Raw genomic sequence first — 118,224 nt, 5'->3', positions numbered from 1 at the left:
ATCCACTTTCAGGGCCAACTTGGTGTGTGCTTGGGCTGAGCTTGAAGTTTACACGTGCAGAGGCTTCTTTTGGAGTTGAACGCCAAGTTGTAACGTGTTTTTGGCGTTCAACTCTGGTTCGTGATGTGTTTCTGGCGTTTAACTCCAGACTGCAGCGTAGAACTGGCGTTCAACGCCCTTTTGTGTCATCTAAACTTGGACAAAGTATGGACTATTATATATTGCTGGAAAGCCCTGGATGTCTACTTTCCAACGCCGTTAAGAGCGCGCCATTTGGAGTTTTGTAGCTCTAAAAAATCCACTTTGAGTGCAGGGAGGTCAGAATCCAACAGCATCAGCAGTCCTTCTTCAACCTCTGAATCTGATTTTTGCTCAAGTCCCTCAATTTCAGCCAGAAAATACCTGAAATCACAGAAAAACACACAAACTCATAGTAAAGTCCAGAAATGTAAATTTAACATGAAAACTAATAAAAACATCCCCAAAAGTAACTAGATCCTACTAAAAACATACTAAAAACAATGCCAAAAAGCGTATAAATTATCCGCTCATCAACGACTAATCAATTGTCGGATTTCTCGTCTCGGATGAAAAATACCAGGTACAGCTACCGCACGGCTAATCATCTGTCGGTTCTCACTAGCGTCGGAATAGGATCTCTCTATCCTTTTGTATACTGTCACTGCACCCAACATTCACGAGTTTGAAGCTCGTCACAGTCATCCCTTCCCAGATCCTACTCGGAATACCACAGACAAGGCTTAGACTTTTTGGATCTCAGGAATGCTGCCAATTGGTTCTAGCCTATTGACACGGGCCCCAAGGGTGTATTGGTAAAGATTTTTTTCAATAAGGTCGCATTGCAAGTATAGCTCTACCAACAACAATCCTCAGGGGTCAAATTTAGAAGAGGGATCTGGTTGTCACAAGTTCAACCCCAATAAAAATAACCGAAGTATTCAAACCTCGGGTCGTCTCACAAGGAATGGGCAAACATGTGCTTCAACATTGGTTAAAAATCCGGGGTTGTGAGTTATGAGCATGAAAATAAATGGGAATCTTAACAAGCAAGTAATCTTAAAATGCAACAACTAGTTCAATTAACTAAGCAAAACATAAGCAACTTCAATGAGTAAACAACATTCCACTTAATTCTATTATAACCCAAACAAGTAACTACAACTAAAGCAATTGGTTGAGGAAATTGATTTTCAAATATGAATAATAAAAGCAACTCTTGGCTAGGCTTGGGAATTGGGGCCACCATCCTTGTCTAACAACGATATCTTGACAATTATGAGGAACCAAGCTCATAAAGTCTACTCTCAAAGTCTTAAGTACGTGATATCTACTCCTAGACTTGAAGTACGTCAAATGGCTTTGATCACATCAACCCATAAGTCCCAACCTACCTACTAATTAGATTAGTAGTGGGTTGGCGTCAATGAGTAACAAATTGACCACCTAGGGCTCCCAAATCATCAAATCCATTAGACCCAATGACTCAAGTTTACCCAATTCCCTTGACCTAGGCCATGAGTAAAGAAGACTACTCCATAATCAAAGTAAACAATTCATCAAACACTTGGTAAGCATTAACAAAAGACATGTTCAAAATAGCAATTAAATTGAAATCTACAAGTACCCACTAACAATTATCAACATATGATCATCCAAACAACAAAGCTAAACACAGAAATCATCAATGTAACATCAACAAGTCAAGATTCACAACATTCATGAAATGGGTATAAAATGACAATTGACAAGAATTCATAAACTATCACAAGATATAAGCAAAATTGTAACAAGGAATTCAAATTGAACAATTAAAACTAGTAATTAACAAGATCCAAGTCACAAATCAACAAGGGAAGATCAAATTAAAACTAGATCTAGAGAGGAACAAGGGTTTCTCCCTCTAGAATAACAAAAGAACCAAAAACTAACTAAAAATTATGTCCTAGTGTAAAATGAGTGATCCCCCTTTTCCCCCTAGCATCCTTGGGTCTTTTCCATGCAGAAACAGCTTGAAATTGGGCCTAATGAGCCTCAGAAATCGCCAGGCACGATTTCCTTTAATGAGGTCACGTGAAGCTTTCCACGCGTCCGCGTCATGCGTGCGTGCACGCCGATTGCTTTTGTGATCCACGCGTGCGCGCCAAGTGCGCGTGCGCATCGATAGAAATTTTCTGATTCGCGCGGATGCGTCCATCCTTGCGCGCCGCTTCCAGCCAATCCCGTCCACGTGTGTGCGTGGAGTGCACGAGCGCACCGATGCTGCTTTTCCCAAGATTTCAATTCTTCATGTTCCTCCCTTTTTGTACATGCTTTCTCCCTCTCTTCTAAGTCATTCCTACCATATAATTCCTGAAATTACTCAACAAATACATCACGACATCGAATGGCAATAGAAGAGAATTAAAATATGGCAATTTTAAGGCAAAATAAGCATGTTTTCCATCATGGAGCAATATTGGAAAGTGAACATAAAACCATGCATTTCTTGTGAATAAGTGTGAGAAATGTTGATAAAATCCCCCAAAATAAGCACAAGATAAACCACAAAATCGGGATTTATCAAATCTCCCCACACTTAAACCAAGCATGTCCTCATGCTTAAAATAAAAAGACCAAAGATCATGATGAGAAAGGGTTTATGAAATGCAAACTACCTAAGTGGATGGATGCAACTAATGTAAAATCATCTACCTACTTGGTCAAGAGTAAATCTATCTTCCGAGAATACATGTGAGCATATAGGGTGAAAATAGTATGTAATTCATGAATCCCACCAAATTGAATACCACTAAAGAGTGCATATGACTTGCTAAACGAACGCTTGTGAAAGCTGGGAACAAGCATTGAGCATCGAACCCTCACAGGAAGTGTATCCGCTCTATTCGCTCAAGTGTATAGGGTTCGTCACTCAATCTTCTCCTAATCATGCTTTCCAAGATTTGTCTTTCATCTAACAATCAATAGTTACTCGATGCATGCTTACAAGTATCATGAGGTCTTATTCATGGGTTGTAACGGGGCTAGGGTGAAGGTAAGGATGTATATGGTCAAGTGGGCTTAAAATTTGAGTCCTTGATCAACCTAGGATCACTAGACACATAGAACAACCTATAAAACTACAATACATTACCTAGCTACCCTTGAGTTTTTCTCTTTTTGCACACTCATGTATTCTTTTCAATTCACACCCATATGCATTGTTTTTATTACTTTATCTTGGGGCATTTTTATCCCCTTTCATTGATTTCTTTCTTTCTTTTTTTTTTTATTTTTTATATCCCCTTTTCTTGAGGTTTCTTTGTGAACCAAAATTTCAATGCATACAGTTTAATCATTCAACACATGAGTATGTTCCCAAATCCTAGAATTTTTAATTACACTACAATTACACACCTATATATCTACTCGAATTTCCCAAGTATACCCTCCTATTTGAATGATACACATCCTAACTTACCTAAGCTAATCAAGGATTCAAATTTAGGGACATTCATGGTCTTTCACTTAGGGTTATTGATGTGCTCTTTTCAAGAACAAAGGGAGTTTATCATAGGCTCAAAATTGGTTAGCAATGGTAGATAAAAGGGTTAAGGCCATTTGGGAAAAGTGACTATTGAAATGATGGCCTCAATCATGTAAATGCATTCATACACAAAGCAATGGACATATAGAATCAGGCAAAGCAAGGATCACAATCATAGAGAGAGAGATATGCACACAAGAATGGAAATAATGGTTAGAAGATGTAACTATGCAATAGGCTCAAAACTTTCATGCTTGTGTTCTTAGCTCAATCACTATGTTCCAAAATACATTCTTAAAGCAAGTTTACTGCAAAACTTTTTCAGAATTTTGGTAGGTCACCCAAAACACAGTTTCTTGGAAAGAAAGTTATTGTTTTGACCAAGTAACTCTATAGAAACTAACTATCATGCGAAGGGTATTTACAAGAAAAACTAACTACACATGCAATATATTAACTTCTAAGCAAAAGATAAATCCATGGGTATTGAGGGGAAGAGAGTGTTACCCATGGAGATCGGTCGAACAACCTCCCCACACTTTAGAAATTAGCACGGTCCTCCGTACTACGAATAATATGCAAGGGACGGTCGGGACCGGAACTTTCACTATCCCCTTCATCAGAGCTCCTATCACTTGGGTTTGAAGTGGATGTGAACATTTCGGGTTCCTCCATGCTAGGGGTAACACAACGCAGAAGCTTCTTGATGTAAGTATATCGGCGATGGTTGCGCTGCTCATATCTATCAAGCTTCCGGTGAAGAGCTTCTATCCTTTGATGTGTGGATCTTGATGCATTCGCATATTTGCTATTTTAACTAGTTAGTTTAGTTGGTTTTAGCTTAATTTCATTTATTATTACTAGAATAAATAAGCAATTTTGTGAATTTTCTCTACATGCCTTCATAAACCAAGAACTAGGTAAAATTTGGCATAACTCATGCAAATGATTTAAGAAGTTTATAAACAAGTTGATATAAATGATGCTCTTGAAATTCATTGCATAAGATGGCAAAACTTTGAGGAAGATTCTTTGGTTTATGTTAGGTGATGAAGAAAGAAGATGATGGAGCAAGAATTGGAGCAAGAAGGTTTGGAGATATATGAATCTTGGCAAGGAAACAGAGGAAGCACGTTGCCAACTCTGGAATGTTTGTGGACAACGCCAGGAAGCTTGAAATAGAGCAAGAAAAGAAGCTTGAAACAGAGCAAGAAGGGGAGCTTGAGAGCGTTGCCAGGCAGGGAATGAACTGGCGTGTTCATCAACAACGCCAGCAACAACGCTGGTCCCTGCAAGGTGGCTATGGAAAATGACCTTGGACATTGCCAACTTGAAGTTGAATGTGCGTGTTCCTTGGCAACGCAAGGCCAAGAAATTTAGCCAAGGAGAGCTCGAAGGCGTTGTTGCCTTGAAGTTAAAGTGGCGTGTTCATCAACAATGCCAGCAACAATGCCAAGGCTAAGAACTTGGGCCAGGGGAGGATTGGGCGTTGTCATGGGCGTGCTTGACAATAACTTCAACAACAACTCCAACTAAGACAGCCTAACATCACCTCCTTCAAGGATGAATAACTTGAGTTACAGAGATCCAATTTGAGTGCTTCTAGTTGCGTTGGAAAGCTTACATTCATAGCTTTCCAACAATATATAATAGTCCATAGTGAAGCAAGAAATGGAAGCTCGAATCAGAGTCATCTTTAGGCCCCAAAAACAAGGAAATGAGGCTGAAATTCAAGGAACCATGAATGGGCCAAGAGAGGGGGGTTGAACACGTTTCCAAGGCTAAAATGGCCTGGCGTGCTCCTTGGCAACTCCAAAAACAACGCCAGGCCAAGAAATTTGGGCTAGAAAAGTTGTTGTGCGCTTTATTCGTGGCGTGTTTGGCAAAAACGCCCAACCAAGGCAGCCTGACCTTACCCTCTTCAATGGAGCATAACTTGATCTAGAAATCTCCAAATGAGGTGATTTCAGTGGCATTGGAAAGTAGACATCAAGAGATTTCCAACCATATATCATAGCATGGGAATGGAGTTCATTTGAAGCTTCAAAAGCTGGCTTCATTTAGAACCTCAGAAACTGAGCACGTTGTTGCTGGCGTGTTTGCCAAAAACGCCTGCGATTCTGGCAGGCTGACCATATCTTCTTCAATGAAACATAACTTGAGCTACGGAGATCCAATTGAGATGCTTCTAGTTGCGTTGCAAAGTAGACATCAAGAGCTTTCCAACCATATATCATAGTCTATAGTGGAGCACAAAATTGAAGTTCAAACCAGAGGCAACTTTGGGCATCAAAACTGAGTTCAAGCAAGTGTTTGGCAACAACTTGGGCAACAACGCCCAAGCACCATGTCCTACTCCTAGGAAATTACCATGAACGTTGCCAACGTGCACCAAGGCTGGCGTGTTTGCCAATAACGCCAGGCCATTGGGCCAGAGCAATGAAAATGAGCCCTGTTTCCTCTGTTTGACAAGAATTCTTTCATGAAGCAAAATCAACGAGAGCAAGGCCCAAATTGCTAACCCAAAAGGAGAATTTTAAGGAGTTTTAGGAATAGTATAAATAGAGAATAGTTTGGTACTTTAAGGGAGGACTCTTAGACACTTTTATTTTTGACATCATATTAGTTACTTTTGCTAGTTTTTTTTTACTATGCTTTGTACTACACTCCCGATTTGGGAAGCATAGTAGGGAGGAAGTTAGTTTTCTTTGGCAATTTTGAATTTCAGTTTTCAAGAACTTTTTCTTCATTCTTCATTACTCTTCTCTATTCAATTGGAATGTTTACTTTTTCACTTGTTGTTGAATTTAGAGCTATGATTCACTAAACCCCATTTTCATTAGGGGAAGGAGCTCTGCTCATTTGAATGGGTTGATAACTTTTCTTTTCCTTCTCAATTCAAGTGGTTCATCTAAGAGGAAACTTTTGTTCTTCACAGATTTAATCACCATCGAGAGAGGGATTGAGTCTATATGAATTATGTGGTGAACTTGAGAAAGGAGCTACATAATTCAGTTTAGAGTTCATCCTTTCATGATTTCTTTGATCAATACACTTTAGGTTGGTATGTGAGATGTGACCTCCCTTAGTTGAGATTCTGGAAGTTGTGTGGCTTGGATTAGAAATTGAACTTCATCTCTTCTCATGAACAATTAGATCACGAGAGTGGCAATTGGTTGTGTTGAGAAAAATTGAGTTACCAAGAGATTGGGACTCAATTACCCACAATTTGCCATGGATACCCATGATTGAAAAGGAATTGATCAACATCAATTCATGAGAATTTGCATCTCTAATCCCTAAGGATCTCTCCATCATTAATTCTCATCTCTTTTGTTCTTTAGTTCTTTGAATACCCATTACCCAATTCCCTTTTATCTTTTTGCAATTTATCATTCTTGCCATTTACATTCTGTTTATCTATTTCTTGCAATTTACTCTTCTGCTCTTTAAAATTCTGCAACTTTTACTTTCTTGTAATTTAGTTTCCATGTCATTTAAGTTTCTTGCACTTTAAGTTTCAGTTATTCACTTTTATTTTCTTTCTCTATTTTAGTTCTTTAAATTCCTTGTCATTTAAGCTTTTGCAATTATGTTCAAAAATCACAAATCGAATGAAATCAAAATCATGTTTGCTTGACTAAATATACCATTTAACTAAAATTGATTAATCTACCAATCTCCGTGGGATCGACCTCACTCTTAGTGAGTTTTATTACTTGATACGACCCGGTATACTTGCAGGTTATACGTGAAATCTTAATTTTCGCGTATCAAGTTTTTGGCGCCTTTGCTGGGGATTGAAAAAGATTGACAATGATTAAGTGAATGGTAGTTTAGATTAAGCATTTTTTTTCTTTTCCTTGTTAAAGCCCACTTACTGTTTGATATTTTGTTTTGCTAACTTTAACTTCACTCTAGCAATAGAGTGTTTCATTTGTGTTGTTGGTTTGTGTGTTTGTGTATGTCAGAGGCAAGGAGATTTAATCCTGAAGACGAGAGAATCCTCCGAAGGTTAAGGAGAGAAGCAACAGGAAAAGGGATAATTGGTGAAGAGGATTCAGAAGAAGAAGACCAGGTCATGGAGGGCAACTCACATAACCCTGCTGAGGGAGTTGTCAACAATAACAACCCACCTCAAAGGAGAGTTCTAGCTTCTTACACTCTTCCAAATCCAAGACACTGTGGGAGCAGTATACTCGCTCCCAATGTTCATGCAAACAACTTTGAATTGAAGCCTCAGCTCATCACTCTCATGCAAAACAATTGTTCCTATGGAGGAGGCCCCCTTGAGGATCCAAATCAACACCTATCTGTCTTCCTAAGAATATGTGAAACTGTCAAGACAAATGGTGTGCATCCAGATGTTTACAAGCTGCTATTATTCCCATTTTCTTTGAGGGACAAGGCATTTCAATGGCTGGAGACATTTCCCAAAGAAAGTATCAACACTTGGGATGATCTGGTGAATAAATTCCTATCCAAGTTCTATCCGCTTCAGAGGATCATTAGGTTGAAAACGGAGGTGCAAACGTTCACTCAAATGGATGGGGAATCATTGTATGAGGCATGGGAAAGATACAAAGCTCTGATTAGGAAATGTCCACCTGAGATGTTCAGTGAATGGGATAAACTTCAAAATTTCTATGAAGGGTTGACTCAAAAATCTCAAGAGTCCTTGGATTACTCTACAGGAGGCTCGCTACAATTGATGAATACAGCCAAAGAAGCTCAGAATCTCATAGACATGGTGACAAATAACAAATACTTCTTTGCTCATCAGAGGCAACGCCAACCTATTCAAAAGAAGGGTGTGTTGGAACTAGAAGGAGTGGACACAATCTTGGCACAGAACAAGTTGATGCACCAACAAATCCAACAACAAATGGAAATGATGGCTAAGAGAATAGATGGCCTCCAACTAGCTTCAGTGAACACAACAAATCAAGCTTCAATTGAATGGGGACAAAATGAAGCGAGCAATGTTGAGCAGCAACAAGAACAGGTTCAATATATGCATAATACATCAAATCCTTCTCAAAATGATTTCCATGGTGACACATACAACTCATCTTGGAGGAATCACCCCAACTTGAGATGGGGTGACAATCAAAATGCATGGCAGAGAAACGACAATTCCAACAACTCCCGCAACACAAACAACCAAAATCATTCACCCAGTAACACTAACCAATACAAAAACTCACAAAACACATATCATCCACCTCATAACAACTCACAAACTCACCAAAATAACTTTTCCACACTTCCATTCAACTCACAAAATAACCACCTCAATGCTCCAAACAACCTCGACCAGCAACCATCACCTACCATACAACCGCATCCAGACTCTCAGAGGATCTCTAACTTAGAGATGTTAATGGAAAAACTCATCAAGACTCAAGAGATGGCAAGACAAGATCAAGCCCTGACACTCAAAAACCAAGATGCATCTATGAAAAATCTTGAAAGACAAATGGGACAAATGGCTAAACATATCACAGAGATAGGTGAGAAGCGAGCACTCCCTAGTACCACTGAAGACAACCGAAGGGACACAAGAAAAGCCATAAAATAGGAGGAGTGTAAAGCAATCACCCTGAGAAGTGGTAAGAAGGTGGAGACAGAAGCCATCACTCAGGAAGAGCACAACAAAGAAGGCTTAAAAGAAGAGGTGAAGGAGCAAAAGTAGGAGCAAAAAACCTCTACACAAAGTGATAAGTCAACTAAGAAAGAGGCAGTGAGAGCATATCAACCAATGCTACCATATCCTCAAATATTCAAGGAAGAGAACAAAGAGAAGCAATACTCCAAATTCCTGGAGATATTCAAGACACTGCACATCAATATCCCCTTCATAGAAGCACTTGAACAAATGCCATTGTATGCAAAGTTCATGAAGGAATTATTAACAAAGAAAAGATCCTTGAAGGAGGGACAAATAGTTGTAATGACTACGGAGTGTAGTGCCATCATCCAGAAGGGATTACCAAGGAAGAGGAAAGACCCAGGGAGCTTCCATATCCCCTGCACCATAGGCAACATGACAATTGAGAAAGCATTTTGTGATCTTGGTGCAAGCATCAACTTAATGCCTCCATCCCTGATGAAGAAGCTTCAGATTCATGAATTGAGACCCACAAAAATAGCACTTCAAATGGCGGACAAATTCATTCAGCAAGCACTTGGTGTTGTGGAGAATGTATTAGTAAAGGTGGACAAATTTTTCCTCCCAGCTGACTTCGTCATCCTAGACATGGAGGAAGATGACAACACTCCCATTATCCTAGGGAGACTTTTCTTAGCTACTTCCAGGGCATTGATAGATGTTGAAAAAGGAGAATTGATGCTAAGGGTGCATGAAGAGCATATAGTGTTCCATGTCTTTAAGAATTTGCAAGATTCCACCCAAGAGGAAGAGTGTATGAAGATTGATTCCATAGATCTAAACTTGAAAGAGGCACCTCATGAAACACTTCTAATGCACCTAAGCTCATGTTGGAAAAGAAAGGAAGAGGTAGAAGTGGTGCAACAAACTCAAAGAATAGAGGAGAAGCTACAACCAAAGCCTGCATTTGGGATTCTCAGCAAGGACATTCCAAAAATTGAGGCTTCAAAACATGAACTACCTCCTGAAAAAGAAAAGAGTCCCAAGAAGAAAGTGCCAAGAGGATGGAGAAACAAGAAAATCTCCACTGAAGGCTTCTCACCAGGGGATAAAGTGATGCTAACTTACCAACCAATGAAAACATCTCCACACTTTTCTGGATATTACACAGTGAACAAAATCTTCTCACATGAATATGTGGAAATCATCAAGAGAGGCACTGGAAGGAAGCTCACGGTGAGAGGGGAAGGATTAAGGCACTATGATCATCATCCTCCCTAAAGAGGGACAACCGTCAAGCTAATGACGATAAAGAAGCGCTTGTTGAGAGGCAACCCAACCTGAGGTAGTTTTCTTTTCATAGCTAGTTTAATAAAAAGGTTAATTAGCTTTATCCATATTGCAAGAAGCTAAGTTTGGTGTTGCACACCAAAACAATATAAGGGAGAATGAAGAATTATAAGTTTGGTGTTCCACCAAAATCTCATCATAAAACACATTCTCACCTTCTGCATAATGCTAGCTTCAAGTATTTAGATAAACTAGTTAACTATTTTACTGTTTCCTAGTTTTTAGTTCTAGTACCTTTGGCAAAGAAAAAGAGTTCCACATATGGTTGATTTGATGCATGAGAACCATTGGCAAGGTACTAAGTTTGGTGTTCCCACACCAAAGTAAGTTCAAAATCTCACAAATAATTCATGCATGCTAACCATTTTTTTAAGTGCTTGGGGACAAGCAACTTTCAAAGTTCATTGTAGGCAGTCACTTCAATCTTGGGAAGGATTAAGCATCATCAATCAAAGAGGCAAAGAAGGATGTAAAGACCAACAATGATGATGATAAGGAGTAAAGCAAGTGAACTCCAAAAGGTTGTATCATTAAGTGATTGTCTTTTAATTAAAACTGTTATGATTGAAAGTGATATTGTACCCCTGTTTATCTGCTTAGTATGACTTCTTTGTAGTTTAATAACTAAGATGTTTGATATATCATAACACCATACTCTTGAAATTGCTTACACTCAAGATCCATAAATTGCAAACAGAGAACAGTTCTTTGAAAAGAATGATTGAGGAGTCAAAAATTTATTTTGAGGCAAGCAAAAGATTAAGAGAAGTGGTGGTTCTAGTTGTATGATTGTGTATTGAGGTTGCATGTTTGTGAAAACCTGCATGGGAGCTCATAGGCAGGAAATAGAGTTCAAAGAAGTATTGTAGAGATTCTCAAATATCTTTTGATCCAAGAAGCAGCAAAAGAAAACAAAAAAAAAAGAACATGGCAAAAGGCTCTGAGCATCAATTACTAAGAAGAAAAAGAAAGAAATAAGAACTCAAAGAGTTATTATCCTAGTTAAATGCTTGTGGTAGAATTGTGTCAAAGAGAGAGGCTTGAGCAAGTAAATCCTAAGGGGTGCTTCAACACCTAATACCTTAAACCAACTGGTTTGGGCGTATTGATTGAAAGCTTATCTAAAGGGCCGCTTTGAGACATGACACTTAGAGTCAAGGCCAAGACACAAAAAACTATAAGCTGCTTCAAGGTGATTACCTATAGAGAGATTTCCATGATATCATTTGAATGAAAGTCCTAAGACCTAAGACTTCTAAAATGTAGGGACTAATAAGCACTGGAATCCTTACATGAGCATATAATTCAGAGTTCACCCCACTATCACTTAATCACTTCACTCACCAAGGCATTACAAGCTACTCCTCAACTTGTTCCGATTAAAAGAAACCTTTGTGCATAGTTCTTTTCTTGCTTGAGGACAAGCAAGGTTTAAGTTTGGTGTTGTGATGCATTCGCATATTTGCTATTTTAACTAGTTAGTTTAGTTGGTTTTAGCTTAATTTCATTTATTATTACTAGAATAAACAAGCAATTTTGTGAGTTTTCTCTACATGCCTTCATAAACCAAGAACTAGGTAAAATTTGGCATAACTCATGCAAATGATTTAAGAAGTTTATAAACAAGTTGATATGAATGATGCTCTTGAAATTCATTGCATAAGATGGAAAAACTATGAGGAAGATTCTTTGGTTTATGTTAGTTGATGAAGAAAGAAGATGATGGAGCAAGAATTGGAGCAAGAAGGTTTGGAGATATATCAATCTTGGCAAGGAAACAGAGCAAGCACGTTGCCAACTCTGGAGTGTTTGTGGACAACGCCAGGAAGCTTGAAACAGAGCAAGAAAAGAAGCTTGAAACAGAGCAAGAAGGGGAGCTTGAGAGCGTTGCCAGGCAGGGAATGAACTGGCGTGTTCATCAACAACGCCAGCAACAACGCTGGTCCCTGCAAGGTGGCTATGGAAAATGACCTTGGACATTGCCAACTTGAAGTTGAATGTGCGTGTTCCTTGGCAACGCAAGGCCAAGAAATTGAGCCAAGGAGAGCTCGAAGGCATTGTTGCCTTGAAGTTAAAGTGGCGTGTTCATCAACAACGCCAGCAACAACGCCAAGGCTAAGAACTTGGGCCAGGGGAGGATTGGGCGTTGTCATGGGCGTGTTTGACAATAACTTCAACAACAACTCCAACCATGACAGCCTAACATCACCTCCTTCAAGGATGAATAACTTGAGTTACAGAGATTCAATTTGAGTGCTTTTAGTTGCGTTGGAAAGCTGACATTCAGTACTTTCCAATGATATATAATAGTCCATAGTGAAGCAAGAAATGGAAGCTCGAATCAGAGTCATCTTTAGGCCCCAAAAATAAGGAAATGAGGTTGAAATTCAAGGAACCATGAATGGGCCAAGAGAGGGGGGTCAAACACGTTGCCAAGGCTAAAATGGCCTGGCGTGCTCCTTGGCAACCCCAGCAACAACGCCAGGCCAAGAAATTTGGGCTAGAAGAGTTTTTGAGCGCGTTATTGGTGGCGTGTTTGGCAAAAACGCCCAACCAAGGCAACCTGACCTTACCGTCTTCAATGGAGCATAACTTGAGCTAGAAAACTCCAAATGAGGTGATTTCAGTGGCATTGGAAGGTAGACATCAAGAGCTTTCCAACCATATATCATAACATGGGATTGGATTTCATTTGAAGCTTTAAAAGCTGGCTTCATTTTGAGCCTCAGAAACTGAGCACGTTGTTGCCAGCGTGTTTGCCAAAAACGCCTGCGATTCTGGCAGGCTGACCATGTCTTCTTCAATGGAACATAACTTGAGCTACAAAGATCCAATTGAGATGCTTCCAGTTGCGTTGCAAAGTAGACATCAGGAGCTTTCCAACCATATATCATAGTCTATAGTGGAGCACAAAATTGAAGCTCAAACCAGAGGTAACTTTGGGCATCAAAACTGAGTTCAAGCAAGTGTTTGACAACAACTTGGGCAACAACTTGGGCAACAACGCCCAAGCACCATGTCCCACTCCCAGGAAATTACCATGAATGTTGCCAACGTGCACCAAGGCTGGCGTGTTTGCCAATAACGCCAGGCCATTGGGCCAGAGCAATGAAAATGAGCCCTGTTTCCTCTGTTTGACAAGAATTCTTTCATGAAGCAAAATCAACGAGAGCAAGGCCCAAATTGCTAACCCAAAAGGAGAATTTCAAGGAGTTTTAGGAATAGTATAAATAGAGAATAGTTTGGTACTTTAAGGGGGGACTCTTAGACACTTTTATTTTTGACATCATATTAGTTACTTTTGCTAGTTTTTTTTACTCTGCTTTGTACTACACTCCCGATTTAGGAAGCATAGTAGGGAGGAAGTTAGTTTTCTTTGGCAATTTTGAATTTCAGTTTTCAAGAACTTTTTTTTCATTCTTCATTACTCTTCTTTATTCAATTGGAATGTTTACTTTTGCACTTGTTGTTGAATTTAGAGCTATGATTCACTAAACCCCATTTTCATTAGGGGGAGGAGCTTTGCTCATTTGAATGGGTTGATAACTTTTCTTTTCCTTCTCAATTCAAGTGGTTCATCTAAGAGAAAACTCTTGTTCTTCACAGATTTAATCACCATCGAGAGAGGGATTGAATCTATATGAATTATGTGGTGAACTTGAGAAAGGAGCTACATAATTCAGTTTAGAGTTCATCCTTTCATGATTTCTTTGATCAATACACTTTGGGTTGGTATGTGAGATGTAACCTCCCTTAGTTGAGATTCTGGAAGTTGTGTGGCTTGGATTAGAAATTGAACTTCATCTCTTCTCATGAACAATTAGATCACGAGAGTGAAAATTGGTTGTGTTGAGAGAAATTGAGTTACCAGGAGATTGGGACTCAATTACCCACAATTTGCCATGGATCTATACCCATGATTGAAAAGGAATTGATCAACATCAATTCATGAGAATTTACATCTCTGATCCCTAATGATCTCTCCATCATTAATTCTCATCTCTTTTGTTCTTTAGTTCTTTGAATACCCATTACCCAATTCCCTTTTATCTTTTTGCAATTTATCATTCTTGCCATTTACATTCTGTTTATCTATTTCTTGTAATTTACTCTTCTGCTCTTTAAAATTCTGCAACCTTTACTTTCTTGCAATTTTGTTTTCATGTCATTTAAGTTTCTTGCACTTTAAGTTTCAGTTATTCACTTTTATTTTCTTTCTCTATTTTAGTTCTTTAAATTCCTTGTCATTTAAGCTTTTGCAATTATGTTCAAAAATCACAAATCTCATGAAATCAAAATCTTGTTTGCTTGACTAAATATACCATTTAACTAAAATTGATTAATCTACCAATCTCCGTGGGATCGACCCCACTCTTAGTGAGTTTTATTACTTGATACGACCCGGTATACTTGCCGGTTATACGTGAAATCTTAATTTTTGCGTATCAGATCTCAGTGGTGGTGATGATGAGCTAGAAGGAAAAAGAAGTGGCGGGGCCATGTCGAGGCTTGGTTTCTTCATGGGAAGGTGTAGGTATTTTCCGCTTGGGACCACATCGCCCTTAGCTGGAACTATAATCTTCTTATCCTTGGCTTCCCAAGAAACACCCACAGTAGCAACTAAGTCAAATACCATTGCTGGAAATGGCAAATTACCCCGGTCATGAATTTGACACATCGCTTGCTTGACAAGAAGCGGAATGTTCACCGGCTTCTCCGTGAGAACACACCAAACAAGCAAGGCGAGGTCTGCCGTGAGGGACGACTTGTGGGTGCTAGGTAGCACATAATGAGATAGGATCTGGGCCCAAGCTCTAGCTTCCACAGTGAGGAAGCGAGCGTCAATGGACTTTGGCCTCGTCCATAGTCGACCATGAATCCAAGATGCCTCTGGTTCAGCAATGACTCGGAGAATCGAGTCCCAATTGAATCCATACTTCTCTCACTGACGTAAGACTTCTTGGTAGCCATCCATGTCACTTGGCACTGGTAGAACATTAAGCACTTGCTGAATAGCCTCTTCTGAAACTGAGACTTGCTTCCGGCGCATGTACATCGATTGAAGAGAGGGAAGATGGAGTTGGTGTAGAATTCTTCCACGCAAGAGAGGTTGATTTCCCTTGGTTTCCTCAAAAGAAACTCTCATCCTCTCTGTTCAATACGGGGCAAAATATAAGGAGCAACATTGTCCAGCGGAGCGAGTAGATGCTCAGGATGATAGTTCCTTACAGCTCTGGAGGGAAACATAAGTTCACATAAGCGGTTGGGGAACCTTGAAGAATTTTTCGCCGGTTTGCCCTTGTCATTCTCATCAAGAGGAGCGAGTGTCTTTCCTTTCTTAGATAGGGGTTTGGCTCCTAATGAAGAGCGTGCCTTAGAGTTTGACTTTTGGTGTGCCCTTTTTGCGGCTGGTTTCCTTGGAGCTATCTGATAAACCCATATTTTATGATATATTTTGTGCTTAATTTGAGTGATTTATTCAATCCTTCACCCACTTATTCATATTAATTGCATGGTTTTACTTTCCCTTCCTTATTATGTGATGTATGTGAAAAACATGTTTCCTATGCTTAAAAATAATTATTTTGATTACCCTTTATTTCCATTCGATGTCGTGATTCGTGTGTTGAGTAGTTTCAGATCTTCTAAGGTAGGAATGCCTTAAAAGATGGAAAGGAAACATACAAAAATGGAAGGAAAGCACAAAACAGAGTTTTTGAAGAAACTGGCAGCCACGCGATCGCATGGGCGACGCGGCCGCATGCCAGCGCGAAAAGGCATTGACGCGGCCGCATGACTGACGCGACTGCGTGACAAGGAAAACTCCGAATGACGTGACCGCGTGACCCACGCGGACGCGTGACAGAGGCCACGCACCATAAATTGCATGAAACCATAGCGAATTCTGAAGCCCTTTTTGGCCCAAATCCAAGTCTAGAAGGCATAGACCAGAGGTTATAAAGTGGAAAAATGTATCCATTCAAAGGAGAGTCGCTAATTAGTTAGTTTTCCATGATTTAGATTTAGTTTTGAGAGGGAGATTCTCTCCTCTCTCTTTAGGATTAGGATTTAGATTTAGGATTTTATGCGCTTTCAGGATTATCTCTTTTTATCAGGTTCAATATTCCTTTTTATTATTTCCCCAATTTTATTTATGAATTCTTCTATGTTACAGATTACTCTTTGAATTAATGTTATTTGAAGTATTTCAGTTTATTATTGCTTTCTTTTATTTACATTATTGTTATTCCTATCTGAAGATATTTCTATTCCAGTAGATTTACTTTTCTCCTTTTGGTCTTGGTTAAGAAATTAGTAACTCAGGAGTTATCAAACTCAAGCATGATTGATAATTGTTATCTTTGCTAATTGAACTGAACTTCTATAATCCCAATCTTTCCTTAGGGATTAACTAGGATTCGAAGATCAAACTAATTAGTCACTTGACCTTTCTTTACTTTAAGTAAACACTAATTGAGTGGAATTGAGATTCAATTTTCATCATCATTGATAAGGATAACTAGGATAGGACTTCTAATTTCTCATATCTTGCAAAAAGTGTGTTTTACAGTTATTTATTTAAATTACAGTCTTTTACTTATTTTAAATTGCAATTTAAATTACTTGTTTCCTACCTTCAAAACCCCAATTTACAATCTTCATAACCAATAATAAGAACATATTTCCCTGCAGTTCCTTGAGAAGACGACCCGAGGTTTAAATACTCAGTTATCAAATTTAAAGGGGTTTGTTACTTGTGACAACCAAAACGTTTGTACGAAGGGATTTCTGTTGGTTTAGAATCTATATCTACAACGCGACTACTTTTATAAAATTCTTTACTAACAAAAATCCTAACGTCAAAATGGCGCCGTTGCCGGGGAATTGCAATCGTGTGCCTTATTATTGGTTATTGTAAATATTTTTCTTTTACGTGTTTATTTGTTTTTATTTTCTTCTTTTATCTTCATTAGGTACTATGAATTCTCACCCCTCTCGCTTTGAGTTTGGTTCTAATATTGTTGAAAGGAATGAAAGTTATAACAGGAACATGCATCAAGGTCAGAGCAATCAAAGATGGATGGAGCCAAGAGGATCTGATCAACCCTTTAGGCAGTAACACCCTCCAAGATATCATAGACAAAGACCATTCTACAATGCATACCAAGCCAATGGACATGGTGGACAACCTCGTAGTTACCAACAAGCCCCACCCTATGCTTATAGGCCATCCTCTCAACACAACCTTGAACCACCACACTCACAAGCTCCTTTTCACCATTCGCCACCATATAATCCTCATTTATCTCGATTCCAATCCAATTACTCCCAAACACCACCACTTCCTAATGTACCACGTCCAAATCCATCACCCCGAGAATCAGAAGTTCGCCTCAAGGGAACAGTAGATCAACTTCGAACAACCCTTCATCAACTGGAGCAAGCAATAAGTCAATTATCTTCTAGACGTTCGAACATTCAAGGGCCTCCCAGAGCCCCATATGGGCAATCTAATGAAAGGCGTAGCATGAAGGAAATATTAGAAACTCCAGTGGACAAGACAGAACATGACTTCGTACTAGAACAAGCAGAGGAAGCTGTCATTATACAAGAAGAAGAGTTGGTTGAAGACTTAGGAGACGCTGAACTTCCATGGGAACCCAGAGTTGTGGAGAATTCTGTCTAGGCCGTTACAATTGATGCTAAAGAGGATAGTGTACAACCCCCAAAGCAAGTCTCTTATGAAGAACTAGATGGAATGACCCAAGAAGCAAATTCTCTTGATGATGATAGTCACAAGTCCAGTTCTTCTAGTAATGAACTTGCTTCCGCGAGTGAATTCTCTGAGATCGAAGAATCTTCCCCAAGCGAGTACGAAGATAATATAGAGGTAGATTTTTCCCAACCTCCCGTTTATGACTTGAGTGACGAGGAACACATAGAAGGCTTTGATCAGGACATGGATACATTTGAAGAATCTTGCAAAGAAGTGAAGAATTTCACAGAAGAGCACAAGGGAGTAAAACTCACAGAACCACTGGAACCACCTATCCCAAGGCCATTACCACCCAATACAAGCTTCAAGTGGGTACAATCCTTAACCTTTAGCTTTATTTTTTCCATTTGAATATGGTTTGCTTGAAATAAATGGCCAACTTAGAGCTCTCTGCGGCTTTAAGAGTAAAAGGGAAATGGCTCGTACTCAGAGCTGGTGCACAAGGTTCAATAAGGTTCCACGCTTCGACTCGAAATGTGCGAATCGGCATCATGATCTATCAAATGGATCTCGGAAAATGTTTAGTTATTCTGGTGAGAATCTAATTTCTAAACCGCCCGGATGGAAAAATATAGATCAAGACGAAGGCGGATTTAAAAGCCAAGTTTGGGATCCTGGAATCTATTCTGACACTCGTCACCCTGGGAGCCTGAGAATCTATTTGAAGCTGCTCAGAAGCTTTACATGCCTAGTTTGGGACCCCGGAGGCTACTGGCATTCCAAGCGTTGGTGGAAATTTCTGGATGAATTTAAGCACAAGCCACTATAACAGGAAGCTCATCCAATGTCCAACTTAAGGACTTTAACTAAAAGTGCTAGGTGGGAGACAACCCATCATGGTATGATCGTTCTTTTTTTCAATTTTAATTTTATTCCGTTTTGTTTATTTTTGAGTTTTATTTTATTTTACTTCATTGAACCTGGAATCATGCATAACATTCATATTAGCATTGCATTCTGCATTTTGCACAAAAAAAAGAGGGTACGCGACGCGACCGCATCATTCATGCGATCGCGTCAAGTTGCGAAAAACACTTCTCACGCGACCGCGTCATTCACGCGGCCGCGTGATCTGGAGATCGGCGTAAAGATCCAACGTCCAGAAATTTAGGCTGGAATCGTGTGGCCAATGTGCGTTTCGCACAAACGACCCACGCGGTTGCATCCCTGACGCGATCGTGTCACTTGCACAACATCAATCCCACGTGATCGCATGAGCGACGTGATCGCATCGTATGGATTACACAACACCCCTAAAGAAGACAAAGAGTTGCGCTGAAACGACGCTGGATTCGTGCGTTTAGCATAATTTCCAGCGACGCGATCGCATGCCCCAGGCGATCGCGTCATTCACTCTTCTAGCTATTCCATGCGATCGCGTGTCGCACGCGATCGCGTCAACCACCATTTCAGCCAAACCACGCGACCGCGTGCCCCACGCGATCGCGTGGATTCAAATTTATAACCCCCAGTCACGCGAACCCTACCATTCGCGCCCCCCTCCCAAACCCCTCTCTTTCCTCTCTTCTTCTCCAACCACCCAACCACCACCCAGCCACCATCACCGACCGCCGCCACCCCGCTGACCACCCAGACCCCGTCGCCACGCCACCCCCCTTCCTCCTTCCCCTTCTTTCTTCTTCTTCCTTCTCCTTCCTCCCTCCACCGCCACTGCCCCCTCCGCGATCACCACCCCACCACGCCGCCGTCACCGCCGCGCCCCCATCCGCCACTCAAGCCCCCCTTCCCTTCCTTCCCTCTCTCCCCTACCCCCATTGCCCTTCCCGAAGCCCTTGCCTCCAAACAGCAACCGCTGCAGCCTCTGCCACCCTCCTCCGCCGCGCCCGACGCCACCGCCACTATCCCCCAGCCACCTCTCTGCCCCACTCTCCTTAATTCGCCTACCAGGTTTTGACGAACGCCACCCTTCTATCCATTCGTAGTTAATTCATATTTTTCTGTTTATGTTCATATTTAGGCTAGTTAGTTATGCATGTTGTAGTGGATTTTAGGTTGTTAGGTAGCCTAGGATGTGGTTAGTGGATTTAGGCCTGTTTAATTGCGCTGTTCGTGTTTCTTGTTTTATAATTTTTGCAATTCTACTGTTGCTATATGTTAATAATGTTCATATGATGTTCTTCAAGTTCATTCTTGTTCATAATCTTTAATTGCAATCTGTTTTCATTCATATGAACTATTCTGATTGCTGTTTATTTTCCAGGACAATCCAATTTTAGCCGGAATGCTGCCCAAATTTCTATAAACTGTTTTTGACTTTCATTCATGTTTTGGTTTTGGCTATTTAAACTCTGCTTTACTCTGCTTTTACCAAACTAATTCATGAATGCTAGGGCAAGCTTTCTTATTCTTTTTGATTTCCTGGTTCTTAATCTGCATTTTTGATGTTTAGATTCTAATTTTCGCAATTTCTATATCTATCTGAATCATCATCAACTTAATTTCCTTGTTTGGATATGAGTTACCTATAGCTTCTATTTGTGAATGCCTGTTACTTGGAATATGATCATTATGCCACTTACTTTACCCACTTTTTACTAACTCACTAATTTTAACTTCCTAAACTATTTTTTCGTTTCTAACCAAACCTAACCTTTCAAAACATTTTTTCTGGTTTTTCACTTTCTTTTAACATTCTAACCAAGGCATGATGATACTTTTTCTAATTAACCTGAACTGAAGTACATTTTGGATTGTGACATTTTTCTTCTCAGTATTCTAACTCTTGTACAATCCTTAATGTAAATTTGCTTAACTCAATCTCCTCTTTTATTGCTCCTTTGCCGCTTTTTGTTTCTTTTGATTATTTGCCTATTTGTTTTCCTGTTTTTTTATATCCTAGTTTTCTGTCTTTCAGGATGTCTGCCAGCCAAAGAAAAGGAAAAGCAAAGGCTACTACTGGCAAACGTAAAAGAGGAGAATCCGCTATGTCCATCATGGATATCATGCACGATGACTCCTGGCAGGAGAAAAACTTTACCCCGCAGGAGAAGGCCGACCAGCTACTCCCTGCTACTGATCTAGTAAAGTTTGCAAACCGATTCTGTGAGCTGAAGTATCCAGTGTTTGCAACCTCCAGGAACCTGTACCTGGAGAGGACTCTGAAGATCCCAGAAGAACTCCAGCAATATACCTCTGATCAGATCAAACAAAGAGGCTGGTTCTTCCTGGAAAGAAACCTGACTGAGGTCAATGTATATTGGGTAAGGGAATTCTACTGCAATTACTTCAAGACTTCCCTAGATGCAGTGAACCTAAGAGGGAAGCAGATTTTAGTCACTGAAGAGGGCATAGAGGATGTTCTGAAACTTCTGCCTAAATCTGATCAGCTGGATGGTTATCAAAAAGCTGAGGAGGATATGCGCTTCATGAAGTTTGATTGGGATGCAGCCAAGGCCATGATAACCTGTGACCCGACCATTCCATGGATCATGGGTCAGAACACCACCATGCCAAAGGGAATCAAGCAAATTTACTTAAATGATGAGGCTCGGCTACGGCACCAGATCCTGAGTAATTTTGTCATGCCAAGTACCCATGAGACAGGGATCCCTGCCACTATGATCACCCTCCTATGGTGTGTGATGGAGGGTAAGGACCTGTACCTGCCACGCTTTATCCGGTACTATATGGCCAGGGTCCACGTCCGAGGCACTCTTCCCTTTCCTTATCTGATTACACAGCTAGGCCGTCGAGCTGACGTGCCTTGGGAGGATGCTGATGAGAAGCCACCTGCTGCAGAATATAAGAAGATTATCCCTCACAGCAGGAACTTTCTGGCTTTGGGCTACAGACCTCCATTCCTCACTGCTACTGCTGAGACAGCCACACCATCTGCCGGCCCATCTTCTTCCACAGCTACCCCTGCTACCACCACTGCACCTTTACCTGCCTCAGAGCCCATCTATCACCTAGTGCACCGCCTATTTCGACGGCTTGACCAGATGGAGCGTCGCAACAAGCGACGCTATGAGCACCTGAAGCTGATGATACGATCTGGCGACATCCCCTCCGAGCCTGACACACCATCCGAGGCATCTGAGGAGGATGCGGATAATCACGAGGCAAAGACCCATCCACCGAGCGAGGCTGCACAGGCAGGCACAGAGCAGGCCGCATCACATCCGGAGGCTCCGCCTCAGATTCAGGCTGTAGACCCAGCAATCCCTATCCAGTCAGTACCCCCTCTACAGCAGGCAGATCTTCAAACCACCACCACAGAGACTCTAGCTACCCACTCTTCCAGTGATGACACCCCTTCATACCCTGCTTGAGTGAGCATCAAGGACGATGCTTCATTTTAAGTGTGGGGAGGTCGCCATCTCTGGCGTATTCTTTTGGTGACCACTACAGACTCTTTCATTTTACTTTGCTATTTTTCTGTATTTTTCTCTTTATTTTTATTTTTATTCTCCCAGTACTTATACATTGCTATTTTCATGTATTTATACTCTATTTTCTGCATTTCGCATTTTCAGTTCACATTTTCACCATTTAGTTTAGTATCAATTCTAACTTATTAGTTATAGAAATTGTGGATTAATTAGTATAGTTTACCCTTTTTAGCATAAGATAGCTTAGTTTAATTTGAAAATATAAAAAGGAAGTAAACTAGAGACTTGAACATAATAGAAACAACCCACACCTTGTATATATAGCATTATATGTTAGTTAGTTAACAACATTTCATCAAGGAGAAACACAAACTTTAAAGCCATTCAAAATAAATTTTACATTGAGAATAATGGGAACTTTTAATTTTACTTGCATGACATACATAATTGATATATGATTTCTGAGTTAGAGAACACACAGCCTGTGAGTTTTGAGCTTAATTGTATGGTTACATTCAAACCATAATTTTTATTCCTGTGTGTTCTGCCCTTCTTTTTTTCTGATGTTCTTTACTTTGTTTTAATCTATATGTCCGATTATAGAATAGAAATACATACCAAGAGAGTGATTGAGGCCATTGTTTAATTTTAGCTCACTTATCCCAAATTAGCCTACCCTTTACATCACCCTTGTTAGCCCCCTTGAGCCTTTAAATCCCCTCTTATTCTATAAGCCACAATACTAGCCTTAAGCAGAAAAACAAAATAAAAATCCCAAGTTGAATCCTTTGTTAGCTTAAGATAGAAAGTGTGTAATTGTTTAAGTGTGGAAAACCTATTGGGAATATGGATGATAAAAACAAAAGGTAGAAAAGTTGAAAAGAATAAAATTATTCAAATAAAAAATTTAGGAAGCATGCTCATGTAAAATCAAATAATTGAATTACCATGTGCAATAAAAAAAACAAAAAAAATGTTATTTTTCAGTATTGGAATAAAGGGGATACAAAAGGATCCCCCAAATGCAAAATAAATGCACATAGGACAAAAGTTAAAGTATGAGCATGTAACATCAAAAGTGGAAAAAAGTGGGAACATAGGTAAAGAAGTTTTGCTTTACAAAGTATGTATGTTAGGTGAGATCTTAGACTAATCTAGGATTCGCTTAATTAGCTCACTTAGCCTTATACATATACCTTTACCATTACCTTGGCCCCATTACAACCTTAATTAAAGACCTCATGACTTTTGTATGCCTATATTCTATAATTGTTGATTGGTTAGACGAAGAACAAAGTTATAGAAAGGAAGGATAAAAAGAAGAATAGAGTGATTAACCCAATGAACACTGAGTGACTAGAGAGTAAACACAAAATCTAGTGAGGGTTCAATAGCTCATTAACATATATCTCTGCTTGAATTATTAATTGTCTTGCAAGTTTATAAAATGTTTTTCTCTCCCATCTGAACTGTAAAAGTGCTTTATCATTATCTAAGCTTTGGCTATATACATATATATATATATATATATATATATATATATATATATATATATATATATATATATATGACTCTTTGAGAATGTGAATTAATTCAACTACATGTAAGCTTTATATACAAGTGAATAAAAATTAAGAATTATGTGATTCATGTAGGTAGTTGCATTTAGAGTAGATAGCATTGCATGAGATTCCACCACTTTAACCTTAACTTACTCTTTATCTTGGACTTAGCATGAGGACATGCTATTGTTTAAGTGTGGGGAGGTTGATAAACCCATATTTTATGATATATTTTGTGCTTAATCTGAGTGATTTATTCAATCCTTCACCCACTTATTCATATTAATTGCATGGTTTTACTTTCCCTTCCTTATTATGTGATGTATGTGAAAAATATGTTTCCTATGCTTAAAAATAATTATTTTGATTACCCTTTATTTCCATTCGATGCCGTGATTCATGTGTTGAGTAGTTTCAGATCTTCTAAGGCAGGAATGACTTAAAGGATGGAAAGGAAACATACAAAAATGGAAGGAAAGTACAAAACAGAGTTTTTGAAGAAACTGGAAGCCACGCGATCGCATGCGCGACGCGGCCGCATGCCAGCGCGAAAAGGCATTGACGCGGCCGCATGACTGACGCGACCGCGTGCCTCAAGCGAAACACATATGACGCGGTCGCATGACTGACGCGACCGCATGACAAGGAAAACTCCGAATGACGCGACCGCGTGACCCACGCGAACGCGTGATAGAGGCCACGCACCAGAAATTGCAGAAAACGCTCATAGCGAATTCTGAATCCCTTTTTGGCCCAAATCCAAGTCCAGAAGGCATAGACCAGAGGTTATGAAGTGGGGGAATGCATCCATTCAAAGGAGAGTCGCCAATTAGTTAGTTTTCCATGACTTAGATTTAGTTTTGAGAGGGAGATTCTCTCCTCTCTCTTTAGGATTAGGATTTAGATTTAGGATTTTATGCGCTTTCAGGATTATCTCTTTTTATCAGGTTCAATATTCCTTTTTATTATTTCCCCAATTTTATTTATGAATTCTTCTATGTTACAGATTACTCTTTGAATTAATGTTATTTGAGGTATTTTAGTTTGTTATTGCTTTCTTTTATTTACGTTATTGTTATTCCCATTTGAAGACATTTTTATTCCAGTAGATTTACTTTTCTCCTTTTGGTCTTGGTTAAGAAATCAGTAACTCAGGAGTTATCAAACTCAAGCATGATTGATAATTGTTATCTTTGCTAATTGAACTGAACTTCTATAATCCCAATCTTTCCTTAGGGATTAACTAGGATTCGAAGATCAAACTAATTATTCACTTGACCTTTCTTTACTTTAAGTAAAGACTAATTGAGTGGAATTGAGATTCAATTTTCATCATCATTGATAAGGATAACTAGGATAGGACTTCTAATTTCTCATATCTTGCCAAAAGTGTGTTTTACAGTTATTTATTTAAATTACAGTCTTTTACTTATTTTAAATTGCAATTTAAATTACTTGTTCCCTACCTTCAAAACCCAATTTACAATCTTCATAACCAATAATAAGAACATACTTCCCTGCAGTTCCTTGAGAAGACGACCCGAGGTTTAAATACTCGGTTATCAAATTTAAAGGGGTTTGTTACTTGTGACAACCAAAATGTTTGTACGAAGGGATTTCTATTGGTTTAGAATCTATATCTACAACGTGACTATTTTTATAAAATTCTTTACTAGCAAAAATCCTAACGTCATTATCTCCTTGCCTTTCTTGGTAGCCATCCTAAAAAGGAGGAGAAGGAAAGGAAAACATTAAACCCAAGAATCAATTTAGCGAAAACATGCAAGTGACTTGTGGTGCCCATGGTGAATGTAAAAGCAAGGGTCATAACACTTGGCATGGGATGCAAGAGGAAGTAAAGCATGCAATGGCATGAGAAGAGTGGTCTCAAGCATCCATAATAAAGAGCAAGTCATGTTCAATTAATATCTAATTGGCAAGTATCAACTTTAAGCGTACAAATTAGACTCAATGCATTTAAGAGAAAGCAAGTGAATGAGGAGGGAGCACCAATTGAAAATTATATGGCTAAATGGAGCCAAAATGGTGTATGTGCATTTCCTCGAACACTTGGCGTGCAATAATCAAGCAATGAGCAATTATGAGATACTAAACCAATTCAAAGCCCAAAATAGAACATCAATCATCATATAAACATCACACAATGTAAAGGTTAGAGAAAGAATGACAAAAGATCTATTAATTCAAATTAAGCTTAAATTCAACATCCATGGAGAAATAAGGAAAAAGGAAAAATAAGCAAACAAAGAGCAAGAAACATCATCATGCAAGTAAAAGAGAAACTAAGTAAAGCAATAAGAAGCATCTAATTAGAAGAAACAATGCAAGGAAAAATGGAAGTAAAGGAATGGAAGAAGCAAAACCTTGATGAGTATGAAGGAAGAAGGTTGAATCTTCTTTTGTGAAGATGAGAGAGAAATAGGAGAAGTGTAGTGCTACCGGAAAAAAAAATGGTTATCACCGGTGAGTGGCCGGAGACAGTGGTGGTGGATTGTGGAAGAAGAAGAAGAGAAGGGAAATGATGGATGAAAAGAAAAAGAAACTAAGGAAGCGAAAGGGTTGAGAGAAAGAAAAACAGGGCAGGGCGCGAAGGTATTAAACTGACTCGCGCAACCGGCGCGTGCACGCAAGGTGCGCTGGCGCATCGGTAAGGGTGCCAGCAGATGGCACGTGCGCGTCAGTGGCGCGCGCGCACGAGAGAGGTTGTGCCTCAGGCACAAAAGTGGCACAAAGTTGGCTCAAGTCTCTGGTTTTTGTACCAAAGTGAATCAGTGAAGCAGGCGCGCGAGCACGCACCTTGCGCGGACGCGTGCTTGAGGTGTTTCACAACTGACGCGGATGCGTATTACGCGCGGACACGTGGGTTTTGGCACAAGGTTGGCCCAATTGTGGCACAACTCTCTGGTTTTTGTAGCAGAGAGTCCACATATCTCCATCGGCGCGTGCGTGCACCGTGTGCTGGCGCGTCGATAGTTGAATTGCCAGGGTGCGCGCAGGCGGCATATACACGAACGCGTGGGTGCTTGGCGCGAGTTGGGCATGAAGTAGGCATGACTCTCGGGTTTTTGGCCCAAGAGTAAAATTTCGCTACCGGCGCGCGCGCACTGTGCGCTGGCACGTCGGGTGCTCTTCTTCAAAGAAAAATTTTGTTTTCTTTATCCTTTTCACATCCTATCTACATGAACATCCTATCTATCCCTATGCACTCTATCAATCATCAAAAGGTCACAAAGTTCACAAGAAACTAAGAATACAAATAAGATGGTATAAACAAGGAAGATCTTACCACGGTGGGGTGCCTCCTACCAAGCACTTTTCTTTAACATCCTTAAGTTGGACGGTCCTTTTCTTAAGCTTCCTCTCTCCTTGGTGCATCCTCCAATATGTACACCTTTAGCTCTCTTGGGGGCTTGCAACCATGATACTTCTTCACTCTATGTCCATTCACCTTGACAGTTGCTTCACTCTTGGGATCAAACAATTCTACCACTCCGTAGGGCTTCATCTCCTTCACCTTGAAAGGTCCTTCCCATCTAGAGCGGAGCTTGCCAAGCATAAATCGGAGCCTTGAGTTGTAGAGGAGGACCTCATCACCTTCTTGAAAGTCCTTCTTCCGGATGTGATGGTCATGGAATGCTTTAGTCTTTTCCTTGTAGATTCGGGCATTCTCATATGACTCGTTCCTCAAACATTCAAGCTCCTCTAGTTGTAGCTTCCTAGCTTCACCCGCCTTGGCTAGATCCATGTTGCACTGCTTTACCGCCGAATAGGCTCAATGCTCAATCTCCACCGGGAGGTGGCATGCCTTACCATAGACGATCCGGAAAGGACTCATCCCTATCGGAGTCTTGTAGGCCGTTCTATACGCCGATAATGCATCTCCTAACCGGAGGCTCCAATCCTTTCCTTGCGGATTAACCACTTTCTCCAAGATTCTCTTGATTTCCCGGTTGGACACTTCCGCATGTCCATTTGTTTGCGGATGATAAGCAGTGTCAACCTTATGCGACACTCCATAGCGCTTGAGCAATACTTCTACCTTCCTATTACAAAAGTGGGATCCTTGGTCGCTCACGATTGCTCGTGGCGACCCATAATGGCATACAATGTGATTCCTTATGAAAGAAACAACGGCATTGGCGTCATCAAGGCGGGTAGGTATGGCCTCTACCCACTTTGACACGTAGTCAACCGCTAACAGAATATACAGATACCCACTAGAGTTGGGAAACGGTCCCATAAAGTCAATGCCCCATACATCAAATATCTCACAGAACAACATAGGTTGCTGAGGCATTTCATCCCTTTGGGATGCATTTCCTGACTTCTGACACTGATGGCAAGACACACATAATCGGTTAGCATCCTTGAATAAGGTTGGCTACCAGAATCCACAATCCAACACTTTTTTAGCGGTCCTTTATGGGCCAAAGTGGCCACCACATTCGGACGAATGACAAGCTTCAAGAATTGGTTAGAATTCGGATTCCGGGACGCATCTTCGAATTACCTGGTCCACGCCCCTCTTCCACAAGTGAGGGTCATCCCAAATATAGTATTTGGAATTACTCCTTAACTTGTCCCTTTGGTTTTTTGAAAAGTTGGGAGGGAAGATTCTTGCAACCAAGTAGTTCGCCATTGGGGCAAACCAAGGAAAGCTATCCGACACAGCATGCAAACTATCCAATGGGAATGAGTCATTGATCGGAAATGGATCAGTTTTTGAATTCTCAATGCGGCTTAAATGATCCGCAACCAGGTTTTGAGATCCACTCCGGTCCCTAATATCAATGTCAAATTCTTGCAAAAGCAAGATCCAACGTATGAGTCTAAGTTTTGACTCATTCTTTGTCAATAAGTATTTTAAAGCTGCATGATCCGTGTATACCACTATCTTTGAACCTAGCAAATAAGATCTGAACTTATCTAAAGCATGAACAATAGCTAGAAGTTCTTTTTCAGTAGTGGTATAGTTGGATTGTGCTGCATCTAGTGTCTTAGAAGAGTAAGCAATGACATAAGGGAGTTTACCATCGCGCTGTGCAAGCGCGGCACCCACAGCATGGTTTGACGCATCGCACATTATCTCAAATGGCAACGTCCAGTTGGGGCCTCGCACAATTGGTGCCGTGGTAAGAGCTCTCCTTAGCTCTTCAAAAGCTTTTACACATTCACTATCAAACTCAAAATCCACATCTTTTTGGAGTAGGCGCGACAATGGCAAAGCAATCTTGCTGAAGTCCTTGATAAAGCGCCTATAGAATCCTGCATGTCCCAAAAACGAGCGGACCTCCCTCACGGATGAGGGGTAAGGCAAAGTAGTAATAACATCGACCTTGGCCGGGTCCACAGAAATGCCTTCATGAGATACTACATGTCCTAACACTATACCTTGTTGTACCATAAAGTGACATTTTCAAAATTTAAGACAAGGTTAGTGTCAACACATCTAGCCAGGACCTTGGCCAAGCTCTCTAAACAAAAATCGAATGAAGTACCAAAAACGCTGAAGTCATCCATAAAAACTTCCAGGCAATTCTCCATTAGATCGGAGAAGACGCTCGTCATGCACCGCTAAAAAGTAGTAGGTGCGTTACATAGTCCAAATGGCATCCTTTTATAGGCAAAGGTGCCAAATGGACAAGTAAATGTGGTCTTCTCCTGATCTTCAGGAGCAATATGTATCTGGAAGTAGCCAGTAAATCCATCAAGAAAACAGTAGTGAGATTTACCTGCCAAGCGGTCTAGCATCTGATCGATGAAGGGTAAGGGGTAATGGTCTTTTCGTGTGGCGGCATTCAATCTTCTGTAGTCAATACATACTCGCCACGCATTTTGGACTCTTTTAGTGACCAATTCACCGTCGTCCTTCTTGACCGTTGTGATGCCCGACTTCTTGGGAACAACTTGAACCGGGCTCACCCACTCACTGTCGGAAATTGGGTATATGATATCCGCATCCAGTAATTGGGTGACCTCTTTCTTCACTACATCAAGGATGGTTGGGTTGAGCCTCCTTTGCGGTTGCCTAACCGTCTTAGCTCCATCTTGGAGAAATATCCTATGCATGCACTTGCGGGGGTCAATTCCCATAATATCCGCTAGGCTCCATCATATTGCTTTCTTGTACTTTCTTAGAACATCTAGGAGCTTTTCCTCTTCTTCACTTGAGAGCTCACTAGCAATAATGACCGGAAACCTTTGGTTGTCCTCTATGAAAGCATATTTCAAATGAGATGGAAGGGGCTTCAGTTCACTTTTTATCTCAAGATGAGGTTCCTTTTCATCAAGCTCATGGGATTCATTCTTGACAACTTCCTCATGTTCATTATCTTGGTCTTCCGTCTCCTCAACAATGGGGTAGCACAACTTGTCATGGTCTTCTTCTTGCACTTCCGCTACCACTTCATCAATTACATCACATCGGAGCATGGAATGTTCTTCGGGAGGATGTTTCATGGCTTCCTCTAAATTGAACTTGATAGTCTTGTCTCCAACCCCAAAGGAATATTGGTGCACGAAATTACAATCACACTTTTGCAACTCTGCACAACTAACCAGCAAGTGCACTGGGTCGTCCAAGTAATACCTTACGTGAGTAAGGGTCGATCCCACGGAGATTGTCGGCTTGAAGCAAGCTATGGTTATCTTATAACTCTTAGTCAGGATATCAATAATTCTCAGATTTAATTGTAAAAAGTAAAAGAACATGAAATAAATACTTGTTATGCAGTAATGAAGAACAGGTTGAGGCTTTGGAGATGCTTTGTCTTCTGAATCTCTGCTTTCCTACTATCTTCTTCTTCATGCACGCAAGGCTCCTTCCATGGCAAGCTTTATGTTGGGCATCACCGTTGTCAATGGCTACATCCCGTCCTCTCAGTGAAAATGTTCCAAATGCGCTGTCACCGCACAGCTAATCATTTGTCGGTTCTCGATCATGTCGGAATAGGATCCATTGATCCTTTTTTGTCTGTCACTACGCCCAACACTCGCAAGTTTGAAGCTCGTCACAGTCATCCCCTCCCAGATCCTACTCAGAATACCACAGACAAGGTTTAGACGTTCCGGATCTCAGGAATGACCGCCAATGATTCTAGCTTATACCACAAAGACTCTGAGTTGAATCATGAGGCTAAGAGATATGCATTCAATCTAAGGTAGAACGGAGGTGGTTGTCAGGCACGCGTTCATAGGTGAGAATGATGATGAGTGTCACGGATCATCATATTCATCAAGTTGAAGTGCGAATGAATATCTTAGAATGGAAGCAAGCGTAATAGAATGAAAAATAGTAGTAATTGCATTAATTCATGAAGAAACATGTAGAATGTCATGAGGTACAAGATGAATCACTGAAAGTAGTATTTATAGTAAACTAGTGACCTAGGGTTACAGAAAATGAGTAAGCTAGGGTGTTTATTGTAAAAATCCACTTCCGGGGCCCACTTGGTGTGTGCTTGGGCTGAGAATTGAAGCTTTCATGTGTAGAGACATTTCCTGGAGTTAAACGCCAGCTTTTATGCCAGTTTGGGCGTTTAACTCCAGCTTTTGTGCCAGTTCTGGAGTTAAACGCCAAAATTCTTGAGCTGACTTGGAACACCTGTTTGGGCCATCAAATCTCAGGCAAAGTATGGATTATTATATATTGCTGGAAAGCCCAGGATGTTTACTTTCCAACGCAATTGAGAGCACGCCAATCGGGCTTCTGTAGCTCCAGAAAATCCACTTTGAGTGCAGGGAGGTCAGAATCCAACAGCATCTGCAGTCCTTTTTCAGCCTCTGAATAAGATTTTTGCTCAAGTCCCTCAATTTCAGCCAGAAAATACTTGAAATCACAGAAAAACACACAACCTCATAGTAAAGCCCAGAAAAGTAATTTTTATTTAAAAACTAATAAAAACATAATAAAAACTAACTAAAATATACTAAAAACATACTAAAAACAATGCCAAAAAGCGTATGAATTATCCGCTCATCAAATATACACCGGTGAAGGCATCTAACTTGAATTTGGAGGTTTTGAGGAAGGGTCTACCAAGTAGAATGGAGGATGAGCTTCTATTTTCTGCTTGAGGCATTTCAAGGATGTAAAAGTCAACCGGAAAAACCAAATCCTTAATTGCCACGAGTACATCTTCCGCTATCCCCATCACTGTGATCACACTTTTATCAGCTAAGGCAAACCTCGCTGCCGACTTCTTCAATGGAGCTAAATTCAACCGCACATAAATAGAAAGCGGCATGATGCTAACACAGGCTCCCATGTCACACATACAATCATGAAAGGTGTATCCACCAATACAACAAGACACTAAGCACGGTCCAGGGTCACCATATTTTTTTGGAATAGGTTCCATCAAGGAAGAAATTGAACTACCCAAGGATAATGTCTCCAATTCTCCTATCCTATCCTTGTGTGTACACAAGTCTTTCAAAAATTTTGCATACTTTAGAATTTGTTGAATAGCATCAAGGAGTGGTATGGTTACCTCAACCTTTTTGAACACTTGAAGCATGTTCAAATCAAACTCCGGTGTTTTCTTTGCCTTCTTCACCATGGAAGGAAATGGAATAGGAACGGACTCATCCAATATTGCTTTCCTCTTGGGTTCCTTGAGGTTTACTCCTTCTTCCTCATGCCTTCTGTCTACCACCTCTTCTTCATGTGAAGCTTCAACAACTACCTCTTCCTCATGAATTTCTCCCATGACCCTTGGAGGTATCTCTTCTAATGTAGTCCCGACCGTAGAGTGATGGCGTTGAGACCGCCTCTTGGATTTGGTTGGGGTTGGGATGGAAGGTTAGAAGAACTTGAGGGTTGGTTAGTGTTGTTATTGGGGTTTGGTGGTTGGTTTGACATGTTCATCTTTGAAAGCAAGTTAGTGAGGTTAGCCAATTGGGTACTCAAGGCATCAAATTGAGCCTTGTTGCTCTCATCTCGTTTTTCCATAGCGGCTCTAAGCTCTTCAAATTGATTGTTGGAAGATGGAGGAGTTTGGTTTTGGTTTTGTTGTCTATGGTGTGGTGCTTGGTACTTGGTGTAGTTGTTTTGGTTTTGGTTGGAGTGGCTTTGGTTGGCTTGGTAGTTGGTGTTGTTGTGGTGGTATTGGGATGAAGATTGATTGTTGTTGTGATGAGAAGGAGAGTTGTTCCATCTTTGGTTTTGATTGCTTCCTTGCGCATTATCCCTCCACCCTTGATGTTGATTACCACCTTGATGGTAATTGTTTTGACCTTGAAAAGGGTAGGGTGGACGGTTGTTGTAATTCACATTGGCCACCACAAGGGCATGTTCATCTTGAATTTGATGGCATTGGTCGGTGTAATGTGTGGTGCTAGAGCACAAACCACAAATTCTAGGAGGGCCTTCAAGTTGAGCAACCGGAGGTGTGGCTTGGACGGTTTTGATGGAGTAGTATTCCTTTTGATCCCTTTGGATTTGTGTAAGGATGGTGGTCATATCCCCAAGTGCTTTGGTTAGAGTTGATTCGGAAGGGGATGGTTCTACTACACCCTTGAGAGGATTACTTCTCACTCTTGTGTGTTGTGTAGATTCGGAAACATCCTTTATCAAATTCCAAGCTTCTCCCTCCGTTTTGTTTTTCGAAAAGGAACCACCACTAGAAGCGGTAAAGTAGCTAATGAGCAAGTTAGTGGGCATTCCGTGGTGTGGACATGACTCCAATAGCCTCTTGAACCGAGACTAATACTCCTACAAACTCTCTTGGTCTCTTTGCATTATGCCCGAAATCTCTTTCCGGATGTAGTCGGTCTTCTCCGATGGAAAGAATTTATCAAGAAACTCTCTTCTCAAGAAATCCCAATTAGTCACAATCTCATCCGGTAGCGAATAGAACCATATTTTTGCTTGCGCTTCAAGAGAGAAGGGGAAGGCAAAAACCATGATAGCTACCTCATCGGCTCCATGCCTTCGAGCCGTAGAACAAGCAACTTGAAAATCCTTCAAATGTCGGATGGGGTCCTGACCCGGCAACCCATGATACTTAGGAAGTAGATGTATCAAGCTACTCTTCAACTCAAAGTTCGGATCAAGGTTAGGATACCTTGCTTGCAACGGTTGAAGTATGATATCCGGAGCTCCTTGCTCATGCAAAGTGATCCGGCGTGGCTCCGCCATGTGTGGCTCACCTGTAGGATGCAAAGATGTATTAGTAGTGCCAACAGAAGAATAGGAAGTAACGGACTCCAAGACACTCTCGGTAACGTCTAGTGATTCGGTATTTTCCTCAAGAGAGGCCGAAGTACTAGGCGTGTAATTCAACCGCCGTCTAGCTTGCCGAGTGTGTAACAAAGTTCTTTCGATCTCGGGATTAAAATTGGCTAAGCTAGAATTCGGTTGAGACCGAGTCATCAAACTTGAAAGTCATAGCACAAATGTAAAAGAAATATAAACTATGGCTATGTATTTAAAGAAGTAAACTATCTACAATATTCACATATTCACATAACCAATATCAAGGCATATGTTGCAACCATTCCCCGGCAACGGCGCCAAAAATTTGACACTGGCCCCAAGGGTGTATTGGTAAAGATTTTTTTCAATAAGGTCGCGTTGCAAGTATAGCTCTACCAACAACAATCCTCGGGGGTCAAATTTAGAAGAGGGATCTGGTTGTCACAAGATATAAGCAAAATTGTAACAAGGAATTCAAATTGAACAATTAAAACTAGTAATTAACAAGATCCAAATCACAAATCAACAAGGGAAGATCAAATTAAAACTAGATCTAGAGAGGAACAAGGGTTTCTCCCTCTAGAATAACAAAAGAACCAAAAACTAACTAAAAATTACGTCCTAGTGTAAAATGAGTGATCCCCCTTTTCCCTAGCATCCTTGGGTCTTTTCCATGCAGAAACAGCTTGAAATTGGGCCTAATGAGCCTCAGAAATCGCCAAGCACGATTTCCTTTAATGAGGTCACGTGCAGCTTTCCACGCGTGCGCGTCATGCGTGCGTGCACGCCGATTGCTTTTGTGATCCACGCGTGTGCGCCAAGTGCGCGTGCGCATCGATAGAAATTTTCTGATTCGCGCGGATGCATCCATCCTTGCGCGCCGCTTCCAGCCAATCCCGTCCACGCGTGCGCGTGGAGTGCGCGAGCGCACCGATGCTGCTTTTCCCAAGATTTCAATTCTTCATGTTCCTCCCTTTTTGTACATGCTTTCTCCCTCTCTTCTAAGTCATTCCTACCCTATAATTCCTGAAATTACTCAAAAAATACATCACGGCATCGAATGGCAATAGAAAAGAATTAAAATATGGCAATTTTAAGACAAAATAAGCATGTTTTCCATCATGGAGCAATATTGGGAAGTGAACATAAAACCATGCATTTCTTGTGAATAAGTGTGAGAAATGTTGATAAAATCCCCCAAAATAAGCACAAGATAAACCACAAAATCGGGGTTTATCAAATCTCCCCACACTTAAACCAAGATGTCCTCATGCTTAAAATAAAAAGACCAAAGATCATGATGAGAAAGGGTTTATGAAATGCAAACTACCTAAGTGGATGGATGCAACTAATGTAAAATCATCTACCTACTTGGTCAAGAGTAAATCTATCCTCCGAGAATACATGTGAGAATATAGGGTGAAAATGGTATGTAATTCATGAATCCCACCAAATTGAATACCACTAAAGAGTGCATATGACTTGCTAAACGAACGCTTGTGAAAGCTGGGAACAAGCATTGAGCATCAAACCCTCACGGGAAGTGTATCCGCTCTATTCGCTCAAGTGTATAGGGTTCGTCACTCAATCTTCTCCTAATCATGCTTTCCAAGATTTGTCTTTCATCTAACAATCAATAGTTACTCGATGCATGCTTACAAGTATCATGAGGTCTTATTCATGGGTTGTAACGGGGCTAGGGTGAAGGTAAGGATGTATATGGTCAAGTGGGCTTAAAATTTGAGTCCTTGATCATCCTAGGATCCACTAGACACATAGAACAACCTATAAAACTATAATACATTACCTAGCTACCCTTGAGTTTTTCTCTTTTTGCACACTCATGTATTCTTTTCAATTCACACCCGTATACATTGTTTTTATTACTTTATCTTGGGGCATTTTTATCCCCTTTCATTACTTTCTTTCTTTCTTTCTTTTTTTATTTTTTATTTCCCCTTTTCTTGAGGTTTATTTGTGAACCAAAATTTCAATGCATACAGTTTAATCATTCAACACATGAGTATGTTTCCAAATCCTAGAATTTTCAATTACACTACAATTACACACCTATATATCTACCCGAATTTCCCAAGTATACCCTCCTATTTGAATGATACACATCCTAACTTACCTAACCTAATCAAGGATTCAAATTTAGGAACATTCATGGTCTTTCACTTAGGGTTGTTGATGTGCTCTTTTCAAGAACAAAGGGAGTTTATCATAGGCTCAAAATTGGTTAGCAATGGTAGATAAAAGGGTTAAGGCCATTTGGGAAAAGTGACTATTGAAATGATGGTCTCAATCATGTAAATGCATTTATACACAAAGCAATGGACATATAGAATCAGACAAAGCAAGGATCACAATCATAGAGAGAGAGATATGCACACAAGAATGAGGTCATGTGCAGCTTTCCACACGTGCGTGTCATGCGTGCGTGCACGCCGATTGCTTTTGTGATCCACGCGTGCGCGCTAAGTGCGCGTGCACATCGATAGAAATTTTCTGATTCGCGCGGATGCGTCCATCCTTGCGCGCCGCTTCCAGCCAATCCCGTCCACGCGTGCGCGTGGAGTGCGCGAGCGCACCGATGCTGCTTTTCCCAAGATTTCAATTCTTCATGTTCCTCCCTTTTTGTACATGATTTTTCCCTCTCTTCTAAGTCATTCCTATCCTATAATTCCTGAAATTACTTAACAAATACATCACGGCATCGAATGGCAATAGAAGAGAATTAAAATATGGCAATTTTAAGGCAAAATAAGCATGTTTTCCATCATGGAGCAATATTGGGAAGTGAACACAAAACCATGCATTTCTTGTGAATAAGTGTGAGAAATGTTGATAAAATCTCCCAAAATAAGCACAAGATAAACCACAAAATCGGGGTTTATCACCTATACCACGAAGGTTCTAATCTCACGAACTCGGTCTGTGGATTAGAGACCCAAGAGAATATACTCCGACTGTCGTTCAATGACTACGTTGAACATCATGTAGACCACTTTTGGTTGTCAGGCACGCGGATCTTGGCTAAGCGAGTAATGAAGATAGTGGGTGATTGTCACAGGTCACCCCTTCATTCTGACTTAACTGAATTAAGTACGAGAGTATATCTTGGAGAAGAAGTAGGCGTGAATTGAAGGAGAAACAATAGTACTTGCATTAATTCATGAAGAACAGCAGAGCTCCACACCTTAATCTATGAGGTGTAGAAACTCCACCGTAAAATATACATAAGAGAAAAAGGTCTAGGCATGGCCGAATGGCCAGCCTCCAAAGTCAAAGATGATAAAAATCTGATTCCAAAGTGTCAAAGTCTTCGAATACAATAGTAAAAAGTGCTATTTATACTAAACTAGTTACTAGGGATTACAGAAAATAAGTAACTAAGTGCAGATAGTGCAAAAATCCACTTTTGAGGCCCACTTGGTGTGCTCTTGGGCTGAGCATTGAGCTTTACACATGCATAGGTCTTTTCTAGAGTTAAACGCCAGCTTGGATGCCAGTTTGGGCGTTTATCTCCAGTTCTGGTGCCAGTTCTGGCATTTTACACCAGAAAAGGGTCTCTGGCTGGCGTTTGGACGCCGGTTTGGGCCATCAAATCTCGGGCAAAGTATGCACTATTATACCTTTCTGGAAAGCCCAAGATTTCTACTTTCCAACGCAATTGAGAGCGCACTAATTGGGCTTTTGTAGCTCCAGAAAATCCACTTTGAGTGTAGGAGGGTCAGAATCTAACAGCATCTGCAGTCCTTTCTCAGCCTCTGAATAAGACTTTTGCTCAGGTCCCTCAATTTCAGCCAGAAAATACCTGAAATAACAGAAAAATATGCAAACTCATAGCAAAGTCCAGAAATATGATTTTTGCATAAAAACTAATAAAAATATAATAAAAAGTAACTGAAATATATTAAAAACTATGTAAAAATAATGCCAAAAAGGGTATAAATTATCCGCTCATCAGGTACTAAGAAGAAAGTACCTAAAGGCTAGAGGGACAAGAAAGTCCCAACTGAAGGCCTCTCACCTGGCATGAGAGTTGAATTCACTAAGAAACCAGTCCTACCACATACAGTGAGTCATATCCTGTCTCTAGAGCATGTAGAGCTCATTCATGAGAAGATAGGAAGAAAATTCACTGTAAGGGGCGAAAATCTGAGCCCATACTCACCTCCGTAAGTAGCTAACTGTCAAGCTAGTGACGTTAAAGGAGCGCTTGTTGGGAGGCAACCCAACCTTAATTAATTATTTTTATTTTTCATTTTGTTTTTCTTTCAGTTATTTTCAGAGTCATGATCGTATGCAACAGTCAGAACAGAGACAGACTTTCACAGCAGTAAAAATAGAACACTCTGGATAGAGTGTTAAAGTTGAATGCCAGCCAGGGTATCCCTGCTGGGTGTTCAACGCCCCTCATAGGCAGCATTGCTGGCGTTGAACGCCAGCCAGGGAGTAGCCCCTGGGCGTTCAAACGCCAATGCAGAGAAGCAGGAAATCTAAATTCCCTAGCCTCTCAGGACCAGTAGGTCCCACAGTATCATTCACCTACCCCACTTACTTTCACACTTTCCTATGCATACTTCCCTATAAACCCTAGCCCAATCACATCTATTTCACTTCCCCAAATCCATCATAACTCCCACCTTTCCCCACCCACTTCAAACCCAAATTTCCCACCTAAAACCCCACCCATGGCTAAACCTACCCACTCCCCACTCCTATAAATACCCCTCTTCATAACCCTTCATACACACACCTCTCATACACTCTTACACCCACAAGACCGAGTCCTCTCTCTCCCTCTATCTTCCTTTATTTTCTTCTTCTACTCTATTCTTCTCTTTTCTTTATTTTTGCTCGAGGACGAGCAAAGGTTTAAGTTTGTTGTTGGAAAAGCCTAGCTTTTTTTCTTTCCATTACCATTCATGGCACCCAAGGTTGGAGAATCCTCTAGAAAGAGGAAAGGAAAGTGATGAGCAGATAATTTATACGCTTTTTGGCATTGTTTTTAGTATGTTTTTAGTAGAATCTAGTTACTTTTAGGGATGTTTTCATTAGTTTTTATGTTAAATTCAAATTTCTAGATATTACTATGAGTTTTTATATTTTTCTGTGATTTCAGGTATTTTCTGGCTGAAATTGAGGGACTTGGGCAAAAATCAGATTCAGAGGTTGAAGAAGGACTGCTGATGCTGTTGGATTCTGACCTCCCTGCACTCAAAGTGAATTTTCTGGAGCTACAGAACACAAAATGGCGCGCTTTCAATTGCGTTGGAAAGTGGACATCCAGGGCTTTCCATCAATATATAATAGTCCATACTTTGGCCGAGTTTAGATAACGCAAAAGGGCGTTGAACACCAGTTCTACGCTGCAGTCTGGAGTTAAACGCCAGAAACACGTCACGAACCAGAGTTGAACGCCAAAAACACGTTACAACTTGGCGTTCAACTCCAGAAGAAGCCTCTGCACGTGTAAACTTCAAGCTCAGCCCAAGCACACACCAAGTGGGCCCTGGAAGTGGATTTATGCATCAATTACTTATTTCTGTAAACCCTAGTAACTAGTTTAGTATAAATAGAACTTTTTACTAGTCTTTTAGACATCTTATGATTTTTAGTTCATCTTTGGATCATATTGATCACGTTTGTGAGCTGGCCTCTCGGCCATGCCTGAACCTTCATCACTTATGTATTTTCAACGGTAGAGTTTTTACACTCCATAGATTAAGGTGTGGAGCTCTGCTGTTCCTCATGAATTAATGCAAAGTACTACTGTTTTTTATTCAATTCAACTTATTCCGCTTCTAAGATATTCATTCGTACTCCAACATGAATGTGATGAACGTGATAATCATCATCATTCCCCCACGAACGCGTGCCTGACAACCACTTCCGTTCCACCTTAGATTGGTTGATTATCTCTTGGATCTCGTAATCAGAATCTTCGTGGTATAAGCTAGATTGATGGCGGCATTAATGAGAGTCCGGAAAGTCTAAACCTTGTCTGTGGTATTCCGAGTAGGATTCAGGGATTGAATGACTGTGACAAACTTCAAACTCACGAGTGCTGGGCGTAGTGACAGACGCAAAAGGAGGGTGAATCCTATTCCAGTATGATCGAGAACCTCAGATGATTAGCCGTGCTGTGACAGAGCATTTGGACCTTTTTCACAAGAGGATGGGATGTAGCCATTGACAACGGTGATGCCCTTACATAAAGTTTGCCATGGAAAGGAGTAGGACTGATTGGATGAAGACAGCAGGAAAGCAGAAGTTCAGAAGAACGAAGGCATCTCTATACACTTATCTGAAATTCTCACCAATGAATTACATAAGTATTTCTATCTTTATTTTCTATTTATTTATTATTAATTTTCAAAAACTCCATAACTATTTGATATCCGCCTGACTGAGATTTACAAAGTGACCATAGCTTGCTTCATACCAACAATCTCCGTGGGATCGACCCTTACTCACGTAAGGTTTTATTACTTGGACGACCCAGTGCACTTGCTGGTTAGTTGTATCGAAGTTGTGACAAATTATGAATTAAGATTCGTGCACCAAGTCTTTGGAGCCATCACCAGGGATTGTTCGAGTGACAATTTCGCCCAGGGATCACAATTTCGCACACCAAGTTTTTAGCGCCGTTGCCGGGGACAATCTATTTCGAACAACAATTTCACAATTGTTTCCAGACCACAATGGTGCCAAGTTTTTAATCCGGCAACAACACCAAGTTTTTGGCACCGTTGCCAGGGATTGTTTTGAGTTTGGACAACTGACGGTTCATCTTGTTGCTCAGATTAGGTAATTTTATTTTAATTTTAAGTTTTTATTTTTATTCTTATAATTTTCGAAAAAAAAATTTAAAAATTTTCAAAAATATATTCTTCTTCAGAATTTTTAAGAATGAATTCTAGTGTTTCATGATGATTTGTTGAATCCTGGCTGGCTGTAAGCCATGTCTAATTTTTTGGACTGGGGTTTCAACTTATCATCACAAGAGCTTGTTGATCTTCACCCATTTGGCAGTTACACACTTAGTTGTTGTATACATGAGAGGTATCAATATCTGCTGAAGCTTGGCTGGCCATTGGCCATGTCTAGTATTTTGGACCGGAGATTTCATTGAAAGCTTGGCTGGCTAGTGAGCCATGTCTAATTCCTGGACTGAAGCTTTAGACTAAGAATGTAAGATTCCTGGAATTCATATTAAAAATTTTGGAATCCTTATTTTTCTTTTTTCAAATAATTTTTGAAAAATACCAAAAAAAATAGAAAATCATAAAAATCAAAAATATTTTGTGTTTCTTGTTTGAGTCTTGAGTCAGATTTTAAGTTTGGTGTCAATTGCATGTTCATCTTGCATTTTTCGAAAAAAATCATGCATTCATGGTGTTCTTCATGATCTTCAAGTTGTTCTTGGTAAATCTTCTTGTTTGATCTTGATGTTTTCTTGTTTTGTGCCTTTTCTTATTTTTCATGTGCATTTTTGCATTCATAGTGTCTGAACATGAAATATTTCTAAGTTTGGTGTCTTGCATATTTTTCTTTCATTAAAAATTTTCAAAAATAAGTCTTGATGTTCATCTTGATCTTCAAAGTGTTCTTGGTGTTCATCTTGACATTCATAGTGTTCTTGCATGCATTGTGTGTTTTGATTCATAATTTTTATGTTATGAGTCTTTTCCATGTTTTTCTCTTTCTTCATTAAAAATTCAAAAATCAAAAAAATATATTTTTCCTTGTTTTACTCAAAATTTTCGAAAATATGATTTGATTTAGTCAAAAAGTTTTTAAATTTAATTATTTCTTATGAATCAAATCAAATTTTCAATTTAAAAATCTTATCTTTTCAAAATCTTTTTCAAAAATTAAATCTTTTTCATTTTTCTTATTTATTTTCGAAAATTTTTTAAATTAATTTTCAAAAATCTTTTTCTTATCTTTATCTCATAATTTTCGAAAATAGCATCAAAAATTAATGTTTTGATTTAAAAATTTCAAGTTTGTTACTTGCTTGTTAAGAAAGATTCAAACTTTAAGTTCTAGAATCATATCTTGTGAGTCAAGTCATTAATTTTGATTTTAAAATTCAAATCTTTTTCAAAACTAATTTTAATCATATCTTTTTATAATCGTATCTTTTTCAAAAATTTGATTTTAAAATATCTTTTCTAACTTCTTATCTTCTTATCTTTTTTTAAAAATTGATTTTCAAATCTTATCTTTTTGTTTCAATCATATCTTTTTCAAAACTACCTAACTAACTCTCTATCTCTCTCTAATTTTTGAAAATACCTCCCTCTTTTTCAAAAATTCTTTTTTATTAATTAACTATTTCAATTTTAATTTTAATTTTAATTTTATCTTCATTTTTGAAAATCATTAACTCTTTTTCAAAATTTATTTTTCGAATTCCCTCTCTCCCATCTCTTTCTATTTATTTATTACTTACTAACACTTCTCTTCATCTCATATCTCTGTTATCCTCACCCTTGTGTTTGGATTCTCCTCCCTTCTCTTTCTTTACATTACATTCTTTTCTTCTTCTACTCACAAAGGGGAACCTCTATACCTGGGTAAAAAGGATCCCTATTATTATTATTTTTCTGTTCTCTCTTTTTCATATGAGCAGAAGCAAGGACAAGAACATTCTTGTTGAAGCAGACCCTGAATCTGAAAGGACTCTGAAGAGGAAACTAAGAGAAGCTAAAATACAACAATCCAGAGATAACCTTACAGAAATTTTTGAACAGGAAGAGGAGATGGCAGCCAAAAATAATAATAATGCAAGGAGGATGCTTGGTGACTTTACTGCACCTAATTCCAATTTACATGGAAGAAGCATCTCCATCCCTACCATTGGAGCAAACAATTTTGAGCTTAAACCTCAATTAGTTTCTCTGATGCAATAAAACTGCAAGTTTCATGGACTTCCATCTGAAGATCCCTTTCAGTTCTTAAATGAATTCTTGCAAATCTGTGATACTATTAAGACTAATGGAGTAGATCCTAAAGTCTACAGACTCATGCTTTTCCCGTTTGCTATAAAAGACAGAGCTAGAATATGGTTGGATTCTCAACCTAAAGATAGCCTGAACTCTTGGGATAAGCTGGTCACGGCTTTCTTAGCTAAGTTCTTTCCTCCTCAAAAGCTTAGTAAGCTTAGAGTGGATGTTCAAACCTTCAGATAGAAAGAAGGTGAATCCCTCTATGAAGCTTGGGAGAGATACAAGCAACTAACCAAAAAGTGTCCTTCTGACATGCTTTCAGAATGGACCATCTTGGATATATTCTACGATGGTCTGTCTGAATTAGCTAAGATATCATTGGATACTTCTGCAGGTGGATCCATTCACCTAAAAAAAACGCCTGCAGAAGCTCAAGAACTCATTGACATGGTTGCTAATAACCAGTTCATGTACACTTCTGAGAGGAATCCTGTGAGTAATGGGATGCCTCAGAAGAAGGGAGTTCTTGAAATTAATACTCTGAATGCCATATTGGCCCAGAATAAAATATTGACTCAGCAAGTCAATATGATTTCTCAGAGTCTGAATGGAATGCAAGCTGCATCCAACAGTACTCAAGAGGCATCTTCTGAAGAAGAAGCTTATGATCCTGAAAACCCTGCAATAGCAGAGGTGAATTACATGGGTGAACCATATGGAAACACCTATAATCCCTCATGGAGAAATCACCCAAATCTCTCATGGAAGGATCAACAAAAGCCTCAACAAGGTTTTAATAATGGTGGAAGAAACAGGTTTAGCAATAGCAAGCCTTTTCCATCATCCACTCAGCAACTGACAGAGAACTTTGAACAAAATACCTCTAATTTAGCAAACTTAGTCTCTGATCTATCTAAGGCCACTGTGAGTTTCATGAATGAAACAAGGTCCTCCATTAGAAGTTTGGAAGCACAAGTGGGCCAGCTGAGTAAAAGAATCACTGAAACCCCTCCTAGTACTCTCCCAAGCATTACAGAAGAGAATCCAAAAGGAGAGTGCAAGGCCATTGAATTAATTACATGGCCGAATCCAAGGAGGAAGGGGAGGACGTGAATCCCAAGGAGGAAGACCTCCTGGGACGTCCAGTGATCAATAAGGAGTTTCCTTCTGAGGAACCAAAGGAATCTAAGACTCATCTAGAGACCATAGAGATTCCATTGAACTTCCTTATGCCATTCATGAGTTCTGATGAGTATTCTTCTTCTGAAGAGAATGAGGATGTCACTGAAGAACAAGTTGCCAAGTTCCTTGGTGCAATCATGAAGCTGAATGCCAATTTATTTGGTAATGAAACTTGGGGATATGAACCTCCCCTGTTCACCAATGAACTAAATGCATTGGATCAACTGAGATTGTCTCAGAAGAAACAGGATCCTGGAAAGTTCCTAATACCTTGTACCATAGGCACCATAACCTTTGAGAAGGCTCTGTGTGACCTTGGGTCAGGGATAAACCTCATGCCCCTCTCTGTAATGGAGAAACTGGGAATCTTTGAGGTGCAAACTGCCAGAATCTCATTAGAGATGGTAGACAATTCAAGAAAAGAGGCTTATGGACAGGTAGAGGACGTGTTAGTAAAGGTTGAAGGCCTTTACATCCCTGCTGATTTCATAATCCTAGATACTGGGAAGGATGAGGATGAATCTATCATCCTTGGAAGTCCCTTCCTAGCCACAGCAAGAGCTGTAATTGATGTTGACAGAGATGAACTAGTCCTTCAATTGAATGAAGACTCCCTTGTGTTTAAAACTCAAGGTCATCCTTCTGTAAACATGGAAAAGAGGCACAGTAAGCTTCTCTCAAAACAGAGTCATACAGAGCCCCCACAATCAAACTCTAAGTTTGGTGTTGGGAGGCCTCAGCCAAACTCTAAGTTTGGTGTTGAACTCCCATATCCAAACTCTAAGTTTGGTGTTGGGAGTCTATAAAATTGACCTGATCACCTGTGTGGCTCCATGAAAGCCCACTGTCAAGCTATTGACATTAAAGAAGCGCTTGTTGGGAGGCAACCCAACTTTTATTTATCTAATTCTATTTTTATTCTTATTGTTCTTTCATGTATTATTAGGTTCATGATCATGTGGAGTCACAAAATAAATCAAAAAATTAAAAACAGAATCAAAAATAGTAGAAGAAAAATCACACGCTGGAGGAAGGACTTACTGGCATTTAAACGCCAGTAAGGAGCATCTGGCTGGCGTTCAACGCCAGAACAGAGCATGGATCTGGCGTTGAACGCCCAAAACAAGAAGTATTCTGGCGTTCAGACGCCAGAAATGCACAGTGAGGAAAGCTGGCACTGAACGCCTGAAACAAGCATAAAACTGGCGTTCAACGCCAGAAATATGCTGCATCTGGGCGCTGAACGCCCAGAACAAGCATCAATTCGGCGTTTAAACGCCAGAATTGCATGCAAAGGCATTTTACATGCCTAATGGGTGCAGGGATGCAAACCCTTGACACCCCAGGATCTGTAGACCCCACAGGATCAACTCAGCATTTCGGACCCCACAGGATCCCCACCTACCACCACTCACTCTCTTCCCTCTTCTCAATGTTCATCCTCTCTTCCCAATAAACACTCTTTCCCAAAACTCTTCACCAATCACCTCAATCTCTCTTCCCTATCACTACTTCACCACTCACATCCATCCACTCTTCCCCATAAACCTACCTCATAAACTCCACCTACCTTCAAAATTCAAAATCAATTTCGCACCCAAACCCACCCTATATGGCCAAAACTAACCCCCCTCCCCTCCCTATATAAAGCCCTCCATTCTTCCTCATTTTCACACAACACAACCCTCTCTTCCCCTTCTTGGCCGAATACACCTCTCCCTCATCTCCTCCATATTTTCTTCTTCTTCTTCATCTATTCTTTCTTCTCTTGCTCGAGGGCAAGCAATATTCTAAGTTTGGTGTGGTTAAAGCATAAGCTTTTTGTTTTTCCATTACCATTGATGGCACCCAAGACTGGAGAATCCTCTAAAAAAGGGAAAGAGAAGACAAAAGCTTCCACCTCCGAGTCATGGGAGATGGAAAGATTCATCTCCAAAGCTCATCAAGACCACTTCTATGATGTTGTGGCCAAGAAGAAGGTGATCCCCGAGGTCCCTTTCAAGCTCAAGAGAAATGAGTATCTGGAGATCCGACATGAAATCCAAAGAAGAGGTTGGGAAGTTCTAACAAACCCCATCCAACAAGTCGGCATCCTAATGGTTCAAGAGTTCTATGCCAATGCATGGATCACTAAGAACCATGATCAAAGTAAGAACCCGAATCCAAAGATTTATATTACAATGGTTCGGGGGAAATACTTAGATTTTAGTCCGAAAAATGTGAGGTTGGCGTTCAACTTGCCTATGATGCAAGGAGATGCACGCCCCTACACTAGAAGGGTCAACTTTGATCAAAGGTTGGACCAAGTCCTCATGGACATATGTGTGGAAGGAGCTCAATGGAAGATTGACTCAAAAGGCAAACCGGTTCAACTTAGAAGACTAGACCTTAAGCTTGTAGCTAGAGGATGGTTGGAGTTCATCCAACGCTCCATCATCCCCACTAGAAACCGATCTGAAGTTACTGTGGATCGGGCCATCATGATCCATAGCATCATGATTGGAGAGGAAGTAGAAGTTCATGAAGTCATCTCCCTTGAACTCTACAAAATAGCCGAAAAGTCCTCTCCCTTGGCAAGGCTAGCTTTTCCTCATTTTATTTGCCATCTATGTTACTCAGCTGGAGCTTTCATAGAAGGAGACATTCCCATTGAGGAAGAGAAGCCCATCACTAAGAAAAGGATGGAGCAAACAAGAGAGCCTACTCATGGAGCTCAAGAAACGCATGAGGAAGCTCATCATCAAGAAATCCCTGAAATACCTCAAGGGATGCACTTTCCTCCACAGAAATTTTGGGAGCAAATCAACACCTCCCTAGGAGAATTAAGTTCCAACATGGGACAATTAAGGGTGGAACATCAAGAGCACTCCATCATCCTTCATGAAATTAGAGAAGATCAAAGAGCTATGAGGGAGGAGCAACAAAGACAAGGAAGAGACATAGAAGAGCTCAAGGACATCATTGGTTCCTCAAGAAGGAAACGCCACCATCACTAAGGTGGACTCATTCCTTGTTCTTAAATTCTCTGTTTTTTGTTTTCTTTATGTTAAGTGCTTATCCATGTTTGTGTCTTATTACATGATCATTAGTATTTAGTAACTTTGTCTTAAAGTTATGAATGTCCTATGAATCCATCACCTCTCTTAAATGAAAAATATTTTAATTCAAAAGAACAAGAAGTACATGAGTTTCGAATTTATCCTTGAACTTAGTTTAATTATATTGATGTGGTGACAATGCTTCTTGTTTTCTGAATGAATGCTTGAACAGTGCATATATCTTTTGAAGTTGTTGTTTAAGAATGTTAAATATGTTGGCTCTTGAAAGAATGATGACAAGGAGACATGTTATTTGATAATCTGAAAAATCATAAAAATGATTCTTGAAGCAAGAAAAAGCAGCAAAGAACAAAGCTTGCAGAAAAAAAAAAGAAAAAAATAGCGAAAAAAAAAGAGAGTAAAAGCAAGCAGAAAAAGCCAAAAGCTCTTAAAACCAAAAGGCAAGAGCAAAAAGCCAATAGCCCTTAAAACCAAAAGGCAAGGGTAATAAAAAGGATCCCAAGGATTTGAGCATCAGTGGATAGGAGGGCCTAAAGGAATAAAATCCTGGCCTAAGCGGCTAAACCAAGCTGTCCCTAACCATGTGCTTGTGGCGTGAAGGTGTCAAGTGAAAACTTGAGACTGAGCAGTTAAAGTCAAGGTCCAAAGGAAAAATAGAGTGTGCTTAAGAACCCTGGACACCTTTAATTAGGGACTTTAGCAAAGCTGAGTCACAATCTGAAAAGGTTCACCCAATTATGTGTCTGTGGCATTTATGTATCCGGTGGTAATACTGGAAAACAAAGTGCTTAGGGCCACGGCCAAGACTCATAAAGTAGTTGTGTTCAAGAATCAACATACTGAACTAGGAGAATCAATAACACTATCTGAACTCTGAGTTCCTATAGATGCCAATCATTCTAAACCTCAATAGATAAAGTGAGATGCCAAAACTATTCAAGAGGCAAAAAAGCTACAAGTCCCGCTCATCTGATTGGAGCTATGTTTCATTGATAGTTTGGAATTTATAGTATATTCTCTTCTTTTTGTCCTATTTGATTTTCAGTTGCTTGGGACAAGCAACAATTTAAGTTTGGTGTTGTGATGAGCGGATAATTTATACGCTTTTTGGGATTGTTTTTAGTATGTTTTTAGTAGAATCTAGTTACTTTTAGGGATGTTTTCATTAGTTTTTATGTTAAATTCACATTTCTGGACTTTACTATGAGTTTGTGTGTTTTTCTGTGATTTCAGGTATTTTCTGGCTGAAATTGAGGGACTTGGGCAAAAATCAGATTCAGAGGTTGAAGAAGGACTCCTGATGCTGTTGGATTCTGACCTCCCTGCACTCAAAGTGAATTTTCTAGAGCTACAAAACTCAAAATGGCGCGTTTCCAATTGCGTTGAAATGTAGACATCCAGGGATTTCCAGCAATATATAATAGTCCATACTTTGGCCGAGTTTAGATGACGCAAAAGGGCGTTGAACACCAGTTCTACGCTGCAGTCTGGAGTTAAACGCCAGAAACACGTCACGAACCAGAGTTGAACGCCAAAAACACGTTACAACTTGGCGTTTAACTCTAGAAGAAGCCTCTGCACGTGTAAACTTCAAGCTCAGCCCAAGCACACACCAAGTGGGCCCCGGAAGTGGATTTATGCATCAATTACTTATTTATGTAAACCCTAGTAACTAGTTTAGTATAAATAGAACTTTTTACTAGTCTTTTAGACATCTTATGATTTTTAGTTCATCTTTAGATCATATTGATAGGGCTGGCCTCTCGGCCATGCCTGAACCTTCATCACTTATGTATTTTCAACGGTAGAGTTTCTACACTCCATAGATTAAGGTGTGGAGCTCTGCTGTTCCTCATGAATTAATGCAAAGTACTACTGTTTTTTATTCAATTCAACTTATTCCGATTCTAAGACATTCATTCGTACTCCAACATGAATGTGATGAACGTGACAATCATCATCATTCCCCCACAAACGCGTGCCTGACAACCACTTCCGTTCCACCTTAGATTGGATGATTATCTCTTGGATCTCGTAATCAGAATCTTCGTGGTATAAGCTAGATTGATGGCGGCATTCGTGAGAGTCCGGAAAGTCTAAACCTTATCTGTGGTATTCCGAGTAAGATTCAGGGATTGAATGACTGTGATGAACTTCAAACTCACGAGTGCTAGGCGTAGTGACAGACGCAAAAGGAGGGTGAATCCTATTCCAGTATGATTGAGAACCTCAGATGATTAGCCGTGCTGTGACAGAGAATTTGGACCTTTTTCACAAGAGGATGGGATGTAGCCATTGACAACGGTGATGCCCTTACATAAAATTTGCCATGGAAAGGAGTAGGACTGATTGGATGAAGACAGCAGGAAAGCAGAAGTTCAAAAGAACGAAGGCATCTCTATACGCTTATCTGAAATTCTCACCAATGAATTACATAAGTATTTCTATCTTTATTTTCTATTTATTTATTATTAATTTTTGAAAACTCCATAACTATTTGATATCCGTCTGACTGAGATTTACAAGGTGACCATAGCTTGCTTCATACCAACAATCTCCGTGGGATCGACCCTTACTCACGTAAGGTTTTATTACTTGGACGACCCAGTGCACTTGCTGGTTAGTTGTATCAAAGTTGTAACAAATTATGAATTAAGATTCGTGCACCAAGTCTTTGGAGCCATCACCAGGGATTGTTCGAGTGACAATTTCGCCCAGGGATCACAATTTTGCACACCAGAAAGGCAGTAACCTCTTCTGAATCTTGGGAAATAGAGAGATTCATCACCAAAACTCACCAAGACCACTTCTATGAAGTAGTGGCAGAGAAGAAAGTGATCCCGGAGGTCCCTTTCATGCTCAAGAAGAATGAGTATCCGGAAATCCGAAGAGAGATTCGGAGAAGAGGTTGGGAAGTCCTACCAATCCCATTCAGGATGTTGGGATTCTCATGGTGCAAGAGTTCTATGCTAATGCATAGGTTACTAAAAACTATGACACTAGTGTAAACCCAAATCCAAGGAATTGGATCACCATGGTCCGTGGAAGAATCTTAGATTTTAGCCCGGAAAGTGTGAGGTTGGCGTTCAACTTGCCTCTAATGCAAGGATATTCTCATCCTTACACTAGGAGAGTCAACTTTGATTAGAGATTGGATCAAGTGCTCTCAGATATATGTGTGGACAGAGCACAGTGGAAAAAAAATTCCCAAGGCAAGCCAATTCAACTAAGAAGGGTTGACCTAAAGCCCATAGCTAGAGGATGGTTGGAATTCATCCAACGTTCCATCATCCCCACTAGCAACCGGTCAGAAGTGACCATTGATAGAGCCATTATGATTCATTGCATCATGATTGGAAGTGAGGTGGAAGTACATGAGGTGATCCCTCAAGAATTGTACAAGGTAGCTGAGAAGCCTCACACCAATGCAAGGTTTCCATTCCGACACGTCATCTATCATCCATGCAATTCAGCTGGAATCACTAAGAAGAGGATGGAGTAAACTAGAGAGTATGCACAAGAGCCTGTGCAATAGCCTCAGCATGAGATCCCTAAGATGCCTCAAGGGATTTATTTTCCTCCTCAAAAGCTATTGGGATCAATGGCAGACTTCTCTTGGAGAACTAAGCACTAACATGGAGCAATTGAGGGTGGAGCATCAAGAGCACTCCATCACCCTCAATAAAATAAGAGAAGATCAAAGAGCCATAAGGGATGACCAAAGGGCTATGAGGAAAGAACAACAAAGGCAAAGGAGTGACATTGAAGAGATCAAGCATCACATTGGATCCTCAAGGAGGAGCACTAGCCGCCACCATTAAAGGTGGACTCGTTCTCTTTTACTCCATTTCCTTTTATTATTTTCTGCTTTCTGTCATGTTTTATCTGTTCTCTTGTTCTTGTTGCATGATCATTTGCAATTATGCCTTAAAGTTGTAAAATATTCCATATATCTCTCACCTTGCTTAAAAGAAAATTTTATTTGAAAAGAATTGAGAGATGCATGAATTTCAAGTTTAAAACAAGAGTAGTTTAATTATGTTGATGTGGTGGCATTGGCTTTTATTTTCTGAATGTATAAATAAACAGTGCATATTTGAAGTTGAAAATTTAAAATGTTGGCTCTTGAAAGAATAAGAAAAAAGAAAAAATATTATTAGTAATCTGAAAAATCAAAATAAATTGATTCTTGAAGCAAGAAAAAGTAGGAAAAAGAAAAAGAAAAAGCTTGCATGCGAAAAAAAAGTGACGAAAAAAATGAGAAAAGAAAAAAAAAGAGAAAAAGCAAGCAGAAAAAGCCAATAACTCTTTAAACCAACAGGCAAAAGCAAAAAGCCAATAACCCTTTAAACTAAAAGGAATGGTAAAAAGATCCAAGGATTTGAGCATTAATGGATAGGAGGGCCTAAAGGAATAAAATCCTGGCCTAAGCGGCTCAACCAAGCTGTCCCTAACCATGTGCTTGTGGCGTGAAGGTATCAAGTGAAAAGTTTGAGACTGAGCGGTTAAAGTTGTGGTCCAAAGCAAAAAGAGCGTGCTTAAGAACCCTGGACACCTCTATCTGGGGACTTTAGCAAAGCTGAGTCACAATCTAAAAAGGTTCACCCAGTTAAAGTGTCTGTGGCATTATTGTATCCGGTGGTAATACTGGAAAACAAGGTGCTTAGGGTCACGGCCAAGACTCTGAAAGCTGTGTTCAAGAATTAAAAGGAACTGATCTATGAGAGTCAATAATATCATCTGGATTCTAAGTTCTTAAAGATGCCAACCATTTTGAGTTTCAATGGATAGTGAGATGCCAAAACTATTCAGAAGCAAAAAGCTACTAAGTCCCGCTCATCTGATTGTAAGTGAGCTTCATTGAAAATTTTGAAATTTATTTGTATCTTAATTTTCTTTCTTATCCTACCGTCTGTTTTAGTTGCTTAGGGACAAGCAACAGTTTAAGTTTGGTGTTGTGATGAGCGGATATTTTATATGCTTTTTGGCATCATTTTCATATAGTTTTTAGTATGTTTTGTTTAGTTTTTATTAAATTTTTTAAGTTTTAGTGTTAAATTCACATTTTTGGATTCTACTATGAGTTTTTGTGTTTTTCTACAATTTTAGGTATTTTTTGACTGAAATTGAAGAGCTGGAGCAGAAATCTAATTCAGAGACAGAGAAAGCACTGCAGATGCTGTCCAAATATGACCTCCTTACACTCAGAAGAGCTTTTTTGGAGCTACAGAAGTCCAAATGGAGCGTTCGCAATGGCTATGGAAAGCTGACTTCCAGAGCTTTCAGATTAGAAGGCCCAAAACTAGCGTCCAACGCCAACTACTTGCCCCCTTCCAGGCGTCCAACGCCAAAGGGGAGGGCCAGCGTCCAAACGCCTAGAGAGGACCCCCTAGCTAGTGTTCAACACCCTAGGAGCCTCATAGCACGTGGATTTCACCAAAGCTCAGCCCAAACACTCACCAAGTAGGCCCCAGAAGTGGATTTTAGCACTAAAAAAATGGTTTTACCCTTACTAGTCATTGTTTAGTATTTAAGGTATTAGATTTATGTTATTCATACCTCTTTGACCACTTTACACATTTTACACATTGTATTTCCTTTCAGTATGAGTTTCTAAACCTCCTAGGTTGAGGGAAAGAGCCTTGCTGAGTCTTATGGATTAATAAAACAATTACTGTTTCTTCTTCGATCCGTATTTGATTAATTCTAAGATGTATATTCATACTTCAACGTGGTGAATAGGATGATCAGTGACAATTAGCTCTGTTCATCACACTAAGATGAACGTGCCTGACAAACACCCACATCAACTTGGGTTCGTGTGAATACTTCACTGGAAAGCATGCACCACCAGCTTGAATTATACATCTTTCAGACGGCTAATCCACGACTTCATTGGGGACTTCTCGAGACACCAGTTCAGCCAATTTAGGGGGAAATTAGGGTCTCTGTGGTAGAGGCTAGAACCCTAAGATGCAGCATTCTCTGATCCAGAAGATCCGACCTTGTTTGTGGCGTTTTGAGTAGGATCATTAAGAAGAACAGACTGTACGTGATTCACCCTCAAGCAAAGATGGATCCACACTAACCCTGGGGTTCAAATCCGGAGGAGTATTGACGACCTCTCAATAAAGGCGCCAATCACTTACAGCCTGCCATTGAAGAGATCACTCACAAGCAAAGAAGACAGTAATACCATAGTTAATTCAGAAGGACAACGCAACTCCAATCCTTAACCATATTCTTATTACTGATTCCCTTCTAATTTATAGAGTATCTTTGTTAGTTATATGTCTTCATAGTTTCATAATCTCACAACCAACAACCTTCTGATTCGCCTGACTAAGACCTGCAAGATAACCATAGCTTGCTTCAAACCACAATCCTCGTGGGATCGACCCTAACTCGCTCAGGTATTACTTGGACGACCCAGTGCACTTACTGGTACAACAGTACGAAGGTGTGGGATTCGTGCTACCAAGTGTCAAGAGTCAAACCTTGTTTTAAATTGGGAGAAATATCATTTTATGGTTACAGAAGGTATTATTCTTAGACGCTGGATTTCAAGCAAGGGAATTGAGGTTAATAGAGCCAAGGTGGAGGTAATTGAAAAATTACCACCACCAACTAATGTTAAGGCAGTGAGGAGTTTCTTGGGTCATGTAGGATCTTACAAAAGATTTATAAAGGATTTTTCTAAAATTGCTAAACTATTGAGCAACCTATTGGTTGCTGATGTTCCTTTTGTATTTGATGCTGACTGTCTGCATGCTTTTGAAACTCTGAAAGCAAACCTTACCTCTGCTCCCATCATAGCTCCCCTGACTGGGATTTGCCATTTGAATTAATGTGTGATGCTAGTGATTATGCTATAGGAGATGTTTTAGGACAGAGGAAAGGTAAGCTTATGCATGTTATTTCCTAGGCTAGTCGTGTATTAAATGATGCTCAAAAGAATTACACAAATATAGAAAAAGAATTATTAGCTGTTTTGTATGCTGTTGACAAGTTTAGGTCCTATTTAATTGGTTCTAAGGTTATTGTTTATACTGATCATGCTGCTTTGAAGTACCTTCTAACCAAACAGGATTCTAAACCAAGATTGATCAGATGGGTGCTTGGTGCACGAATTGTAAATCACACTTTTCATAACTCATACCATTAACCAGCAAGTGCACTGGGTCGTCCAAGTAATACCTTACGTGAGTAAGGGTCAATCCCACGGAGATTGTTGGCTTGAAGCAATCTATGGTTATCTTGCAAATCTTAGTCAGGAGATTAATAATAAAAATTACTTATGTTTATGAAAACTAATTAACATGAAATAAAGGTTACTTGTTATGCAGTAATGGAGAACAGATTGAGGTTTTGGAGATGCTCTATCTTCTGAATCTCTGCTTTCTTACTGTCTTCTTCTTCATGCACGCAAGGCTCCTTCCATGGCAAGCTGTATGTTGGTGGATCATCATTGTCAATGGCTACCATCCGTCCTCTCAGTGAAAATGGTCTAAATGCACTGTCACCGTACGGCTAATCATCTGTCGGTTCTCACTCATGTTGGAATAGGATCCATTGATCCTTTTGTGTCTGTCACTACGCCCAGCACTCGTGAGTTTGAAGCTTGTCACAGTCATCCCATCCTAGATCCTACTCGGAATACCACAGACAAGGTTTAGACTTTCCGGATCTCAGGAATGGCCGCCAATAATCCTAGCCTATACCACGAAGACTCTGATCATGAACCAAGAGGCTAAGAGATACACACTCAATCTAAGGTAGAATGGAAGTGGTTGTCAGGCACACGTTCATAGATTGAGAATGATGATGAGTGTCACGGATCATCACATTCATCACGGTTAAGTACAAGCGAGTATCTTAAAACAGAAACAAGCGTGATTGAATAGAAAACAGAAGTAATTGCATTAATTCATCGAGACACAGCAGAGCTCCTCACCCCCAATCATGGAGTTTAGAGACTCATGCTGTAGAGATACAATGTAAAACATGAAAATGTCATGAGATACAAAATAAATCTCTAAAAGTTGTTTAAATACTAAACTAGTAACCTAGGTTTACAGAAAATGAGTAAACTACGATAGATAGTGCAGAAATCCACTTCCGGGGCCCACTTGGTGTGTGCTGGGGCTGAGACTTGAGCTTTACACGTGCCTAGGCTATTTCTGGAGTTAAACACCAGGTTGTAACCTATTTTGGGCGTTTAACTCCAACTTGTAACCTATTTCTGGCGTTTAACGCCAGAATGCAACATGGAACTGATGTTGAACGCCAGTTTACGTCATTTATCCTTGAGCAAAGTATGGACTATTATATATTGCTGGAAAGCCCTGGATGTCTACTTTCCAACGCAATTAAGAGCGCACGATTTGGGTTTCTGTAGCTCCAGAAAATCCATTTCGAGTGCAGGGAGGTCAAAATCCAACAGCATCTGCAGTCCTTTTTCAGCCTCTGAATCAGAATTTGCTCAGGTCCCTCAATTTCAGCCAAAAAATACCCGAAATCACAGAAAAACACACAAACTCATAGTAAAGTCCAGAAATGTGAATTTTGAATAAAAACTAATAAAATATAGTAAAAACTAACTAAATCATACTAAAAACTACCTAAAAACAATGCCAAAAAGCGTATAAATTATCCGCTCATCACAACACCAAACTTAAATTGTTGCTTGTCCCCAAGCAACTGAAAATCAAATAGGATAAAAAGAAGAGAATATACTATAAATTCCAAAATATCAATGAAACTTAGCTCCAATAAAATGAGCGGGACTAGTAGTTTTTTGCCTCTGAATAGTTTTGGCATCTCACTTTATCCCTTGAAGTTCAGAATGATTGGCATCTATAGAAACTCAGAATTCAGATAGTGTTATTGATTTTCCTAGTTTAGTATGTTGATTCTTGAACACAGCTACTTTATGAGTCTTGGCCGTGGCCCTAAGCACTTTGTTTTCCAGTATTACCACCGGATACATAAATGCCACAGACACATAATTGGGTGAACCTTTTTAGATCGTGACTCAACTTTGCTAATGTCCCCAATTAGAGGTGTCTAGGGTTCTTAAGCACATTCTGTTTTTGCTTTGGACCTCGAATTTAACCGCTCAGTCTCAAGCTTTAACTTGACACCTTCACGCCACAAGCACATGGTTAGGGACAACTTGGTTTAGCCGCTTAGGCCAGGATTTTATTCCTTTTGTGCCCTCCTATCCACTGATGCTCAAAGCCTTGGATCCTTTTTATTACCCTTGCCTTTTGGTTTTAAGGGCTATTGGATTTTTTGCTCTTGCCTTTTGGTTTAAAGAGCTTTTGGCTTTTTCTGCTTGCTTTTTCTTTTTCTTTTTCTCCTCTCTTTTTTTTTTCCGCAAGCTTTTGTTTATTCACTGCTTTTTCTTGCTTTAAGAATCAATTTTATGATTTTTCAGATTATCAAATAACATTTCTCCTTTTTCATTATTCTTCAAGAGCCAACAATTTTAACAATCATAAACAACAAATTTAAAAGACATATGCACTGTTCAAGCATTCATTCAGAGAACAAAAAGTATTGTTACCACATCAAAATAATTAAACTAATTTCAAGGATGAATTTGAAATCATGTACTTCTTGTTCTTTTGTAATTAAAACATTTCTCATTTAAGAAAGGTGATGGATTCATAGGACATTTATAACTTTAAGGCATAGACTCTTCTAGGCGCCCCCAGTATTCAAATTGAGGAATTTCTGGGAGGAACTCCTGTGCTCTCCTCTTGATGGGGTCATCCTGCACTTGTCTTTCCATTGACTTTTTGGTGATTGGTTGCTCAACTGAGATATACTCATCTACTCCCATTTTTACCCCAGCATCTTTACATAACAGAGAGATCAAGCTTAGATAAGCCAATTTGGCATCTTTGGAGTTCTTGTATGCAATTTTGTAAAGCTCACAAGAAATTAGCTGATGAACTTCCACTTCTTTTTCCAGCATAATACAATGAATCATCACTGTTCTTTTGATGGTAACTTCAAAGCGGTTGCTAGTGGGCAGTATAGAGCGCCCAATGAAGTCCAGCCAGCCTCTGGCGACTGGTTTGAGATCTCCTCTTTTGAGTTGGTTTGGGACACCTTTTGTGTTGGTTGTCCATTTGGCTCCAGGGAGGCATATGTCCTCTAGGATTTTGTCCAAGCTCTGATTTGGTCTCATCATTCTCCTATTAAAGGAGTCTTGGTCATCTTGCAGTTGAGGCAGCTTGAAGATCTCCCTTATTTTGTCAGGGTGGGTGTGAACAATCTTCCCTCTTACCAGAGTTCGATAGTCATAGAATGCAGTTCCAGCTATTCTCTGCCTGTCTGTCTGCCACAGATTAGAGTAGAATTCCTGAACCATGTTTCTTCCCACCTTTGTTTCAGGATTAGCTAGGACTTCCCAGCTCCTGTTTCGAATTTGCTCTTGGATCTCTGGATATTCGTCTTCTTTCAGATCGAATTTAACTTCCGGGATCACTAACCTTAGACCCATTATTTTGTAGTAATGGTCTGAATGTTCTTTGGTTAAGAACTTCCCTTGATTCCAAAGTGGTTTTGGAATATTCTCTTTCTTGCCTCTTGAGTTGGTTTGTTTTCCCTTAGGAGCCATGATCTTGGTAGGTATTGGCTTAGTGATCACGGATAAACACACCAAACTTAGAGGTTTGCTTGTCCTTAGGCAAAAGAAAAGAAAGGAGAGGGATAGAGGGAGAGCTAAGTTCGAATTATGGAAGAGAAGGGGAGGCCAAACGAGTATTTAAAGGGAAGCAGGGGTGGGTTTTCGAAAATTTTTGAAAAGATATGATAGAAAATGTGATTTGGAAAAGATAAGTATGATAGGAAAAGATGTAATTTAAAATTGAAAAGATATGAAAGATATTTGAAAAAGATAGATTTGTTCTAAAAATATTGTGAAGATTTGAAAAAGATATTGATGAGTTCGAAAAAAATTTGAAAAAGATAGATTTGTTTTGAAAAAGATTTGAGAAGAGGTTGAAGAAGAATTAAGAAAGATTTAATTTTAGAATTAAGATACTTAAAAAAAAAAATTTTTTTTTGAAAAAAAATTTTGAAAAATGAAAGTATGGGAACATGTTTATGCAAGAAAAATGGATGGAAATATGAAATTTTGAAAAAAAATCAAGTTGGGAACAAAAACTTCCTCCCCTCCACATTCCTGGCATTAAACGCCCAACTGCTGCTTGTTTTGGGCGTTTAACGCCCATCTGTAGCCTCTTTTGGGCGTTTAACGCCCAGCTGTTGCTTCTGGCTGGCGTTAAACGCCAGAAATCTTTCGTCACTGGGCGTTTTTCTGAACGCCCAGGATGCTGTAAGTATGGCGTTAAACACCCAAAAAAGGTATCATTAATGGCATTAAACGCCCAATTGTACCTCTTACTGGCGTTTTCTTGCCAGTAGAAGCTTCTTTTCCCTGTTTTGTATTCTGAATCCTTTTGTAACCCTGTGAACTTATGCAATTGATTCTTTACCTTGAAGATTATTTATATTAAACTTGTATAATTTAAAAATAAATAAATAAATAGATAAAAAACTTTGCTAATGGATGGGTTGCCTCCCAGCAAGCGCTTCTTTATTGTCGTTAGCTGGACCTTGCTGAGCTTTTAATCTAGCCTCAGCCTTGAGCACTCTTGCTCAACATTGCCTTCAAGATAATGCTTGATTCTCTGTCCATTAACAATGAACTTCTTATTAGAATCAATATCTTGAAGCTCCGCATAGCCATATGGTGACACACTTGTAATCACATATGATCCCCTCCACCGGGATTTCAGTTTCCTGGAGAATAGCCTGAGCCTAGAGTTAAACAGCAGAACCTTCTGTCTTGGTTCAAAGACTCTAGATGACAGCTTTCTGTCATGCCACCTTTTTGCTTTCTCTTTGTAAAGCTTGGCATTTTCGAAAGCAATGAGTCTGAATTCCTCTAGCTTATTCAGCTGGAGCAATCTTTTTTCTCTAGCTAATTTGGCATCAAAGTTTAGGAATCTGGTTACCCAGTAGGCCTTATGCTCCAGTTCCACGGGCAGATGGCAGGCCTAACCATACACAAAATCCTATTTTCTCTTTTCCCTGATTTGCCAAATATCTTATCTTTCTTCTCCCCAAATCCTATTTTCTCTTTTTCGCCCTTATTTCTTCCTTCTTCCTTCTTCCTTCTTTCTCACTTTCTACTTTCTCACCACCATTAACAAGGTTTTTCTTTTTCCTTCCTTACTTTTCCATTATCTTTCTTATTTTTATGTTTTCTTCTTTTCTTCTCTTTTTACTTTCATTATTCATATTTTCTTTTTCTTTTAATTGGTGTTAGAAATTTAATTAAGTCATTATTTCTCATTATATGCTTGTGGATTGTTGCAAAATTGTTTGGTAATTATATATTACTTTTTAAAGGGTTGCTTGCATGTTCAAATTATTATTTTCAATAGTTTATTCATCATGCATGCTATGTGTTTGTGAAAAAGCCCATATGGCATTATGCATTTTCTACATTATTCTATTCTACTATTCAATGCTTGCTTTTCATAAATTCCCTTTACTATTTTATTAATTTAATTTAATTGTCAATACAAATGTGATGGTTAGTTTGTTACGAGTGATAACATATTTAACAAATTAAATGCTTGATCTATGCTACTCATGCCTTTGCCTGCATGCCAATAAACACCTTGCATTTAATTGTCATCAAATGCACTTGCTATAATTCCATTGATGAACTTTTCACATGTAGTCATGACCATGTGTTAACGACATCTTCTTTACCGTGCATTGATTATCACTTATACCATCCTCTTCCTTGCTCTGTCCCTTTGAATTCATGTTACTTTCTTTTTCCCTTTTCAGGATGGCCACCAAGAAAGGAAAAGAGAAAGCTACTCCCAAACCACCAGCAAGAAGAGGAACAAAAAGAGCATTAGTGGCAGAGCCTTCTTCAACTGCAGTCAAACCCTCAACAAAAAGAATTAAGAGAATTATAAAGGTTGATGAAAAAGAAAAAGCCTTCCCAGCAAAGGACACTGCGCGATTTCCCAATCGCTACTGTGAGCAGATGTTCCCTATCCTGGCAAGACGGAGCTACAACAACGAATACCTTCTTATCCTCCCGCCCAATATTGCTACCTTTGTTGAGCCACAAATTGAACAAAGACAATGGGGTTTCCTTCAGAGACAGCCAAGGCAGGTTAATCTTTCTTGGGTAGTTGAGTTCTACTCTAATGTCTACCTGCCAACCCTGCAGTCTGTCTATGTATTTCAGAAGCCAGTCCCCATTACAGAAGAGGTTATTCAACAAGATCTAGATCTTCCCCCTGCTCCAGAAGGATTGGACGCCTTTCAAGAAGCCTCACTCAAGCGCCAGATGTACCAATTTGACTGGGACACCGTTCTAAGGGAATATCGGCTTCAGCACTTACCTTGGAGGCTCGCGTATGGGCACAGATCATGTCCCACTACGTCTTTCCAAGCACCCACGAGTCCTCCTTCACTGCAGACATGGCCGTTCTACTATGGTGCATCCTTACAGACCAGCCTCTGAACCTACCAAGACACATCTGGAATGCCATGGGACACATACAGATTGCGGGCAACTTACCTTTTCCCGCCTTGGTCTCAGATCTCGTCTCAGCAGCCAGAGTCTCCTACAGAGCTGGGAACACCAAAGTCATGCTTCCACAGGATGATCAGTATGTCCCTAACGGGAAATATATTAGACTCCCAGCAGCCACTACTAGCCAGCCTACAGAACCGGCTGAGGACATCCCTCCATCAGCACCACAAGCACCTACAACAAACCAACTAATCCATCAGATACTTGAAAAGTTGGATCGGCAGGAACAGAAAGCAAAGCTAAGAGAGCGCCGTAACAAGCACCGATTCGCATACCTTAAGGAGCTGAAGATTATGGGAAAATTCAAGGACTCAGACACCCCGGACTCCACTTTCTTTACTAGCACAGGGAGCCATGACGGTTCCGACTGTGGAGATACTACTACCAGCCCACCCTTGTCCCTGACAGATGGCACCGAGGACGGTGCAAAGCCTTAAGTGTGGAGAGGTCAGTCAGTACCTGACTTCCAGAGGTAATTTCTCTTCCCTAACACCAATAAATTAGGATATTTAGTTAGTTTTTCTTTTGTAGAATAGGATAAATTACATAGTAATAGATTAGTTGCATGCATGTTCTACTTGATTGAAAAGACAATAAGTTTCTTCTAAGACCCTATCTTTAGAACAAAATTTCACTAATTTTAATAAAAACTTTTATGTTAAAATTGCTTGAAGTTGAATTTGGAACATGGTTTTTGAGCTAAAGAACACACAACCTGTGAGATTTTGAGCTTATTTGCATGGTTACATTATTTAACCATAATTATTTTGTTCTTGTGTGTTTACTTCTCTATGATTGTAATCTATATTTTGTTTCATCCTATATGTCCAATGTTTAATATATTTATATGTTTGCATATGATTGAGGCCATTACTTGTTTAAACTCACTTATCCAAATTAAGCCTACCCTTTCAATTACCTTTGTTAACCACTTTGAGCCTTTAAATCCCATTTGTTCTGTATTTTACCACATTACTAGCCTTAAGCGGAAAAACAATTTTATACCCCAATTGAATCTTTGGTTAGCTTAAGATAGAATTGTGTGTGTTAATTAAGTATGGGAAATTGTGGGAACAAAAGATAATAAGGGAATGTGTCATGATAATATAATGGAAATTTGGGTACCTACTCATGTGAAACTATAAGAATTAAAAATCTATGTGCATTGATTAGCTATGTTTATTTTTAGTTTATGTTGAAAAAAAATCCAAAAATATTCAATAAATAATTAAGGAGACAAAATTACCCCAATGCTAAGTTAAGAATTCAAAGATCAATGTATGTATGATGAAATTAAAATAAAAAGTTGATACATGAGTATAGAATGTGAAAGAGAAATTTTGGGTAGCTGGGTGTGAATTTTAAGTTATATAGAATATATATATGTTGGGTTGAAGCTTGGGTTAATTAAAGATTCGATTTATAAGCTTACTTAGCCATATATGTATCCTTACCCTTACCTTGGCCCCATTACAACCTTGAAAAGACCTCATGATGTTTGCATTGATATATTAATTGTTGTTGATTGGTTAGGTGAAGAACAAAAAATTTAGAAAGCATGATTAGAGAAGGATAGAGTGATTGCCCTATACACTAGACAGATTAGAGTGTACATACATCATCAGTGAGGATTCAATGCTTAAAATTCTATGTTCCCTGCTTTCATGAGCTACCTTCTTGTATTTTTATCTGTTCTTACTGTATAAGAATTGAATTAGTGGAGTTTGATTTGTAATTGTCTTGAAGAACCTATTTACTTTTGATTAAGTAGACAAGAATCATATAGTTGCATTCATATATATAGGTTGCACTGCATTACATGAGTTTTACATGTTCCTACTCATTTATTTTATCTCCTTAAACTAAGCATGAGGACATGCTAATGTTTAAGTGTGGGGAGGTTGATAAACCACTATTTTATGGTCTATATTGTGCTTAATTGTACAGTTTTATCAATTCTTTACCCACTTATTCATATGATTGGCATGCATTTATATTTCCTTCCTAAAATTATTACATGATTGAATATTTGCTTCCTAAAGACTTTTAATTATGCATTTTAATTCTCCTTCATTCCATTAGATACCGTGATCTGTGTGTTAAGTGTTTCAGGCTTTATAAGGCATGAATGACTTGGAGATTGGAAAGGAAGCTTGCAAAAATGGAAGGAACACAAGAAATTGAGGAGATGACCAGCGAGAAGTGACGCAGACGCATGGCTCACACGACCGCGCGACATAGAGGAAATCGCAGTGACGCGGACGCATGGCTCACGCGACCGCGCAGATTGGAACTGCACAAGTGACGCGGAAGCGTGGACGACGCGCATGCGTGGCAAGGCAAAATGCCGAATGACGCGTCCGCATGAATGACGCGATCGCGTGACATGCGCGATCTGCAGAATCTGCAGAATTCGCTGAGGGCGATTTTGGGCCCTGTTTTGACCCAATTTTCGGCCCAGAAAAGCAAACTAGAGCCAAGAAATATGGAAAAATGAAAAACAACAATTCATTATAGACAATTCTCAGTTTTTTATCTAGTTTTACTCCTCCTCTAAGTTTTCTCTCCACACATTCATAGTTCTTAGGATTTTATTTTTATTGCTTTTCACATTTGGATATTGAGAAGAGTTATTACCTCAGCAAGACTTCGTCATATTAGTTTGTTTTCTTTACCTGTCTCTTACTCTTCCATGTCCTTTGTTTATTTAGAATTATTATTGAATTATTTTTAGAGTTTATTAATACAAGAACTATTTTTATTTTTAATTAATCCCTTTGATTATTGTTTATCATGTTTTTCTATATTTCCCTTTCCTATGTTATGAATTCTATATTCATAATGAGCGAGTAGTTCCATAACTTGGATGGGAGTTGATTGAAAGGAAGACCTTGAGTTGGAATGCTTAAAAGAAAAATTGTAATTGGGTTTATTGTTGGTTTGACCTCTAATCACTGACACCAATCCTTTTCAATTGAGCGGATTGGGACTTGTGAATAGAAATAGCTTTCCAACTTGTTTGACTTTCCCTTACCTAGTAAGGGATAACTAAACAGAACAACCCTCAATTATCAATTAATCTTGAGAGTACTCCAACAAGAATAGGGCTTCCAACTAATCTACTCCCAGCCAAGGCTTTTATTTAAAATTACACAAATTCTCTAATTTAATTTCTTGTTATTCAACTCAAACCATTTTTGAAAACATCTGATTAATAAAATAGCACACCTTTCTGCAACTCGTTAGGAGATGACCTGGGACTCATACTCCCAGTATTTTAATTTAAATTTTGTGACAACCTTCTAAATTGATAAGTGAATTTCTGGTTGGTTAAGAACTGTACTTGCAACGTATCTCTTATAATAATTTCTTAACTCACCAATTTCCGCCACGTCAGTCCCCACACTTGGACCTTGCTCCATGTGCCTCTCTTTTGCTTCTTCTTGGTGAACTTCAGCTACAGTTTCATCAATGATGTCGCATTGGAAAATAGAATGATCTTCCGGAGGGTGCTTCATAGCTTCATTTAAAATGAAACTTACAGCTCTGCCATCTATCTCAAAGGAGTAAGTTCCTGAGAAGGCATCCAGCTTGAACTTTGAAGTCTTCAGGAATGGTCTTCCAAGCAGGATTGATGATGGTCTTCCTGAGTCATTAGGGGACAATTCCATTATATAGAAGTCAATGAGAAATGTGAGCCCCTTAATGCTCACTAGCACATCTTCCGCAATTCCAACCACTGTAATAATGCTTTTATCTGCTAACACAAAATGAGCTACCGACCTTTTTAAGGGAGGGAGCCTCAAAAAATCATATATAGACAATGGCATTATACTAACACACGCTCCTAAATCACACATTCAGTCAGAAAATATTACACCTCCAATGGTACAGTTAACCATACATGGACCTGGGTCACTACATTTTTCAGGTATACCCCCATTAAAGCAGATATAGAACTACCTAAAGGAATAGTTTCTAGTTCATTAATTTTATCCTTATGTATGCATAAATCTTTTAGAAAATTTGCATATTTAGGTACTTGTTGAATAACATCAAAAAGGGGAACAGTTACCTCAACCTTTTTAAAAATTTCTACCATTTTGGGATCAAGTTCCATCTACTTCCTGGACTTCCTTGTAAGGTGTGGAAATGGGATAGGAATGGTGCCACTTGCAGCTTCTGTGTCCTTTGGTGCTCCATTCCTTGGCTGAACTACTTCTTTTTCAACCATGTCTTGTACTTCCTCTTCCTCTTCAGCATCTTCCACTTCAACTACGTCTTCAATTGGGGCGTGTTCTTGTGGGTTTAGCTCATCCTGGTTTCTCTCTTGCAGTGTGGTTCCGGACCTCAAAGTGATAGCATTGATGCCACCCTTGGGATTAGGTAAGGGTTGAGAAGGAATTCTACTGGAGCTTGAAATCTGGTTGGTGGAAGTAGGTAATGAATCTATCCAGGAGACGAGAGCTTGTAAAGTGGCATTCAGACCATTTAGAGTAGAGTTCAGTGTAGTCTGCATGTCTTGTTGTCCTTGTGCAAGAGAACGAAGCATCTCGTCATTTGATGAGGAAGGCGGATAAGTGATCTGAGGAGCCTGTTGTTGGTTGTGCTAGGGTCCTTGGGACTGCCTTAAGTGAGGTGCTCTGTATGGCTGGTTCTGGTTTTGCTGTCTGTTGTTGTTATTCCACCTCTGATTTCCATTATTGTCTCTGTCTCCTCTGTTATAGTTGTCCCTCCAACCATGGTTGGAATTATCTCTCCAACCTTGGTTGGGGTTGTCCTGCCACCCTTGGTTATAGTTCCCACCTTGGTTGTAGTTACCGCCTTGTTGATTGTATATTTGATTCGGGCGGTCATAGAAGTTATGAGTAGCTGCCACAGTGTTGTCCTCTTGTTGGAGCTGTGGACACTCATCAGTATAATGACTATAATCAGCATATATTCTGCATACTCTTTGGGGGACCAACTGTTGGCTTTGTTGTGGTGGGGGAGGCTGAGTTTGTTGTTTATTCAATTGCATCTGCTTCAGTAGGTTGGTCATCTCACATATACTTTGTGTAAGAGCAGTAGTCTCACTGCTAGAGAAAACCTCTGCAACATCCTTTGAGTGGCTGTTCCTGTGCCTGTGATTCCGAGTGGATTCAGCTAAGTCGTTGATCAGTTACCATGCTTCATCTGCGGTCTTGTACTTTTTCAGAGAACCATTACTAGCACCATCTAGTGTAGTCTTATCCCGAGGCTTCATGCCTTAAGTGAAGTAGCTGATCAACACCAACTTGTCAATCATATGATTGGGGCATGCGTCCAGAAGATTCTTGAAGCGCTCCCAGTACTCATAAAGACTCTCCGATTCACCCTGAACAATGCAGGAGATCTCTTTCCTCAATCTATCTGTAACTTCAGCTAGAAAGTATTTTTCCAAGAATTTTCTTCTGAGCGTATCCCAGTTGGTAACAATTGCTTCAAGTTGAGTGTAGTACCACTCCCTCGCTTTTCCCTCAAGCAAAAACGGAAAGGCGGTCAGCAAAATAGAAGTTTCATCTGCACCATGATGCCTAACAGTAGAATAGGCTGTCTGAAAATCCCTTAGGTGCTTGATAGGCTCTTGAGCAGGTAAGCCATGAAACTTGGGCATTGAACGATCGGAATTTTCTGTCAGTAAAGAATTTTATTAAAATTAATCGCGTTGTAAGTATAGTTTCCAAACCAATAGAGAATCCTTTCGTACAAAAACTTTGGTTGTCACAAGTAACAAAACCCAATAAAATTTATAACCGAAGTATTTAAACCTCGGATCGTCTTCTCAAGGAATTGCAGGGAGGTATGATTTATTATTGGTTATGGAAAAATATCGTTGGATTTTTGAAATAAGGAACAAGTAATTTAAATAGCAAGAAAGATAAATTAATAATTATAAAAATCTCTTGCAAGGTATAAGAATTGGAAATCTTATCCTAGTTATCCTTATCAGGTGTGATGAGAATTGTTATTGCTCCCACTTAGTTAATCCTTACTAAATAAAGGAAAGTCAAGTGGACCAATCAATTTGATCCTCAAGTCCTAGTCCACTCCTGTGGAAAGACTAGCTTTAGAGCGATCCAAATCAATCCGCAATCCCAATTTTCAGTCAACTGTTGAGTCTGATAACTCAAGTGTTACCAATTACTTAACCAAAGCAAAAGGAGAAAATAAATCTAAATTAAATTGAAAGCATCATAAAGAGAATAAAATAATCATAAATCTGAAATACCTCAAATCATATTAAATAAATCTAACATGGAAAGATTTATAAGCCAATTTGGCAACATAAATAATTAACAAGTAAAAGCATTAGAGTATCTAAAAGTAGAAAAGAAACATAAAGTAAGGGAACATTGAACCTAGCATTGAAGTAGTAATCAAAAAATAAAAGAGATCCTAATCCTAAAACCTAAGAGAGAGGAGAGAACCTCTCTCTCTCTAAAAACTACATCTAAACCTAAAATATGAATAATGTTTGTTATTTTTTGTTTGAATGGATTTCCCCACTTTATAGCCTCTAATATGTGTTTTTTGGGTTGAGAAATGGGCCAAAAAGAGCCCAGAAATCGCCCCCAGCAATTTCTGGTATGTACAGGTCGCTACAAAGTCATGCAAAAGCGTCGTCCACGCGTTAGCGTGGATTGCATTTTTGCCAGGTCACGCGTCCGCGTGATCCACACGTTCGCGTCATCTGGCTTCAGAGCAGCTATAGAAAATTATATATCGTTGCAAAGCCCCGAACATTAGCTTTCCAACGCAACTAGAACCACGTCATTTGGATCTCTGTAACTCAAGTTATGGTCGATTTGGTACCAAGAGGTCAGACTGGACAGCTTTAGCAGTTCCTTCAGTTTCTTGTATTTCTTCCACTTTTGCATGCTTCCTTTCGATCCTCTAAGCCATTCCTGCCCTGTAATCTCGGAAATCACTTAACACACATACCATGGCATCGAATGGTAATAAGAGGGGATTAAACATAGCAAATTAAGATCAAAGAAACATGTTTTCAATCATAGGACAGAATCAGGAAGGAAATTGTAAGACCATGCATTTAGTATGAATAAGTGTGCAAAGACTTGATCAAAACCACTCAATTGAGTACAAGGTAAACCATAAAATAGTGATTTATCAATCTCCCGACACTTAAACATTAGCATGTCCTCATGCTAAGTTCAAGAGAAGCTATAAAGAATGAACAGGAATGGTAGAATGTATGAAATGCAACCTATCTATATGAATGCAACTACATGCTAAGATGTTTCTATCTACTTGGTTAAAAGTAAATAAGTTTTTCAAGACAAACATAAATCAGATTTCACTAATTTAAATTATACAATAAAAGACAGGTAAACTTGTAAGAAGACAACTCACGAAAGCAGGGAACATAGAATCAAGCATTGAACCCTCACTGGTAGTGTATATGCACTCTAATCTCTCAAGTGTCTAGGGTTAATCACTCTACTCTTCTCTAGTCATGCTTTCTAAACTTTGTTCTTCATCTAACCAATCAACAAAAATTTAATGTACCAATGCAAACATCATGAGGTCTTTTCAGGGTTGTAATGGGGCTAAGGTAAGGGTGAGGATATATGTATGGCCAAGTGAAATAAAATATGAATCCTTAATTAACTTAAGCTCTTCACCTAACACACACTCACTCTATGTAATTCTAAAATCATGCCTAGCTACCCAAAATTCCCATTTTTTTTCATTTCATACTCATGCATCAACCTTTCTTTAAATTTTTTTTTATCACATATGCATTGATCTTTTTCTTAACTTAACTTAGCATTGGGGTAATTTTGTCCCCTTATTTATTTACTTATGTAATGAATATTTTTGGATTTTTTTTAAGAAAATAAACATAGCTTATCAATGCACATGGGTTTTAATTTTTCTAGTTTCACATGAGTAGGTACCCAAATTTTCATTATTTTATCATAACACATTCCCTTATTAACCCATGTTCCCACAATTTTCCCACACTTAATTAACACACAATTTCTATCTTAAGCTAACCAAAGATTCAATTGGGATATTTAATTGTTTTTCCGCTTAAGGCTAGTAATGTGGTAAAATATAGAACAAATGGGATTTAAAAGGCTCAAAGTGGCTAACAAAGGTGATTGAAAGGGTAGGCTTATTTGGGATAAATGAGAAAAAACAAGTGATGGCCTCAATCATATGCAAGCATGTAAATACACTAAATATTGGACATATAGAATGGAACAAAGAAAAGATTGCAATCATAGGGAAGAAAACACACAAGAATAAAAATTTATGGTTAAATAATGTAACCATATAAATAAGCTCAAAATCTCACAGGTTGTGTGTTCTTAGCTATAATTCATGTTCCAATTTACAATCTTCAAACAAGTTTTAACACAAAAATTTTTTTAATTTAAATTAGTGAAATATTATAAAAATTTCTTGAAAAAAAATATTACTTCAACCAAGTAGTAACTAAATGCATAAAATCAAACAGACATGCAATTAAACATGCAAATGCAACAATGAATTAACAAAGAAAATAAAACATTGGTGTTGAGAAGAAAATAACTAACCCATGGAGATCGGTATCGACCTCCCCACACTTAAAGATTTCACCGACCTCGGTGCATGCTCAGATGTGCAAGTAGACGGGTTGCTCCAAGTGATGCTTTTCTCCAAAGATTGTGTAGATGGACTTGTTTGTTGCCCCTTTGAGAAGCTTTCCCTTTTCCTTCTTCGGTGGCCAGCCTGAAAGAAGAGAAAAAAGAAGAATAGAAACCCAAAAACAATGATAGAAAACAATAAAATATGAGTGGGTAATGCCAAATAATTAGGATCTCAATTACATGGTAGCTACAACATGCAAGAGAGAAGACAGTAGGAGCAAATGACATATTGATAGTGCAAAAATTGCAATAAAGGGGAAGAGTGTGGGTAATGAAAGACAGTGTAAGTTCATGTCAATGCAAAAGGAATATAGGTATCATAAAAGATTGACATTGACAAAAAAATAATATCACCCAACATTGTAAAACAAGTCACTAAGTACCAAAATAATATCAGAAAAGATACAACAGTTTAATTAGAACATGTGACACCAATGTAAAAAGAATAACTTTAGAAAAAAAGTAAAAATATGAACAAAATTAAAATGCAATGAATGAAAGTATGCAAATGCAATAGAAAAAATAGAATGAAAGAGAATAATGATGAGAAGGTAAATAAACAAAGAAAAAGAAAGTAAGAAAGGCGGAAGAAAGAAGAGAAAAGAAAGGATTTAGATTTGGGGGAAGAAAAGATAAGATATTTGGCGCTGATCTGGATAAGCTGTGCGGCGCAGGCGATGCGGACGCGTGGGGCACGCGTTCGCGTGACTTGATTTGTGCTAGTGGCACGAGAACAGCCTCGCGTTCGCACAACTCTCTGTTTTAAATGCATTTTTCCAAAAATCTGGGTGACGCATTCACGTGGTTGACGCGATCGTGTGAATGGCCATATTTTCAAAAACGACACGGACGCGTGGGGCACGCGTTCGCATGATAGGGCTTGTGCTTCCAGCATCATTCCAGTCCTACTCCACCATAATTTGCTGCCATACACCCATTTACGTCGATTTTGCAAGGCCACGCGGTCGCGTGGGTGACGCGGACGCGTGGGGAGGCTATTTCTCATAATGACGCGGACGCGTCAGCGACGCGGTCGCGTGGGCATATTTGTGCCTAAGGCACGCCTCCAGTCACGCTTTCTGATAAACCCATATTTTATGATATATTTTGTGCCTAATTTAAGTGATTTATTCAATCCTTCACTCACTTATTCATATAAATTGCATAGTTTTACTTTCCCTTCCTTATTATGTGATGTATGTGAAAAACATGTTTTCTATGCTTTAAAAGTAATTATTTTAATTACCCTTTATTTCCATTCGATGCCGTGATTCGTGTGTTGAGTAGTTTCAGAACTTCTAAGGCAGGAATGACTTAAAGGATGGAAAGGAAACATACAAAATTGGAAAGAAAGCATAAAACAGAGTTTTTGAAGAAACTGGCAGTGACGCGATCGCATGGACGACGCAGCCGCATGCCAGCGCGAAATGGCAGTGACGCGACCGCGTGATTAACGCGATCGCGCACCTTAAGCGAAACACATATGACGCGGACGCATGACTGAAGCGACCGCGTGACAAGGAAAACTCCAAATGACGCGACCGCGTGACCCACGCGGACGCGTGACAGAGGCCACGCACCAAAATTACAGAAAATGCTCCGAGCGATTTCTGAAGCCCTTTTTGGCCCAAATCCAAGTCCAGAAGACACAGATCAGAGGTTATGAAGTGGGGGAATGCATCCATTCAAAGGAGAGTCTCCAATTAGTTATTTTTGATGATTTAGATGTAGTTTTGAGGGAGAGGTTCTCTCCTCTCTCTTTTAGGATTTAGAATTAGGATTTTTTTTGCTTTCAGAATTATCTCTTTTTATCAGGTTCAACAGTCCTTTTTATTTATCTTCTCAATTTAATTTATGAATTCTTCTATGATACATATTATTCTTTGAATTAATGTTATTTGAGGTATTTCAGTTTATTATTGCTTTCTTTTATTTATGTTACTGTTGCTTCCAATCTGAAGACATTTTTATTCCAGTATATTTACTTTTTCCCTTTGGTCTTGGTTAAGAAATCAGTGACTCAGAAGTTATCAAACTCAACATGATTGATAATTGTTATCTTTGCTAATTGAATTGAACTTTAATAATCCCAACCTTTCCTTAGGGATTAACTAGGATTTGAAGATCAACACAATTAGTCACTTGACTTTTCTTTGCTTTAAGTAAAGGCTAACTAAGTGGAATTAAGATTCAATCTTCATCATTATTGATAAGGATAACGAGGATAGGATTTCTAATTTCTCATACCTTGACAAAAGTTTATTTTATAGTTATTTATTTATTTTACAGTCTTTTACTTATTTTAATTGCAATTCAAATCACTTGTTCCTCATCTTCAAAACCCTGATTTACAATCTCCATAACCAATAATAAGAACATACTTCCCTGCAGTTCCTTGAGAAGACGACCCGAGGTTTAAATACTTCGGTTATCAATTTTTAAGGGGTTTGTTACTTGTGACAACTAAAACGTTTGTACGAAGGGATTTCTATTGGTTTAGAGACTATATCTACAACGCGACTGTTTTTATAAAATTCTTTACTGGCAAAAATCCTAATGTCAAAAAATGGCGCCGTTGCCGGGGAACTGCAATCGTGTGCCTTATTATTGGTTATTGTAAATATTTTTCTTTTACTTGTTTATTTGTCTTTATTTTCTCCTTTTACTTCCATTAGCTACTATGAATTCTCACCTCTCTCGCTTTGAGTTTGGTTCTGATATTGTTGAAAGGAGTAAAAGTTATAATAGGAACATGCATCAAGGTCAGAGCAATCAAAGATGGATGGAGCCAAGAGGATCTAATCAACCCTTTAGGCAACAACACCCTCCAAGATATCATGGACAAAGACCATTCTACAATGCATACCAAGCCAATAGACATGGTGGACAACCTTGTAGTTACCAACAAGCCCCACCTTGTGCTTATAGGCCATCCTCTCAACATAACTTCGCACCACCACACTCACAAGCTCCTTTTCACCATTCACTACCATATGATCCTCATCTACCCAAATTCCAATCCAATTACTCCCAAATACCACCACTTCTCCATATACCACGTGCAAATCTAGCACCCCAAGAATCAGAGGTTTGCCTCAAGAAAACAGTAGATCAACTTCAAACAACCCTTCATCAACTGGAGCAGGCAGTAAGTTTATTATCTTCTAGACGTTCGAACATTCAAGGACCTCCCATAGCCCCATGTGGACAATCTAGAGAAGAATATTGCATGAAGGAGATACTAGAAACTCCAGTGAACGGAACAGGGCATGACTTTGTACTGGAACAAGTAGAGGAAGATGTCATTGTAAACGAAGAAGAGTTGGTTGAAGACTTAGGAGACGCTGAACTTCCATGGGAATCCAGAGTTATGGAGAATTCTGTCAAAAACATTACAATTGATGCTAAGGAGGATTGTGCACAACTCCCAAAGCAAGTCTTTTATGAAGAACTAGACGGAATAATCCTAGAAGCAAGTTTCCTTGATAATGATAATCTCAAGTCAAGTTCTCCCAGTAGTGAACTTGCATCAGCAAGTGAATTCTCTGAGATCGAAGAATCTTCCCCAAGTGAATACGAAGATGATGCGGAGGTAGATTTCTCTCAACCTCCCGTTTATGACTTAAGTGACGAGGAAGACATAGAAGGCTTTGATCAGGACATGGATGCATTTGAAGAAGTCTGCAAGGAAGTGAAGAAATTCACCGAAGAGCACAAGGGAGTAGAACTCACAGAACCACTGGAAACACCTATCCCAAGGCCATTACCACCCAATACAAGCTTCAAATGGGTACAATCCTTAACCTTTAGCTTTATTTTCCCACTTGAATATGGCTTACTTGAAACAGATGGCCAGCTTAGAGCTCTCTGCGGCTTTAAGAGTAGGAGGGAAATGGCTCGTACTCAGAGCTGGTGCACAAGGTTCAATAAGGTTCCACGCTTCAACTCGAAGTGCACAGATTGGCATCATGATCAATCGAATGGATCAAGGAAAACGTTTGGTCACCTTGGTGAGAATCTAATTTTTAAACCGCTCGGATGGAAAAAATAGATCAAAACGGAGGCGGATTTAAAAGCAAAGTTTAGGATCCTGGAATCTATTCTGACATTCGTCACCCCGGGAGCCTAAGAATCTGTTTGAAGCTGCTCAGAAGCTTTACATGCCTAGTTTGGGACCCCGGAGGCTATTGGCATTCCAAGCATTGGTGGAGATTTCTGGATGAATTTAAGCATAGGCCGCCATAATAGGAAGCTCATCCAATGTCCAACTTAAGGACTTTAACTAAAAGTGCTAGGTGGGAGACAACCCACCATGGTATGGTCGTTTCTTTTTCAGTTTTATTCTGTTTTATTTATTTTTGTTTTCCTTTTTAATTGAACCTGAATATTATTCATTCGCATTGCATACTGCATAATTGCATACCTGCATTAAAAAAAAAGAGAGTAGGCATGCGACACGACCGCATCACTCATGCGATCGTGTCAGTTACGAAAAACAACTCCCCATGCGCCCGCGTCATTCACGTGGCTGCGTGACCTGGAAATCGGCGTAAGGATCCAACACCCAGAAAGTTGGGCTGGAATCGTGCGGCTGTTGTGCGTTTCGTATAAAACAACCCACGCGGTCACGTCACTTGCACAACACCAATCCCACGCGACAGCATGAGTGACGCGATCGCGTTGCATGGATTGCACAAAACCCCAAAGGAGACAGAGAGTTGCGCTGAAACGATGCTGGAATTGCGCGTTTAGCACAATTTCCAGTGACGCGGTTGCATGCCTCACGCGGCCGCGTCATTCATCCTTTCTCCCATTCCATGAGATCGCATCACTCACGCGATCACGTCAACTCCCATTCCACCCCAGCCACGCGACCGTGTGCCCCATGCGATCGCGTGGATTCAAATTCCATAACCCCCTGTCATGCGAACCCTACCCATTCGTGCCCCCCAGCCCCTTCTCCTTCCTCTCTTCTCCCCAGCCAACCACCACCAACTTCCAGCCACCACCACTGACCACCGCCACCCCCGATGACCACCCAGAACCCACCACCACGCCACCCCCTTCCCCCTTCCCCCTCTTTCTTCTTCTTCTTCCCTCCACCACCACTGCCCCCTCCGCGACTGCCACACCCATCGCCCCGCCGTCACCGCCGCGCCTCCAACCGTCACCAATGCCCCCTTCCCTTCCTTCCCCCTACCCACATTACCCCCTAAACCCCCTGCCTCCGAACAGCCCTCACCGCCGCATAACCACCATCAACCACCGCGTCAGCCGCCACCACCACCATCCCCCAGCCACCTCTCTGCCCTACCTTCTTTCATACGCCTTCCAGGTTCCGCCAAACGCCACCTTTCTTTCAACTCCTAGTTAATTATATATTTTTCTGTTTATGTTCATAATTAGGCTAGTTAGATATACATGTTGTAGTGGATTCTAGGTGGTTAGGTAGCCTAGGATGTGGTTAGTAGATTTAGGCCTGTTTAATTGTGCTGTTCGTGCTTCTTGTTTTATAATTTTTACAATTCTCCTGTTGCTGTGATGTTAGTATTATTCTTATGCTGTTCTTACTGTTCATGCTGCTTTTGCAAATGTTCTTACTTGTTTACGCTAATTATATCCAATTGCAGTTTGTTTTAATTCATATGACCTGTCCTGCTTACTGTTTATTTTCCGGGAACATCCAATTTTAGCCGAAATGCTGTCCAATTTTCTGTAAACTATTTTGTTTCCATTCATGTCTTAGTTTTGGCACTTTGAACTCTGCTTTACTCTGCTTTTACCAAACCACTTCATGAATACCAGGGCAAACTTTCTTATTCTTTTTGATTTCCTGGTTCATAATCTGCATTTTTGATGTTTAGCTTCTAATTTTATATTCATCATCAACCTGATTCCCTTGTTTGGATATGAGTTAACTGTAGCTTCTAATTGAGAATGCTTGTTACTTAGATAAGGATCATCATGCCACTTACTCTAACCCACTTTTTACTAATTCCCTAATTTTAACCTCCTAAACTCTTTTTTCATTCCTAACCAGCCTAACCTTTCAAAACATCTCTTCTGGTTTTTCACTATTCTCTTTAACTTTCTAACCAAGGCATGATGATAATTGTTCCTAATTAACATGATTTCTAATACATTTTGGATTGTTAATTTTTCTTCTCAGACTTTTCACTCCTATTCAATCCTTAATGCACATTTACTTAACTCATTTTCATTACTCCACTGCTCCTTTGCCACTATATGCTTATTTTGTGATTTGCCTACTTGTTTTCCTGTTTTTATTATATCCTGGTTTTCTGTTTTTCAGGATGTCTGACACCCAAAGAAAAGGAAAGGGAAAGGCAACAACTGGCAAACATAAAAGAGGAGAATCCTCCATGTCCATCCTGGACATCATGCATGATGACTCCTGGCGGGAGAAACACTTTACCCCGTAGGAAAAGGCTGACCAGCTACTCCCTGCTACTGATCCCATTAAGTTTGCAAACTGATACTGTGAACTGAAGTATCCAGTGTTTGCAACCTCCAGGAACCTGTACCTGGAGAGGACTCTGAAGATCCCTGAAGAACTCCAGCAATACACCTGTGATCAGATCAAACAAAGAGGCTAGTTCTTCCTGGAGAGAAACCTGACTGAGGTTAATGCATCTTGGGTACGGGAATTTTATTGCAATCACTTCAAAACTTCCCTAGATGCAGTAAACCTAAGAGGAAAGCAAATACTGGTCACTGAAGAGGCCATAGAGGATGTTCTGAAGCTCCTGCCTAAATCCGATCACCCAGATGGTTATCAACAGGCTGAGGAGGACATGCGCTTCATGAAGTTTGACTGGGATGCTGTCAAGGCAAGGATAGCCCTTGACTCGACTGTTCCATGGGTCATGGGTCAGAACACCACCATGCCTAAGAGAATCAAGCGGGCATACTTGAACGATGAGGCTCGGCTATGGCATCAGATCCTAAGCAACTTTATTATGCCGAGTACTCACGAGACGGAGCTACCTGCCGCTTTGATCACCCTCCTATGGTGTGTGATGGAGGGTAAGGACCTGTACCTACCACGCTTCATTCGGTACTACATGGCCAAGGTCTACGTCCGAGGCACTCTCCCCTTTCCATATCTGATTACACAGCTTGGCCGTCGAGCTGACGTGCCTTGGGAGGATGCTGATGAGAAGCCACCTGCTGCAGAATGCAAGAAAATTATCCTTCACAGTAGGAACTTTCTGGCTTTGGGCTACAGACCTCCATTCCTCACTCTTACTGATGAGACAGCCACACCATCTGTCGGCCCCTCTTCCTATACAGCTACCCCTGCTACCACCACTGCACCTCCACCTGCCTCAGAGCCAGTTTATCACTTAGTGAACCCCTGTTTCGGCAGCTAGACCAGATGGAGCGCCGCAACCGGCGGCGATACGAGAGATCTGAGCGTCGCAGCAAGTGACGCTATGAGCACCTGAAGCTGATGATTCGTTATGGCAGCGACAACCCCTCTGAGCCTGACACCCCATCAGAGCCATCTGAGGAGGAGGCGGAGACCCATCCACAGAGAGAGGCTGCATAGGTAGGCACAGAGCAGGCTGCATCACATCAGGAGGCCCCACATCAGATTCAGGCTGCAGACCCCTAGGCTCCTCTTCAGTCAGCACCTCCTCTACAGCAGGCAGATCCTCAGACCACCACCACAGAGACCCCAGCTACCCATCCTTCCAGTGATGACACCCCTTCACACCCTGCTTGGGTGAGCATCAGGGACGATGCTTCATTTTAAGTGTGGGGAGGTCGCTATCTTTGGCGTATTTTTTGGTGAACCACTACAGACCCTTTTTATTTTATTTTGTTCTTTTTCTGTATTTTGATCTTTATTTTTATTTCTCAGCACTTATACATTGCTATTTTCATGTATTTTTACTATATTTCTGCATGTTGCACTTTAGTTCATGTTTTAGCCATTTAGTTTAGTTGCAATTCTAACTTATTAGTTATAGAAAATGTGGTTTAATTAGTATAGTTTACCCTTTTTAGCATAAGATAACTTAGTTTAAATTAAAAATATAAAAAAAAGTAAACTAGAGACTTTAACAGAATAAAAACAACCCACACCTTGTATATATAGCATTATATGTTAGTTAGTTAACAACATTTCATCAAGGAGAAACACTAGAACTTTAAAGCCACCTTAAGATTTACATTGAGAATAATGGGAACTCTTAATTTTTACTTGCTTGACATATATAACTGATATATGATTTTTGAGTTAGAGAATACACAGCCTATGAGTTTTGAGCTTAATTGCATGGTTACATTTAAACCATGATATTTTATTCCTGTGTGTTCCGCCCTTCTTATTTATTCTGGTGTTCTTTACTTTGTTTTAATCTATATGTCCAATTGTAGAATATAGATACATACCAAGAAAGTAATTGAGGCTATTGTTTGATTCTAGCTCACTATTCCCAAATTAACCTACCTTTTACATCACCCTTGTTAGCCCCATTGAGCCTATAAAACCCCTCTTGTTTTATAACCACATTACTAGCCTTAAGCAGAAAAACAAAATAAAAACCCAAGTTGAATCCTTGGTTAGCTTAAGATATAAATTGTGTGTTGTAAAAGTAGGGAAATCTATTGGGAACATGGATGATAAAAATAAAGGGTAGAAAGTTAAAAAGAATAAAATAATTCAAAATAAAAATTTTGGGAAGCATGCTCATGTGAAATCAAATAATTGAATTACCATGTGCATTAAAAAAATTTATTTTTCAGTATTTGAATAAAGGGGATACAAAAGAATTTTCCAAATGCAAAAAGCAATACACATGGGATAAAAATAAATAAAAAAAATTTAAAATATGAGCATGTAACATAAAAAGTGGGAAAAATATGGGAAAATAGGTAAAGAAGCTTTGCTTACAAAATATGTATGTTTGGTGAGATCTTAGACTAATCAAGGATTCACCTATTAGCTCACTTAGCCTTATATATATACCCTTACCTTTACCTTGGCCCCATTACAACCTTAATTAAAGACCTCATGATTTTTGTATGCCTATATTCTATAATTGTTGATTGGTTAGATGAAGAACAAAGTTATAGAAAGTAAGGATAAAAAGAAGAATAGAGTGATTAACCCAATAAACACTGAGTGACTAGAGAGTAAACACAAAATCCAATGAGGGTTCAATAGCTCATCAACATATATCTCTGCTTAAATTGCTAATTGTCTTGCAAGTTTGTAAAATATTTTTTCTTTCCCATCTCAATTGTAAAAGTGCTTTATCATTATCTAAGGTTTGGCTATGCATATATGACTCCTTGAGAATATGAATCAATTTAACTACAAGTAAGTTTTATATACAAGTGAATAAAAAATTAGAATTGCATGATTCATTTAGGTAGTTGCATTTAGAATAGATTGCATTGCATGAGATTCCACCACTTCAACCTTACCTTACTCTTTATCTTGGATTTAGCATGAGGACATGCTATTGTTTAAGTGTGGGGAGGTTGATAAACCCATATTTTATGATATATTTTGTGCCTAATTTAAGTGATTTATTCAATCCTCCACTCACTTATTCATATAAATTGCATGGTTTTACTTTCCCTTCCTTATTATGTGATGTATGTGAAAAACATGTTTCCTATGCTTTAAAAGTAATTATTTTAATTACCCTTTATTTCCATTTGATGCCGTGATTCGTGTGTTGAGTAGTTTCAGATCTTCTAAGGCAGGAATGACTTAAAGGATGGAAAGGAAACATACAAAATTGGAATGAAAGCATAAAACGGAGTTTTTGAAGAAACTGGCAGTGACGCGATCGCATGGACGACGCAGCCGCATGCCAGCGCAAAATGGCAGTGACGTGACCGCGTGATTGATGCGGACGCATGACTGAAGCGACCGCGTGACAAGGAAAACTCCAAATGACACGACCGCATGACCCACGCGGACGCGTGACAGAGGCCACGCACCAGAAATTACAGAAAATGCTCCTAGCGATTTATGAAGCCCTTTTTGGCCCAAATCCAAGTCCAGAAGACACAGATCAGAGGTTAGGAAGTGGGGGAATGCATCCATTCAAAGGAGAGTCTCCAATTAGTTATTTTTGATGATTTAGATGTAGTTTTGAGGGAGAGGTTCTCTCCTCTCTCTTTTAGGATTTAGAATTAGGATTTTTTTTGCTTTCAGAATTATCTCTTTTTATCAGGTTCAACAGTCCTTTTTATTTATCTTCTCAATTTAATTTATGAATTCTTCTATGTTACAGATTATTCTTTGAATTAATGTTATTTGAGGTATTTCAGTTTATTATTGCTTTCTTTTATTTATGTTACTGTTGCTTCCAATCTGAAGACATTTTTATTCCAGTAGATTTACTTTTTCCCTTTTGGTCTTGGTTAAGAAATCAGTGACTCAGGAGTTATCAAACTCAACATGATTGATAATTGTTATCTTTGCTAATCGAATTGAACTTCAATAATCCCAATCTTTCCTTAGAGATTAACTAGAATTTGAAGATCAACACAATTAGTCACTTGACTTTTCTTTGCTTTAAGTAAAGGCTAACTAAGTGGAATTAAGATTCAATCTTCATCATTATTGATAAGGATAACGAGGATAGGATTTCTAATTTCTCATACCTTGCCAAAAGTTTATTTTACAGTTATATATTTATTTTACAGTTTTTTACTTATTTTAATTGCAATTCAAATCACTTGTTCCTCATCTTCAAAACCCCGATTTACAATCTCCATAACCAATAATAAGAACATACTTCCCTGCAGTTCCTTGAGAAGACGACCCGAGGTTTAAATACTTCGGTTATCAATTTTTAAGGGGTTTGTTACTTATGACAACCAAAATGTTTGTACGAAGGGATTTCTATTGGTTTAGAGACTATATCTACAGCGCGACTATTTTTATAAAATTCTTTACTGGCGAAAATCCTAACGTCACTTTCGTGTGACTTTCTGTTCAATTCTCTTTTCTTCAGAACACACCTATGACGCGGACGCGTCAGTGACGCGTGCGCGTCGCGTGCGCGTCGCGTGCTTTTTTTTATATGCAGTATGCAAATGCTAATGCAGGCTATATGCAGCTATATGCAGAGATTATGAGAAGAGTCATTAACAAAAATAAAAATAGAATAAAGTAAAATAAAACTAAGACTGAAACTGAACGATTATACCATGGTGGGTTGGCTCCCCCCTAGCACTTTTAGTTAAAGTCCTTAAGTTGGACATTTGGTGAGCTCCTTGTCATGGTAGCTTGTGCTTGAACTCGTCTTGAAACTTCCACCAATGCTTGGACTTCCAATAAGTTCTATCAATACCATATACATTCTCCAAGCTTTGATGGAGTTCTTCACAGGCTTTGAGCTCCCAAATTTGATCCTCATATATTCCTGGATCCTAAATCTTGTTTCTGCACCCGTCTTCAAGTGGAACATGATGATTCCATCCGGGTGGTAAGCAATCCAAATTCTCACTAAGGCATCCAAACAGCTTCCTTGACCCATTTAGTTGAGCTTTACACCAACCCTTGCATTTAAACTTTGAGCTCCTAACCACAACGAACCTAGGATTGTGTTGCCAACCACTAACCATCTCCCTCTTATTTTTAAGGCCACAAAGAGCTCTAAGCTGACCATCTGTCTCAAGTAAACCATATTCAAGTGGGAAAGTAAATGTCAAGGATAAGAATTTTACCCACTTGAATGTTGTATTGGATGGTAATGGCTTTGGGGGAGGTGTTTGTAATGATTTTACAAGCTCCACTCCCTTGTGCTCTTCTTTGAATTTCTCCACCTCCTTGTAAGCTTCTTCAATTTCAACCTCTTCCTCTTGGTAGCTTTCTTCTAATTCAATCTCCTCTTCATTGTTTTCCTAGGGCATAGGAGGTTGTGCTTCTTCTTCTGTAATCTCCATGTCAAGTCCAATGGGAGAGGATTCAATGGTAGATAAGGATTCATCAATGATTGAGTCCATCTCTTGATCAACCTATTCAAAGTCTTCAACCAGGCTATGCATTAGAGGTTGTACACCCTCCTCAACATCAATTTCAAACGTCTTTGAAGGAGGCTCTATAACTTGACTTTCCCATGGAGGTTCAGCATCTCCTAAGTCTTCGACCACTTCTTCCTCTCTAATAATTACTGCTTTGTCCAATTGTTTTAATATAAAATCGTACTCATCCTTGATGATTTTCTTTCCATGACAACTCCTTTCAACTATTCCTTCATCTTCAAGGTCTCTCCTACCTCCACATTTTGGGCCTCCTCTTGCTCTAAGACAAGATCAGACTCCTCCTTGATGTCTTCCTTCACTAATTTTTCAACCACTCCTTCGACTTCAAGGGTCTCTACTACCTTCATCTGTAGGGTCTCCTCTAGCTTCTTATGAAGTATGGATTCACGAAGATAATTCCTTCTCTTTTGTTCTATATCAATAGCATAATTGGGATCCTCTTACTCTTGGATTGATGGATGTGGGTGCTCTTCCATGGAGGGTGGTGATAGGATGGAGAGATCATTATGTGGTTGAAAAAGAAGTGCACTAGAGCTTGAGGATTGATTGTTGGGAGTAAATAATGACTCTATCTGGGAGACGAGAGCTTGTAAAGTGGCATTCAGACCGTTTATGGTAGAGTTAAATGTAGTTTGCATGTCTTGTTGCCCTTGGTGAATGACACTAAGAGTGTTGTTATCTAATGGAGGTTGGGGTGGATAGGAGGGTTCATTTGTTGGGAGAGAGGGCTCATAATACGGAGATGGTTCTTCTTGATAAGGATATAGAGATGGTGAATATTGAGGTGGTGGTTCTGGGTATGGTTCATATGGTTCATATGGTGGTTGGTTAGATGGATATTGGTTAGGGTCATATGGTGGTGTTTGGTAGTAGGGGGCTTATGAGTATGGTGGTTCAAAGCTATGTGGAGGAGGGGGTTCATGGTATTTTGTGGTGGGTGTTGATTGTCACGAAGAGGTCCACCATAACCATTGTCTTGGTACGCATCATAGAATGGTTGTTGATAGTGCCTTGGAGGTGGTTGTCGCCAAGAGGGTTGATCAAATTCTTGTGGCTTCTTCCAACTTTGATTGTTCCGACCTTGATGTATGTCCTGTTATAGCTTCCATTCCTTCCAACAACATTAGAACCAAACTTGAAATCAGAGGTGTGAGAATTCATAGTAGTAAAAGAAAATAAAAATAAAAACTAATAAAAAAAATTAATGAAAATAAACCCCTAAAACTAGAAACACTGACAACAATATAAGATAAAGATTTGAAAAAGGTTTAAATTTTGAAAAAGGTTCGATTTTTAAAATTTTAAATTTAAATTTTGAAATTTGAATTTTGAATTTTGGAATTTAAATATTGAAATTTGAAATTTGATTTTGAAATAAGATAAGATAAGATTTTGAAAAGATATGATTTTTGAAAAAAGATTTGAATTTTGAAATTTAAAACTAAGATAAGATAAGATAAAAATTTTAAAATAAAAATCTAATTTTTTTTTTGTAATTTTTGAAAAAATCAATTAAAATAAAGAGAAAAGATATTTTTGAATTTAATGAGGAAAGAGAAACAATAAAATGACACCAAACTTCAAATTTTTAGATCAAAACGAAGAAAACAACCAAGAACAACTTGAAGGTCAAGATGAACACGAAGAACAACTTGAAGATCAAGAAAGAACAAGGAACATTATTTTCAAAAATTTTAATAACTAAATAAAAACCAATAACCTCTTAATTTACGAAAAAGCAAAAATAAAAACAAAAATAAAAACAAATAAACAAGCAAAAAGCAAATATTTACAATAACCAATAATAAGGCACACGTTTGCAATTCCTCGGCAACGGCGCCATTTTGAACGATCGGGATTTTCTGTCAGTAAAAAATTTTATTAAAATTAATCGCGTTGTAAGTATAGTTTCTAAACCAATAGAGAATCCTTTCGTACAAAAACTTTGGTTGTCACAAGTAACAAAACCCAATAAAATTTATAATCGAAGTATTTAAACCTCGGGTCATCTTCTCAAGGAATTGCAGGGAGGAATGATTTATTATGGTTATGGAAAAGTATCGTTGGGTTTTTGAAATAAGGAACAAGTAATTTAAATCGCAAGAAAGATAAATTAATAATTATAAAAATCTCTTGCAAGGTATAAGAATTGGAAATCCTATCCTAGTTATCCTTATCAGGTGTGATGAGAGTTGTTATTGCTCCCACTTAGTTAACCCTTACTAAATAAAGGAAAGTTAAGTGGACCAATCAATTTGATCCTCAAGTCCTAGTGAACTCCTGTGGAAAGACTAGCTTTAGAACGATCCAAATCAATCAGTAATCCCAATTTTCAGTCAACTGCTGAGTCTGATAACTCAAGTATTACCAATTACTTAACCAAAGCAAAAGGAGAAAATAAATCTAAATTAAATTGAAAGCATCATAAAGAGAATAAAACAATTATAAATCGGAAATACCTCAAATCATATTAAATAAATCTAACATGGAAAGATTCATAAGCCAATTTGGCAACATAAATAATTAACAAGTAAAAGCATTAGAGTATCTAAAAGTAGAAGAGAAACATAAAGTAAGGGAACATTGAACCTGGCATTGAAGTAGTAATCATAAAATAAAAGAGATCCTAATCCTAAAACCTAAGAGAGAGGAGAGAACCTCTCTCTCTAAAAACTACATCTAAACCTAAAATATGAATAATGTTTATTTTTTTTGTTTGAATGGATTCCCCCACTTTATAGCCTCTAATCTGTGTTTTCTAGGCTGAGAACTGGGACAAAAACAGCCCAGAAATCGCCCCCAGCAATTTTTGGTACGTACAGGTCGCTGCAAAGTCACATGTCCGTGTAATCCACGTGTTTGCGTCACCTGGCTTCAGGGCAGGTATGAAAAATTATATATCGTTGCGAAGCCCCAGACGTTAGCTTTCCAATGCAACTAGAACTGTGTCATTTGGACTTCTGTAGCTCAAGTTATGGTCGATTTGTACCAAGAGGTCAGGTTGGACAGCTTTAGCAGTTCCTTCAGTTTCTTGTATTCCTTCCACTTTTGCATGCTTCCTTTCCATCCTCTAAGCCATTCCTGCCCTGTAATCTCTGAAATCACTTAACACACATACCATGGCATTGAATGGTAATAAGAGAGGACTAAACATAGCAAATTAAGATCAAAGAAACATGTTTTCAATCATAGCACAGAATTAGGAAGGAAATTGTAAGACCATGCATTTAGTATGAATAAGTGTGCAAAGACTTGATAAAAACCACTCAATTGAGCACATGATAAACCATAAAATACTGGTTTATTAGGCATCAAGTTGATTAGTGCGGTCTTCAGTTCAAAATCTGCAGCCGGATTTAGATGACGCACTTGATACGGTTGCAGTGTAAAATCTGGGGCTCCAGCTTCCTGGAGAGTAATCCTCCTAGGTGCCGCCATGTTACCTGCGCCTAAATCAACCGGATTAGTAGAGACAGAGCTTGTTTCTTCTTCAGATGGCGCTTCAGATTCGCCCCTCAGATGAGACTGTGAATTGATAATAATCACTTCACCACCCTCAGAGGCTAGCCTACGCCGAGCTCGCCTAATACGTGAAAGAGTTCTTTCAATTTCAGGATCAAATGCGGCTAAGCTCGGATCAGGCAGTGAACGCGTCATTTAATGAAAGAAACATACAGCTCATGGTAATAAAATAAAATAAAATACGCGAAAATTAAAAATATGTACACTAATTAATAATTTAGCACACAATTGCAACTCCCCGGCAACGGCGCAAAAATTTGATGGGAGAGCAGAATTCAGCCAATTAAGAATTCAATATAGGAAATACGTTGCGAGTATAGCTCTTAACCAGCAAAAATCCGCCTCATCAATTTAGAAAGGTTGTCACAAAAGTTTAGAATAAAAATACTGGGAGTATGAGTCCCAGGTCGTCTCCCAACGAGTTGACAAAGAGGTGCTAATTTATTAATCAGGAGTTTTCTGGGTAATTTTGAGTTTGGGCAATGAGCAAATAAATAATTGTAAATTAAAGCAATGAAAATTAAAAGAGATTTATAACATTCTAAATAAAGGCCTTGATTGGGGAAATGATCAATCGGAAGTTCTATCCTTGTTGGAATTCTCTCAAGTGTAGTATAAAGAGGTTGTTATTTTCACTTATTTAACCCAGAAAGTCAAGTGATTGAGCTAACTCTTATTCGCAAATCCTAGTCCTCTCCCTTGGGAAGGTCTAGCATTAGTAAATACAGAATTAGCCAACAACTTCCAATTTAACTAATCACTTGAGCATTCCAACTCAAGTGTCTCTTTTTAATCAACCCCCATGTCATGTTGGGAATCTACTCCATAGACATGAGAATTACTTGCATAGAATTAAATAAGGAATAAAAAGAAGACATGATAATCAAATTAATTGGAAGCAATTAAACAAATAATAGATTTAAATGGAAAAGTACTCTTTGCATTAAGAATCCATGAAAATAATCCAATTGTAACTTTAAACAAGAATTAAGAATATGGAATAATAAAGGAGTAAGAAAACAAACTAGAATAGTATCTTCAACGGAGGTGATGACTCTTTCAATATCCAAAGCAAAAGCAACAAACTATGAAACTATGAATGTAAAAAAAAAAACCTAGAGGAAGAGTAATTTTCTCTCTAGATTTAGATCTAAAAACAAAAACTATGCTAATGAGAATGTGTGTTGAGTCTCTCCATGTTTCTTGGCTTTAGTCTGTGTTTCTGGGCCAGAAACTGGGTCAAAACTCGGTCCGAAATCGCCCCTAGCATTTTCTGTTATTTCTGCAGATCGCGCATGTCACGCGTACGCGTCAATCACGCGTGCGCGTCGCTAGTCATTTTGGCATGTCACGCGTGCGCGTCAGTCACGCGCACGCGTCTTTGTGCAAACTCCAATCCACGCATACGCGTCAGGCACGTGCACGCGTCGCTGCAAATTTCTCCATATTGCGCGCTCGTGTGAGCCATGCGTGCGCATCGATGCTCGCTGGTTATCTCCTTAGTTTCTTGTGTTCCTTCCATTTTTGCAAGCTTCTTCTCCATTCTCTAAGTCATTCCTGCCCTATAAAGCCTGAAACACTTAACATACGAATCACGGCATCAAATGGTATAAAGGAGAATTAAAATACACAAATTAAAGATTTTAGGAAGCAAGTTTTCAACCATAGAATAACACTAGGAAGGAATTGTAAAATCATGCAAATCATATGAATAAGTGGGTAAGAACTTGATAAAAATCACTCAAATGAACACAAGATAAACTATAAAATAGTGGTTTATCACCCCCCTTCACATGGAGTGAGGCCTTCCTTCATATAACACCCAATCAGCTTCAGAAAGTCCCAAAATTGGGCTCTGGAGGCCCAAAAATTGCCCCCAGCGATTTGCAATAAATGAGTCACGTGCTGGGACGTGTGCGTAAGCACAGGTGTGTGCGTACGCACACATGCTGATTTTCCTCTTGTGCGTACGCATAGGATGTTGTGCGTACGCACATATGGTTTTATGGCTTTTGTGCGTACGCACAGGTGGTTGTGCGCACGCACACTCCAATGTGTGCTTCTCCTTTGTTTTCTTCATGCTTTCTCCCTTTGTACATGCTTCCTTCCACTTTTGCCTTGCCAAACTTGCCTCTAGGACCTAAAATTACTCAACAAACATGTCATGGCATCGAATGGCATAAAAGTGGGATAAAAGTGATCAAAATAAGCATAAAATAGCATGTTTCACAATTAAGCTCAATTAAGGGAGAGAACACAAAAGCATGCTATTTGGATGAATAAATATGGGTTTAAGCGATGAAATCCACTCAAATCAAACCAAAATATATCGTCAAATATGGATTCATCAATGCTGCTCCTTCAAGAGTTTGATATAGAGATCAAGGACAGAAAGGGGTCAGAAAATCAAGTGGCTAACCACCTTTCCAGAATTGAACCTGAAGAGGGAGTGCAACCACCCTTAGCTGTGACTGAGAGATTCCCGGATGAGCAACTTTTTGTCATTTAGCAGGTGATGGAGAGAATTTAGTGTTGATCTAGAATTTCTTAATAGAATTCCTTCATTGCAAGTATGGTCTAAACCAACAACTAATTCTCAAATCAAATTTTAAATTCAAAAGATGTCACAATTCAAAACAAATATAAATCGAGAGTATTTAAACTCCCGGGTCGTCTTCCCTAGGAGTTGCAATGAAATGTTCCATTATTGGCTATGGGGGAAAATGGGGGTTTGATGGCATGAGGCAAGGAATGTAAATAGCAAGGAATGAAACAAGCATGCAAGGAATTAACTGGAAACAATTAAAGCAATAAAAAGGGAATTCAAATACTAAAAAGGACTCTTGGCAAGAATTGGGGAATTAAGGCTTCCTATCTTACTTATGGACCACAAACATGGTAATTGTGTAGAATTAATCCCAATTAGTCAATCCTAAGATCAAGAATTAGTCAAAAGGGCATAACTGATCTCAATCCATAAGTCCTAGCCAACTCTATTAATGGAAGGCTTAGAGTTAGTGGAAACCAAATCAACTAACAATCCTCACACAATGTAGAATGGACATCCACCACTCAAGTTCACCCAATTACCCAATTTTCCAACCATGAGTGTAAAAAACTAGGCAAAAATCCAACCAAGTATTTTATCAAACACTTGGAATGTATAAAAAGAAAGCATGATAAAATAATAAGAAATAATAAATTCTACAACTACCAAGCAAGGAAAGTAAGAATAACAACTTAATTAAGCAATAAAGGAACATAAAACATAAATTGCATTAAATGAAAATCAAAATAACAAGAGTGCTCATAAACATAAAAAGTAACCAAAATGAGAAATTAACAAGATAAACTAAGGAAATTAAGACAGTAAAACAAAGAAAGGTAGAAGAAACTAGATGAAAACAAGAATTAAAAAGAGAAATTACAAAGAAATTAAGCTAAAAACCTAATTTCTAGAGAGAAAAGGGAGCTTCTCTCTCTAGAAAATGATCTACATGATACTAAACTATACCTAATTGCTCTCCCCCTTTCACATGGAATGATGGCCCTTTGATATAGCACTCAATCAGCTTCAAAAAGTCTCAAAACTGGGCTTTGGAGGCCCAGAAATCGCTCTCAGTGATTTGCATTAATGAGGTCACGTGTGCTGAGTTTTGCGTACGCACAGACGTGTGCGTACGCACACTTGCTGATCTTTCACTTGTGTGTGTGCACAGATTGACGTGCGTGCGCATACATGGTGTTGAGCTTCTTGTGCGTATGCATAGCAGGTTGTGTGTACGCACACTCCAGTGTATGCTTCTCCTTTGATTTCTTCATGCTTCCTCCTCCTTGCATGCTCCTCTTCCATTCTCACCAAGCCATTCCTACCTTATACATCTGAAATCACTCACAAACAATATCAAGGTATCGAATGGAAGGCAAATGAAATAAAATAGGTCAAATTAAGCATAAGAGAGCATGTTTTCACAACCAAGCATAATTTAGGAGGAAAGCTCAAAAGCATGCTATTTAAGGGAATAAGTGTAGGTTTATATGATGAATTCCTCTCAATTCTAACCAAAAACTATCGTAAAATATGGATTCATCAGCAGGCTCCATGGTTTGCAGACATTGCAAATTACAAAGCCATGAAGTTCATTCTAAAAGAGTACAGTAAATAACAACTGAAGAAACTACTGACTGATGCAAAGTACTACTTTTGGGAGGAACCCTATCTTTTTAGAAGGTGCTCAGATGGTATAATTCAGAGGTGTGTCTCAGATGAAGAAACACAACAGATTCTTTGGCACTGTCATGGCTCTAATTATGGAGGCCACTTTGGTGGTGAGAGGACAGCTACAAAGGTCCTTCAGAGCATTTTTTACTGGCCGACTCTCTTCCGGGACTCAAGAGCATTTGTGAAGAATTGTGACAGATGTGAGGGAGCTAAGAATCTCCTTGCCAACCATGAGATACCACAGCAGGGAATTCTTGAGATTGAGTTGTTTGATGTGTGGGGTATTAACTTTATGAGACCTTTTCCACCCTCATACTCCAACATTTATATCTTGGTGGCCGTTGATTATGTCTCCAAGTGGGTGGAAGCTATGGCTCTGCCCACCAATGATGCCAAAGTGGTGATGAGCTTTCTTTAGAGGTATATTTTCAGCCAGTTTGGTATCTCAAGGACACTCATTAGTGATGGTGGAAGTCACTTCTGCAATAGACAGCTGGACTCACTTCTACAAAGATATGAAGTCCGTCATAAAGTGGCAACCCCTTATCACCCTCAGACAAGTGGATAGGGTGAGGTCTCCAATAGAGAACTCAAAAGGATTCTATAGAAGACTGTTAGCATTTCAAGAAAGGATTGGTCTAGGAAGCTTGATGACGCTCTCTGGGCATACCGGACAGCATACAAGACTCCTATTGGCTTGTCCCCTTATCAGTTAGTCTGTGGTAAAGCCTGTCACTTGCCAGTTGAGCTGGAGCATAGAGCATACTGGGTGATCAAGTTTCTAAACTTTGATGCTCTAGCTGTAGAAATAAAGAGGATGCTTCAGTTGAATTAGCTTGATGAATTCAGATATTCTGCCTATGAGAATGCCAAGCTCTATAAAGAGAGAACCAAGATATGGAATTACAAGAAAATTGCCATCAGATTCTTTGAGCCGGGTCAGAGAGTGCTATTGTTCAACTCAAGGCTCAAACTTTTTCTCGGAAAGCTGAAATCGCAGTGGTCAGGACTGTTTGTAGTAACTAGAGCATAGAGATTCAGGAAGAGAATTCTGACAGAAGGTTTACAGTGAATGGCTAGAGGTTGAAGCACTATCTTGGAGGTGAGATTGATTGCCAAAGGTCCACTCATCTGCTGAACTAGCAGAACTGACCGTCAAGCTAGTGACGTTAAAGAAGCGCTTGGCGGGAGGCAACCCGATGTTTTTTGTATCCTTTAGTTCGATTTCTTTTACTTTGATTTTTTTATTTAGTTAGTTTTGTTTGAGTTTCTACTATTTTCCCTTTGTTTTATGTGTATTTGGATCATGCAGAATGATTAAAACAGAAACAGGTGCATGAAGACAGAATTTTGGACACCCTGGAGAAGCTAGGTTCAGATTGGGTGGCGCCTAACTTCAAAACCTCAAGTTAGGCGCCACATACATGCTCAATTGGGGCGTTACTCACTGGAGGGGTGGCGCCTAACTTCACCCCTTGAAGTTAGGCACCAATGATGCGTAAAAATTAAGGATTACTCCTTGCCTGGTCCGCACCTAACTCCACCATCTCAAGTTAGGCGCCAGGCTTACTTTCCACATCAAGTTAGGTGCCCCACATAACCCGAGTTAAGTGACACACAAGGCCATATAGGGGCATCACAAACGGGAGGCATGAAGTTAGGCGCCAGGGTAAAATTTCACAAGGAGTTAGGCACTACATATGTCAAGTTAGGCGCTGTGAGAGGGGAACCACCTCAAGTTAGGCGCCGTGTTGTTCAAGTTAGGCACCACCCCATTGTTCTCAACTATTTTCAAACCAAATCAGATGAATCCTGCACCAAATCCCCTCCAAACCTTTCCAATCAATTCCAAGATACCCACCTTTAATTCATTCCCCATATATATCCGTGACCCAAGCCCTTCCCCAACTCCAACCCATGACACCCTCTCCTTCCTAAGACGTACGCATGACCAACCCTCTTCGAACAATGAACCCAATACCTGCCCATATTCCCTGACCCCTACACGCCTACTTCCCTGTTTCCTTTACCCCTTCCCCAAGCTAACCCGTGAACTACTCCCTTCAATCCCCTAGACCAGCCCGTGACTATTATTGACCCCAACAAAACCCACACAACCCTCTATATAAAGCCCCCCATTCACCCTTCTAACCACACAGCAACACTCTTAACTCCCCTTTCTCTTCCACACACTACCATAAGCCATCAACCCCTCTCTTCGAAGAACAAACCAACCTCTCCCCCTTTCCCTTCTCAACCACCACAACAACACTAACCCCTCACTTTAAACACCCAACCCCCCATACAAGCCCCTTCCAAACCATACCATACAACCCCTCTGTCTGTCCCCTTTTCCCTCTTTCCCTCGTCTACTTCTTTATTCAGTGTATTAAAAAAAATTAAATTTAGTTTTTATTTTCTTCTTTTCAATTTCTTCTTTCACTCCTCTCTGTCTTCTCCTTTGTATTTTTCTAATTTTCTTAAGGACGAGAAAAAGTTTTAAGTTTAGTGTTGTCGCTTCGCTTGCTCTTTTTCTGTTCATTGTAGTGGCACTAAAAACTATTGCGTCCTTAAAGAAGAGGAAAGACAAAGAGTCAGCCACCAGTTCTCATGATGCACACAGGTTCCGATCCAAGCTCTATGAAGAGCACTTTTATGAGAACACTTACAAGAAGGCTGTGACTCCAAAAGTGAGATTTGTACTGCAACTGGATGAATATCTAGAAATTATATTTCAAATTCAGAGGAGAGGGTGGCAATTTCTGTGCAATTTGTACACTGAGGTTAGGCAACTGATGGTCCAAGAATTTTATGGAAATCTTTGGGTCACTTACAAGGATGTTGATGGGGGTCAATGAAAAAAATTATCAGAGCTATGTAAGAGGAAAAGTCATTGATTTCAGTCCAAGAAACATCCGCCGGGCACTCCATCTGCCGGGACCAGATCATATGTCTGCCTGTTACAGTGAGAGGATGCATAGGGACTAGGAACTGGATTAAGTTATTGAAGAGATATGCATTATGGGTTCTCAGTGGAAGATAGGTACAGAGGAGAAGCCAAACCAACTAAAGAACACTGATCTTCTTCCTTTAGCTAGGGGATGGTTAGACTTCATTCGAAGGTCTATCATGCCAACTAGCAACCAATCCGAATGTACTGTGGACCGAGCTATCATGATTTATTGTATCATGAATGGACAAGTGGTGGAGGCAAAGGACATTATTCCAGAACAGATATATAGCATTGCCTCCAATCCTCTTAAGAAGGCTAGGCTTGGTTTTTCACATCCGATTTACCGCCTATGCAAAGCAGCAGGGGTAAAGGTGGAGAATGACCTCCCCATTCCTGTTGAGAGACTAATTACAAAGAATACTATGGAGACTCATAGGGAACAGCACAGGGTCCCTAGAGAAGAGCAAATTGAGGAGGAAGCTCAACAGGACCAGCCCCCATTGCCTCAGGTACACTACTTCCCACCTCAGGAATACTAGCAGCAGCTTACTTCCTCTATTGAGCAGATGAGGATCACGCAGGATAGCCACTGGCAGCAGTACACTGCATCTATTGAGCAGATGAGGGTGACACAAGACACCCATTGGGAGTATCTCACCACCACCCTTGATCAGATGAGAGCTGCTCAGGACTCTAAGCGCCCGGAAATTTCCCAACTGAGACAGGATTATAGCCGCCTGAGAGGACCATATGGATCACAGCCAGAGGAGAGAGATCCCCACCATGGAGACTGAGGTGGCTTAGTTCCTTTCACTTCCTATTTTATTTTGCCATTACTATGTTATGTTCCTGTTTTCTGCTGTTTTGTCTTAGTTTCTGCATGATCCTTTGTTATTTCAATTCCTAGGTTCTAGTTTGATTTGCTATTTTAATTCTGTTATTTGCTATTAATTCTGAAAAGTGTCTCATGTATCGCTCACTGAGCTTGAATTCAAAAGAAAAAGAAAAAGAAATGATGTATTCCATGAGAAATAGAATATATATCAAAGAGTAGTCTTATTTACTTAAATGTGGTGGTATTATTTGTGATTCTGAATGCATGACATGAACAGTGCATATTTGAATTTGAATCAAAGGATGTTGATGTATGAGGAATAGAAATTTAGAGAACTATTGTGAATTCTCTAAAGTAAACAAAAGCTTAATCCTTGAAGCAAAAGACATAGCAAAAGAAAAATAAAAGCAAGTTCCAAGGCTCTGAGCATCAATGACTAGGGAGGTCAAACATGATTAAAAGCTCAAAGAGTTGTTTCCCCAGTCATATGCTTGTGGTGTAAATGTGTCAAGTAATCCTTGAGACAGAGCACTAAGAGTTGAGATCAAGTGCATTTAACAGAGTATGCCAAAGGCTTTGAGCACCACTGTCTGGGAGTAACTGAAAGAAAAATCAAAACTTGAAGAGAGTTCCCCAGTTAAGTGCTTGTGGTATTTTTTTGTCAAGTGAAGCTTGAGACAAAGCATTTAAAGGCACGGCTAGGCTCAGGGTGCAAAGCACTAAAGAAAAGAGAATTAAAGGAAATTTTCCATGTTCAAGGATTAATCTGAAGTAAAAAGATTAGAGAATTCATAATATTATCCAGATTCTAATTCCAAATGGCAGTGACATTCCTCTAATTCAAAGGAGAGTGAGATGCCAAAACTATTCAGGATTGCAGCTCATAAACCCCACTTTAAGAAGAGACATGAGCTTAATTGAACACTCATTTCTCATGCAAATTCACATCCTAAGCCTATATTAGTTTTGGTTGCTTGAGGACAAGCAACAATTCAAGTTTGGTGTTGTGATGCGTGAGCATCTATCCTATCTTTTCCTAGTGAATTTGTATTCAAATTGTTGAGTTTAATCAAGATTTAAATATCTTTTAGCCACTATAGATGCTACTTTTATTCATGTGCAATTTTGTTTTTTTTAGGTAGCATTCGGATGGATTTGATGGAGTTTCTGTAGAAAAAGAGAAGAAAGCGAATGATGTTGTCAACCCTGACCTCCCTGCACTCTAACATGAATAACTTGAGCTACAGAGGTCCAATTGACGTGACTTTAGTGGCATTGGAAAGATAACTTCTAGAGCTTTCTAATGATATATAATAGTCTACATTCTTCTCCAGCAATTCAGCCTTGGTGGCGCCTAACTTGGAAAATCCCAAGTTAGGCGCCAAAGGAGGATTTACACGTTAATTGTATGCTGCATAGGTGGCGCCTAACTTGGCTTTTTCCAAGTTAGGTGCCAAGAGAAAGCAAAACGCGTCCAAGACTCCATGTTCACTGCCAAGGTGGCCCCTAACTTGGGTTTCACCAAGTTAGGCGCCAGGTACAACCATCACACTCATTCCATTCGGCCAGGGTCAAGTTAGGCGCCACCTCCACCAAGTTAGGCACCCAGGCACAATCAACACGCCCAATCCGTGCTGCCTCTTCCAAGTCCAATGCCACCTCCACCAAGTTAGGCGCCAGCTATATGAATCAAAGTGGTCCCCATGATCCTCAAGGAAGGCTACGAAGAGTTATTTAATTCTGATTAAAACTTTTATTTTATTTATAAATAGGAAAAGATATTATTTAGTTTTAGAAAATATAGTTTACATTAATTAGCATTAGATATAAAAGGGAAAAGAATCAGCCCTTCGGCCTCATCTCTTCTCTCTTACGTCATTCCGCACTTTACAGTTTTACAGAATCCTAGTTTTCTCTCTGAACTATGAGCAACTAAACCTCCAATGTTAAGGTTAGGAGCTCTGTTTATTCTATGGATTAATACAATTACTGTTTTATTTTAATTCATGTATTGATTTCAATTTCAAAAATTGTTTTCGTTCTTTATCTTATAAATCTGGGTGAAACGGAAGTATGACCCTTGTTCTAATTGAGTTCTTGTAAAACTTGGAAAAGCTCTTTGCTTGAACAATAGCTTGAAAACAATTTTCCCACTCAGAAAAATCTACTAAATTCAAATCTCACCTTTCAATTTTCTAATTAATACTTCTAAATTTTATAACCTTGATAAACCACTATTTTGTGGTTTATCTTGTGCTCAATTGAGAGGTTTTATCAAGTCTTTGCACACTTATTCATACAATTTGCATGATTTTACAATTCCTTCCCAATTTTGTTCTATGGTTGAAAACTTGCTTCCTGAACCCTTAAATTGTGTATTTTAATTCCCCTTTTTACCATTCGATGCCGTGATCTGTGTGTTAAGTGTTTTCAGGCTTTATAGGGCAGGAATGGCTGATAAACTACTATTTTATGATTTATCTTGTGCTCAATTGAGTGTTTTTATTAATTCTTCACCCACTTATTCATATAAATTGCATGGTTTTACAATTCCTTCCTTATTCTATGGTATATGTGAAAACATGTTTCCTATGCCTTAAAAATATTAATTATCCTTTATTACCATTCGATGTCGTGATCTGTGTGTTAAGTATCTTCAGGCTTCATAGGGTAGGAATGGCGTAAAGGACAGAAAGGAAACATGCAAAAATGGAAGGAACGCACAAAATGGAGTTTTGAAGAAAACGGTAGCGACGCGCACGCATGGACGACGCGGACGCGTGCCTAGCGCAGAACACAAGCGACGCGCACGCATAGACGACGCGAACGCACGCCTAGCAAAAAGCACGAGCAACGCGTACGCGTGAATGACGCATACGCTTGACAAGAAAAACTTCCAAATGACGCGCACGCGTGACCCACGCGCACGCGTGGCGGACGCCACGTGCAGAAAATTGTAGAAAACGCCCTCAGCGATTTCTGGGCTGTTTCTGGCCCAATTTTCCGCCTAGAAAACACAGATTAGAGGCTATAAAGTGGGAGAATCCATTCATTCATAGGATACAACTTTCATATTCACAATTTTAGGTTTTAGATGTAGTTTCTAGAGAGAGAGGCTTTCTCTTCTCTCTTAGGTTTTAGGATTTAGGATTTCTCTTAATTTTAGGATTGCTTCTTCATTTCAGGTTCAATGTTCCTTTAATTTAGTTTCTCTTCTACTTTTATTTACTCTATTACTTTAGTTGCTCTATTTCACTTGCTAATTACTTATGTTGCCAAATTGGCTTATGAACTCTTCATGTTAGATTTGAATATTCTATTTAATGCAATTTGAGGTATTTCAGATTTATGATTGCTTCCTTCTATTTATGATATAAATAATTTAGATTTTTCCCCTTTTGCTTTGGTTGAGTAATTGGTGACACTTGAGTTGTCAAACTCAGATGTTGATTGAAAATTGGGATTTGCTGATTGATTTGGATCCCTCTAAAGCTAGTCTTTCCACAGGAGTTGACTAGGACTTGAGGAATCAAATTAATTAGTCCACTTGAATTTCCTTTATTTAGTAAGGGTTAACTAAGTGGGAGCAATAAACAATTCTCATCACACCTGATAAGGATAACTGGGATGGGATTTCCAGTTCTTATACCTTGCAATGGTGTTCATGATAATTAATTTACTTTATTGCCAGTTTATTTTCCTGTTCCCTATTTCAAAAACCCAAAAATATACATTTTTTCATAACCAATAATAAATCATACTTCTCTGCAATTCCTTAAGAGATGACCCGAGGTTTAAATACTTCGGTTATAAATTTTATTGGGTTTGCTTAAGTGACAACCAAAACTTTTGCATGAAAGAATTTTCTGTTGGTTTAGAAACTATACTTACAACGCGATTATTTTTGTGAAATTCTTTATCGGCAGAAATCCATTTGTCAATGGCTCAGAGGATCGAGAGGAAGCTTGCAAAAATGGAAGGAGAATAAGAAATAAAGTAGATAGCCAGCGAGAAGCAACGCGCACGCATGGCTCACGCGTGCGCGTGAATTGGAGTTTGCACAGCAACGCGTGCGCGTGCCTGACGCGTACGCATGACATGCGCCACCTACAGAAATCCTAGAAAATGCTGGGGGCGATTTTGGGCTGAGTTTTGACCCAGTTTTCGGCTCAGAAACACAGACTAGAGCCAGGGGACAAGCAGAGACTCAACACACATTTTTATTTGCATAGTTTTTAGTTTTAGATAGGAATCTTAGAGAGAAATCACTCTTCCCCTAGATTTTCTTGACATTCATAGTTTTTAGAGTTTATGCTTTTGCTTTGGATATTGAGAAGAGTCACTACCTCCGTTGAAGTTTCATTATTCTAGTTTCCTTTCTTATTCCTTTACTCTTTTAATTACTTATTAACCCTGTTCAGATACGTATGTTTATGATTTTGGGATTTATTAATGCAAAGAACTACGTTTACCTTTAATTAATTTTCAGTTATTATTTTATTTAAATTTATCATGTCTTCTTCTTATTTCTTTTTAACGTTTATGAAAATTACATTCATGTCAATAGAGTAGACTCCCAACTTGACTTGGGGGTTGATTAAAAGGAGATCCTTGAGTTGGAATACTCAAGTATTAATTGTAATTGGAAGTTGTTGGCTAATTCTCTATTTGCTAACACTAATCCTTCCATAGGAGAGGATTAGGACTTACGAATAAGAGTTACCTCAATCACTTGACTTTCCTTTATTTAGTAAGGGTTAACTAAGTGAAAACAACAACCTCTTACCTTTACACTTGGGAAAATCCAACAAGGATAGAACTTCCAATGAATCTTCCCCTGGTCAAGGCTTTTGTTTTGATTACATAAATTCTCTTGCTAATTTTCATTGCTTTGATTTACAATCATTTAATTTTCTGTTCTCCAACTCTTAAAATTTCTCGAAAAACTCCTGACTAATAAAATAGCACTCTTTTGTCAACTCGTTGGGAGACTACCTGGGATTCCTACTCCCAGTATTTTTATTCTGAAATTGTGACAACCCTTTCTAAATTGATAAGCGGATTTTCGTCAGTTAAGAATTGTACTCGCAACGTTATTTCTATATTAATTTCTTAATTGGCTAATTTTCGCCTCATCAAACCTATTCTGGACAATTAAATTATTATTTTTACGTTAATTAATCGGTTAATAACTTCCAGTTCTTACATCATTGTACCCTGAATAGCCGTCCAAGAAATAATAGAAAACATGTCCAGTCAATCTCTCAAGCATTTGATCAATGAGGTAAGGGAAAGTGATCTTTCCTTGTAGCAGTATTAAGCCTCCTATAGACAATTCACATTCTCCATCTGGTGATAGTTCTTGTAGGGATAAGCTCATTCTTTTCATTAGTAACCACTGTGACTCCTTCTTTCTTGGAAACAACTTGCACCGGACTCACCTAGGGGCTATCAAAAATTGGATAGATAATTTTTGCTTCCCACAACTTCATTTATTCCTTTTGAACCACTTCCTTCATCACTAGATTGAGCCTCCTTTATGCTTGCACCACTGGTTTAGAGTCTTCTTCAAGTAGGATTTTATGCTTGCACATAGTGGGGCTTATTCTCCTAAGATAACTGATGGTCCATCCAAGGGTAGTTTTGTGGTCTCACAGCACCTTAAGCAATTCTTCCTCAAACAAGCTCAAAGAGGAACTTATGATCATTGTATAAGTGCCTTTATCACCAGAAAATGTATTTTAGATGGATGGAGGCAGAGGCTTCAATTCAAGTTTGGGTGACTCCTCCTCCTTATTTGGGACGTGAATAGCTTCATCTATTGGTGTTGTCCACTTCTCATCTTCGACCAGAGTGCTTTCTTCAGGGGGCTCCAGAGAATTGTTAATCTTTTCCTCCTCTAATGCCTCTTGTATCAAATGATCAATTAAATCAATCTTCATACAATCCTCTAAGTCACTTAGATGTTTCATGGCCTTGAACACATTGAATACTATTTTCTCATCATGAACTTAGTTATCTCTTTTGCACATCAATGAGTGCTCTTCTAGTGGCAAAGAATGGTCTCTCCAAGATTATGGAGGCATTTGCATCCTCCTCCATGTCAAGAATCACAAAGTCAACAAAAAATATGAATTTTTCCACTTTAACTAATAAATTTTTAACTACTCCATGTGGGAATTTGATGGAACGGTTAGCCAATTGGAGAGAGATCCTTGTGGGCTTCACTTCTTCAATTTGCATCTTCTTCATCAGTGAGAGTGACAATAGATTAATGCTAAATCCCAAGTCACAAAGAGATCTTTCAATAGTGATATTACCAATTGTGCAAGGAATTAAAAAACTCCCAAGATCTTTCAATTTTTGGGGCAAGTTCTTTTGGATGATTGCACGACATTCCTTAGTAAGGACCACTATTTCATCTTCTGTCCAATTCCTCTTCTTTGTCATTAACTCCTTCATAAACTTGGCATAAAGTGGCATTTGTTTCAAGGCTTCAACAAAAGGAATATTGATTCGTAATTTTCTAAAAACTTCTAAGAACTTAGAGAATTGCTTGTCCTTGGTCTCCTTTTGTAGCTTTTGAGGGAATGGAATTTTGGGCTTGTATTGCACTTTTGCCTTTTCTATTGCTTTCTCTTTTGGAGCTTAAATTGGGGGTGTAGTGGCGTGTTCTTTCTAATAGTTGGCATCCTCCATGGCTTCCTCAGATTTTTTTGTCACTGCTTGTGGCTTTTTTATCCACCACTTTTCCACTTCTCAAATTGTTTCCCTTGCACTCTTCTCTTGAATTTGGAATGGTTGCACTTGGAAAAGAATTTGTGGATGTCTCAGCAAATTTCTTAGTAATTTGCCCCACTTACACTTCTAAGTTTCTGATGGAGGCTTCTTTATTCTTGAAATTGGATTTAGATCTTGCATAAAATTTGAGGTTTTGTTGGACAAATGTGGATGTGTTTTAAGAGAGTTTCTCCATGGCAAATCCTTAAAATAAAAGAAAACTTAGATTTATAAACCATTGAAATACAAACAGAGCTCCTAACCTTTTGATAGAGGATTAATGACTCATGCATGTTGTAAAATTCAAAAATGGAGTGTCCTGTCGACGGTGGCTCTTGCTTGTGAATATAATTCACTTACTTATACCTAGGTTAATTCTAATTTAAAATTTAAACATACTCTTATCTTAATCATAGTAACTAAGATAATCTCTAATTAATTCAAATCCTGAAATTCAAAACAAAAAGCTAATTTGATTACAGAATCTTCTCAAATCTTCAATTTGAATTTGAATATCTGAAACTGGGCCTTTAGAGATTAATCATTGGGAGATAGATTTTGATCAAGGCATGGCACGTTGGTTTCACTATGTGGAACGCCTTCTTGAGCCTTGAGTTGGGGCGTGGTATGCCCTTCTTTGCACGTGGCACGCCTGGCTGAGAAACGGACTTGTGTGTACACACATGTTGACAAATTCTCTAGGAGGGCGTGGCACGCCCTGCTGTCTCGTGGCACGCCTGGGTCATATTCTCCTTGAGCGTTGGGAATTATAGCATGCCCTGAATTATTTTTCTTTAAGCATGGTACGCCCTACACCAGCGTGGCATGCTGTGTGCAAGATTCGGATCTTATGCATACGCACCTTAGTGTGCATACGCACACTGGACAAATTTTGAGTGAACTTGTGAATATCGTTCTCTTCTATACTTCATAGAGTGACTCTCCTTTTTTTGAGTGAACGTGTGAATATTATTCCTCAACCTTGCTAGCTTTTGAGGAGGAAAATACTTTGTCAGGAACTTGTTCACCATGTCATCCGAAGTAGCGACACTTCCCAAAAGTTGAGATTGTAGCCATTGTTTAGCTCTATCCTTTAGGGAGAATGTAAACAACCTCAACCTTATAGCCTATTGAGAAACGCCATTGCTCTTGACAGTGTCACAGATTTGCAAGAAACTAGATATGTGCATATTCGGATCCTCTTATGGATTTCTACTGAATTGGTCTTGTTGTGCCAATTGAATGAGAGAATGCTTCAATTCAAAATTATTAGCTTTAACAGCAGGTCTAACTATACTACTACCACAACTATCAGTGTTGGGTATAGTAAAATCTCCAAGGGTTCTCCTTGCATTGTTTTGTCCTTCGGCCATCTTCTTTTCCTCTGCTTTTTTGGCTCTTGCCTCCTTTCTTAATCGAAATAGGGTTAATTCAATTTTCGAATCGTATTGAAGAGAATTGTCTGAATCTTTACTCCCTTCAATGTCAGTTTTGTATTGAAGGGCCTCTTAGGAATTGTTATTCCCTTGCATGCATGAAAAGGAAACAAATCATAAGCACCAGTGGAATGACACAAAGCAACACCAAACTTAATTGTAAAAGCAGTGTATAAAAAGACCAATTTATAGATTCTAAGAATGGCAACATAACTCAGTAAAGAAAACAAAACCTAATAATAAAGAAAAACTAAAGCAAAACTAAAAAACCTAATATGTAAACACAAACGGAAGCCCTAATAATCAAAATGGAAATAAAACTAGAATGAATAAAAAAACAGGATCTAATTTAGTAATTTAATTCAAAGTATAATGTTAATCTCATTTAATTCCCGGTAATGGCGCCAAAATTTGTTAAGCAAAAATAGAAGCTCACGGATACCGGCTAGTTCACCGGATCGTTCAAGTAATACCACGGTAAGTGGATATCATTTCCACGAGGATTAAAGGACTGAGCATGCAAATATCGAATTAGATTTCTAATTAGATCAATAAAATCTGGATTGGAGAATTGTTGAGACTTGCTGGAAAGTAGAAGGCTTGAAACTGAGGTTGCTTAAGTGCTGAATGCTTCAGAAGAGGCAGTAAGTGTTGAATTGAGAGAAATCAATATGGGTGAATGTCTAGGATTTCGGAGATATTCATGTTCTCAAGAGATTTAAACCTTGTTAACTTAGTTCTAAAGTTTGCAAATCTGTGTTCACAATGAATCTAAAATAACCGATTTTCGATATTTCAGCTCCTCGGTTTCTCTTTAATTAATCAATTGCCAATTTCTTGGTTGATCGACAAATTAAAATTGTTAAGTTCAAGAATCCGATTCAGTTCCTCAAAGAGAAAACATAATTTTTGAGAATTGTTCTAATCCGGATTATATGTCACGTATCCTAAACTAGGGTAATCAAATATCATGCATTGGCGCACGCTTACAAAATCTCCTACGTCTAGTTGATTTAAAAAGCTATGTGAAAGAGTTTTCAAGCACAATTTGAAAATTAGTTCTGTCAAATCAGTAAACAAATCCAAGACGGGATTACCACACCTGTTGTTACTACTAATCCTTTATTGATAAAGAACGAAATACTCAATCATAACAGATTAATGCAACGCTTTAAAATAAAATAAAACTTAGACTAATAAACCATTAAAACACAAATAGAGCTCTTAACCCCTTAATAGAGGATTATGACTCATGCTTGTTGTAAAAATAAAAAATGCAGTGTCCTACAGCGTGGCACGCCCTACTGTCTTATGGCATGCCTGGGTCATATTCTCCTTGAGCGTGGCATGCCTTGGGGATTATAACATGCCCTGAATTATTTTTCTTTAAGCGTGGCATGCCTTGCACTAGTGTGGTACACTGTGTGCATGATTATGATCTTGTGCGTACGCACTTTAGCTTGCATATGCACACTGAGCAAATTTTGGGCCTGTGCGTACCCTTGCAATGAAACATACTCTCTTGGAGGGGGTGTGTGCGCGCACTTTAGTGTGCATACACACACATTCTGCTCTTCTGACATTTTTGTTGTGTTGCTCCTTTGATCATCCTCCATTTTACTCCTTGAATTGATTTAGTTTTAATCATATTTTCTTGAAAACACTAAGCAAACACTTTAGTTGCAAGAGATACTAAAAAGTAATGAGATTAGGAGATAAAACTGTAATTTATCCTATAAAAACAAGATTAAAAACAAGAAAAACAACTAAAGATGCGATGCATCACTCTTACAGTGGGTCGTCCCGCAAGTCAAAGGACTCTGGGTAACGTCAGAATCGGGTATGTAACCGATAAATGAGCTCATTACCTGCACTAGGGCTAGACATGCATCATCCTTGTGTGTACATCATTCTCTGTTATGCATTTTCTATGATTGTATTCTACTTCTTGTGTTTTTCTGTTTTCTTGTATTTCTTGTATTTCTTATATTTCTCTATTTTCTATGTTTTCTTTGTCTATCTATTTTCCTTGTTTTCTTCTATTTACTGTAATATATATTGCTGACTGATAAACACGACGGAAGCAGTGCGTATAAATTGTGTTGGGCATCTGGAAATACATCTCTTATTGCATTCCCAATCACCATGGCATTATCAGTTATATTAAGGTTGGAGCCTTACCCCTCATTACAAACATGAGCTGACGTAAAAGCCAAATATTGGTATCTTTTGTTTCATTCACAACTAAGGCAGCTGCAAAAATAATTTTTTAGTTGTGGTGGTTAACCCCGCTTCATATGACTAATGGACATCTATGCTTGTTCTTCTTGTACATGGCATCAAAAGCAATAACATCGTTGAAGAGTTGGTAGTCAAGCTGGCTAATAATATCAGACCGAAACAAGTTACGCAACAAACATTTTGAATGTTAACATGCCCTGGAATATTACTGTGGATCCTTCAAACACATATCTTCTAACGTCGATCTTCAACACTAGTATTGCATCCCCAGGAACTTGACGTCTTTTTCTAGCAATCTCATTGCACATATCCTACCATAACCAACAAATTCATACCCCCTACTTAACTAGTCAAAAGGCTAAATATATGTGAGGTACTAATCTCAAACTTCAATATGTTCATCATTTGCATAATATCTGCTTTTGACATTTTTCTATAGGCAGACAACATAGGACTGAATTGTGTATCGAATAGATCATGGTTGAACTCATGAGGGAAATAGAAAATGTAATATCATCTAGTTTCAAGAACAAATTTAACATCTATTTGGACTTCACATCCTGTTCTTGTTTTTAATCTAGGCTCCTTCTTCCTATTTTCCATCATGTAATACTTCTCCCTTTCAAATCCTTGTTAACGACATACAAACTTTTGTTTGTAAACCATACCCATTCGGCTATGGATAATTTTATTCTTCCTTACACTAAAGTCCTTAAACTTTGAGTACTTTATATAACATTCAAATGTAATATACAAAGTAGCAAAGTAATATCTATCAATTTTCTCCACATAAATTTTAGAGAAATCCAAAATTGTAATGTCTTGTATAGAGTCAACCATGTACGCACCATCTAAGGCATTATCTGACGAATCAGTTTCAGAAAGATACTCCTCCTCGATAAAATCATCTCCTAAATTTTTCTCAGCCTAACCATCATATCTTCATCATATAGTAGCTTCCTTTGCTCGTTAGAGTTAGTACTATCATTGTCCGTAAATTTCTCATCCATATTATTCTCCTCATACTAATAATCCATTTTATTATTTCAAATATATTTGACATCTTAAAACTTTCTATGAAAAAAAATAATTTAGTAAATTAGGTCATATAACAACTAAAATAAAATACAAGGAATTTGATAAAAAGAATTCTAAATTAAAAAAATATCATTCCATAAAAAAATTACAGGTCTAATAGAAATTCAACCAATCAAAAAAATAAAATTGTTAGTAAAACATCAAAATAAAATTAGCAAGAGATTGAAGATAAATATTGATAAAATACCAAATTGTTAATGATAAAGTTGTAAAGATAAGATAGAATATTTTAAAATTAATATTACAAAAAATAAAATATTTTAAAATTAATAATACATATATGACTAATTAATAAATAAAATTAAAAAAAGAGACAAAAAAATTAGATATTAAATATTAAATATATACTCTAAAAAAGACTTTAGAGATTAGATTTAAAAAAAAATTTGCAAATATTATTAAAAAATAAAAAAATTTTATCTTTAAAATTCACAGTTAACTAAAAAAAAATTTCATCCATGCAAGATAATAGAATTTGTCTTGTTCTAATGTTACACATGTCTTCGTCTGTTGGTGTAAAAATAATAGAGAAAAGCGTAAATAGGTCCTTGACCATTTTTTTCACGGAAATTTTCGTCCTCGAGGAATGAAAATACATTCATGTCCCTGACCTTCTAAAATGTGGACAAATTTACCCTTCCGTTGAATTCACTCCGTTGGACCCGACGAAAACCTCTAACGTGGCAAACGTGTAGCTAACCTGTTCGTTACGGGATGATGATAAACCCCAATTTTATGGTTTATCTTGTGTTGATTTGAGGGGATTTCATCAATACTTTCCGCACTTATCCACATAAATTGCATGGTTTTGTGTTTCCGTCCTTGTTTGGCCTTGTGATTGAAAACATGCTCATTTGAACCGAATTTGCCATATTTTGATCTCTTTTCTTACCACTCGATGCCGTGACGCGTTTGTTAAGTGATTTCAGAGTTTACAAGGCATGATTGGTCTAGAAGATGGAAAGGAAGCATGCACAAGTGAGGAAGCATGAAAGCTTTGAAGCTTTGGAGCCTAGGCATCGACGCGCATGCGCACCTGGCGCGTACGCGTGGATGCGTGTTGATGGGGATCGACACGCACAGCTAATGCCTCCGCGCGGATTGGAAAAAGCATCATCGACGCGCGCGCACCGTGCGCTTCCGCGTGGATTGAGAAGCCCATCGATGAGCACGCGCACCTGCCGCGTACGCATCGCGCCCAGCACGTGACCTCATTAATAAAATCGTGGTTGGTGATTTCAGAGGCTCTAGAAGGCCCAATTGAAGGCTGGCTCTGCATGGAAATGACCCAGGAATTGTAGGGGAAGAGGGGGGATCATTCACTACACACTTAGACACAATTTTAGCTAGTTTTTGGTTTTTGTTCTTTTAGGGAGAGAAACCTTGGTTCCTCTCTAGATCTAGTTTGATTTGATCTTCCCTTGTTGAATTTTGAATTGGATCTTGTTAATTTCTAGTTTTGATTACTTAATTTGAATTCCCTAGTATAATTTTGTTTAGATCTTGTGTTAGATTTATGTTTTCTTGCCAATTGTCATTTTCTACCCATTTTGTGAATCTTGTGGATCTTGAATTGTTAATGTTACATTGATGATTTCCATGATTAATTGTGTTGTTTGACTGAATTTACATTAATAATTATTAGTGGGCACTTGTTAATTTCAATTTAATTGCATTTTGAATATGTCTTTTAGTGATGCTTACCATGTGTTTGATGAAATGTTTCCTTTAGCTATGGAGTAGTTCTCTTTACTCTTGGCCTAGGCTAAGGAATTGGGTAAACTTGAGTCATTGGGTCTAATTGGTTTGGTGATTTGAGAACCCTTAGTGGTCAAGTTGATACCCATTGACACTAGTCCACTACTAAGTCAATTGGTAGTTAGATTGGGACTTATGAGTTGAGATTGATCAAGCCACTTGACGTACCTCAAGCTTAGGAGTAAACATTACGTACTTAAAGCTCTTGGAGGTAGACTTAGTGAGTTTGGTTCCTCATAATTGTCAAGATATGGTAGTTAGACAAGGATGGTGATCCCAATTCCCATGCCTAGCCAAGAGTTTCTTTTATTATTCATACTTGAAAAACCAAAAATTTTGATTGGTTAATTTTAGTTAGTTACTTGTTAGTTTTAGAGTAGGATTACATTAAATGTTCTCTTAGTAGTTTGGAATTGCTCATATCTTGCTTTAGTTACTTGAATTAGTTTCTTGCACTTTAATATTTCTTGCTTGTTAAGTCTTTTAGTTTAATTTCTTGCTCATAACTTGCAACCCCAGAATTCTAACCAATGTTGATGCACATGTTTGCCCATTCCTTGTGAGACGACCCGAGGTTTGAATACTTCAGTTACTTTTGTTGGGGTTGAACTTTGTGACAACCAATTCCATCTAAATTTGATTCGAGAGTTGATTATCAGTTTGGACTATACTAACAACGGAAGTATCTTATGGAATTCCAAACCGGTATAGATTCTTCACATCAAAAATTTTGGCGCCGTTGCCAGGGAATGGTTGCAATGTTTGCCTTGATATTGGTTATGTGAATATGTGAATAGTGTACATAGTTTACTTGCTTTCAACACTTAGTTGTAGTTTAGATTTCTTTTGTGCATGTGCTATGACTTCCAAGTTTGATGACTCAGTCTTAACCGAATTCTAGCTTAGCCGAGTTTGACCTTGAGACTGAAAGAACTTTGTTACACACTCGGCAAGCTAGACGGTGGTTGAATTATACGGCTAGTACATCGGCCTCTCTTGAGGAGTATACCGAATTACTAGACGATACTGAGAGTGACTTGGAGTCCATTACTTCCTATTCTTCTGTTGGCACTACTAATACATCTTTGCATACCACAGGTGAACCATACATGGCGGAGCCATGCTGGATCACTTTGCATGAACAAAGGGCTCCGGATATCATACTTCAACCTTTGCAAGGAAGGTATCCCAACCTTGATCCAAACTTTGAGTTGAAGAATAGCTTGATAAATCTACTTCCCAAGTATCATGGATTGCCGTGTCAAGACCCCATCCGACATCTAAGAGATTTTCAAGTTGCTTGTTCTACGGATCGAAGGCATGGAACCGATGAGGTGGCTATTATGGTTTTTGCCTTTCCCTTCTCTCTTGAGGGGCAAGCAAAAACATTGGTTTTATTCGCAACTGGATGAGATTACGACCAATTAGGATTTCTTGAGAAGAAAGTTTCTAGACAAATTCTTTCTGCCGGAGAAGACCGACTACATCCGGAAGGAGATCTTGAGTATAATGCAAAAGGACCAAGAGAGTTTGTATGAGTATTGGACTCGGTTCAAGAGGCTATTGGAATCTTGTCCTCACCATGGATTGGATACTCACTTGCTCATTAGTTACTTCACCGGAGGTCTTTGTGCGGAAGATAGAAGATTGCTCACCGCTTCTAGTGGTGGTTCCCTTTCTAAAAGCAAGACAGCGGGAGAAGCTTGGAGCTTGATAAATGATATTGTCGAGGCTACACAACACGTAAGGGTGAGAAGTAATCCTCTCAAGGGTATGGCAGAAGCATCCTGGTGTGCGAAATCGTGATCATTCCATTCCTTGGTAACGACGCTAAAAACTCAATACGCATGTTCATGATCTTATATCTGTTTCACAACTTCGTACAACTAACCAGCAAGTGCACTGGGTCATCCAAGTAATAAACCTTACGTGAGTAAGGGTCGATCCCACGGAGATTGTCGGCTTGAAGCAAGCTATGGTCACCTTGTAAATCTCAGTCAGGCGGATATTAAATGGTTATGGAGTTTTTGAATAATAATAATAATTAAACAGAAAATAAAGATAGAGATACTTATGTAATTCATTGGTGGGAATTTCAGATAAGCGTATAGAGATGCTTTCGTTCCTCTGAACCTCTGCTTTCCTACTGTCTTCATCCAATCAATCCTACTCCTTTCCATAGCAAGCTTTATGTAGGGCATCACCGTTGTCAATGGCTACATCCCATCCTCTCTGTGAAAATGGTCCAATGCGTTGTCACTGCATGGCTAATCATCTGTTGGATCTCGATCATACTAGAATAGGATTTACTATCCTTTTGCGTCTGTCACTACGCCCAGCACTCGCGAGTTTGAAGCTCGTCACAGCCATCCCTTCCCAGATCCTACTCGGAATACCACAAACAAGGTTTAGACTTTCCGGATCTCAGGAATGGCCATCCATGGGTTCTAACTTATACCACGAAGACACTAATAACTTGGACTCGGTCCCCTATATTACATATCCAAGAGATATCCATTCAACCTAAGGTAGAACGAAAGTGGTTGTCAGGCACGCATTCATAAGTTGAGAATGATGATGACTGTCATGATCATCACATCCATCATATTGAAGTGTGAATGAATATCTTAGAAGCGGAATAAGTTGAATTGAATAGAAAAACAGTAGTACTTTGCATTAATCTTTGAGGAATAGCAGAGCTCCACACCTTAATCTATGGTGTGTAGAAACTCTACCGTTGAAAATACATAAGTGATAGGTCCAGGCATGGCCGAATGGCCAGCCCCCAAACGTGATCTAAAGATGAAACTAAAGATGAAAACTCAATAGTAAAAAGTCCTATTTATAAAAACTAGTTACTAGGGTTTACAGAGATAAGTAATTGATGCAGAAATTCACTTCCAAGGCCCACTTGGTGTGTGTTTGGGCTGAACTTGAAGTTTACACATGGAGAGGTCATTTTTGGAGTTGAACGCCAGTTTGTAACGTGTTTCTGGCGTTGAACTCCACTTTGCAACTTGTTTCTGGCGCTGGACGCCAGACTGCAGCATGGAACTGGCGTTGATCGCCAGTTTACATCGTCAATCCTTATTCAAAGTATGGACTATTATATATTTCTGGAAAGCCCTGGATGTATACTTTTCAAAGCAATTGGAAGCGCGTCATTTGGAGTTCTGTAGCTCTAGAAAATCTACTTTGAGTGCAGGGAGGTCAGAATCCAACAGCATCAGCAGTCCTTCTTCAACCTCTGAATCTAATTTTTGCTCAAGTCCCTCAATTTCAGCCAGAAAATACCTGAAATCACAGAAAAACATACAACCTCATAGTAAAGTCCAGAAATGTGAATTTTAATTAAAAACTAATAAAAATATAATAAAAACTAACTAAATCATACTAAAAATATACTAAAAACAATGCCAAAAAGCGTATAAATTATCCGCTCATCACATCCCCTTCCGAAACAAGCTTAACCAAGGAACTTGGGGATATGATTACTATCCTTACACAGATACAAAAAGATCAAAAGGTATTCTACTCCATCCAAGCCATCCAAGCCCCACCCCAAGTTCCACAATTTGAAGGCCCTCCTAGAATTTGTGGTTTATGGTCTAGTACCACACATTACACCGATCAATGCCACCAAATTCAAGAGGAGTATGCCCTTGCCGTAGTCAATGTGAATTATAACAACCGTCCATCCTATCACTCTCAAGGCCAAAACAACCACTCTCATAGTAGTAATCAAAATCAAGGGTGGAGGGATATTGCACAAGGGAGCAATCAAAACCAAAGATGGAACAACTCTTCTTCTCACTACAACAACAACAACCAATCTTCATCCCAATACTACCATAACAACAACAACCACCAAGCCAACCAAAATTATCACAACCAAAACCAAAACAACTACACCAAATACTAAGCACCACATTATAGGCAACAATCCAACCAAGCCTCTTCATCTTCCAACAATCAAGTTGATGAGTTTAGAGCTACTATAGAGAAACAAGAGGAGAATAACAAGGCTCAATTTAATACCTTGAGTGCACAATATGACAACTTGAATGTACAATATGGTAACATGAATGCTCAACTAGCCAATGTCACTGACATGATTTCAAAGTTGTCCATGTCCTCCTCCAACAACAACACCAACCAACCCTCAAGCTCTTCTAGCCTTCCATCCTAACCCTTTCCAAACCCCAAGGGCGGTCTCAATGCCATCACTCTACGGTCAAGAACCACATTGGAGGAGATACCTCCTAGGGCCATGGAAGACATTCATGAGGAAGAAGTGGTTGTTGAAGCTTCACATGAAGAAGAGGAGGTAGAAAAAAGGCATGAAGAAGAAGGAGTAAGCCTTAAAGAACCCAAGAGGAAAGCTATAATAGATGAATCCATCCCTATCCCATTCCCTTCCAGGGTGAAGAAGGCAAAGAAGACTCCAGAGTTTGATTTAAACATGCTTCAAGTGTTCAAGAAGGTGGAGGTTACCATCCTACTTCTTGACGCCATTCAACAAATTCCGAAGTATGCATAATTTTTGAAGGACTTGTGTACACACAAGGATAGGATAGGTGAGCTGGAGATATTATCCTTGGATAATTCCATTTCTTCCTTAATGAAGTCTATTCCTGAGAAGTATAGCGACCTTGGACCTTGTTTGGTGTCTTGTTGTATTGGTGGAATTGCTTTTCATGACTGTATGTGTGATCTAGGGGCTTGCGTAAGCATCATGCCATTATCTGTCTTTGTGCGATTGAATTTGGCTCCATTAAAGAGGTTGGCGGCAAAATTTGCCTTAGCCAACAAGAGCGTGATTACCGTTGTGGGAATAGCGGAGGATGTACTTGTGGCGATCAAGGACTTGGTATTTCCAATTGACTTTTACATCCTTGAAATGCCCCCGACAGAGAATAGAAGCTCTTCCTCTGTTCTACTTGGTAGACCCTTCCTAAAGACCTCTAAATTCAAGTTAGATGCCTTCACCGGCACATATTCCTTTGAGGTCGGAGACAAGACTATCAAGTTCAATTTGGAAGAAGCCATGAAGCACCCTCCCGAAGAGCATTCCGTTCTCCGATGTGATGTAATCGATGAAGTGGTAGTGGAAGTACGAAGAGAAGGCCACAACAAGTTGTGCTACCCTATTGTTGAAGAGATGGATGACCAAGAGGGTGAACAAGAGCAAGTTGTTGAGAATGAACTCCATGAGCTTGATGAAAAGGAACCTCAGCTTGAGGCAAGGAGTGAACTGAAGCTTCTTCCATCTCATTTGAAGTATGCTTTCTTAGAGGACAACCAAAAGTTTCCGGTCATTATTGCTAGTGAGCTTTCTAGTGAAGAAGAAGGGAAGCTCCTAGATGTTCTAAGAAGGTATAAGAAGGCAATTGGTTGAAGCCTAGCCAATATTGTGGGGATTAACCCTCGCAAGTGCATGCATCGTATCTTTCTCCAAGAGGGAGCTCGGCTGGTTAGGAAACCACAAAGAAGGCTCAACCCAACCATCCTTGATGTGGTAAAGAAGGAGGTCACTAGGCTATTTGATGCCGGTATCATATACCCGATTTCTGATAGTGAGTGGGTGAGCCCAGTTCAGGTTGTTCCCAAGAAATCGGGCATCACTGCGGTTAAAAAGGATAATGGTGAAGTGGTCACCAAGAGAGTGCAAAACGCTTGGCGGATGTGCATCGATTATAGAAGGTTGAACGCCGCTACAAGGAAGGACCACTACCCTTTGCCCTTTATTGATCAGATGTTGGACCGATTGGCAGGTAAATCCCATTATTGCTTTCTTGATGGCTTCACTGGTTACTTCCAGATTCACATTGCTCCTGAGGATCAGGAAAAGACCACATTCACCTGTCCTTTTGGCACTTTTGCTTACAAAAGGATGCCATTTGGACTATGGTGCATGAATTGTGAATCACACTTTTCACAACTCGTACAACTAACCAGCAAGTGCACTGGGTCGTCCAAGTAATACCTTACGTGAGTAAGGGTCGAATCCAACAGAGATTGTTGGCTTGAAGCAATCTATGGTTATCTTGTAACTCTTAGTCAGGATATCAATTTGAATTGCGAGAAATAAAAGAGCATGAAATAAATACTTGTTCTGCAGTAATGGAGAATATGTTGGAGTTTTGGAGATGCTTTGTCTTCTGAATCTCTGCATTCCCCCTGTCTTCTTCTTCACGCACGCAAGGTTCCTCCTATGGCAAGCTGTATGTTGGTGGATCACCGTTGTCAATGGCTACCATCCGTCCTCTCAGTGAAAATGGTCCAGGTGCGCTGTCACCGCCCGGCTAATCATCTGTCGGTTCTCACTCATGCTGGAATAGGATCCATTGGTCCTTTTGCGTCTGTCACTACGCCTAACCTGTGTGAGTTTGAAGCTCGTCACAGTCATTCAATCCTTGAATCCTACTCAGAATACCACAGACAAGGTTTAGACTTTCCAGATTCTCAAGAATGCTGCCAATGGATTCTAGCTTATACCACAAAGATTCTGATTAAGGAACCCAAGAGATACTTATTCAATCTAATGTAGAACGGAGGTGGTTGTCAGGCACGCGTTCATAGGTTGAGAATGGTGATGAGTGTCACGGATTATCACATTCATCATATTGAAGTGCGAATAAATATCTTAGATAGAAACAAGCGTGTTTGAATGGAAAACAGAAGTAATTGTATTAATTCATTGAGACACAGCAGAGCTCCTCACCCCCAACAATGGAGTTTAGAGACTCATGCCATCAAAGAGTACAAAGTTCAGATCTAAAATGTCATGAGATGCAAAATAAATCTCTAAAAGTTGTTTAAATACTAAACTAGTAACCTAGGTTTATAGAAAATGAATAAACTAAGATAGATGGTGCAGAAATCCACTTCTGGGGCCCACTTGGTGTGTGCTGGGGCTGAGACTTAAGCTTTACACGTGCCTAGGCTGTTTCTGGAGTTAAACGCCAGGTTGTAACCTATTTCTGGCATTTAACGCCAGACTGCAACATGGAACTGGCGTTGAACGCCAGTTTACGTCATCTATCCTTGAGCAAAGTATGGACTATTATATATTCCTAGAAAGCCCTAGATGTCTACTTTCCAACGCAATTGAGAGCGCGCCAATTGGACTCTTGTAGCTCTAGAAAATTCATTCTGAGTGCAGAGAGGTCAGAATCCAACACCATCAGCAGTCCTTTTTCAGCCTGAATCAGATTTTTGCTCAGCTCCCTCAATTTCAGCCAGAAAATACCTGAAATTACAGAAAAACACACAAACTCATAGTAAAGTCCAGAAATATGAATTTTGCCTAGAAACTAATGAAAATATACTAAAAATCAATTAAAACATACTAAAAACTACCTGAAATTAACCCCAAAAAGCGTATAAAATATCCGCTCATCACAACACCAAACTTAAACTGTTGCTTGTTCCCAAGCAACTAGACAAATAAAATAGAATACAAATAATTCAAGAAGCAATAATATCTCAGAGTTTTTGAGTGAAGCTCAGAATCTAATTAGATGAGCGGGACTAGTAGCTTTTTGCTTTCGAACAGTTTTGGCATCTCACTTTATCCATTGAAGCTCAGAATGATTGGCATCTATAGAAACTTAAAATTTAGATAGTGTTATTGATTCTCCTAGTTCAGTATGTTGATTCTTGAACACAGCTACTTTATGAGTCTTGGCCGTGGCCCTAAGCACTTTGTTTTCCAGTATTACCACCGGATACATAAATGCCACAGACACATAATTGGGTGAACCTTTTCAGATTGTGACTCAGCTTTGCTAAAGTCTCCAATTAGAAGTGTCCAGGATTCTTAAGCACACTCTTCTTTTTGCTTTGGACCTTGACTTTAACCGCTCAGTCTCAAGTTTTTACTTGACACCTTCACGCCACAAGCACATGGTTAGGGACAGCTTGGTTTAGCCACTTAGGCCATGATTTGATTCCTTTAGGCCCTCCTATCCACTGATGCTCAAAGCCTTGGATCCTTTTTATTACCCTTGCCTTTTAGTTTTAAGGGCTATTGGCTTTTTCTGCTTGCTTTTTCTCCTTTTTTTTTCACCATTTTTTTTTCTTTTTTTTTTCTGCAAGCTTTTGTATTCACTGCTTTTTCTTGCTTCAAGAATCATTTTTATGATTTTTCAGATTATCAAATAACATTTCTCCTTTTTCATCATTCTTTCAAGAGCCAACATATTTAACATTCATAAACATCAAATTCAAAAGACATATGCACTGTTCAAGCATTCATTCAGAAGACAAAAAGCATTGCCACCACATGTAAATAATTAGAATTTTTCTTATTAAAAATTCGAAAAATATTGCATCCTTATTCTAAAGAAAATCTGCTATTTTATTCATGTTTAATGATGATGAGAAAAATAAATTATAGCTTAATTGGAGATAAAATCAAAATATAGATACTAATTACTACTACTCATATATAACTTCTAAGGTAAAACTCAAATAAGAACAATTATCACAGAGTTAAGGCTAAGATTAGAACTCAACAACCTTGAATTTGGGAGATGGATGCCTCTTTAGTCTGTGGAGTGCTTGGCCCTTCAAGAGATAGTTTCTAACGCTTTAATTCCTTCAGTTCACGCCCTTGCTCTTCTTGTTCTCTAAGCAATTTGCAGAGCATGCTATTTTGATTTTGCTGTTCTTCCTTCAGTTGATCCACAGCTTCTTGCAACTTGGTGACAGATGCTTCTAGGCGCTCCCAGTATTCAATTTGAGGGATTTCCGGGAGGAACTCCTCTGCTTTTCTCTTGATGGGGTCATCCTGCACTTGTTGTCTTTCCATAGACTTTTTGGTGATTGGTTGCTCAACTGAGATATACTTATCTACTCCCATCTTTATCCCAGCATCTTTACATAACAGAGAAACTAAGCTTGGATAGGCCAATTTGGCATCCTTGGAGTTCTTGTTTGCAATTTTGTAAAGCTCACAAGCAATCAGCTGATGAACTTCCACTTCTTTTTCCAGCATATTGCAATGAATCATCACTGCTCTTCTGATGGTGACTTCAGAGCGGTTGCTAGTGGGCAGTATAGAGCGCCCAATGAAGTCCAGCCAGCCTCTGGCGACTGGTTTGAGATCTCTTCTCTTGAGTTGGTTCGGGGCACCCTTTGTATTGGTTGTCCACTTGGCTCTAGGGAGGCATATGTCCTCTAGGATTTTATCCAAGCCTAGGTTTGATCTCATCATTCTCCTATTAAAGGAGTCTGGGTCATCTTGCAGTTGAGGCAGCTTGAAGATCTCCCTTATTTTATCAGGGTGGGTGTGAACAACCTTCCCTCTGACCAAAGTTCTATAGTCATAGAATGCGGTTTCAGCTATCCTCTGCCTATTTGTCTGCCATAGATTGGCATAGAATTCCTGAACCATGTTTCTTCCCACCTTTGTTTCAGGATTAGCTAGAACTTCCCAGCTCCTGTTTTGAATTTGTTCTTGGATCTCCGAATATTCATCTTCTTTCAGATCGAATTTAACTTCTGGGATCACTGACCTTAGACTCATTATTTTGTAAAAATGGTTTGAATGTTCTTTGGTTATGAACTTCCCTTGATTCCAAAGTGGTTTTGGAATGTTCTCTTTCTTGCCTCTTGAGTCGGTTTGTTTTCCCTTAGGAGCCATGATCTTAGTGGGTATTGGTTTAGTGATCACGGATAAACACACCAAACTTAGAGGTTTGCTTGTCCTCAAGCAAAAGAAAGGAAAGGAGAGGGAAAGAGGGAGAGCCAAGCGCAACTTGTGGAGGAGAGGGGGAGAGGCCGAAACAATATTTAAGGGGAAGGGGGTGGGTTTCGAAAATTATTTGAAAAAGATATGATAGAAAAAGTGATTTGGAAAAGATAAGTATGATAGGAAAAGATGTGATTTAAAATTGAAAAGATATGAAAGATATTTGAAAAAAATAAATCTGGATTTTGAAAAAGATAATGTGAAGATTTGAAAAAGATATTGATGAGTTGAAAAGATTTTAGAAGGAAAAGAGATAGATTTGTTTTGAAAAGGATTTGAAAATAATTTAAAGAGGATTAAGAAAAAGGGTTTATGAATTAAGATACATTTGATATCTTTTGAAAAGGATTTGAAAAATTAGGATTTGTAACATGTTTGTGCAAGAAATCATGAATTGAAACATAAAAAATGGAAAAAATTTGAATTGAAAACGAAATTGCTTACTCCCCACAATCCTGGCGTTAAACGCCCAACTTCTGCATGTTTTGGGCGTTTAACGCCCAGTTGCTACTTGGTTTGGGCGTTTAACGCCCAGCTGTTGCTTCTAGCTGGCGTTAAACGCCAGAAGCCCCTTTGTCACTGGGCGTTTTTCTAAACGCCCAGGATGCTGTAAATCTGGCGTTAAACGCCCAGAAGTTGCTTCTTTCTGGCGTTAAACGCCCAGATGGCTATCTTTACTGGCGTTAAACGCCCAATAGATGCTTCTTTTGGGCATTTAACGCCCAGTTGTGTTTCTTACTGGCGTTTTCTTGCCAATAAGCTCCTTTTTCCTGTTTTGTGCTCTGAATTCTTCTGTAACCCTGTGGACTTATGCAATTGATTCTTTACTTTGTTAATATTAAGCTCATATAAATAAAATGAGGAATAAAATAAAATAAAATAACAGAAAAATGTTTTACTAATGGCTGGGTTGCCTCCCAGCAAGCGCTTCTTTATTGTCTTTAGCTGGACCTTTGCTGAGCTTTTAATCTAACCTCAGGCTTGAGCACTCTTGCTCAACATTGCCTTCAAGATAGTGCTTGATTCTCTGTCCATTAATAATGAACTTCTTATCAGAATCAATGTCTTGAAGCTCCACATAACCATATGGTGATACACTTGTAATCAAATATGGTCCCCTCCACCGGGATTTCAGTTTCCCGGAGAATAGCCTGAGCCTGGAGTTAAACAACAGAACCTTTTCTCCTGGTTCAAAGACTCTAGATGACAGCTTTCTGTCATGCCACCTTTTTTATTTCTCTTTATAAAACTTGGCATTTTCGAAAGCAGCGAGTCTGAATTCCTCTAGCTCATTCAGCTGGAGCAATCTTTTTTCTCCAGTTAATTTGGCATCAAAGTTTAGAAATCTGGTTGCCCAGTAGGCCTTATGTTCCAGTTCTATGGGCAGATGACAGGCCTTACTATACACAAGTTGGTATGGAGAGGTCCCTATAGGAGTCTTGAATGCTGTTATGTAAGCCCACAGAGCATCATCCAAGCTTCTTGCCCAATCCTTTCTACGGGTACTTACAGTCCGTTCTAGGATTTTTTTTAGTTCTCTATTAGAAACTTCAGCTTGCCCATTTGTCTGTGGATGATATGGAGTCGCCACCTTGTGGCAAATCCCATACCGGACCATGGCAGAGTAAAGCTGTTTGTTGC

The 118,224-nt window shown here is 39.1% G+C and overlaps 1 non-coding gene and 1 pseudogene across 1 annotated transcript; one reads left to right on the top strand and one right to left on the bottom strand.

The window, feature by feature from the left end:
* Positions 1-9,305: 9,305 nt before the first annotated feature.
* On the top strand, positions 9,306-93,472 carry LOC107627851 (uncharacterized; annotated as a pseudogene).
* Positions 43,592-43,699, bottom strand: LOC148552831 (small nucleolar RNA R71). The gene has a single exon (XR_015893665.1). It is a non-coding gene; the product is annotated as a small nucleolar RNA R71 (small nucleolar RNA).
* Positions 93,473-118,224: the final 24,752 nt, after the last annotated feature.

The sequence above is a fragment of the Arachis ipaensis genome, chromosome B7 (assembly GCF_059453495.1).
Source record: "Arachis ipaensis isolate K30076 ecotype BB chromosome B7, ASM5945349v1, whole genome shotgun sequence".
NCBI classification, from domain to species: Eukaryota; Viridiplantae; Streptophyta; class Magnoliopsida; order Fabales; family Fabaceae; genus Arachis; species Arachis ipaensis.
Note: the sequence above shows the minus strand (reverse complement) of the source record. Positions and strands in the feature narration are given on the sequence as shown.